Source organism: Gopherus evgoodei, chromosome 19 (genome assembly GCF_007399415.2).
Source record: "Gopherus evgoodei ecotype Sinaloan lineage chromosome 19, rGopEvg1_v1.p, whole genome shotgun sequence".
Classification (NCBI taxonomy): Eukaryota; Metazoa; Chordata; order Testudines; family Testudinidae; genus Gopherus; species Gopherus evgoodei.
In genome coordinates this window covers 1106793-1228688 of record NC_044340.1, presented here as the reverse complement: position 1 = coordinate 1228688, position 121896 = coordinate 1106793, and the positions used below count along the sequence as shown (strand labels likewise).

Genomic DNA, 121896 nt, shown 5'->3' with positions numbered 1-121896 from the left:
CAGAAGGGACTCCGCAGGGCTGTGATTCAGAGCTGCAAGTGTGTTACGTTATGGAGCAGGCAAGTGGTTTAATTTCAGGTCCCTTGTTCTGGCCTCCCAGAGCACGACAGGCTCCCTAGAACCGCATTCCCTGAAGGTTTGCTCGCTGGTTCTCATGCATTTCCCCTGTCCCCAGGCCAGTGTCTGGCAGAGCATCTTCCACCCAATAACCTCTTCTGGGTAGCAGAGCTGGGCAGTGTCTTCTGCTCATTTGATCCTGGAAAGTTAATGAACACAAAGGGTTTTTATAGCCCTTTCTGGATCTCTCCTCTGTGTATACACGAGAGTCTGCAAACGGCATGCTCCTGCCAGGGTCTGTGCAGTGTCTGCAAAGGACTCCTGGCTAATCTCTGGAGAAATTGGAACTGGTCAGTGGAGCAGGATTAGCTGCAAATGAAGAGGGGAATAAAAATCTGAAAGGGGGCCCAAAAGGGGGAGACATTTGGCACCAAGAAAACCGTGCAAACATGTCCTGCTCTTGCTAGCAATAGTTCATCTCCACTGGTGTTACTGATGCAGGGCGGCTGGATGAAGATGGTCCACGAGTGGCTGTCAGCATTTCAAGCACTGTGACATCTGTTCTGGCTAGACAAGAACGTGGAAGATGATGTGATGCTGGCAGGCCAGGTGCCAGGTCAAACCAAGGTCCCCGTGCCTCAGCTGAACACTGACAAATCCATCGATGGAACAAGTCTGGCTCACTTGCGCCTTGGGATTGTTATGATAGGTGTTAGGATTATAAGAATGTGTTTAGTGTTTAGACTTTATGGAATGCTGGTGAGTGGCTGCCTGCATTGATCTCATAGCATCTGTATCTCACATTGTATGGTAATATCTGAGCATTTGCATTGTGAGCCTTGGTAGCTGTGTAAATCACTGGGCAGGAGAGAGGGATTAAGGAGTGTGAAATGCTGGTCTCTCAACAGATGGTGTTCTGTCCTGCCCCACAAAGAAGGCCCCTCAACACCAGACAGACTAGAGTGGGACATTAAAGAGGACAAAAGACCTTGTTGGTTACTCTCCCCCTCCAATGAAAATGAGTCTTGTTTACTCTCCCGCTCCCATCAGCTGAGTTTGCAGCTCAAGCAGAAGAGGGGAAGGGAATAAACCCAACTACTGTGGAGGAACTGGAGCTCCTGAGCCGACTGCACACCTACGCCAGGGTGGCACATGCACAAACTGCCTGATAATTGCACTCTGGCTCTAGGAATCTGCCTGCTGCATTGTGGCACCTACTGCTAGAGTGAAGGCTCTGCCAGTGTTTCCATCAGAGCCTTGCGGGCGCAGCGTGTGCATGCACGTGTGCAAAGGGGATTTCTTTTTCTGATAAGGAACTTTTTCTGATAAGGCCTCAGCTCTGCTGCCACTGCTGTAACTTGGAGCACAGCCCTGCTGGGGTCAACCTGCATCTCTCTATCATGTAAAGCATTTGGCAGGCTCCATTTTTCATGACTGCATCTGAGCACATCCCAAAGCGCTTCCTGCAATGAGTGATTTCCCAGGGATGGGCTTAGCTGACTTGCAAGCATCCAGGGGGGTGCAGCTGGCTCAGCCATTGCTGTGAGCACCCCATAGTCACATTTGTGCTTGATGACCTGCCCACGTGTGGTCACTCAGGTTCTGAGGCATCTGCTGGCATGGCCCCAAGGCATCCAGATTACCACAGGTCTGCAGTCAGCACATGGGTTCCTGATGAATGGGAGCTAAAAACAGAAATGGAGCACTGCGCTGTCCTGCGTTCGCTATGCACTTTGCAAATACCAGCTAATTAATCACCGGGCACCTGAGCAGGGTGAACAAAGCCACTGGCACCCTTTAATGGAGAGCAGAATCTAGTCTTCCAGCCTGGAGTGCCAAGTAAACACTCCCCTGTCAGTATTCATAGTGCACCCGTTGTCATGGTATTGGAGCACAGACCATCTGGAGGGGCTATTTCCAAGAGGTCTGTTCTCATGAGCTGTGTTGTGACTTCCCAGTAGAGCAGGTGGAGAGACCCTGCTCCAAATGGCTTCGGGCTCACTCCCCATCCCCCTGCATGCAGGGATCTCCAGGAGGGAAGGCTGGAGTTGGATCTGCCCTGTGACTAGGAGAAGTGAGTTTCATTGTGCTGCAGTAACATGTAGGGATCCGGTCCCCTTGTGATGGGTGCTACACACACAAGGTCAGAGGCAGTCCTGGCCCTGAGCAGCTTTCAGACGAGGAATTCTGTCCTTACTGTGTCTCACGTTTCCGAGGCCTGCCCTGCACTTTTCCTGTTTGAAAGGCAGGGTTCAGGTGCCCAAGGTTGGAGTCCCATTCACAAGCCTGCAGACGTGTTTAGAAAGCATGTTCCAGACACCCTGCCGTCTCAAACGCTCGGAGAAGAGCCCAGCCACTGTTTACCATGGGCCCTGGCATGGGGCAGCCCCTGTAATCTCCAGTCCCCACGCAGGAGCCTCCCCTCAGCATCTGCACGTGTGAGTGGTGATAGGGGGGAGGCCTGCCGCTGCTGATAAAGCCCTGTGCCTGCTGGGATCTTGGGCACTTGTTTTGGAGGCAGAACTCGCTGTGCATCTGTGCAGACCCCAAGCACGGACATGGGGGCTTCCCTTTCACCATTAGGGATGCCAGACCTGCTGCACCTACGGAAAGTGAGTATTTGGGCAGCCTCTAAAGGCAGCAGGGGGCTCTTGCAACTCAATTCCTGGGGGAAGGATAGCTGGGAGGCTGTTTACCTATCCTGCCTGGCGTGTGTCTGTCAGAACTGGTAGCATGAGATCAGGGCCCCATGGTGCTGGGCAGCTGTGTGCTGTGTGAGACAGCCCCTGCCCCAGAGAGCTTGCAGACCAAACAGATGAGAGATACAGGATCGATCATTGTACAGATGGGGGACTTGGCCAAGGTCACACAGGGAGTCAGTGGCAGAGCCAGGAACTGATCTGAGCCCCTTGTTTCCAGGCTGGAGAGTTAAAAGCAAGACCGTCCCTGCTCTCCACGCCAGCATATTCTGAGCTGATATAGCTGAGGGGGAAGGGGGATTGGCTGCCAGTTTTCTTTTGTAACGGTAAACAGCAGCTGCCAAGTTGTCATCTTTGCTGCCCACCTAAAGCACTGGGTCGGGCGCACTGGGTGGGGTTTCCATGCAGGCTCCAACTGCCTTTGAAGCCATGCTAGCAGCAACTTTCCTTCATTAGGCACAGGCGTTGCTCGCAGGGTCCTAGCACAGCTCCCCTTGCCAGTGCAAGGGGGGATATTGTCTAAGAGCCGTGCTGCAGGCAGCCTTCCTTGGGGCCTTCTTCCCTAGATGGCTTAGAGCAGTGGTTCCCAACCAGGAATCCGGGGGTGCTGCAAGCAGGGGGTCTGCCAAGCATGGCTGGCGTTAGACTCGCTAGGCCCAGGGCAGAAAGCCAAAGCCCCACCACACAGTACTGCAGCTCGGGGCTCCGAGCCCCACCACCTGGGGATGAAGCCGAAGCCTTCACGGTGCCCCCTGTGGCATAGGGCCCTGGGCAATTGCCCTGCTTGCTACCCCTTAATGCTGGCCCTGGCTTTTATATGCAGAAAAACAGTTGTTGTGGCACAACTGGGCCATGGAGTTTTTATAGCATGTTGGGAGGGGGCCCAGAAAGAAAAAGGTTGAGAACCCCTGGCTTAGAGAGCACTTCTCATGCACAGCAGCCAGGATGGCATGAGAGCCCCTGTGTCTCAGCCACAGCACAGCATCTGCCTCTCCCGCAGTTCTAGCACACTGATCAGTCACCGCTGTACAGATTCTAACAGACAGTTCCCTGCTCAGGGCCTTTGCCCTCTGCATCCACACAGAGCAGATGTGAATCAGTCCTACTGAAGCAGGGCTAGAAAAAATGAGTGGGAACAGATTGTAGAAATTAGAAGCTGCTCCCAAGCAACATTTAAAAGCCTTCCTCTGGGCACAGAATGAATCTGTTTGGAAGCAACCAGATTTGGGTCTGGGGCACTGGCGGTGGGTGCTGGAACCCAGCCCCTCTCCTCAGTGCTAGGAGCCATGTGCAGTGTCTGGGATAGATGAGGCTGGGTCCACCATACACGCCCGTCGCTGGAAAGGCTGCCCCCACTCTCTGGGCTGCACCAGGCAGGCCCAGAATTTGTCCCTGTTTTTTACTGGCAAGTGGCAATCTGTCACATACCTTCTGTGCACTGGGTTTTCCTGGTGTGTTCTCTGCACACCCCCGTCTGCACAAACTCAGCTATATTTGTTTGCTGTCATGGTCCAGGAAGAAAGTGCATTAGGAGAGTAAGAAGTAAAAAATCAAGTAGTCACGTTGCTGATGTGTCTCTCTAACCAGCTGTAAGCCCTGGTAGGTTGTAATAAGGTGTAATGCATGAACAGCAAGCTCTAGAGGTTTGTCTTAAGTCAGAACCCTGTGATATAAAAATAGCATTCCCCACTCAGGAGGCACAAAATCGTGAGAGGCTCCTGCTAGCCTCAGGAGGAAGCTACAGGTTTCACTGGGGTGGGCCCATGCTGACAGGAGCTGCAGCCATGTTAACTCTTTCATAGCCTTGGCTCCCCTGGTCAAACACCATGGGATGGTGTTCTATTGACACCTCTGCTGGTGCTGGCTGCCTGGCTGTTGATCCAGGGCAATCATGATTTGTGAATAACAGGACAGGCTCTTAATCCTGTTGCTCAGAAAACCCATTTGTGTCACATGGGCGTAGTCTGGGAACAAATCTGCTCAGAGCAGCAGGATTTATGCCCTTATCAAAGGGTTTTGACCCACCGGTGCGGGCTGTTTCCTCCAAACTGCTCCTTGTGGCACCCTCCCTCTCTGTGTCCCCAAAGCTGCTCTGGCTGCAGCTGTCAGCCAAGTGGGACCCACCCACAGGGGGGAGCTGAGGAGCGTTTCTAATCCTCAACCACAGCAGCTGTTTAAGACCCTAAATGGCTCACCAGAGATCTGAGCGGGGGCTCTGAGTGCACTGTGCATCGGTGAAAGGCAGGCCGGGCAGCAGTCGCCATGAGTGTCTGTGTCATTATTTGTGGTCGCAAGCGACTGCACATATACAACAGAGGTGACAAACTAGAAGCGGTTCATGAGAATTTGGCCCCCAAATGAAATATTTGAAATACGATTTCCTCTCTGACATCCCTGCCAGGGTCTGTGTTCCCCGGCAAGAGAGAGGGAGCACAGCGGAGTGAGAGTCAGGAGTCCTGAGTTCTGTTCCTGCCTCTGTGACTAAGCAGCTGAGAGACCTGGAACAAATCACTTCATGTCTCTGTCTTTGATCTTCCCCCCTTTAACCCAGGACAGTTGGAAAGGTTTATCCCTGATCCCTATAGGACTTGTGGTCTGCATTAATCCTTGACCTACAAGCTGGCTGTTAAATGGTGCCTGGAGCCCTAAGGATTAATGGAATCGCTTTGTAGTTGAGAACAATGTGGATTTGGTCAGTGGATGATCTGGGGTTTTGGGTGTTCTCTTGTGTTGGTGAGTACACAGAATCCTTGGAGCTAGCCTGGGTCGTGCACTCCAGAGAGGCTTTCGTAGCTGGTTGGGTTTTATTTGGCACAGACCTCAGCCAGCTGGGTCAGCTAGCAGCCTCCCTTGGTCCCTATGCCAGTCCCTTTCCCCTTCACCCCCGGCTTGCTGCCTCTGGTTCTGGAGCTATGCGAGAGGAATTCAACTGATGCCACATGTCTCTCTCTGGTTGTGAAGGGGAGGGTTCTGGGAGCCAGAGAAGTGCTGCTGATGGCAGTGATCCTTTGCTTGCTGTAGAACATCAGACAGGCCACGGCGCTCATGTCCCAGCCCAGACAGCCCCACTGCCTTACGCTGGTTTCTGAGCCAGTTCAAAATACCATTTCCCAGTAAAATGGTTAAACTGGAGGCATTAAAGGGGAATTAAAAAGCATCTCAGCTGGCATAAACCCCTGGGCTGGAGATCCGGGGCTAGAAAGTTTCAGATACAGAAGGTGCCTGTAACCTAAGAAATGGGGGAAAGGTAATGAAAGCAGCAAAATAAAATGTCTGGAGGTTGAGAAAAGCTTCAGCCCCCTCTCTCCCCAAATGATTTGCCATAGTTGGGGAAGTGCAATATGGATACATTGTACAGCAGTGTTAATGCTGTTTCCTCCTGGGCCCGTTAGCACAGCCTGTAGGGTGACCAGACAGCAAATGTGAAAAATATATAAGAAAAATAAGAATAAGACCCCAAAATTGGGACTGTCCCTATAAAATCGGGACATCTGGTCACCCTAACTGTCTGCCAGGCCGTGGTCACAGTGCTGGGATTAGACCAAGGAGCTTGGTGTCAGGCCCCTGCACTAGGGAACCTGATGGGGGAGCGAAGCAGCATCATCTCAGTGCTGTTTGCAGGGGCAGGGAGCGGACACTCAGGAGGTCATAGTAGAACAAAGGGACCCACTGAGGGCTTAGAAACATGGGGCAGAAAATAGCAACTTGGGGGAGGTGCAGCTACGACATCTGGGAAGCTCTGTCCAGATGGCAGACATGCCACTTGGAAAGCTGGTGAGCTGGACAGCAATGGAGCGCCAGTCAGGGAGGAGCTTTCAGGGTGATAAGTAAAGCAATGCTGTTTGTTTGGGGCTGCCTGTGCAGAGGCACTGAGATGGGGATTGTCTATGTTGGGAAGTTTCATTGTGTGAGAACAGGCTGTAAAACCTACCATAGTGTAGTGTAGACAAGGGCCGACCTGTTCCACGCCCTGTCAGCTGGCTGTGTGGAGCCCCGGGGAGACCACAGAGGGTGAACCATGACCGGCTCTCTGTTAGACCTGACAGCATGTGTTCTAAGGGGCTGCAGTTTCTCAGCGTAAGCAGCCGGGTGGGAAAGGACTCGGTTGTTGATCTGGGCACCTTGATACCAGCAAGGCAACAGCGGGAGGGAGGGGCCATGCAGAAGAGCATGATGAGGTCAGAGAGAAGGTGGGATGGATTTATGGAGAAGATTAGAAATGCTGCTTGTGTCTAACTTGGCTAAATGACCACAGGGACTATGGCTACATTAGCCTTCCCCTCCGCCTGAACCCAAGAAGGGAGCAATAGACCAGTGCTGCCAGCATGTTCATCCCACTGGAGGTCTGCTTTGAGCAGAGTTACAGAGCACAGCCCTCCACTAGTAAGGGAGCTGCACTGTGAAAGGCAGTGCTTGGAAATCTGGAGGGCAGAGGCAGATAGACCCAGCCGAAGGGATCTGTGATAACTGGCCAGGTGGTGAAGGTGGTGAACACGTGGAGAGGATTTGTTTAGGGTGAAGCTAGGAGCACTGGATGGAAATGAAGAAAGGGCTGAACCTCAGAAACCATTTCTCTCTGGAGCCATCTATCAGATGGCAGTCATACCCCAGGGAAGCAGTGGAAGCCCCGGCTACTGGGACCACATAACCCCCATGTTAATTAGTATTCCATTGAGTGGCAGGTGTCAGCTTCTTGGAGCAGGGGCCTTCTCTGTCTGTGTTCTGTACAACACAGCTGCGTGCCGGCGGCGAGCCATACTGCGTGGGATGAAGCACAGGCTAATGCGCTGGAGGGGAGTGTCTTGCACTGGTGTCCAGGGACTGGACAGGAGTCCTTCCTACCCCTGCTCCGTTCCTAACACCAAGTCTGCGAACCTCTGGCTTTGTTTCACGTCATTGGCAGGCTTCTCTGGCTGCTTTGTGTCCAAGGCCAGCACTGTCCAGCAGCATGCAGGGTTGGCTCTCCATCAGCTTGGCTGTGTGGCTAGCCATCACTCACCCCTGGTGCTGTTGAGCAGTGGGATACCTGCGTGCAGGCAAAGGCAAAACTGCCTCTTCCCCTTAGCACTGCAGCGTGTCTCTGGGATGGGGCTGCTGTCCTGCGATCAGTGACTCCATTACAGGCCCAGCCCTTCGCTAGCATGCACAGTCTGTCTGCCAAGCAGCTTATGTGGCAGGGACAAGGTGGGTTTGGGGCAGTGGACTGTCCTGACCTGGTTCCTCCAGGTTGACTCATGCCTGTGATGGGAGCAGCTTTACATCCTGTCTTGTGTCTGATTTAGCTAAGATAAAGCAGTGCCACATGCTGCTCCTGAGCCTCAGGCATGTGGATTTGCAAGCAGATGTCAGCAGGACGCTGAGCAGGAGCTGCTAAGTACCTTGCTGATAGGAGCACATGACTGTCCGAAGGACGGAGGAGACAGGAGTTTGAAGCTGTAATGTTATCATAAGTGGTAAAACTCAAGAGACAGATGTGCATTTAGTGGTTTAATTGGGTTGAATTGCTTTCAAGTTCTCCGCCTGAGAGCAGCCCAGGGAAACTTCACTTAGCAAAGCCCTGTGATAGAGCTGGCTCTGCTACGTGCTTCCTTGCCAGCAAGGAGTGCAGAGTCCTAGGAGATGTCTACACTGCTGCCTGGCCATGACTGCCCTGGCTCTCAGACCCTGCAAGGGGGGAGGGTCTCCGAGCCCAGGCCCAGCCCAAATGCCTACACTGCTATTTTTAGCCTTGCAGCCCGAGCCCGAGTCAGCTGAGCTGGTCTCAGACTTGGTGCGCAGGATTTTTGTCGCAGTGTAGACATACCGAGAGAATTCAAGGCCAGAAGGGACACCAGGTTGTCTAGTCTGAGCTCCTGTATTTCACTGGCCACCAACACTCGCACACTAACCCAAGAACCAAAGTGAGACCAAAGTGTCACAGTCCACAGTAGACTAGACTGCTGTGCGCCACAGGCAGCGAACAGGGGGGACTGAGGTGCCCCAGTGCCTGAGCCTCGCCCTGCCCCTAAGTGGCAGGGAAATGATTAAAAGAGGTAAACCCACTTGCAGAGTAGAATCCTGGCAAGTCACCCACACCCACATGGTGCAGAGGAAGGTGAAACCCCCCACGGTCACTGCCAGTCTGACCTGGGGGGAAATTCCTTCCCAGCCGCACACGTAGGGTCAGTGAGATCCCAAGAGTGTAAACTAGAACCAGCCAGCCAAACACCAGATACAGAGAATACTGGGTGCCACCACAGTCCGCAGAGCCCTGGCCACCCTGCCCAATGTCCCAGCCCCACCTGTCACCATCGTTGATGCTCCAGAGGAAGGATACCAGCCTCTTCTGAGGGGGGCCCTTTCCTGACCCAGGTTGAAGCCCTGACGCTTGAGCTGTTAGGAACATAAGACACACTGAAAGTGAGCCCCAGGGCTGCTGAGCCCTGCCCCTTCCATCATACACAGACTTGTCAGACAATCGCACTCATACGTTTGTACAGCTGTCTCTTCAAACTAGTTGTTTGGCCCCACCACTCCTATTGGGAGGCTGCTCCAGAACCTTGCCCTCGGACGGGGAGAAACCTCCTTCCAATTTCCAGCCTGAATTTCTGCATGGCCAGTTTTTACCCATTTGTTCTTGTGCCAACGTTGTCCTTGAAGACTCCTAGGAGAGTGGAGCCCTCTTCATGTCTGCAGCCACTGCCTCTCGGGGATCGGGACTAGCACACAGGCAGCTGCAGGGCTCCCCTCCTGAATCCACGTGTGAGTGAGGAGGCATCTGCCCATTCTCTTAGGTTGCAGAATAGTCTGGGGCTGTCACGGCAGGCTCCCGGATCCTGAGGTGGACAAGGCTGGGTGCAATTTGATGGGTCACTCATCTGCTGGCATGGGGCTGGAAGCTGAGAAATGGTGTCTGGGGGATATTTAGCATCAGAGGAGATGTCTAAGTTGCAGTGGGTCCATTGCCACTGTCCCTGCGGGTTGCCTAGGATCTCTGAAGATGCACCACAGAGATGCTGGGGTAAGGGGGAGGGGCTTAGCTAGATGGGTGAAAGCTGTTATAATACTTGTACTGATTGAGGTGGAATAAATGGGTTTAGGGGGTTAAAAAAAACATTAAAATAGTTGGAGAGATACCTATCTCCTAGAACTGGAAGGGACCTTGAAAGGTCATTAAGTCCAGCTCCCTGCCTTCACTAGCAGGACCAAGTACTGATTTTTGCCCCAGATCCCTAAGTAGCCCCTTCAAGGATTGAACTCACAACCCTGGGTTTAGCAGACCAGTGCTCAAACCACTGAGCTATCCCTCCCCCCTTAACTTAGTCACTGTTCAACCAGGGGTGACTCTAGCCATTTTGCCGCTCCAAGCACAGCAGGCAGGCTGCCTTCAGCGGCTTGCCTGCGGGAGGTCCTCCGAAGCCACGGGACCAGCGGACCCTCCGCAGGCAAGCCGCTGAAGGCAACCTGCCTGCCGCCCTTGTGGCGCCAGCAGAGCGCCCCCCGCAGCTTGCCGTCCCAAGCACGTGCTTGGCGTGCTGATGCCTGGAGCTGCCCCTGCGTTCAGCATCAAATAGTATTAAATGATATTAACACCTATAGCCCATTTATTCCTTCTCAGTTCCCAGAACAGAACCGGTGGTGCTGCTGCAGGACTCGCTGGTGGCTGTGTTTGTGTGGGGAGCGCTCTGTGCAGGCCCCAGCTGTGCTGCATATCACTGGCCATGTGGGGAAAGCGTAAAGGCCCTTTCAGAGTAGCAAATTCCCCAGCTCTCGGCCCACGGTAAGTGCGTCTCTTCCCACAGAGCCAGGCAGAGAGGCTGGTTTGGCTAGCTGCTTGCTGTGCTCAGGCCATTCCACTACAGGTGGTGGAGGGGTCTGGGGATCTCTGCAGCAGCAAACACTGGGGTCATACAAGAAAACCCGTGGGGAGGTGCCAGAAAAACCGATCTAGGTATCGGAGCTTCCTGGGAGCCATCTGGCAGGTGCCAGCGCTTTCCCCAGCACCCTCTCTGTCGGCTGGTGGAAGTAGTCAGTGCTGCCCTTGGCAGAGCTGTTGAGGCTGGCTCCTGAGCAGGACACTGGGGAACTCAGTAGAGAGGGAGCCCTGGACCTTCTTTCCCTTCTCTCCTTTTGCTCTCCCTTCATTATGCAAGATCTGGGGATTGCTCTTGGTGGATTCCTCAGACACCTTTCTCTGGGGCCACCAGCCTGGGAAGAGTACAGTGCATAGATGTGCTGGAGGGCGAGACTCAGGTCACAGACTTTGGGATCTCTTCTCTGCCACGTTCCTAGCCAGGTCATCTCCCTGGATCCTCCATGTGCACATCTCCCCTCCGTCACAGGGAAGGTCCTTAGCAAATTGGAAGTTATAATGCTTATTTCGCAGCTGCTGTCCACCAATACATATGGCAGATGTGCACCATGCCAGTGCAGATGGGGGGAGGGACTTTGTGCTCAGTCCTGTACAAACAGTCCCTGCCCCAAGTCACATACAGTCAAGCAGACAAGCAGGCGGGAAGAGTGGGGTAACAAGTGTCCTACATGTGCCTACCCTTTAGTCCGTCAGGAGCAGTGATCACTACATCCTACCTGCCCAGGTCAGTGACCGAGGTAACATTGCTGAAGCAGTCTTAGCCTCCAGAGACCCTAGCAACTGGGGGCTGAACTCAAGGTGCTGGGTGTTTGCATGGAAAACATTATCTGCTCAGAGCTTCCAAAGGCTGTGCGGGCTCCCTGGGCTGATATAAATGTGTCTGTGTTTCATGGAACAAGGTGGAGTTACTAGTAACCTCCCTTCCTTTATCAGCTTTGTGCAGAGCTGCCTGAGTGGGACTGAAGGGGAGGAGATGAGAGCAGGACTCTGTCCCTGTCCAGTGTCCTGAGCAGGGATCTGGGACATCGATCCTCCAACCACGGGCCTGGAAACCCAGCCTGAGCCCAGGTTTAGGGACTTGCACAGTCTCTCATGTATGCATTTGTTAACTACAGGAAGTTTGTAGTTTTCTGTTTGCAGCTAGCTCCAGCAGTGCCCCAGAGCAGGGGTTACTGCAGAGGACTAGGCACCAGGGCTGAGGTTCCCCCGCTGGCTCTTCCAGCTGCTCACCGCGGGCTTTGGGCAGATACTTGGGCCTGCATTTCAAAAGTGGCTCTCAATTTGGGCGAGTCCCACAGAGGCTGGTGCAGCGAGTGCAAAGTGAGTCTAAATCGAAAGCCTGACGTGTGTGTTGCATTCAGGGGCGGCTCCAGGTCCCAGCATGCCAAGCGCGTGCTTGGGGTGGCAAGCCTTGGGGTGCGCTCTGCTGGTCGCCGCAAGGGTGGCAGGCAGGTTGCCTTTGGCGGCTTGCCTGCGGAGGGTCTGCTGGTCCCGCAGCTTCAGAGAACCTCCCGCAGGCGGGACCAGCAGACCCTCCGCAGGCAGGACTGGCACTAGGGTTTTGAGTGCCCTAGGCAGACGGCAATTTCTCCACCCCACGCGTTGGTCCCACGGCTCTGGTGGAGCTGCCGCAGTGGTGCCTGCGGGAGGTCCACTGGAGCCGCCCGAGCAGCCCCCTCCGGACACCCTGGGTTTCCCTGGGCCAGGGGACCCCCGGACTGCTGACTGCTGCGGCGGAGCGCTGACCCAGGGGACACCCTGGGCTGCCGGCTGCTGCCGGCAGCTCAGACTCCCTCTCTGTCCCAGTAGCAGCGGTTGCTCAACCATTTAAAAAAAAATTGGGGGGCGCCAAATCTCGGCGCCCTAGGCAACCGCCTAGTCCGCCTAAATGGTTGCACCGGCCCTGTCCGCAGGCAAGCCGCCGAAGGCAGCCTGCCTACCATGCTTGGGGCAGCAAAATGCCTAGAGCCGCCCCTGGTTGCATTGGGCTGGACTGCTGGGAAGAGCCCAGCGCTTGCGACTGAAGGGAAAGCCCCGTGCCAGGGAGGTACAAAGGGGGAGTAAATTGTCAGCAAAAAGCAGGTAGAATAAGAGTAGTGTCCTGGGCGTTGCAAAGCCCTCGGCAAAGTCTGGGTCTGGTCCTTCTCCCATCGAATCTCTCTCGTCTTTGCGTTCAGTGGGCAATGCCAGGAAGAATATCTCCTCCCATTGGACTAAACTGTCCCGGAAAACTGCCCGGGAGACAGAAAGGCACACAGACTCGGTCCAGACAGTTTGAAGACAGAAAAATACAAATGGCTTCTCTGTGTATGGAGGCAGTGGGTGCGTGTGTGTGGGTAGGCGTGTAAGCACTTGTGTAAGTGGTGAGTGAACATGCCGGGGTGTGTATGTGCAGGGCTATGGCAGATACATCCCTCTGAGCTCCTCTTGACCTGCCTGCCCTTATTTTAAGAATGATGCGGAAGGTCCTTTTGTTGGAAATTAGCCCTGCTCTATCATCCCTTTGGTACTTTTTCAATGGCTGAGTTCATCTGTTCTGGCCTCTGACATGGTGACTCACTGATGTAGAAGAGAATCGCCATGAAAAGACACCCAGAAGTGACAGACAGACGCACTATAGCGCCAAGAAGACAGTAGAGTCACAGATCTGTTTCCATGCCGTTCACATCCAAGCCAAATTGTCCCCTCTTCTCAGGCTGCCCACATTGTCTGGGTGCTGCTGTCTGACATCCTAGGACGCGATATGCATCCCTGAGACATGCACGTGGGTTGTGGGGAGAAAAGCAACAGTTTGCCTGGCTCCCCCGGCCTCAGCCTGGTCTGCAGGGCCCTGTCCCCCAGCAGTTGGTGGCCACAAGGACACCGCAGCCCCTCTCCTTGGTGGCATACATTGACCATTGAAAGCTAGGCTCCTTGGCATGTCTTCTGAGCTCATCCTCTCTGCCATTCTCAGGAGGGCACCAGCAGCTCCGACTCATGCCCTGGCCTGGGCAGCAGCCAGGTGCTTTCTGGAGGAGGCTCAGTAGTAAATATCCCGACTGATAGAATAATGGAGAGAAAATGAACCAATTCCATTAGCGTCTGGCGAGCCCTGCAGGGCCCGTGCTGGAGCGAGGAGGGAGCCTGTATTTTTAGCCAGAATGCAGTGTGACTTACTGGCTCACACAAAGCCGGGGAGTAGCTAGTTAAGGACGGGGTGAGGGGAGACCAGGTTCGGGTTTCAGCTCAAGTGCTGGACTATGGCAGTTCAAAAGGGAAGGTCCGGTCCAGACGTGGCTGTGAGTATTCAACACGCCTCTCCTTTGCGCACCAGGCAAGCTCTGCTTTGCTTTTCTGTTTGCTTTCTAGCTGCATTCCTGGCCACCTCCCTGCTCCGCTCTGTGCCCGGGCTTTGGCAGCTACGGGCTGTTGGAGCCCTGGAGTTATCTCATTTTAATCATCGCAGCGCTGTGTGTTATGGACAGGGAAGCTGTACTGTGCTCTGCGCTTCAAAGGGGATTTCTCTGCAAGGTTTCTGGGCAGCGGCTGAAATGCCCACAGCAAGCTGAGGTGCTGCCCTTCCACTGCTCCTGACTGAGCAAAGGAGGCTTCTAGCAGGCTCCAGAGCTGGAAAATCCTCTGCATTGAGGCTGCAACATAAAATGCTCAGCTCAGCCCTGCTGTGAATCGTGGGCTCTCCAGCTCAGCACCCCGGGCTCAGCGTGCAAACTGTGCACTGCCAAGCACAGCATGGGGACGTCTCTGGCCGCGGGTCCTGTCTATCACAATGGATAAACCTGATTGAGCAGAAGGCATCTCAGTGCCACGTGATGCCTCCCTCGTTACTCTGCACCATAAACAGCAGGTCAGTCCCTTGGAGTTGGGCCTTCCTCGGAGGGCTGGAGGGGGCCAGCAGGCAGGGGGGATCACACAGACGCACACGCTCGCTGGCATGAGCAGGCTGCTCTGCTGTGAGTGGAAACCGTAGCGCTGTCTCCAGCACCTCTTCCTTGTTCTTAGCTGGTGCTGAGTCCAGCAGCTCATGCAAGAAATGCGACTGAGGAACTTGCTGCACATGGGGCTGAATGGTGGCAAGGACTGGGTGAGCCTGGGGGGCTGGGTGCTACTGGCAGCCAGTGCAGCTTTGATGGGACGGCCGCCCAAATAATAATCAGACTCTTGTTTCTCTGGTGCGTGGGCTTGGATCGATAGCAATAGCTGGGGCTTGGCTGCATGTCCCTGAAGTGGGAGCAGAGAGGTTAGTCAGCGCTGGGTTATCAGACCAGGAGGCTGCAGTTGCAGTGGAGAGAGAGCTGGGTGATTGGCATGTCCTCATTCTACTGAGCGAACCCACAACTACAACAGAGAGAGAAGAATGGAGCCCCAAGCCCAGACACTGCTTCAGCCTGCAACCATGGTACCGCTGGCTTGTGTAGCAGCACACATGCTGTGCATTGTGTTCCAGAAGGGATCGTCCCTGCCCTGAGGGCCTTGCAGTCTCAGGGGAGCACCCAGCTTTGCTCATGGACCGGTCTGAGGTGGGCCAGGCACTGGTGATTACCTGCTGCCTCATGCTAGGTCAGAACAGAGCAGTGCCCCTGCCTGGCATGAGGGGTGCTGTGCTGCAGAAGTGGCTGCCTTTCCACTGAGCGGGCCTGCTCACTTGACAGGCATGTTCCAAGGCACCTGGTGAAAGATAACTCTAGGAGTCAGATTGCTAAGCGCTCAGACTTCGTGTGCCATGCTTACCTGAATATCTGGCCCTAGACGTGTGAACTCTGGTGTCTTGAGCAAGTCCCAGCCTGGGTCATCACCTTCTGCCACTCAGCATTTGCCCCATAGTTTCAACTGGATCCATTGTTTTTCACTTCCTATCCCAAGTTGTTGCATAGTGTTGTTACTTAAACAGCTGCTGCATCACTCCAGAGGTGGCTACATTTCAGTGGTGGCTGGATTCCTAGTTCCTGTTTGTGAAGAGTTGTGTCATCCTTCGGTGTGCAAAGCACCCAATCAGTGTGTGTTACTGTCATTACTTCCGTTGCTTTAGTACAGAGCAGCTCAGCCCTGTGACACGGGGGTCCCTTCTAAGCCCATTTGAAGGGTTTTCTCCAGAAAGCAGAGTTGGTTTTATTATCCTGGTAGTTTAACCCACACTGATTGTTGTAGTTTCTGTGCCAAGAGACCCGGATCATCCCAAGTCACTTCTCACAACCTTTGAGCATCTCCTCCCCAGTCTCGCTTTGCTTTGCTGCTAACAAGTCATGATTTGCTTTGAAAATGTTACTGAACCATGGCTGGGGCCTGCCAGCTCTTGGCCAGCTCTGCCGATAGGTGTTCGTCCGTAGAGAAAGGGTGGCCGTGAGCTTACAACTCTGGGCTGGAACGCCGGCGATCTGGGTTCCTGGCTCTGCCATAGATTGCCTATGTGATTCTGGGCAAATCTCTCTAGGCCTGCAACGGAAGAGTGGTTATCTTTCCACCCAGCCAGTCTGGCCTGTTTACAGCATAAGCTCTTTAGGGCAGGGACTGTCTCTGTGTATTTGTGCAGAGCCCAGACCCCTCGGTGCTGCCATAATATACACCCTAATGTCCACAGGCAGTTCTAGTATCGAGGGAAGCCGCCAGGTGTGGCCTGGGGATGGGCCTAGCCAAGGGTTTGACTTGCTAACCAGCTCTCTTGTCTTCCCCTCATGTTAGCTAACACCCCTTCTTCCTAACGCCGGCATGGCAGCAAGCCACAGCCCCAAGCACGCACTCCTAGGGGGCTACGGTCAGAGGCTCAGGGTCTGCATCAGAGTGCGAAGAGCTTCTCCCCGCCCCCCCCCCCCCCGCCCTGTGCTCTGTCACCTCCTGCTTTATGACCCGTGACTATATTAACATCACCCTGCACAGGAAGTGCAAGGTTAATAATAGCCCAAGTGTCTCAGTTAGCCATGTCTCACCGAGGGGCTGTGCCTGCTTCGCTTCCTGAGGGGCATTGCGTTCCTGCTCAGGCTGGGGGCCAGGGCCAGGGGCTGTGTTCTAGACAAGTGTACAGAGCTGGGAGGGGGCCCCGCAGAGCCAAGCAGGACCAGTAGCAACTGGAAATGGTTCTGGATAAACTGGTGAGATGTCTGATGTGGAGAAGAAGGGCTCTGTAGCAAGCTTGGGTTCATTGTTGATTCGCAGCATGTCTATTTCAAGGGATTTTTTACTGATTTCCATGCCAAGAATGGAGAAATAGTCCATGTCCCTCCCCCACTGACTTTTCCTGGCCAGGGGAACAGGACCCTGGGCCAGACAGATGTGCCCAGCTGTGGTCAGGGGTATGGCTGGGTTATAAACTTTGTAGCTGTGGAAAGCCTGGCTCTGTGACTAGCTTCTCCATCTCTCCCCAGCTACTGTGTGTCAGGCCAGCCTTGGGAGCCTCGCCATGAAGTGGCCAGGGACCACGTCCCTCATGACGCCCCATCATCCATTCCCTCCTCTCCTAGTCCCAGTGCAGCCATCGCTGCTGGGAGGTGCAGCCCCGGTCAGGCGGCTGGTTCTGTAACTGCCACACCGAGATTGTGATGATGCTGGAATGTTTGAACTGCAGTAGCACCCTAGGCCTTCTTTCTGCGAGGTGCACGAACACATTGGGCGTGACAGAGCTCTCCTCCCATCCCTTCCATTGACCCGACGCTGGGAGAGCCTGCTGGATGGGGGACAGGCACAGTGGAGGGTTTGAATGGGGCATTGCCTGTTGTTGCAGCACTGAGAGCCCTGCTCCCTTTTCTTGCACATCCGGCAGCTGGCTCAGGCCTTTCAGCGCCAATGAGAGCCAGGCGGGGTGAGAGCACTGGGGAAAGAAGCCGTTTCCCTTGTGTTCCTGAGCTGGGTCTGCATATAAATGGCAGCTTTGCTGGGGGGCACTTCAGCCACAGCTCCTTCTGCTTCACCACAGACCCCTAGCCAGGCTCCAGCACTGAAAAGGCTGCCTGCTAGCGACAGACCCTCTGCTGATGTGGAACGGGGGCAGCAGGAATTGGGATGGGGTGATTGAGCCCACTGGAAGGTCCCTGCTAGGTGCCCTGGAGCTGGCTGGTGCAGCTTGTTCCCTACAGCGTGTGCTCGGTTCTGGGAATGACTCATGCCCCTAGCTCTGCAATGGGTACCCTGCCCTGACATCGGGCTGGTAGGAGCCAGGGCACATGCTGACTCATGTGCTCTCTTTTCTCCCCTAGGCTGATGCTGCAACCAGCTTTCTGAGGGCTGCGAGATCCGGGAACCTGGACAAAGCCTTGGATCACCTGAGGAATGGGGTAGATATTAACACCTGCAATCAGGTAGGTTAAGGTCACTAGGATTCTGGTGCCAGCCCCTAAGGTCCTATAATCGTGTGCCCTCTTAGTCCACATATGACCACCCCTGAGTAGGGGGTGTGACGATGCAGTTCTGGCAGGACCCAGCTGAGAGTGCCAATTCAGGACTAATTGCTTAAACAGGACAGTTATAGCCCAAGGTTCTCTCGATCCCAAAGAATCAAGCCCCAGACCCAGGTCAATATACAAATCAGATCTTACCCACAAATCACACTGTTGCTAATCCTTTAGAATTTAAAATTTAAAGGTTTATTCATAAAAGGAAAAAGATATAGATGAGAGCTAAAATTGGTTAAATGGCATCAGTTACATCAGCCTTTTATAGTTTTTTTCCAGGTGTAAGAACCTCTTTGTCCTTACTGTGGAAAATTACAGCAAAATGGAGTATGGAGTCACATGGGCAAGTTCCTGCATACTTTGCTGAGTTACAAGGCATATCTGCCTCCTCTCAATGGGTCAGTTGTATAGCTGATGGTCCTTAATGGGCCATCAAGCAGGCTAGGCAGAGCTAACACCTACTTGTCTGGGTTGTTACCCAGAAGCACAGCACAAGTTTGAAATACAGACAGGATAGAGCCAATATTCATAACTTCAACTAAAAAATGACACATGCATACAGACAGCATAATCATAACCAGCAACCCATAACCTGGTCTTAGACACGTTATACGACCCCCTTTACATAAGATTTGGTGCCACTGCAGGACCTTGGTTGCAACCATGTTCTATATGGTCCCAGATTATATCAATAACATCACAGGGTATTTGCTGGGTAACCGGGGGAGTGAATTGACAGGCAGGGAGCGTGGCTTGTGGCTCCCCTAAGAGGTATGGGGGGCTGAGGCTGCTGGGTGGGGCGCAGAGTGCTCCTCACCAGATAGAGGGCAGATCAGCAGTGGCAGGTGCAGTATGGGGGCCTGGAGGCCCATCCTCAGGGCCTTTGATGGACCTCCCCCACCCCCAGCACTTGGTTGTCTGGCTCTCAGCACATTAGAGGAAGGTGGAGACGGGTGTTGCTGTAATGCCAGGCCCTTAGGGGTCCCTGGAGGTGCTGGGCTGGTGGAGCAACTCACACTGCCAGGCCCGGCTCCTCTGTCCAGGCAGTGAGAGCTGCAGTCTCCAGAGGGATTGTCAACAACAGCGGGGCAGCTACCAAAGAGCAGGGCCCCGGGCTGAGCAGGGGGAGGCGCCTGCCGGGGGCGGGATGGCTCAGGCTGCAGTGGCTGCTGTCAGAGGCTGGGCTAGAGGGGAGTGAGCTCTGACGTGCAGACTCTGCAGACAGTGTCAGTGTATGTGCGTCTCTTCGTGCTGAGACCCAGAGCCGTCTCATTCTTACTCACCACTCGCATTGATTTAGCCACTGCAGCTACGGGAGCAGGTGCTACAGGCAGGTTGCCCCGACAGTGCCTTTTCGACACCGCTGGGTGGGGGGTACCTGTACAGTGCTGCCATGCCCTGACTCCGGCGAGCCCCTCGGAGGGGCACATCAAAGGCTGCGCTCCACTCCCAGTGAGCCCGGGCAAACTCCATTGACTGCAGGGGGTAATTGTTGTCACTGAGGCCATGTCTACATCTAAAATTTTGCAGCGCTGGTTGTTACAGCTGTATTAGTACAGCTGTATAGGGCCAGCGCTGCAGAGTGGCCACACTTACAGCAACCAGCGCTGCAAGTGGTGTTAGATGTGGCCACACTGCAGCACTGTTGGGCGGCTTCAAGGGGGGTTCCGGGAACGCGAGAGCAAACCGGGAAAGGAGACCAGCTTCGCCGCGGTTTGCTCTCGCGTTCCCGGAGCCACCCAGCAAACCGCAGGGAAGGAGACCTGCTTGCTCGGGGTTCCGGGAACGAGAGAGCAAACCGGGAAAGGAGACCAGCTTCGCCGCGGTTTGCTCTCGCGTTCCCCGAACCACCCTGCAAACCGCAGGGAAGGAGACCTGCTTGCTCGGGGTTCCGGGAACGAGAGAGCAAACCGGGAAAGGAGACCAGCTTCGCCGCGGTTTGCTCTCGCGTTCCCGGAGCCACCCAGCAAACCGCAGGGAAGGAGACCTGCTTGCTCGGGGTTCCGGGAACGAGAGAGCAAACCGGGAAAGGAGACCAGCTTCGCCGCGGTTTGCTCTCGCGTTCCCGGAGCCACCCTGCAAACCGCAGGGAAGGAGACCTGCTTGCTCGGGGTTCTGGGAACGAGAGAGCAAACCGGGAAAGGAGACCAGCTTCGCCGCGGTTTGCTCTCGCGTTCCCGGAGCCACCCAGCAAACCGCAGGGAAGGAGACCTGCTTGCTCGGGGTTCCGGGAACGAGAGAGCAAACCGGGAAAGGAGACCAGCTTCGCCGCGGTTTGCTCTCGCGTTCCCGGAGCCACCCACCAAACCGCAGGGAAGGAGACCTGCTTGCTCGGGGTTCCGGGAACGAGAGAGCAAACCGGGAAAGGAAACCAGCTTCGCCGCGGTTTGCTCTCGCGTTCCCCGAACCACCCTGCAAACCGCAGGGAAGGAGACCTGCTTGCTCGGGGTTCCGGGAACGAGAGAGCAAACCGGGAAAGGAGACCAGCTTCGCCGCGGTTTGCTCTCGCGTTCCCGGAGCCACCCAGCAAACCGCAGGGAAGGAGACCTGCTTGCTCGGGGTTCCGGGAACGAGAGAGCAAACCGGGAAAGGAGACCAGCTTCGCCGCGGTTTGCTCTCGCGTTCCCCGAACCACCCTGCAAACCGCAGGGAAGGAGACCTGCTTGCTCGGGGTTCCGGGAACGAGAGAGCAAACCGGGAAAGGAGACCAGCTTGATTACCAGAGGCTTCCTCCTTCAACGGAGGTCAAGAAAAGCGCTGGTAAGTGTCTACATTGGATTACCAGCGCTGGATCACCAGCGCTGGATCCTCTACACCCGAGACAAAACGGGAGTACGGCCAGCGCTGCAAACAGGGAGTTGCAGCGCTGGTGATGCCCTGCAGATGTGTACACCTTCAAAGTTGCAGCGCTGTAACTCCCTCACCAGCGCTGCAACTTTCTGATGTAGACAAGCCCTGAGAGCCCAGCCCAGCCCCGGCTCTCTGGAAGAGTTTGCTCCTGAGGAGGGAGCAGGCGCTTGCTGTCTCTCCCAGCTTGGAGAGAACTCCTCTGCTCCCGGCATCCGGCTCTGGGCTGGGCCCTTGCAGCGCATTTGCTGACTGGCATCCAACAGGTGCAGGGGCTGTGTGGGGCCACCGGAAGGTTAGTGGAAGCATCACTGTGGGCAGAGGAAGGAGGACGTTACTATGTCTCTGGTGCAGCGGGATGAGTTGATGTTCTCTTCACCAATCGGTCTGTCAGACACGTACATGGCTCATGCAAATGTACACGCTCCCCCCAGACAGATGTGCACCCACGTGCTCCCGCTCCCACGCTCCCTCCAGACAGATGTGCATCCACACGCTTCTGCTTTCGTGTGGACTCAGACTTGCCCACTGAGACTCTGACGTTTGCAGGGACATTGGCTCATACTTGTGTCTGCACGTCCTGACAGACACGATGAGATCACAGCAGGTCATGGAGCTCCCAGTCCTGCTGCTCTGGCAGGAGCTCCTATCCCCATGCAGACTCTTGCCCTGACACTGCTGCTCCCACTGAGGGTCATGCACTCTCTCCAGGCCCTGGGATGGGCAGCAAAGGCCATTGGGGCATCTGCTAGCCCTGCTAGAGCCTTGGCTCACTGCCCTGTAGGAAGGAACAGGCCCCTTGGCGGGTGCTTGGCAGAGCCCAGAGACTTCAGCTTGTGACCAGAACGTTGGCTGTCCCTGGTAGTTCTGACCCTCCAGTGTGGACCTGCCCCAGCCCCAGGCCCAGCCCCCTGCTGTGTGCTCACTGGGTTCAGCCGCACACTTGTTCCCTGTAGGTGCCATTAGCCAGTCCGAGTTAGAGCGAGAGCAGCAGGAGAGTGTGCCTCAGCAATTTCTGCCGAGCACACGGGGCTGTGGAGTGAGCCCCGCAGGGATTGCTGCTGGGCTGGCTTGGGGACCGGGGTCTGTGATGATGAGGTTCTGGCGGGACCCAACTGAGAGTGCCAATTCAGGACAAATCGCTTAAACAGGGCAGTTACAGCCCAAGGCTGGGGTTTTTCCACCTCTAAGGCAAATCAAACCAGCCAGACACAGAGGACTTTGGTCTCACCCCACTGGCTAACCACTAGTCACACAAGCAATTCCCTTAGACACTCCAGTTTCCTAGTATCACCACCAGTGCCACTTGTCAGGGGATGAATGGTTATGAAAACCAACACCCCAATAAAAGAAGAAGGTTCTCTCGATCCCAAACAATCAAGCCCCAGACCCAGGTCAATATACAAATCAGATCTTACCCACAAATCACGCTGTTGCCAATCCTTTAGAATAAAAAATCCAAAGGTTTATTCATAAAAGGAAAAAGATATAGATGAGAGCTAGAATTGGTTAAATGGAATCAATTACATACAGTAATGGCAAAGTTCTTAGTTCAGGCTTGTACAGTGACGGAGTAAACTGCAAGTTCAAATCAAGTCTCTGGAGTACATCCCCCGGTGGGATGGGTCATTCAGTCCTTTGTGTAGAGCTTCAGGCCATGGCTATACTGGCACTTTACAGCGCTGCAACTTTCGCGCTCAGGGGTATGAGAAAACACCCCCCCTGAGCGCTGTAAAGCCTCAGTGTAAACAGTGCCACAGCGCTGGGAGCACGGCTCCCAGCGCTGCAAGCTACACCCGTAGAGGATGTGGAGTACGTGCAGGGCTGGGAGACCTCTCTCCCAGCGCTGGCGCTGCGACCACACTCAAAACTTCAAAGCGCTGCCGCGGCAGCGCTTTGAAGTGCAAGTGTAGCCATGCCCTCAGTTTGTAGCGAAGTCCCTCCAGAGGTAAGAAGCAGGATTGAAGACCAGATGGAGATGAGGCATCAGCCTTTTATAGCCTTTTCCAGATGTAAGAACACCTCTTTGTTCTTACTGTGGAAAATTACAGCAAAATGGAGTCTGGAGTCACATGGGCAAGTCCCTGCATACTTTGCTGAGTTACAAGGTATATCTGCCTTCTTTCAATGGGTCAGTTGTACAGCTGATGGTCCTTAATGGGCCATCAAGCAGGCTAGGCAGAGCTAACACCCACTTGTCTGGAGTGTAACCCAGAAGCACAGCACAAGTTTGAAATACAGACAGGATAGAGCCAATATTCATAACTTCAACTAAAAAATGACACATGCATACAGACAGCATAATCATAACCAGCAACCCATAACCTGGTCTTAGACACCTTATATGACCCCCTTTACATAAGATTTGGTGCTACTACAGGACCTTGGTTGCAACCATGTTCTATATGGTCCCAGATTATATCAATAACGTCACAGGGTCTGGAGCGGTGTGGGGGGTGGCACCTGTGGGCACAGACAGGCATAGGTGTGCTTCCCAGGGCTGGAGTGCATGGTGGGGCGCTCTATGTGTGTGTGTCTGTGTGCATGGAGCTCTGTGTGTGTGCACTGTGTGCACCGTGCTCTGTGTGTGCGCACTCTGTGTGTGTGTGTGTGTGTGTGTGCATGGCGCTGTGTGCATGGTGCTGGGTGTGTGTGTGTGTATGCGCGGCACTGTGTGTGTGTGTGTGCACTGTGTGCACGGTGCTGTGTGTGTGCACTGTGTGCATGGTGCTCTGTGTGTGTGTGTGCTCGCATGTGTGTGCACTGTGTGCATGGTGCTGTGTGTGTGTGTGTGTGTGTGTGTGCATGGTGCTGCGTGTATGCATGGTGCTGTGTGTGTGGGCTTTCAGGGGTGGAAGTCAGAAGTGAATTGGCCCAGAGTTGACTTGCAGAAAGTCTCTACCTTTGCTGATCCTTTAAACTCTTTGAATGAAAGCTGTTCCCTTGGGCTTTCACCTTTCCTGGGCTCCTTCCTCTGGGACGGAGACTTGGACCCCTGCCTAGGACTTGGCAGGTAAGCAAAGCAGGAACTGATTGTGTATTTTGCTACCGTGTAAGTCTCCATAAGGATGCTGCTATTGAGTCTCCAGCATTTGAAGGATTTGTAGATCTGAACAGTTTTGCAGTTCACCCTCACCTTAGCGCCAGGCCCCTGAGCTTTGTGCCAGGCTCCACGCTAAGTAGATCACAAACTTACACCAAATCCAGGCAGGATCTTCCGAGTGGTTGTGCTTTCGTTTCTGAATCCAGCACGCTCATGAAACCCAACTGCTGCTCTCTCGTGTGGGCTCCCCGGGGGAGCAGAGCCCTGGTACTGAGCTGCAGAATGAGGCCGGTTACTTGGCGCGCTCGCCCTGCTCCTGGGTACATTCACTCACCCCTCAGTGAGGGTATTGAACAGGCCCGCTGCTCCCTCAGATCACTGGAAATGGGTGTGGGGGGGGAGTTAAAGGGGGGCAAGGGAAGTTTAATTCTAAGTCACGTTTTTTTCCTACGAATTCTGGAGCTCCCCGCCCAGTGCAGCACGGCGTCACTGGATGCAAAGGGAAGCTGGGATCCATTCATTTTGTCTGCTCTGCACTCAGCTTTGGGCGTCCCCAAGGCTAGGGGGTAGCAGGCGAGAGTGAGCTGAGGGGGCTGTGGCTACTTCCAGGGTGTGAGAGGCCATGAATAGAGGGTGACTTGAACCATGCTGCTACTTCACCTTTGAGACTAGCTGAAAGCTCCTGAGGAGACCTGGGAACGTGCCCCGCCCCATCGCGTTATTCCCAGAGAGAAGGAATGCCAGGGCCTGGAGGAGGCTATGTCGGCGGAGAGCAGAGCTCACGCGCCTGGTTCTGAACGGCCCTTTCCTAGCATGATGGGGTTCCCTTCTGCCAGAGTCTCCATTCGGTGATGTGCAGGGAGCCCTGCCAAGCCTGCTGCTGGTGAGATGTTGTACTGCCTGGACTAGGAGGACCTGGGAGCGTATGACTGCGGCAGTCAGGAGCCTCCGTCAGTGATGTCTTCAGCCTGGTTCCCGTTTGCTTTGTGCATCTCGCTGTGGTTAGATGGCACCTTTGGGTTTTCCTCCTGTGGAATATCAAACCTGTGGGAAAGGTCCAACCTCACATGTCCTGTATGTAATAAAGGGGATATATGTGGTCAGACCTATCCCACAGGCCCTGTATTCTTACCCAAATGCAGAGACCTTAACATGCCATCTGATCTTCATCCCCATCCTTCCGATTCCATCATCATCGTCGGCACCAGTACCAGCATCTTCACTGTGCATCTCCTTCCTCCACATGCCTGTCCGATTCCCAGGCACTTCGCTGCCCTCGCTTCCCGTTCGAGACCTGAGAACAGGGAAGGCGTGTTGCTGCCAGCTCCCTGGTCAATAGGAGCTAGCATTCTAGTCTGTCCAGGTGTGCAGCCAGGTCAATCTCCTAATCTGTAACTCACCCAGGCCCTGTACCTCGCTCCCTGTGGATAACAAAGTCCCATCCCTCATGTTTTCCGAATGGTTGAGTGCTTTGTGCATGTAGCCACGGGGCAGAGAATTTCTGGGTGGCATTCACAGCAGTTAGGTGCGGGAACATGACGCTCTCCAATTAGGGCACTGCACAGGCTCCGGTCCTGCAGGTTGGTTTGGGGCAAATGATCGAACAGATTGTGTTGTTCTTGAGGCTTGGATACAGACTTTGTAAACACTCAGCTTGTCACTCTGGGGCCGGAGAATAAAGATTTTTCACAGGTTTCCCAGCACCTGAGAGGATATTTACTACCCCTGTAAGTGATAGGATGTGTGTATTACAGAGGGAGAATCTGAGTGTGTTTATTGCCATGTGTGTGTCATGGACAGAGCACCTGTGTGTCTATGTTCACGTGCCTGGTATGCAAATATTCCAGAATGTGTCTCTATACCCATATGCTCTCTCTCGCTCTGTGTGTGTGTGTGTGTATTAGTTACAGAGTGAGTGTTTCTATGGCTCTGTGTGTGTGTGTGTCTGTGTGTGTTACAGAACCTGCTTTCACTGCATAATATCCATCTCTGCATTTCAGCTTTTTTCCAGGAGCTTTGCATCCTCCCAGGCTAGATGCATTTCCGCTTAGCATGATTCCTCTCCCCTCATGGGATCTGAAAGTCTTTCAAGTCAATTTTCAGCAAATGTGTGTGGATTTGTAGGTTTTACTCTGGTACGATTGGGGCTGTTGCCAGAGCTGAATAGAAGAATATTTTACAAGGAATAAATTCATCTCTTGGCTCTGGTACTTTGCAAGGGGCCTTTCTAGCAGGAGAACGAGGGAAAGCCTCTTTTTAGTCTTCAGCAGAGTAGCAAAAAGAACAGGAGTACTTGTGGCACCTTAGAGACTAACAAATTTATTTCAGCATAAGCTTTCATGGGCTACAGCCCACTTCATCGGATGCATGTAGTGGAAAATAGAGTAGGAAGATATATATTTATACACAGAGGACATGAAACAATGGGTGTTACCATGCACACTGTAAGGAGAGTAATCAGTTAAGGTGAGCTTTTATCAGCAGGAGAGAAAAAGAACTGTTTGTAGTGGTAATGAAAATGGCCCATTTCCAGCAATTGATAAGGAGAAAAATAAGCCTGGGGAAATAGTTTTACTTTGTGTAATGGTGTCACCCGGAGTCCCTGGGCGATGCTCTGGAACTGCTCCCCACAAAGCCAGTCAGGACTTTCAGGAGCCTCCTCTCCCATGGAGCAGACTGTCTTCAGGGCAAGAAGCTCACATGGCTTCACCTCCTGGGTCTCTCCTGGGAGCATTCAGCATATGCCCCTCTGTGCGCTTCCCACAGTGAGTCGGCCCAGGCGGGGTTCTGGGGAAGCCAGAGGGTCCTGCACCCTCACCTTGCAGTCAGACGTGACTCTTCGCCAGCCAGTAAAACAGAGGTTTATTAGATGACAGGAACATGGGCTAAAACAGGGCTTGTTGGTCCAGCAAACAGGACCCCTCAGCCAGGCTCCATTCTGGGGCCTAGCGAGCCCGACACCCCTGTCTGCCCTCACTCCTAGTCCCCAGCCAACTCCAAATTGAAAACCCCCTCCAGCCCCTCCTCCTCTGGGCTTTGTCTCTTTCCCGGGCCAGGAGGTCACCTGATCTCTTTGTTCACCTTTAGCTATTTCCTTGCAGGGCGGAAAGGCCCTGGCCATTTGTTGCTAGGAGATAGAGTGTCGGTGATTTATGCACACTGGCCTTTATCCCGCCACCTAGAGACTTAAGAAATGCATAGGGGAAACTGAGGCACCCACACTGTATTAGGGGAAACATTAAGAACAGTCCCACTTTGTCACAAATGGCCCATCCACTCCCAGTCTTTATTCAAGCCTAATTTAATGGTGTCCAATTTGCAAATTCCAATTCAGCAGTCTCTCCTTGGAGTCTGTTTTTGAAGTTTTTTTGTTGTAATATTTTTAGTAAAATTACTCAACCATGAGGGTTTTTTTAAGTTGAATGTTAGTGTTGAGTATTTCCTGAAAGCTGGTTGGAGCTGGAACCCCAGGGGTGCTGCTGTGAGCCCTTCCTTGTGTCTCCTCCAAAGCTGGATTTCCATGGAGACAAATCAGTGCCCTAAACTGACGTTTTACCGTTTTAGAGAAGCACCAGCAGACAGCCAGCACGTGTGATGCACCAGGCAGGAGTGTGTCCCCACAACGGATGCTCACATCTCCGATGGGCTTTATACACCCAGCTGCAGGAATGAGGAAGCACTCGTGTGCGGGAGGCATTCTCTGGAGGCAGAAATCCCGGTTGAAATGGCCTAGGAGGGTTTAAGCCCCTCCCCACCCACCACCCCAGCCCTGGTGGTCACCCCTGGGAAACCGAACTGGGCACCAGAAATAAGAGCAGAAGCTGCCTCAGCGGCCTCTTGGGTGCTGACTGTGCAGACAGCCGGCTGTGGTGAGATGCTACCGGGGTGCTGGCTGGCTGGGCAGCCATGCTGCAGACAGAGGCTGTGTGTAGGAGAGATGTCAAACCGAGAACTAGTAGAAATGTCCCTGGGGGGCACTGTTTTATTGATGACACAGTTTCCTGGAGTGTGTGCAGCTTAACAGCCGCACAGTCTCCTCCTGACCCTGCCTCCTCACTACCAGTGAAGACAATGGAAGCTGTAACTGAGTGAGAGCAGCATGCCTGGGCCCTATCTGTTGAGCTTGCAAAGCAAGGAAAAAGACAGCACCTTGTTTGGGTTTGGCCTCCCCTTGCAGGGTTTGCAGCCCCAGTAGTGCAGCACTGGCGGGGGGGAGGGGGTGCACGGGAACCACAGGGCAAGGTTGGCTAGGAATGGTTCTCAGCTGAGTGAAGGGCAGAACAAACAGTATCAAAGGGGAAGGTGAATGAGCTGTACATTGTGTCGGGCGCTGCAGGGTAACAGAGACGTGTGAAAGTCATTTGCCATTGGACATAGGTCTCTGCAACTGGTGGTTCTGCTGATGAAAAAAATGACCTAATATCTGCAGCTAATGTTTTGTATGGTAACTTCAGTGAAAAATGTTCCCCTGGGGCATTTCCTCTAATACCTGATGGATTTTGTGTGCCTGTGTCTGGAGCCAAGGTTAGCGGCAGCTGCTGCTTCTGATACGATCAGTGGCCCAGACAGAGCACCAAGCTATATTTAAAGTTTTTATTTCAATGTTGGTGAATGTTAGGGCTTCTGCAGACTTGTCCCTCCCGGCTGGTCCAGTGCAGCTCAGTCCTAACCTGCAGCCCCTGCTAGCCGAGCTCTGGGCATGTGCACACCCACCTTTGCTCTGCCAAGGCACCGTAATGCTGACCTGCAGCACCTAGTGCTGGGCCCTCTTCAGTAGGGACAATAAGTCATTCCCAGTTGTGCGCTGTGGGGGTTGAGCTGAGCCCATCGTATTAATGTCATTGTGCCAGAGTGGGAATTTTCCAGGACCTGCAAAGTGAGCAGATGGGCCCTGGGGCCCTGCATGGGCAGGGAGACTAGAGCTGCATTGTTGTAGTGTCGTTATCTTTCTCATGGAGCTGCTGATGGCTCCCAGAGTTCATTGAGCCCAGTCCATAACACATGCCCCTCACGGTGTCCATGGCTCTCAAGTAAGCTCCAGCACCAAGCACTAAGTCAGCCTTCATCTTCCAGTGCAAGGTGCTCCTGCAGGGAGAAGACTGCATCAGCAGCTGCTGTGTGGCATTTCCGCATCGGGTTCTGACAGCAGGGCAAACACTCCCACTGCTTCCCCTGCTGCAACGCCTGCCTTGTAAAGACACCCTCTGGGCAGGACTCCCCAGGGGTAGGGAGGGCTGCTCCCAGCTGAGGCTTTGGAGCCCACAGCTCTGGGTCCAATGTACTGGGAGTGAGCCGGGGTTTGTATTGTGCCTAGCCCGAGGGTTCCTGGTCTCTGAGCGGGGCCCCTGGTGCTGCTGCTGTGCCGATACTAAGAGTGAATGCCTGGAGGAATGGAGCATTGTGCTAGCAAAGGGAAAACAGTTGGGGTGCTTGTGTTCACCCTGCAGCAGCCAGTGGCATCCCAGACACCGGGGGGTGGGGGGACCTGAGCTGGGGGCGCCCTGCCAGTGCAGGGCCCACCACACATATTGATTGCAGCACCATCTGCAGGGGGAGGGGTGGGCACATGGGTGTGGCAGCTGCTCAGAGGCAGCCTTAACGCAAGAGCTTCCTGCCGCGGAAACCCTCTCTCGCAGCAAGAGCCTTTGGGCAGGCCCAAGGGTGCTGTCATGGTCTAAGGCAGCGGGAACTGGTGTGAGAGCAGAGTTGGGCCCAATCAGCATCTGGGCATAAAGCGACCTGGGCAGAGATTTGGGCCCTGATGGGCAGCAGGGTGTGTGTGAGCAGAGCAGGCAGTAGTCAGAGCAGCACCACAAGGCGTTTGTACCCACTGGGGCAGTGGGTGTCACTGGTAGTCCTGGTGTTGACGTGGCTGGTGGTGGTTTGTGCTAAACCTAGTAACCCGCTATGCAGAGTGTTGGCACTGGGGCATTGCTGGAGGAACGATGCTGGGGGCGGTGATGCTGCTGCCAGATGCTGGTGGGTTTGTCTGGCACAGGAGCACTGTGGGTGGGCAGATGGCAGGCACCAAAACACCAGGTGCCAGCGGATTCTCCCTGCTCCATCTGGATGCTGATGTAAGCTGATCTCCTAAGGCAGCAGCTCCTCACCGGGGTTTATAGCTCTGGGATTCTGATGACCCTGCTTCGAGAGGAGCAATTCGCAGGGAGAGCAAACTGGCTGGGCACCAGGAACTGCTGAATCATAATCCCAGCTCTGAGGCCTCGAGCAAGTTACACCTGCCTCTGTTTTCCTGTCTGTATCATGAGGAAGCACAACAGATCTGCATTGGGTCTGGGGGAGCTGGTATCTAAAGGCTTAACGCTGTTAGCAGCTGGTGGCCCAGGGCTTCGCTCTGCTCCGTGCAGCCTCATGGGCTTTGTGTTTGCAGCCCTGTCTCCATGGGCTCCATGGCAGCAGGGTTCCCCTTTGCTGCCCCCAGCTTCCCTGAGTGTGTTCCCCAACCTGGCTAATCAGCCCGCCTCTCTGCTCTTTCCAGAACGGGCTGAACGCCCTGCATCTTGCCTCCAAAGAAGGCCACGTGAAGATGGTGGCTGAGCTGCTGCACAAGGAGATCGTTTTAGAAACGACAACCAAGGTAAGGGCTGGCACGGGCGGGAGATGGGGGCTCAGCACATCCTTTGCTCACATTGTACCCGGGGGAGGCTGGGTCTGTAGCAATGACACTGGGCTGACACTCAGGAGACGTGGGTTCTGATTCTGTCTCTGCCACAGCTTCTCTCTGCAGCCTTGGCAGGTTCCTTCCCCTCTCTGCTCTACAAACTAGGGCGGGGAATACTGACCTGCCTCCCGGGGCACAGAGGCCTTTGTCCATGTCGTGTGTGAAGCACTGCGGGACTCCCAGTTGGATGACAAGGCTAGAGGAATCATAGAAGATTACGGTTGGAAGAGAGCTCAGGAGGTCATCTGGTCCAACCCCCTGCTCAAAGCAGGACCAATCCCCAACTAAATCATCCCAGCCAGGGCTTTGTCAAGCCAGGCCTTGAAAACTTCTAAGGAAGGAGATTCCACCACCTCCCTAAGTAACCCATTCCAGTGCTTCACCACCCTCCTAGTGAAATAGTTTTTCCTAATATCCAACCTACACCTCCTCACTGCAACTTGAGACCATTGCTCCTTGTTCTATCATCTTCCACCACGGAGAACAGCTGAGCTCCATCCTCTTTGGAACCCCCCTTAAGGTAGTTGAAGTCTGCTATGAAATCCTCCCTCACTCTTCTCTTCTGCAGATTAAACAAGCCCTGTTCCCTCAGCCTCTCCTCATAAGCCACGTCTCCCTGCCCCATAATAATTTTCATTGCCTTCTACTGGACTCTCTCCAATTTGTCCACATCCTTTCTGTAATGGGGGCCCCAAAACTGGATGCAATATTCGAGATTTGCCTCACCAGTGCCTAATAGAGGGGAATAATCACTTCCCTCAATCTGCTGGCAGTGCTCCTACTAATGCAGTCCAATATGCCGTTAGCCTTCTTGGCAACAAGGGCACATTGCTGACTCATGTCCAGCTTCTCATCCACTGTAATCCCGAGGTCCTTTTCTGCAGAACTGACACTTAGCCAGTCGGTCCCCAGCCTGTAGCAGTGCATGGGATTCTTCCATCCTAAGTGCATGACTCTGCACTTGTCCTTGTTGAACCTCATCAGATTTCTTTTAGCCCAATCCTCCAATTTGTCTAGGTCACCCTGGACCCTATCCCCACCCTCCAGCATATCTACCTCTCCCCCCAGTTTAGTGTCATCCACGAACTTGCTGAGGATGCGATCCATCCCATCATCCAGATTATTAATGAAGATGTTGAACAAAACTGGCCCCAGGACAGACCCCTGGGGCACTACGCTTGATACCAGCTTCCAACTAGACATTGAGCTGTTGATCACTACCCGTTGAGCCCGATGATATATCCAACTTTCAGGCCACCTTATAGTCCATTCATCCAATCCATACTTTTTTAACTTGCTGGCAAGAATACTGTGGGAGACCGTATCAAAATCTTTGCTAAAGTCAAGATATATCACATCCACCACTTTCCCCATATCCACAGAGCCAGTTATCTCATCATAGAAGGCAATCAGGTTGGTTAGGCATGACTTGCCCTTGGTGAATCCATATTGACTGATTCTGATCACCTTCCTCTACTCCAAGTGCTTCAAAATGGATTCCTTGAGGACCTGCTCCATGATTTTTCCAGGGACAGAGGTGAGGCTGACTGGTCTGTAGTTCCCTGGATTCTCCTTCTTCCTTTTTTTAAAGATGGGCACTATATTTGCCTTTTTCCAATCATCTAGGACATCCCCTGGTCACCATAAGTTTTCAAAGATAATGGCCCAATGGCTCTGGAATCACATCAGCCAACTCCCTCAGCACCCTCGGATGCATTAGATCCGGCCCCATGGACTTGTACATGTCCAGCTTTTCTAAATAGTCCTTAACCTGTTCTTTCACCACTGAGGGCTGCTCACCCCCTCCCCATTTGTGTTGCCCAGGACAGCAGTGTGGGAGCTGACCTTGTCTGTGAAGACTGAGGCAAAAAAAGCATTGGGTATTTCAGATTTTTCCACATCATCTGTCACTAGATTGCCTCCCCCATTCAGTAAGGGTCCCACACTTTCCCTGACCTTCTTGTTGCTAACATACCTGCAGAAATCCTTCTTGTTACCCTTCATATCCCTTGCTAACTCCAGTTGTGCTTTGGCCTTCCTGATTACACCTCTGCATGCTCGAGCAATATTTTTATACTCCTCTGTAGGCATCTGTCCAAGTTTCCACTTCTTGCAAGCTTCCTTTTTGTGTTTAAGCTCCCCAAAGATTTCACTGTTAAGCCAAGCTGGTCGCCTGCCATATTTACTATTCTTTCTGCACATTGGGATGGTTTGTTCCTGCAACCTCAATAAAGCTTCTTTAAAATACAGCCAGCTCTCCTGGACTCCTTTCCCCCTCATGTTATTCTCCCAGGGGATCCTGCCCATCTGTTCCCTGAAGGAGTCAAAGTCTGCTTTTCTGAAGTCCAGGGTCCGTATTCTGCTGCTCTCCTTTCTTCCTTGTGTCAGGATCCTGCACTCGAACATCTCATGGTCACTGCTGCCCAGCTTGCCACTTCTACTTCCCCTACCAATTCCTGCCGAGGGCATGGGGAGGACAGCCCTCCGGCAGCTCCTACCTCGCTATCAGGTCTCTGCTACCTTCTCTTCCTTTTCTCCCCCAGTCCTTTCTCTGCCTGTCTGGTTTCCATCCCTCGTTTACGAAGTGACTGCGCAATGGGTGTAATTGGTGGTGCCAGGCACTGCACCCTCTCACCCTGGGAGGATGCACAGCATGTAGGGACTGGCAAACCTGCTCAGGGGTCTGTTCCCCAGCTAGCTCTCTGGGCTCCTCGGCTGGCTCTGGAAGCCAAGAGTGGGGGTTGTGACCCCCAGCCTGGCACTGCAGGCGTTTCTGGGCCTCCCCCAGCCCTGGCATCACAGCCCTGGTGTGAGCTGGTTGTGAAATGGGGCTGAGGACTAACGTGGTGTCACTTGCACCAACTGACATTCCATGGGAGGGCAAACGTGTGTGCCTTGGACTGGTGAATCACTACCATTGCACGCCTGCTGAGAGTCCAGCCAGCCTCGCTTACACGCTGCCATTCACAGCAGTTTTCTGAGCAGGGTTTGGGCCCTGCAGCCCTCAGCACAGAGGTCATTACACACCATCCAAGTTCATAGCTGGCAGGTTATATATGTTTGCGGTGCTCGAGCACCAGGAATATTCAGGGCTGGGGGCCCTGCTCCAGCAATATTTGAACCTGAGTCTGTCCCCCAGCCCTGCCTGGATCGGACCCTGGCCACCGTGGGTCTCCCCCCCGCCGCATCCCTGCCTGACAGAAAGCAGCACGGCACCTCTCCCCTGCCTGCTTCTGCTGCCGGAGTAGAACAGCTCCCGGCAGAACTGCTGTCTGCTGCCCCAGGGTCCTAGTGCCTGCCATCCCCTACTGGCAGGGCAGGCTGCCCTTACCGTGCCCTTCGGCCCTAGCCCTGAGCCTCCTCAATACCCCAAACCCCTCAGCCCCCCACACCCTAATCCTCTTCCCCAGCCTTGAGCCCCCCCCGCATCATGAACCCCTCATCCTCAGCCCCAGCTCTCATCCCTCTGCACCCTAATCCTCTGCCCCAGTTCTGAGCCCCCCCACATCATGAACTCCTCATCCTCAGCCCCAAAGCCCTCACCCCACACCCCAACCCTCTGCCCTAGCCCTGAGCCCTGTCCTGCATCATGAATCCCTCATCCTCAGCCCCACAGCCCTGCACTCCCTCCTATCCCAAACTCCCTCCCAGAGCATGCACCCCCTCCCAGAGTGTGCACTACCTCCCCTTTACCACACACCCCTTCCCACCCCCAAAGTCCCTCCCAGAGCCTGCACCCCTCATCCCTTCCTACACCCCCACCCGAGAGCCTGCACCCAAACTTCATCCCAAAGCCTACACCCCTCATCCCCTCCTGCACACTCACCCCCTGCCCCAGCCCAGAGCCTGCACCCAGCACCCAAACTCCATCCCAGGACCTGCACCCAGACCCCCCCACCAAACCCCTCCCAGAGCCTTAGGCAGGTGGGGGCAGAGTTTGTGGGGGCAGAGTTGGGGGGGTGGTTTCTGGGCACCACCAAAATTTCTACAAACATGCCACCCATGTCCAAGTCTCCCCGCAGACATCAGGGGCTGCTAGTCACACGTGCCTAGTGCTTGCAGAGCTGGGCCAAGCACAATGGGCCCCTATCCTGACTGGGGCTGCTGGAGGCTCCCTCCTGTCTAATTAGTCAGTAACAGGGCTGAGCTGCTCAGGCCCAGCCTGGGCCAGCCCTATTCTGTGGCTCTCTGAATAACGAGTCATTGTCACCTTGCTCACCCGAAAGCCACCGCGGAGGAGAGCAGCGCTCACTCGTGACAGGCAGGACAAAGGCTTTAGCGAGCAGCCTGATGAATGAGCAACCTCCAGCACAGTCTGAAGTGAGCCGGGACTGCAGGCTGCCTGGCTTTGTGTGCACCACATCACTCACTGCACAGTGTCCGTGGCGTCAGCGTTCTGCCCTGTCAGCCAGAGGCAAACGCTGCAGAGGCCTGTGTCTGCATCTCCCTGCCGGTGTGGTCCCAGCATTTCGGGGTTGGGAGGGCGCTGACATCCCTGGCATGAGATCCGCAAAGGGGATGCAGCGAAGCCTGGAGATGGATCGGCTCCTGCTCTCACTCCCCCTGCTTAGGCTCTGGCAGTTGAGGCCTGTTGAGCCTGACTCAGGGTTTTCTGGCTGCGCTGCCTTTGATTTAGTGTTTAAAAAAAGGATGTGAGCCAAGCATCCTGCGGGTGCTGCACCGAGCTGTCGGGCTGGCTCAGGAGTATCCGCTCCTGAGGGGGCCAGGCCTTGCTCTCTCCTCCCCGCTCCAGTGCTGGGAGGCTGGGCTCTGCCTGCTTCAGTACTCGCTCCTAGCCACGACTGGCTCTGTCCGCTGACTTGGGGCCCTCTTGCCTTTCCTCTGTCACTAGTAGCCAGGCAGGTGGGCTGGCTCCAGTCGCTTGTTCTCTCTTGTTTATTGTCTCCCTTCCTCTGCCTCCTTCCCCTCCCTGCACTGCCTTCCTCCCTCCCTGAGCTGTCTGTCCCCTCCTCACACCTTTGCCTCTTTGCTTTTGTGTTCCACTCCCCTGCTGTGGCCTCACCCCCACACGGGCCCTGTTTCCCCTGCCTGGCGAGGTGCCAGCTGGCCAGATTCAGTGGGGCCCCTCTCGCTGGCCCAGGACTCAGGCAGACTGGGGTTCTGCAGAGCTGCTCACAGAGCAGATGCAGTCAGGGCGGCGGGAGCAGCTGGAGGGCACAGGGAGAACAGGCTGCCGGGTGAGTTAGCAGGGGAGCAGCCCTGGTCTCAGGCAAGCCCTGCTCAGCAAGGGGCACCTGGGATGGGCACCCTGTCCCACACTGATCTTCTCCAGGAAGCAGGGTCTCCACAGCCGCCTGCACACTGTGAATCCCTCCCAGTCGCCCCCTATGTGCCTCTCCAGCATGGAAACAGCCACCAGCCCACGTGGCCCCAGCGTGGCCTGCCGGCTCCCAGGACCAGGGACACACAGACATACATGCTTTGTTCACCTCCCTGGCACAGAATCCATGCCCGTGGCTAGTGCACATAGCCCTCCTGCATGCACGCTGGGTTTGCCCACCCTGCAGTGCTTGTTTGCAAATTAACTCTCTGTGCCCTCCTCCCCTCCCCCAGGAAACGTGTGGAAATGCTGTGGCTCGTCTGCACATGTGGTTTGCACATGTTGGTTATGTGTCAGCTAATGCACGTTGAATTACATGTTTCCCTGAGTCCAGACTTGGCCTGCGTGGCTAGTGTGTGCACTCCCCAGTAGCTCGCACCCAAGAACACCAGCTCCAAGCACACCTACCTGGCTTCCCCATGCACAGCCGCTCTCAGACCCTGCCCCGTGTGCTGCACCCTGACTCGTCCTGTCCTGCTGTGTTTCAGAAGGGGAACACGGCCCTGCACATCGCGGCCCTGGCGGGACAGGAGGATGTGGTCCGGGAGCTGGTGAACTATGGAGCAAACGTCAATGCGCAGTCGCAGGTAAAGCATGCTCTCCGGGTGTTAAACAGCCCCCAGGCAGGTGCGCTGGTCCAGGCTTGGCCCCTGACAGTGCTGGCAGCCATGCCCTAGAGCCCGCCCACTGCCCAGCCCCGCAGTGCTGACGGCCACTCCTGGGCTGGCTTTTCTCTGCCCGTTTTCCTTTGAACAATTGGCAAGCCTTATGCCTGAGCAGACACGGCGCCTTTGGCCCGCCAGAGAGGGTTAGAAATGTCATGGCAGGGGGACACGGCCACGCTACCAGTGCTGGCCTGCAGCTGCTGCTCCCCTGGAAGGTCAGTAAGAGCTGGAGAGAGAGAGAGAGAGAGAGAAAGAAACATCCAGGGCCAGGTTTCCAAAGGCTCAGCCCCCACAGCATACACCCAGCATGCTGAGCACAGTTCGAACTTGGCCACTAGAGAGTAGGGGCGGGGATGGGGAAAGCATGTTACCACACTTCACGCACAGAGCCACCCAAGAACTGGGTATGTGACAGGGAGATGGCATTGATTTGATCACCTCCCTGTCACTGGTCCCCTGTCTGGCAAGGTGCATAACTTGGCTGTGTCCGCTCAGTGCCCGGCACAACATGGCCCCATCTGGAGCCGCTGGGTGCTGCTGAGGTGTGGATATTCAGTAGCATTAGCGAGTAGAGATCTTTCCCCATCTTGTACGGACCAAGCACTTGACCCTTTGTTCTCCTCAGAGATCCTATAGCACTTTATGAAGACTAGGGGTGTTACCCTGGCAGGTTTCCTGGGCCAGTCCTAGCATCCATTCTGCTCCCCAAATGCCACTGGGGTTTCTCTCCTCCTCCCACCCCTGCTGTGTTTCACCATGTGAGGTGGGGGTGGCTGCAGGCTTGCAGGGAGTTCTGGGTCCTACAGGGTGAGGAGCAGTCCATGAGGGTCATGCATGGCTCTGTGTTTGCAGAAAGGCTTCACGCCCCTCTACATGGCAGCGCAGGAAAATCACCTGGAAGTCGTCAAATTCCTGCTGGAGAGCGGCGCCAACCAAAATGTAGCCACAGAGGTGAGACCCTGCAGGGGCTGGTGCCCAGAGCCCGTGGCCAGTGCTGCTGTCGGGCTATCGTACCCTGCACTGGCTCCCCCTTGCTCTGCATCTCACCCCCCTCTCTGTCTCCGGCAGGACGGCTTCACGCCACTGGCCGTGGCTCTGCAGCAGGGGCATGAGAACGTGGTCGCCCACCTCATCAACTATGGGACGAAGGGGAAGGTCCGTCTTCCCGCTCTGCACATCGCTGCCCGCAACGATGACACCAGAACGGCCGCGGTGCTCCTGCAAAATGACCCCAACGCCGATGTCCTCTCCAAGGTACCATGGGCTCCCCTGCGAGGACTGGTGTCAGCCTGGCACTCCCACCAGAAACCATGCTGCAGCAGCTGCCCAAAGCCCGGCACTCCCGCCCTGCTCCCCTCTCCTCACTGAAGGATTTGCAAGCCCCATTTCCTCCCAGGCCCTGTGGCCCAGGCCGGCTCAGAGCGCACTGCAGAATATGCTGGGGCAGGGAATAGGCTGCAATCAGGGTCTGAGCCTGTCTGCAGTGGGTTGGTCTGTCTGTGAGGCTGCATTGACCCGCCCTGTCTCTCCCCAGACCGGATTTACTCCCCTGCACATCACGGCTCACTACGAGAACCTCAACGTGGCCCAGCTCCTGCTGAACCGCGGTGCTAACGTCAACTTCACCCCACAGGTGGGTCAGAGACAGCCCAGCGCCGCATGCGCTCAGCAGCGAGGGGCAGGGGCTAGGGGACGTCTCGCTGTGCTGTCGGAATGGCACAATCCGCCAGGGTTTGCCCCGCTGCTCTGGGGTGTGTGGAAGGCAGAGATCCCATGGGTGGGGCGGGCAGACGGCCGCCTCGCTAGGGGCTCCTAATGGCAGTCAGCAATTACTACCCCTGCCCACATGGAGCCTGTCCCCTCCCGCCTGTCCCAGCCGCCTTCGCCCAGCTGGGGACCTCTAGCCTCTCTCAGCTCTGCTGGCAGCTGCCCCCTCGCAGCCCCACCTGCATGTGACACACAAATGACCCGTGTCCTCACGACAAGCGCGTGGCCTGGAGGAGCGGATGAGGAGCTGACCCACATCCTGCTGCCTGGGGCCCAGTGAGGACTTGCTGAACTCTCCACAGGGGGCAGAGTTAAGCACACACTGTGTGACTGGAGAACTTTCCATCACACGTGCTCAGCAGTGGCTGGGTTGGGAGGCTTTTTTCTGCATCAGGCCTGTGCTGCTGTCTGACAGCTCTGGAGGGCAGTGGGTGCTGACTGCCCCGCACCTCCCCCAGCTCCATAGGGCAGTGGGCAGTGACCTGCCCTGCACCTCCACCTGCTCTGACTGCCTGTCACGGAGTGTGGGGGAGACAAGGCCCTGCACCCCCGGCTTCCTGAGATTCACCATGACTCTCAGCCAGCCAGTAAAACAGAAGATTTATTCAGATGACAGGAACACAGTCCAGTATGGGTCTTGCAGGTACAGACAACAGGACTCCCTCAGTTAGGTCTCTCTTGGGGGTGGGGCAGGGAGGCCAGAGCCCCGTTGGGAGGCCAGAGCCTCATCTGGGCTCCCCTCCATTTCCCCAGCCAGCTCCAAACTGAAACTCCCTCTGGCTGTCTCACTCAGCCTCCACCTGGCTCCTTCCCCAGCCTTTGTCCAGTTTCCCGGGCAGAGGTGTCACCTGGCCTCCAAACCCCTTCCTGGGTTCTCCTGTTACTTGCTCAGGTATCCTCCCTCAAGGAAAGTCTCCCATCCCCAATGCAGACAGTCCCAACAAAACTCCCCTGCAACCTTCCCAGGTCAATACTCCCCACTCAGTATTCAAAGAATACATCAAGAACATTCCCAGTTCATCACACTGCCCCCCCCGCCCATCTCCGTGGGGCAGTGGACAGTGACTGTCCTCCCATCAGCTCCATGGGGCAGTGGATGCCGACCTGCCTCTCCCAGCTCTGAGGGGAATGGGTGCTGACTGTCCTTCCTCCAGCTCCGTGGGGCAGTGGGCTCTGACGGCCCATGGGGTACCCAGCTCGAAGCTCTCTGATGCTGTTTCTCTGCCCCTAGAATGGGATTACTCCACTGCATGTGGCCTCCCGCCGGGGCAACATCATCATGGTGCGGCTGCTGCTGGACCGAGGGGCCCAGATAGAGACAAGGACCAAGGTGAGACTCACTGTGTCCCCAGCTTGTGTTCCTCACCCACCCCAGTGTGTGCACGGGCCCGAGACACCACCACCTCCTGCCCCCCACCCACCCCTCTCAGACCAGAGCTCTTGTGTGGTGGGAGCCACTGGCCACGTGTGTGCAACGTCCAGACGGGCTGGTGAGTGGGTGTGTCACTGGGCCCTGGGGCGGGGGCAGCATGACAGAGATGTGTGGCTGGCTCCCGGAGCGGGCAGGAAGCATCAGGCTGGCACAAGCCTCCCGCACCCTGTGCGCTTGATTTCACATCCCTGAGGTCCACAGAGTCTCTCGCCACCCCCCCCACCCCCACCCCAAGGTCCTGATCTCCCTCTCTGTTCTCTAGGACGAGCTGACTCCCCTGCACTGTGCAGCCAGGAATGGACACATGCGAATCATGGAGATCCTGCTGGACCACGGGGCTCCTATCCAAGCAAAAACCAAGGTGCCTGGCCCTGGCCTGTGAGGCTCAGTGTTGCCTCACCTTGGCTCTGCCTAAGAGCCTGGGCCTGCTCCCTGGGCGCTGGGGAAGTGAGGGCCCTGAGCGGCCCATGCTAGCTGGGCACTAGTGGGCAGAGACCTGGGAAGGCCCCACGCGTCAGAGGCTCCCTGAGCCATAGTGTGTGCATGGGCCTGCCCCAGCAGCCTGGAATGGGCTTCTGGTGCTCCGTGGGGGGGAAGAGCAGCTCTGATTTGATGCACAAGGCAGTGTGGGAGTCCCTGGCCCACACCAAGCAGTGTCCCTCACTCGGCGCCCTGCCTGCTGCCTCCCGGGGCCAGGCCACGAACGTCCCCTGCAGTGGGCTCAAGCTTCTGAGAAAGGTGCAGTCCCCATACCGCAGCCAGCCAGGCAACAGTGCTGCTGCTTGTTCCCTGGCCCCAGCCTAGCCCCGTGCATCCTCTGCCCTTTTGCAGGGATCTCAATGCCTGTGTGGGGCTCCCAGCCCCCCTCCCTGCCCTGGATCTCCAGCAGGGGCCAGATTTCTGCCCCACTGGCCCAGGGGAAGCCCCTGTGTCCTGCCTGACTCTGCCTTAATACCCAGGCTGTTCCCTGCCCTCAGAACGGCCTGTCGCCCATTCACATGGCGGCTCAGGGAGACCACCTGGACTGCGTGCGGCTGCTGCTGCAGTACAACGCTGAGATCGACGACATCACGCTGGACCACCTCACGCCGCTGCACGTGGCCGCGCACTGCGGGCACCATCGTGTGGCCAAGATGCTGCTGGACAAGGGGGCCAAGCCCAATGCCCGAGCACTGGTGAGCAGCGTGGGCTGGACAGGGGACCCAGTGGGAGCCCCGAGGGTCTGACCAGCTGTCACGGAGTCCCCGGGCGATGCTCTGGAACTGCTCCCTACGAAGCCAGGCAGGACTCTGGTGAAGTCTCCTCTCTGTGAGCAGACTGTCTTCAGGGCAAGCAGCTCACACGGCTTCCACCTTCCTGGGTCTGACCTTGGAGCATTCAGCATCCTCTGCCCCTCCGTGTGCTTCCCACAGCGAGTCGCCCAGGTGGGGTCCTGGGGAAGCCAGAGTGTCTGGCCCTCCCTCTTCACAGTCAGATGCGACTCTCAGCCAGCCAGTAAAACAGGTTTTTTAGATGACAGGAACATGGGCTAAAACAGAGCTTGTAGGTACAGAGAACAGGACCCCTCATCCGGGTCCATTTTGAGGGGCAGTGAGCCAGACCCCCACGTCTGCGCTCACTCCATATCCCCAGCCAGCCCCAAACTGACTCACTCTCCAGCCCCTTATCCTCTGGGCTTTGTCTCTTTCCCAGGCCAAGAGGCACCTGATCTCTTTGTTCTCCAACACCTTTAGTTGGCATCTTGCAGGGGAGGGACCCAGGCCATTAGTTATCAGGAGTCAGAGTGCCGGCCATTCTCTATGCAGACAGTATCACAGGGGCCTTCTTGGGTTATGCAGCAATCACACACCCTGATCCCCCCGCCTAGATACCTAAGAACTGCATAGGGGAAACTGAGGCACCCACATAGTATTCAGAGAAAACATTAAGAACATTCCCACTTCGTCATACCAGCCGCCTCCCTGTCTGTCTGTAGAACGGCTTTACGCCCCTGCACATTGCCTGCAAGAAGAACCATCTCCGGGTGATGGAGCTGCTGCTGAAGACCGGTGCCTCCATCGATGCTGTCACAGAGGTACACCGCCCTGCCCCGGCTGTGGAGACGCACTTGCCTGGGCTGCCTTTCCAGTGTTCAGGGTGTTGCTGCTGGCAAGCCTGCATGCGGCAGGATGGGCCAGCCCGGGGGAGGCTGCAGTCCATGGTGTGGTGGCCCCAGTCCTGCCAGGTGCCTTGCTCTGGTGGTGCTGCCGTCTCTGATGTGGTGAGGAGAAAGGCCATGGCTGAGCAGCACCTTGGAGCAGTGCCCCAGGCTCACTGCCCATGGTGGGAGGGAGCAGGGAGCTCCCCTCTGCCAGCCTGGCCAGGGGGCCCTGGGAGCTGGCCTGGATGGGCTGGGCGGCGGCACCTTCCAGATCTGGGAGCCAGGACACCGTTCTCCCTCACCCATGGCCTGTGATGTGGGCACCAGCATGAGACACCCCAGGGCTTCTGGGCCTGAGGCACATAGGAAACTCCCCATTACTGAACCAGGTTGATGACCCTGGAATGGGCAAGGCCGAGGCTGCTGCTTGTGTCAGCAGGGCTTCCCCACGCTCCCTGCAGGGGCTGCTGGCAGCCTGGAGCAGAGCTGTGTGCAGGAGCTCAGATACCATCTGCCCCGACTCTTCCCAGGCCCCAGATCCCACCCTAGGCCCAGCAGATACACATGGGAGATAAGTGGGGGAGAGGGGGACTCCTCCCCTAAGCCCTTCCCTGGGGCTAGCCTGTCTCAGCTGGTACTGATGTCAGTGCTTGGGAAGCAGAGCCTGCCTGGCAGCAGGACCCTGGTCTGTCGGTGCCAGTGTCAGCCCCTGGAAGTGGGGGGTGGAGGAGGACTCTCATCCCCCATGTGCAGGCACCACACCGACTGTGCTGACTCCCTCCCTGTCTCTCTCATCCCCCATATGTGAGCACCGCACCTCTCTCTCTGACAGTCTGGCCTGACCCCTCTGCACGTGGCCGCCTTCATGGGGCACCTGTCCATCGTCAAGATCTTGCTCCAGCGCGGCGCATCCCCCAACGTCTCCAATGTGGTGAGTCCCATCAGGGCAAGAGGGTGTGTCGTGTGGGGTCCTGCCATCCCCATTTGGGCTTCCAAGCTGCAGAGGCTCCCAAAGGGTCTCCCTGGGCCTTCCCTCGCATGTGTCCGGCCTGAGGCTCTCCGCGGGGTGAAGCCTGCATGCAGTGACTGACAGGCTGCACTGGGGCAGCTCCCCAGGAGCACGGAGCCCCAGATTCACTCTTGTGATGAACTGGGACTGTTCTTAATGTGGTCTTTGAATGCTGAGTGGGGAGGGTTGGCCTGGGAGGACGATCTGCATTGGGGGATGGGAGACTGGCTTTGAGGAAAGATACCTGAGCATAGACTCATAGACTCCAGGACTGGAAGGGACCTCGAGAGGTCATCGAGTCCAGTCCCCTGCCCTCATGGCAGGACCAAATACTGTCTAGACCATCCCTGACAGACATTTATCTAACCTACTCTTAAATATCTCCAGAGATGGAGATTCCACAACTTCCCTAGGCAATCTATTCCAGTGTTTAACTACCCTGACAGTTAGGAACTTTTTCGTAATGTCCAACCTAAATCTCCCTTGCTGCAGTTTAAGCCCATTGCTTCTTGTTCTATCATTGGAGGCTAAGGTGAACAAGTTTTCTCCCTCCTCCTGATGACACCCTTTTAGATACCTGAAAACTGCTATCATGTCCCCTCTCAGTCTTCTCTTTTCCAAACTAAACAAACCCAATTCCTTCAGCCTTCCTTCATAGGTCATGTTCTCAAGACCTTTAATCATTCTTGTTGCTCTTCTCTGGACCCTCTCCAATTTCTCCACATCTTTCTTGAAATGCGGTGCCCAGAACTGGACACAATACTCCAGCTGAGGCCTAACCAGCGCAGAGTAAAGCGGAAGAATGACTTCTCATGTCTTGTTTACAACACACCTGTTAATGCATCCCAGAATCACATTTGCTTTTTTTGCAACAGTATCACACTGTTGACTCATATTTAGCTTGTGGTCTACTATGACCCCTAGATCTCTTTCTGCCATACTCCTTCCTAGACAGTCTCTTCCCGTTCTGTATGTGTGAAACTGATTGTTCCTTCCTAAGTGGAGCACTTTGCATTTATCTTTATTGAACTTCATCCTGTTTACCTCAGACCATTTCTCCAATTTGTCCAGATCATTTTGAATTTTGACCCTGTCCTCCAAAGCAGTTGCAATCCCTCTCAGTTTGGTATCGTCCGCAAACTTAATAAGCATACTTTCTATGCCAACATCTAAATCATTGATGAAGATATTGAACAGAACCGGTCCCAAAACAGACCCCTGCGGAACCCCACTTGTTATACCTTTCCAGCAGGATTGGGAGCCATTAACAACTACTCTCTGAGTACGGTTATCCAGCCAGTTATGCACCCACCTTATAGTAGCCCCATCTAAATTGTACTTTCCTAGTTTATCTATAAGAATATCATGCGAGACTGTATCAAATGCCTTACTAAAGTCTAGGTATATCACATCTACCACTTCTCCCTTATCCACAAGGCTCGTTATCCTATCAAAGAACGCTATCAGTTTAGTTTGACACGATTTGTTCTTTACAAATCCATGCTGGCTATTCCCTATCACCTTACCGCCTTCCAAGTGTTTGCAGATGATTTCTTTAATTACCTGCTCCATTATCTTCCCTGGCACAGAAATTAAACTAACTGGTCTGTAGTTTCCTGGGTTGTTTTTATTTCCCTTTTTATAGATGGGCACTATATTTGCCCCCTTCTAGTCTTCTGGAATCTCCCCCGTCTCCCATGATTTCCCAAAGATAATAGCTAGAGGCTCAGATACCTCTTCTATTAACTCCTTGAGTATTCTAGGATGCATTTCATTAGGCCCTGGTGACTTGCAGGGATCTAACTTTTCTAAGTGATTTTTTACTTGCTCTTTTTTTATTTTATCTTCTAAATCTACCCTCTTCCCGTAAGCATTCACTATATTAGACATTCCTTCAGACTTCTCAGTGAAGACCGAAACAAAGAAGTCATTAAGCATCTCTGCCATTTCCAAGTCTCCCGTTACTGAGCAGTGGGCCTACCCTGTCCTTGGTCTTCCTCTTGCTTCTAATGTATTGATAAAAAGTCTTCTTGTTTCCCTTTATTCCCATAGCTAGTTTGAGTTCATTTTGTGCCTTTGCCTTTCTAATCTTGCCTCTGCATTCCTGTGTTATTTGCCTATATTCATCCTTTGTAATCTGACCTAGTTTCCATTTTTTATATGACGCCTTTTTATTTTGTAGGTCACGCAAGATCTCATGGTTAAGCCAAGGTGGTCTTTTGCCACATTTTCTATCTTTCCTAACCATTGGAATAGCTTGCTTTTGGGCCCTTAATAGCGTCCCTTTGAAAAACTGCCAACTCTCCTCAGTTGTTTTTCCCCTCACTCTTGATTCCCATGGGACCTGTAACGTGAGAACCCAGGAAGGGGTTAGAGGCCAGGTGACACCTGCCTGGGAAGCTGAACAAAGGCTGGGAGAGGAGTCCCTGAGGGGAGGGCGGGAGTTTGCAGGAGGTGTCTGGGGAATGGAGGGAAGCCCAGACAGGGCTCTGATTCCCCAATGGGGCTGTGGTGCCCCTGGGACCCCAAGATGGACCTAATTGGGGAGGATTCTGTTGTCTGTGCCTGCAAGACCTGTCTTGGACTGTGTTTCTGTCGTCTAAATAAACCTTCTGCTTTACTGGCTGGCTGAGAGTCATGGTGAATCGTAGGAAGCCGGGGGTGTAGGTCCTTGTGTCCCCCACACTCGGTGACAATTCTCCTCTTCCTTGTCCCTGGATGCAGAAGGTGGAGACACCCCTGCACATGGCGGCCAGAGCTGGGCACACGGACGTGGCCAAGTACCTGCTGCAGAACAAAGCCAAAGTAAATGCCAAAGCCAAGGTACGTCTGGTGGGGAGGGTCTCCAGCCATCTGGGTCACCTCTCTCCTTCCACCTGCCTGGGTCTGAGCTAGGCTGGGGTTGTGCAATGGCGGGAAATGGTTTATGGGTTCCCCTTGTGGTTCTGGACTTTCCTGGACCAGGAGCTGCCTTTCGCTATGGGGAGCTGCAAATATAGGCAAATATAGGCAGACTCTATGGGTCTCCCCCTTTCCCTGAGGCCAGTCTGGGTATTGGGGGCAATGAGTGCTGGTCTCTCTCCAGAGTGCCATGCAATGCCCCAGTGGCAGGTCTGAGCCCTGAGGGCTGTCACTCGCGGGGAGGGCTCCGGACTCCGACAGGGCACATCTGTCCCCAAAGCAGCTGTTGCTGGCCTGATGGAGACGCCCACCGGGTGAGCAAGAGCTGCCCCGAGCATCACCCCGCCTGCTGCCAAGGCACAGAGCTCTGCTGGGAAGAGGAGATCAGACCTGTGGCCTGTCTGATCTGAGTTGGGCCAGCCCCTGCCAAGCGTGGGAGGGTGGGCTCCCCTCCATGCCCCTGGCTGGTCTGGGAGAGGGCAGTGGGTCCCTCCCTAATTGCTGTCTGCTCCTCTGCCAGGACGACCAGACCCCATTGCACTGCGCCGCACGCATTGGCCACACGAGCATGGTGAAGCTTCTGCTGGAGAACAACGCCAACCCCAACCTGGCCACCACAGCCGGGCACACCCCCCTGCACATCACTGCCCGGGAGGGGCATGTGGACACCTCCCTGGCACTGCTGGACAAGGAGGCCTCGCAGGCCTGCATGACCAAGGTAGGTTGGTGCAGCCTGTGCTCACAGTCCAGGCAGGGGTTTCCGGGCGGTGCTGAGGTGGGACTGGGTCAGGCTGCTGCTGGGGAAGTCTGGGCCATGTGTCTCCTCAGTGCCTTCCCGAGAGGAGAGAGAGGAGGGCTCCCTCACGTCCCGGCTAGTCTCCACCCTGCACCTCAGGTCCCAACCCTGCTGTGCATGGCCCTGACGCTCTGTGTTTCTCCTCAGAAAGGATTTACCCCTCTCCATGTTGCAGCCAAATACGGGAAGGTGGACGTGGCCAGAGTGCTGCTAGAGCATGATGCCCACCCCAATGCAGCAGGGAAGGTGAGTGCCACCCAGCCATGGGAGCCAGGGAGCCGAGGGCCTGGGCTGCGACTGACCTGTCTGTGCTTCCCCCTAGAACGGCCTGACCCCGCTGCACGTGGCTGTCCACCACAATAACCTGGAGATCGTGAGGCTGCTGCTGCCCAAGGGGAGCTCCCCGCACTGCTCGGCCTGGGTAAGGCACTGGCGGGGCTGGGACCAGCGACCTTGGGGCCTTGGGCTGTGTGTGATTGGGAGAAGAACCCACTTGGTCAAGCCCTGTTGTGTGCAGGATTGGCCTCCTCCGGCTGCCCCTGGCCCTTCCACCATGACTGGGCACGGAGCCACTTGGGAGCAAAGCGTACTGAGCAAAGTAATCCTGAACATGCCCTGTCCCTCTGCCAGCCCTGTGGCACCCTCCCCTCCTTCCCCTTTCATCCACAGCCTGCCCAGCCCTCTGCCCCTCCTTCCCCTGCAGCCTGCCCGGCTCCCTGCTCTGCCACTCCCTCCAATGGCTGGAGCTCTTAACTGGCTCTGGGCTCCTAGGCTGGGGGCTGGGAGCCGGCTGCGTGGGAGGATCACCCGCAGACAAGAGCCCTGTGCAGGCCGTCAGCAAGAAATGTGGCCTCCATGGCGAGCGCTGTTAGACGTGCTGCTGTCTGGGAGTTTGGGAAATTGCATGTGGCCTGTGCACATTCCAGGGGAACCGCCAATGTTGGGAACCTCCATGCTGGCAGCCAGTGGGCCAGGCTCGCCCCTGCTATGAACTACTAGCCAGGGCTGGAAGGGGTCCCATACATCCGTCCAGCCACCTCGGAGACAGGGTCATTTCAGAAGCAGTATTATCCGAATGTGCACGCAGCCTCCTGTGCCTGCCTCTCCCACTGCCTGGCCTGCACACCAATACCCTCCTGGCCTGACGGCCCCGCTGACACCCCAGAGAGAGAGGGGTGCTGCACTGAACAGGCTCCCGCTCCGCGCTCACACATGGCAGAGCACAGGACAGCGAGTGGGGGAGGCCCAGTCGGCACCCTGTCACTGGGACACTGGTCAAAGGTTGAGCCAGAAGCAAGCAGGAGCAATAACTGCCAGTTCCTAGGGAGTCCCTGGCTTGCCCCGGTCAGTGTTGGAACAGGTGGTCTCTCAGATCCATGCCCTGCTTTGAACTTCGGCTGCCTGGCTGGGAGACGTTGGCTCCAGCAGAGAGGGAAGCCTCGGGGCCCTGGATACGTGCTGTGGGAAGCAGTCCTGCCACGAGCCCAGCCCACGGGTGGACTGGCTGGGACCTAGCAGGGCCGTTTGCTCCCCAGCATCTGCTGGGTGAGTTACTCTTCTCTCCCTGCAGAACGGCTACACCCCCCTGCACATTGCGGCCAAGCAGAACCAGCTGGAGGTGGCCAGAAGCCTGCTGCAGTATGGGGCCTCTGCTAATGCTGAGTCCATGCAAGGCGTGATGCCTCTGCACCTCGCTGCCCAGGAGGGGCACGCAGACATGGCGGGGCTGCTCATCTCCAAACAGGCCAATGGGAACCTGGGCAACAAGGTGAGCAGAGACGCTGCCCCTTGTGGAGCCAGGGACATGGGCTTTTGCGTGGCAGGCTGGGAACAACTGCTTCGCCAACCTTTCCTGGCACACTGGGAGCCCTCCAGGGTGGGAAGGAGCCAAGGAGGCAGCAAGGGCTAGTGGCTGGAGTGCAGGGCCCCCACGTCCTAATCCCTGAGCTGCCCTGCTGGCCCTGGGTAAGTCCTGCCATCTGGGTACGTTGGGGAGCCCCCTGAGGCAGGGGCAATGGTTGTGCCCAGGGGGACCTGCCTCACTCCTGCCCCAGGGAATCTTTAAAGACGTTGCTGGGGGCGCTGTGTTTGAACTGCGTATTTGGATGCCAAATTCAAACTGACGTTCCCCAGAGCCGCTGTGCCAGCTTCTCTGGGTTACGCTGGAGCTGGGCTCACCGGACACTTGCCTCCAGTGTTGTGCCGCGCTGGATGGCAGTGCCCACGGTCGTGTGTCTGACGTGTTGACAACCGACTCTGCGTTGCGTCACACGGCAGCGCTCCCATGGAGAGGGGGTGCCACGGCCCTGCCCTTCGTAGAGGGGGGGGTGCCACGGCCCTGACCACCATGGGGGCAGGTAGCCCTGCCATAATATGTGATCTGGCTTTTGTTTCAGAGTGGCCTGACTCCTCTGCACCTGGTAGCCCAAGAGGGACATGTGCCAGTCGCGGATGTTCTGATCAGGCATGGCGTCACGGTGGATGCAGCAACCCGGGTAAGGAGGCAGGCACAGGCTCTCAGAGCAGACATGCAGGGGCTTAGCCCCCCAGCCCTGCTCTCTAACTCCTAGTTCCCTGTTCCTGAAAGCCAACAGCAGAAGGTATTTCTCCTTCTGACACTGTCTCCTCGGCTTACCTCTCAGAGCCCCTGCCCCACTGCTCCCCTCCCACCCCAAAGGCTACGCTGATAGGAGAGGGCTCCTGGCACAGTAAGGGGGCGGGGTGCTTGGGCACTCTGCAATGACTGAGCTCTTGGCATGGCGCTACCAGGGCAGAAGGTTGGTGCCAGGAGTGGCTCCAATCTGATGTGCCTGCTGCCCTGTGGGACCCCCAGCCCCATGTGGATAGTGCATCCTGAGTCGGGGTGTGGGGGCTGGTTGGCGTGCGATGATTGTGTGAGACCGGGTCCCTGGTCTGCCTTTCAGATGGGCTACACCCCGCTGCACGTGGCCAGCCATTATGGAAACATCAAGCTGGTGAAATTTTTGCTGCAGCACCAGGCAGATGTCAATGCAAAGACCAAGGTACAGAAAGCCCCCTAACCTTCTTTCTGCCCACCTGCCACGCCTGCCTGCAGTGGGCAGTCATGCCCGCCACCTCTCTACTCTGGAGGATGCCCCCATAGGCTGCAGGAGGGGGCAGGGCACCTGCATTTGGCTCCATCTCATGCCTTGGCCTGGTAGCTGCTGCTTGCAGGGGTCAGGTGGTGGCTGGGCCTAGCACAGAGTATGGCTGACTGAGCCTTCCTGGGCACCCAGTCCCAGCAGCAGGCTCTGCCAGGCACCTCCCCACAGCCCAGCTGCTTTGAGCAGCCCACGTGTTTCTGGCTGGGAGGGGCAGCATGGGAGAAGGTAGAGCAGCCTGGGACCATCCAGCGTGTCTGGGAGAAGGGGCCCAGCCCCCTGTGCCTCTCTGATCCTGGGCACCTGGAGAGGTAGAGAAGTTCCTCTCCCTCTGGGTCGTTGGCTGCTGGGTGTCATGTCCTGGGGGTTGCATTTGCCGTTGTCTTTTGAGATGCTTCATTGATCTGGGGTTAGCCTCAGCCGGTCCTTTCGAATGACCCATTCAAGCTTCAGGCCAGGAGGTGACATTCCCGCCTGTGTCTCTTGTCCTGCCCTAAGAGCAAACAGTCCCCCCGCCCCCCGCCGGGTAACAGGGTAGCTTAGAGGGGAATCTGAGGAACACTCAGGGATCATAAAACCATTGCAACCTGTTGCTTTGTCACAGCTCTCTGCCTCCCTTTGCAGCTAGGGTACACCCCTCTGCATCAGGCCGCGCAGCAGGGTCACACGGATATTGTCACGCTGCTGCTGAAGCACGGGGCCTCCCCCAACGAGGTCAACACGGTGAGTACTCCCGATCCCCAGCACCAGGTGACACCAGCCACAAGGCTGCTCTCTGAGATGTTCCACTCACACTAACCTGGCCCTGTGGCTCATGCCTCCCCTTGCTCACACGTGCTCTCTCTTACACGCATCCTCTCGCTTGCCCCCTCCACTGCCCCTCGCACTCCCACTCTCTGGGATCCTGCCCCCACACCCGGCTAATCCTGCCCCCTCTCTCCATGTGCAGAATGGCACCACGCCTCTGGCCATTGCTAAGCGCCTCGGCTACATCTCTGTCACAGACGTGCTAAAATTAGTTACAGAAGAAACCAGCATCCCGGTGAGTACCTGCCCCTCCCTCACAGCGCTGGGCACTCCCTGCACACGCTCTGGGATGATCCCTGGGTCTGGCCTTGGGGATAGGATCCCATGGGGGGTTGGCTCAGCCAGTGCTGCCCACAGCAGCCCAGGCTGGCGAGGCTCCTGCTGCCGAGTTGTGGTATCAGCTTCCGCCCTGGGTTGGGTCATCAGTGGAGAGGTTTGAACCCCGGACTTGTGAGCCTCTGGGGCGAGCTAAAGGCCCAGCTCCATTCGCTCCAGGCTGGCCCAGCGGGCTGCACTGAGTGGGCTGGGTGTGCCCGGCTAAGGCTCTGGGACCAGCCCAGGACTGACTCTCTCTCTCTCACAGTTGGTCAGTGACAAGCACCGCATGAGTTTCCCTGAGACAGTGGATGAGATCCTGGATGTGTCTGAGGACGAAGGTGAGGGCAGGAGAGCAAAGCTCCAGCTGGCCAGGGAGCCCCCCAGGCTGGGGGCTCTGCCAGGCACAGTGTCTCTGGAGGACAGATAGGAGAAGTGCCAGGCAGAGTCTTGGCAGTGGAAGTAAGGGGAGCTCTGATGGGAGGGGTCTCCCTGAGGGGTACAGTGGGGAGTTCTGATGGGTAGAGTCTCCCTGGAGGTGAAGGGGGGAGCTCTGATGGTCAGGTCTCCCTGCCCAGGCCCAGGGGCTCTCGCCATGGGTGCAGAGCTGCCCACGGCTGAGGATGCCCAGGGAGGGTGGGTGCTGGCAGCACACACCGCTGCTCCCTGTCAGGCCCACCGTCAGGGGTCCCATGTGTAGCACGTTCCCGCTGTGGTGAGCCCTGGTGAGCTGCCCCACAAGCATGGCAGGGGCCGTGCCTGGTATCCGCAGGGCAGTGAGTGTCACATGTGGCTCACACGCCTCTCCCACCTGCTCTTCAACTCTGACTCTTCTTGCTTTGCAGGCTCTGCTCAGGTCACTGCCATGGGTATGGACTGTGTGTGTCACTGTGGCCCCACTTCACCGCCCCATTTCACCCACACACGCTCACTGACCATCCCACTCTGTGGGGCTTCCCATCGGCCCTGGAGCCAGCCTCGGCCCTAACACCATCGCTCCCTGTCTATCTGTGTCTGTGCCCATGCTGCCTTCCTTGTGCTGATTGCATGAATGGGCATTGCCCCCTCCTGCCCGACCCCCACTCCCAGGGGCTCCCAGGCCAGCCAGGGGCAAGCAAAGCCCCAGGCAAGGGGCGCTCGCTGGAGGAAGAGAGAAGCACCTGAGTCTGGGATGTGTGGGAGATGGCCGCCCAGGTTTGCCCAGCAGGGACTGCCCACTGCCAGGCTCCTGATTTCATCTGGGTGCCTGGGTGCCGAGATGTCCCTGGGCTGCCGTGTCTGGGCCCCTTCTGCACCAGGGGACTGGCCTTTCTGACACCAGCACGCTGGGTTTTGTTCCTGGGGGAATCCCATCAGAGTGGGTTGAGCCCCCTGCCCAAGTGTAAATTGGGCTGGTGAGCGGGGAGCATGGGTTTCTCCCATCCCATGCACCACACCCTCGGCAGAGCACTCGGGCTCAGGCCAGACAGGAGAGCACCCATCAGCAGGAAGGGTAAGGATCTGCTGGGAGAAGGGTCGGCAGCTCCCTGGGCAGATCTGACATCAACCACAGCTCATGTCATGCTAACCCGCAGCATGGGCCTCACACCCAGCGACAAGGCAGCCCAACTAGCAGACAGCGTCCCCTGGAGCCAGGCTGGCCAAAAGTGGTGCAGCGACATGGGGGGCTTTGCTGGCTGACACCAGGAGCCAAGGAACAAGCCCTGGTTTGGGGATGGAGACGCCAGCCCATGTGGAGCTGGGCAAAACCAGCTTAGCTCTGCACCAGCCCAGGCCAGGGGTGGGGAGAGGCCCTGACGTCTGGCCCTCTGCTGTTCTGCCCCCGTGGGCTGAGCCGTGTCTTGGTTCCAGGAGAGGAGCTGGCTGACCACAGGCCTGAGAAGCAGGATTCCAGGGAGCAGGTTGAGGAGAAGGAGATAGAGTTTGTCCCCAAGCTGGATCAAGTGTAAGAAGCACTGCACAGCGGTGTGGGGGCAGTGATGGCACAGTGGGGCAGGTGCTGTGGGGCAGAGGTGGCGTGTTGCTGGGAGGGTGCTCTAGGGCAGAGATGGCATGGCAGGGCAGGAGGGTGCGATGGGTGGCCGTGACATGGTGAGGCAGATGTGGTGCTGTGGGGCAGAGGTGGTGTGGTGGGGCAAGCATGGGGCTGTGGGGCAGGTGCTGCGGGGCAGAGGTGGTGTGTTGCTGGGAGGGTGCTCTAGGGCTGAGCAGGCATGGCAGGGCAGGTGGGTGCTGTGGGGTGGCTGTAACATGGTGAGGCAGGTGTGGTGCTGTGGGGCAGAGGTGGTGTGGGGCTTTGGGACAGGAGCTGTGGGGCAGAGGTGGCATGGTGGGGCAAGTGGAGGGATTCAGCTTGCAAGGCCCTTTCTAGCCTGAGCTTTACCTCCCTGCTGCTGTCCCCAGGGTAATGGAGACAACCGTTCCCCCCAAGCCAGTGGCTCACGTGGGGGGTGCTGGGAGCATGGAGACGCCCTCTGCCCAACCAGTGCTCAGCACAGGGCCTGCTCCCCAGAGACAAGGTGGGGTGATGCCAGCACCGAGGAGTGCAGGTCACTCATGGCCTGGTCCTTTGCAAGAGTCGGTGCTCATAGGCCTGGGGGCTGTACAGAGCCTTCTTTCAGGGACACCCCACGCCCGGCGGCTGCTCCAGGGCCTGGGGCCCACAGGGAAATCGTAGCACATGAGGCTGCTTGTGACCGTATCTCTTGTCACCTGCCCAGGGTGGAGTCTCCAGCCATCCCGTGGATCCCCTGCGTCACACCTGAGACCATGGTGGTCAGACGGGAGGATTCTGAGCAGGTGGGTTCTGCCCCACCCAGGGCCAGGGAGTCCAGCTGGCTGCACTGCAGGGTAATTCCCGGCACAGCCAAGGTCAGGCCTGGTCCATTCCAAACGCCTTGTCTAGTGAGAGAACGGCTGGGGACGTGGGGAGCAGGAGCTGCAGAGGAGCTGCCTCCTTCACCTGCCCTGGAGAGAGGGGGCTTGCAGCCACCACACCTCTGCCCTCATGTGGTGCTGGCCATCCAGCTCTTGTGGGGTCTGGCTCAAAGCTGTGCTCTGGGTAGGGGCTTTCCCCAGCCAGCCAGGCCTGGCAGGCCCCCTCTCTCTCGTGTCCCTATTCCCACCCATGCAGAGTGGGTGCCATCCCGAGCTGCATCCCCAGCAATGCCCTGTGGGCAGGCCGGGCCCAGGCTGGGAGGCCAGCTGGGGCAGCTTTAAGGGGCCCCTGGCAGACAGGGGTGCTGTGGCTGTATCTCTGGGTGCGTGCTGAATTCCAGGGGCCTCAGAGGAGGATGGAGCTGAGGCCAGGCCCTCTCTGGCTGGTGGCGAGAGGCAGAGCTGCTGGCAGAGATGAAGGTGCTGAGGTTCCCAGCCACAGGGCCTGCAGGAGTCCAAGGCCACTGCCTCTTGGTTCCTCAGGTTTCCAATATTCAGGCCCTTCCCAAGCTGGCTCTGACCCTTACCAGGTCCCAGTACCAGCCCCTTGGCTGAGGTTTTGTAATGGACCATAATGAGAAGCAACATTTGCTCCCCTCGGCCTTCAGTGGGCCTGGCCCTGTCCTGAACAAGGTCTCAGCTGGCGTGGTAGTGGTGTTGGCCAGCCGTACGGGAGCCAGGGTTTCGCCAGGAGCCCTACCATAGCAAGATGGGAAGGGCAAGCGAGCTGTGTCTAACGAGCTGTTTCCTGTTTGCTCAGCTGTCCAAGGAGTTTGACGAAGACTCCCTAATCCCCAGCAGCCCCGCAACAGAGACCTCAGACAACATCAGCCCTGTGGCCAGCCCCGTGCACACAGGGTGAGTGCCCGGCTCCCATGCGCACCCACATGCCTGGCAGTTGGTGAGTCTCGGTGGGAGACCTGGGTTTGTCTGTCCTTGCAGTTTCCTGGTGAGCTTCATGGTGGACGCCCGTGGTGGCTCCATGAGGGGCAGTCGACACAACGGGCTGCGAGTGATCATCCCCCCCCGAACCTGCGCCGCGCCCACCCGCATCACCTGCCGCCTGGTCAAGCCGCAGAAACTGACAACTCCACCGCCCCTGGCTGAGGAGGAGGGTCTGGCCAGTAGGATCATCACGCTGGGGCCCACTGGCGCCCAGTTCCTGAGGTGAGCGGTGGGGAGGTGTCAGTTCCAGCCAGAGCCCCCATCTCAGCCCCCTGGAGGGAGCTGGGGAGATGACAGCCAGGCCTCTGCTTCACTGTGTTGCAAGCAGTGGCAGAGAGGGGCCTGGCCGTCCGCTGGGGTCAACTGGCACAGCCCCACTGGAGCCACAGCCACTGCCCAGGCCAAGGGTGCCGAACCACCCTGTGGCCAGTGGCACTGCCAGAACCAGTGGCGCTGCGGCTGTTTGCACCAGTTGAGGGTCAGGCCTAGGGATTTTACACATGATCTGTGCCCCGTGTTGAGCTGCCCTGCAGTGACATGAGCACGTGACCTCACGGCACCTGGGTGCAAGCCCCCATTGGTGGTGAGTTCTGCCCTTAGAATCAGCCAGTTATCAAGGTTAACTCCTTGGGCACTGTAAGAGCCTTAACATGAGTCACAGCCCGGTCCCTAGGGCTCTTGTCACCCAAGGGGCCTGCCTTTGTGGCAGATGGTCCCTTACAGCACTAATCACAGCAGTGCAGGTCACTCCCAGTCCCAAGGACCAGCCTCTTACCCCAGATCAGTTGCACCTCGGAGCTCACACCAAAGCCAGTGCTTGTAGCCAGTCCTGTAGTAACTGATGTACAGATTTGTTACCAGGGAAAGGAAACGAGAGGTATTTACAAGGTTAAAGCAGATACACATAGGTACACACAGGGTTCCAGTCTGAAGTTTCAGAAAGTATTAGAAGCTTCTATAATAAGCAAGCTCCGTACATCCTTTAGGGCTACCCAGGCTGAGCAGCTGGGGATCCCTGGAAACCTTGTCTCCAGAGTTCAAGCAGCAGAGAGATCCAGTTCCTTCTTGTGAGAGGTTTTCATTCCCTTCCCCGCCCCCCTTGCTCTGAGTTGAGAAGTCAGCTGCTGGGAGGAATCCACTTCTGTGACTCATGTTCATGGGGGGGAGAACAGAGCTACAAACTCTTTTGTCCTCTTTAGTGTCCCACTTTAGTCCATCTGATATCAATGAGGCTTCCTTGTTGGCCAGGACATAACAGCTCTTGTTGGAGAGCAGCACGTTACACTAGTTAATGTCTCTCTCCTGGTGCTTGGCGATGGCAGAGATGCTTACAGAACAAATGCTCAAATATTACTGTACTGTCTGGGATACAGATGCTATGAGATCTATGCAGGAAGCCACTCACCAGCATTCTTAAAGTCTAAACACATGCTGAGAGGCCTAATGCCCATTTTAACAATACTAACACACAGGTGAGCCGGACAGGTGCCAGCCACGTATTTGTCAGTGTGCAGCAGAGACGTGGGCCCTTGGCATGAGCTGGCACATGGCCTGGCAGCATCATACCCCGTAGGCATGGCCCTGGGAGCCCAGCACACTGACATCAAGTGCTGCAGGCAGGCAGGACCCATTATAATGGGCCAGTAGGATCTGTGGAATCCTTTGCAAGCAGCGAGTCCCGTGACCCCTAGGGGGCATTTGCACCTTTGGGGCGGGGGAAGGCCGAGGATCAGTGTGAAGAGACTTGCCCAAGTCCATAGGATGAGTCCCAAATCACAGATGTCCTGGCTCCCTCTTCTGGGCTTTCCCCACTAGGCTCCCCTGCCCTCCCCCATCTGGACAGCTTGATTCCTTCCTGGCTAGGCCCTGCTGAGTGGCGCTCGGTGCTGTGGCAGTGGCACACCTCAGCCCCAGGCCCCTCTCAGCACCATGCTCTCCTGCAGCCCTGTGATTGTGGAGATCCCACACTTTGCGTCGTATGGGCGGCAGGATCGGGAGCTAGTGGTGCTGCGCAGCGAGAACGGCTCCATCTGGAAGGAGCACCACAGCCGCTACAACGAGAGCTACCTGGACCAGGTGCTCAACGGCATGGACGAAGGTGAGTGCGCTAGGCCGGAGGCAGGCTCCCCATGGGGCAAGGCGGCCCTGCCTGGCTGCAGGGGACAGCCAGGGCAGTAGGCAGAGTGTGCCTGGGCAGGGCTGGCACATGCAGGCAGAGCTGAGGCTTGGTTGGGCAGAGTGTTGACAAGGCTGGCATGGAGCTGGGTGACATGGGGCTGGGCAAAGTGGAGGTGGGGCCAGTGCATGGCTGGGCCCGGCTATCTCACAGTGGGGCTCCCGTTGCAGAGCTGGAGAGCCTGGAGGAGCTGGAGAAGAAGAGGATCTGCCGCATCATCAGCACCGATTTCCCCCTGTACTTCGTGGTTATGTCCCGTATCTGCCAGGACCGCGACCTGATTGGCCCTGATGGGGGGTGTTTGAAGAGTACACTGGTTCCCATGGTGCAGGCCACCTTCCCAGAGACAGCCGTCACCAAGGGAGTCAAACTGGCTCTGCAGGTACCGGGTGTCCCTATCCCTGGGAACGGACAGAGGGACGGGGCCTGGGCCGGCTGTGCAGGTACCGGGTGTCCCTGCCCCTGTGGTGAATGGGCAGGCAAAGAAGAGGCGGGCTTTTCCAAGGCAGCGGGCTGGTTCCAGACCAGCCGTGCTGGGCAGCAGTTACTCCATCGTCTCCCAGGACAAGGAGTGCCAGCCGGCGACTGGTTCCGAGCTGGGGTTGGGGGAGCTGACCCTCATGGCCTTGCCTGTTCTGTCCCACAGGCTCAGCCCGTGCCAGATGAGCTGGTGACGAAGCTGCTGGGGAACCAGGCGACCTTCAGTCCCATCGTCACCGTGGAGCCGCGCCGCAGGAAGTTCCACCGGCCCATCGGGCTCCGCATTCCACTCCCACCCTCCTGGAAGGACAATCCCCGGGACAGTGGGGAGGGCGACACCACCAGCCTGCGCCTGCTCTGCAGTGTTATCGGTGAGAGCACCTGCCTCGCCCTCCTGCAGCTGTCATGCTGGAGCTCCTTCCCCTGGCACTGCTCCCACACCCACACCCAGGCTCCTTCTCCTCCCTTTCCCCTCTGCACAGTTCCCTGGGGTCCTTCCCCCTTTCCCCCTGCACAGCTCCCTGCTGCGTGGGGTCCTTCCCTCCTGCACTGTTCCCTGCTGCGCTGGGTCCTTCCCCCCTGCACGGCTCCCTGCTCCCTGGGGTCCTTCCCCCTTTCCCCCTGCACAGCTCCCTGCTGCGTGGGGTCCTTCCCTCCTGCACTGTTCCCTGCTGCGCTGGGTCCTTCCCCCCTGCACGGCTCCCTGGGGTCCTTCCCCCTTCCCCCCTGCACGGCTCCCTGCGGTCCTTCTCCCTTCCTGACTCCCTGCTCCACAGGGTCCCTCCCCCTCCCCGTGCTCTCCCCTGCTTTGCTGCAAATGAGATTTACTCTTTGTCACGGAGTCCCCGGGTGATGCTCTGGAACTGCTCCCCACAAGCCAGGCAGGACTTTGGGGAGCCTCCTCTCCCTTGGAGCAGACTTGTTCAGGGCAAGAAGCTCACACAGCTTCACCTCCTGGGTCTCTCCTTGGAGCATTCAGCATCCTCCGCCCCTCCATGCACTTCCCACAGCGAGTCCGCCCCAGCGGGGTCCTGGGAAAGCCACCGGGTCCTGCACCCCCACTTCGCAGTCAGACGTGACTCTCAGCCAGCCAGTAAAACAGAGGTTTATTCGATGACATGAACAGGGTCTAAAACAGAGCTTGTAGATACAGTGAACCAGACCCCTCGGCCGGGTCCATTCTAGGGGTCAGTGAGCCAGACCCCATGTCTGTACTTCACTCCTCGTCCCCAGCCAGCTCCAGACTAACAATCCCCCCCCCAGCCCCTCCTTCTCTGCTCAGTTCCTTTCCCGGGCCAGGAAGTCACCTGATCTCTTTGTCTCCAACACCTTCAGTTGGCACCTTTGCAGGGGAGGGGCCCAGGCCATCAGTTGCCAGGAGACTAGAGTGTCAGGCATTTAGGTGCACTGGCCCTTTGCTCTGCCAGATACTTAAGAACTGCCATGGGGACACTGAGGCACCAACACAGTATTCAGAGAAAACGTTAAGAACATTCAGTCTTCCCCTGCTGGGTGGGGGTTGGGGGGTGGAAGCCGGTGTCTCCAGGGCTGTGGGGTCTCTGTGCAGACAGGCGGCTCTGGCAGTGGCTTGGTGGGGGTGGTAAGGGGAAGGTGCTGAGGGGGTGGGATGGAGCTAAAGGAGCTGGGGGCAGGCAGACAAGGGGTGCATCCTGGGCAGTAAGGGTGCTTGGGGGCAGATCGCAGTAGAGTAGGGGGCAGATCACAGGGCACTAGGGGGTCATATTCTGGTTGATGAGGGAGCCAGGGGGCGGAGTCTGGGGGATGGAGGGGGCCTGTGGAGGATCCCGGGGGACAAGGGGGTGGATCCTGAGTGGTGAGGGAGCAGAGGGTCAGATCCCAGGGGATGAAGTAGCCAGGGGCAGATTGCAAGCATCAAGGGGGTCAGCGGGTGGATCTCGGGGGTGGACAGGGGCAGATCACAAGCTGTAAAGGGGCCAGGGGCAGATTCTGCTGGCTGGGACGGTGTGTCAGGCCCTGTTGTGTTGTTACAGGAGGCACAGGCCAAGCGCAGTGGGAGGATATCACAGGAACCACAAAGCTGGTCTATGCCAACGAGTGTGCCAACTTCACCACCAACGTGTCTGCCAGGTGAGTGACGGGTGCGCGGTGCCTCGTGTGGCCTGGGGCTGGTGACTCAGCTGGTGCTCTGGGGTGTGTGGAGCTTGACCAGAGAGAGCGGGCCATCCAGGGGCCGGGTGTAACGATGCGGTTCTGGCGGGACCCAACTGAAAGTGCCAGTTCAGTACAAATCGCTTAAAACAGGGCAGTTACAGCCCAAGGCTGGGGTTTTTCCATCTCTAAGGCAAACCAAACCAGCCAGCCAAAGAGGACTTTGGTTTCACTCCACTGGCTAACCACAAGTCACACAAAGCAATACCCTTAGACACTCCAGTCTCCCAATATCACCACCAGTCCCACTCGTCCTGGGGATGAATGGTTATGAAAACCAACACCCCAATAAAAGAAAAAGGTTCTCTTGATCCCAAAGAATCAAGCCCCAGACCCAGGTCAATATACAAATTAGATCTTACCCACAAATCACGCTGTTGTCAATCCTTTAGAATCAAAAATCTAAAGGTTTATTCATAAAAGGAAAAAGATATAGATGAGAGCTAGAATTGATTAAATGGAATCAATTACATACAGTAATGGCAAAGTTCTTAGTTCAGGCTTGTAGCAATGACGGAGTAAACTGCAAGTTCAAATCAAGTCTCTGGAGTACATCCCCCGCTGGGACGGGTCGTTCAGTCCTTTGTGTAGAGCTTCAGTTTGTAGCAAAGTCCCTCCAGAAGTAAGAAGCGGGATTGAAGACCAGATGGAGATGAGGCATCAGCCTTTTATAGCCTTTTCCAGCTGTAACAACCTCTTTGTTCTTACTGTGGAAAATTACAGCAAAATGGAGTCTGGAGTCACATGGACAAGTCCCTGCACACTTTGCTGAGTTACAAGGCCTATCTGCCTCCTCTCAATGGGTCAGTTGTATAGCTGATGGTCCTTAATGGGCCATCAAGCAGGCTAGGCAGAGCTAACACCCACTTGTCTGGGTTGTTACCCAGAAGCACAGCACAAGTTTGAAATACAGACAGGATAGAGCCAATATTCATAACTTCAACTAAAAAATGACACATGCATACAGACAGCATAATCATAACCAGCAACCCATAACCTGGTCTTAGACAGGTTATACGACCCCCTTTACATAAGATTTGATGCCACTACAGGACCTTGGTTGCAACCATGTTCTATATGGTCCCAGATTATATCAATAACGTCACAGCGGGTCACAGAGCAAGGCTGAGGCCCAGGTGATTCAGTGACTCGGCCACAGTCCCAGAGCTGGGACCTGAACCCAGCACTCCTGAGTCCCAGCTCTTGCTGCCCGAAGGGAAAAGTGCCAGCATTTCCCAGGGTTCCCCCAGGCTGTGAACCCAGGACCTCTGGCACCTCAAGTCCCTGAACCACCAAGCCCTGGTGGCATCTGAACAAAAGCTCCCACGTGCCTAGGCGACTGCAAGCCTCGCATGCTTGTATTATCACATATGTGCAAACGTAGGCCTGTCCGGTCTTCGTGAACGCAGCGACGTCCAGCAGGGGGCGCACCGGCCAAAGGCAGGGCCCGAGCAGTTCCCCAGGGTGAGTCTGCTCTGGACTGCGAGTGAGCAGAGAGCCCGCGCAGTCGTGCTGGAGGGTTGCCTTGGAGTTCATTTTATTTTATGGGGTTCGCTCATCTTTCTGTTCTCTTCCTTTGTTGCTCTCTCGTGACCGTCCAGTGCCTGGCGTGCCTAGCGTGCCGTGCACTGCAATGCTGGTCTGGTGCCCCGGGATGGCCCGGAATAGCTGACATCTTTGTTCTTGGGATGTGGTTTATGGGAAGCCAGCCAGGGCCTCTGGTGTTCAGTGCTGGGGGAGGCCTGGCCTGGGCATGTCAGGCTCTAGGGGCCCCTGGCTGGACCGTAACGACCAGCTTGGGGCTCGTGCCCTGCAGGTTCTGGCTGGCGGATTGCCCGCGCACAGCCGAGGCCGTCCATTTTGCCACCGTGCTGTACGAGGAGCTGAAGGCCGTGCCCTACATGGCCAAGTTTGTGGTGTTTGCCAAGATGAACAATGCACGGGAGGGGCGACTGCGCTGCTACTGCATGACCGACGACAAGATGGACAAGACCCTGGAGCAGCACGAGAACTTCCGTGAAGTGGCCCGCAGCAGGGACATCGAGGTAGCTCCCCTCCTCCCGCCTGGTGTGTGGGCGGCCCTCGGGGTGTCCCAGCCCTGCCCTGCTCACTCCACAGCAAGGCCTGGTCTGTATGGCCCCCGCCTGCTCATTCAGCTGCGGAGCTGGGGGCTTGGGGGAGCTGGGACCTGCCTGCTCCTTGGCTAAGGGACGTCGAGGAGGAGTCTCTGCACCCAGCTTTGCCTGAGCCCCCCACACCATGCTGGGGCCCTGTGGGGCAGGGGAGAAGGGAGCTCTGAGCCTGACCCCTCCCCGCTCTCCCCAGGTGCTGGAGGGTATGCCTCTGCATGTTGAGCTCTCGGGGAACCTGGTGCCTGTTAAGAAGGCCACGCAGCAGCGCAGCTTCCACTTCCAGTCCTTCCAGGAGAACTGTCTGGCCATCCCCGTCAAGGTAACAGCCGCCCGAGGGTTTGAGCGGCTGGGCCGGGCTGGGCTGTGGGCCCGTCTCTGCTCCATGCCCACTTGTGTTGTGGTGTCTAGGTGCGGGACAGCAGCCGGGAGGCAGGTGGATCTCTCTCCTTTCTGCGCAAGGCCATGAAGTATGAGGACTTACAGCATGGCCTGTGCCACCTGAACATCACCATGCCGCCATGCACCAAGGTCAGTGAGCGCTGGGCAAGGGGCCTGGCAGCATTCCTGACGCCTTCCTCCAGCCATGCAGGGAGGTGCTGGAGGAAGGCACCGGGGCTCCCCCACCCTCAGCCCTAGGGGAGCTGCATGCCACACACTGCGTTTCATGCCAGCTGGAGACACGCCCGGCCAGATCTGCTGCGGCACCACGGCATGCTTTAATGTGTCCCTGACAGTGACGGCCGGGGCTGGCTCCAATGTTCTCCCAGGCGTGCTGAGCTCCTGCCCCTGCCCTTGTGCCATGGCCCCGCTGGGGAGTTACTGGGGATACAGTCCAAACCCCTGGGGTGGGCTGGGCTCCCTGGGGCCTGCCAGTCACCGCCAGGGTGCTCCCAGGCTGAGGGGCTGGATGGCTCCATTCCCTGTGGGGTTGGTGACCCATGGTGACTTCTCCTCCAGGGGACTGGCAGCAAGGAACGAAGGAGGACTCTGACACCGTTGGCTCTGCGAGAGAGATACAGCATCCTCAGTGAGAGCACTCTGGGTATGCAGCCCACCCTGGCTACCACGCCCAGCTGGGCACCGGCCCATCCCACCTATTCACCCCCGAGCCTGCCCCACTGTCACGGAGTGTGGGGGAGTCCGGCCCTGCACCCCTCTTCCTGGGACCCACAGTGACTCTCAGCCAGCCAGTAAAACAGAAGGTTTATTGGACAACAGGAACACAGGGTACAGCAGAGCTTGCAGGCACAGTCAGGACCCCTCCACCGAGTCCCTCTGGGCTTTCAGGGTGCTTGGATCCTAGCTAGGATACCCTGAATTCTGCCCACACAGCCCCAAGCCCAAACTCAAACTGCTTCCCTCCTGCCACTCCCTTCCTTTGTTCCCCTTCCCGGGCAAAGGTGTTGACCTTTCCCCTCCCTTACCTAGCTCAGGTTACAGGCTCTGGCATCGTCCATCCCCTAAAGTCCTCCCCTGCTCTCCCACTCCCCACACAGACAGTACCTACTGCATCACACCCACCTATCCACCCCTGAGCCTGCCCCGCCTATCCACCCCTGAGCCTGCCCCACCTATCCACCCCTGAGACTGCCCTGCTTATCTGCTCTGCGGCGCAGCTCCCCACCCCCCTGCCTATCCATCCCTGGCCTGGCTTCTCTGCCTGGCCCTCCACAGCCCACTGGTCACAAGAGGGAGGGGCTGGGCCCAGTGGCTCAGCTGCCCCTGCCCTACCCCACACAGAGGGGAGTGCAGTGCTTTCTCTGGGTTCTGGCCGGGTTCCCTGCCTGCGACCACACCGGGCTGTGAGTAGGTAGCAGGGCCTGAGCAGGGACAGCTGTGACATTCTCATATCCCCTAGGCTCTCTAAGCGGCACGGAGAAGGCTGATGTGAAGATGGCTGTTATCTCGGAGCAACTGGGCCTCAGCTGGGCTGGTGAGTTTGTGCCTGGCGCTCTCTGCGCCGTGGGGATGCAGACTCCGGCTCTCTGCTGCTCAGTGCACCAGGGCAGGCTTTGCTTGCACTGCGCCCAGCTCCCAGCAGGGCAGGGCAATGCAGTGCGGGGCACTGCCCGGCCCAGCTCACTCTGACATCAAATCCGGTAGCTGGGCTGACAGCAGGTGTGAGTTTGCGCTGCCTGTCCGGTGGTGGGACTGTTCTGGAGGCAGTGGAGCAATTGGAGGTTTTGCTTGGGCAGCCTCCTACATCTGTGTGCACCCCAACAGCAGCATGTGGCTAGGCTGCTGTGGCAGGTGGCTGGGTGTGTTCACTGGGAGCACCGGGTCCACATCCTGCTCTGTCTCCCAGACAGTGGGGCTAGGAAAGAGAGTACAGTCCCAGCCAGTGTGCATGCATGCTGGTGCCCTGTCCCCTTGCACGTCTCCGCATGCCAGTGCACTGTCCCCTTACACATTTCCACATGCCAGTGCACCATCCCCTTGCACACCTCTGCATGCCAGTGCACCGTTCCTTTGCATGTCCTCACATGCTGGTGCATTGTCCCCTGTGCTCTACCTCTTTGCATGCACACCAGTGCACCACTGCCTTGTGTGCCCATGTATTCTGGTGCACTGCCCTCTTGCGTGGATGTGCACACACACCTTCACATGCACACACTGCTGTGCACCTCCTGGTGGCGTGGATATACACTCTTGTGCATTGCTCTCTTCCATACACGCAGGCACACACTTGTGCACCCTGCACACCTGCTAGCACGCACACTCCCCCCATCTCTGTGCCAGCCAGGACAGGATTTTGCTCTGCATTTGTAAGTTTTCCTGCTTCCTGAAGCAGGGCAGTGAGGTCTTTGGCACTGGGTCCCAATCCGGCAGGGGCAGTGCTGATATCGCTTGTTACATTGCAACCATGGCTACCAGGAGGCTCAGGAACCATCCTTCCCAGCTTCTCCCTAGCTGGAGCAGTTTGTGACCCAGTGCAGGCAGCCAGGCTGAGCCTAGCGGGCCCAGTTTCACACCCGGTGACACTAAATTTGGACCTTCTGCCCTTTTACTCCCCACCCCTTCCCATTGTTCTGTTGCACGGGCGAGATGTCAGCAGCTCTGGGTGGACATGAGTGGAGACGTGGGGGACGGCTGGACCCGGGTGGCATCCCCAGAGCTACTTGCCTAGAAGTGTCTCGAGCAGAGGTGCTTCCCCCTGCTCTCTTTGCTGCACGGGCCTGCGATGATGCCTAACACACATGCCGTGTTTCCTACAGAGCTGGCCCGGGAGCTGCAGTTTGGGGTGGACGATATCAACAGGATCCGGGTGGAGAACCCCAACTCCCTGCTGGAGCAGAGCGTGGCCCTGCTCAACCTGTGGGTCAGCCGTGAGGGCAAGAATGCCAAGAGTGGGTATTTGCCTCCTTCTGCAGGGGCGAGGACACAGCTAGCCCCCCAGGGTTCCACAGGTGCTCTCTGCCGCCAGCTCGGGGCTCTAGCAGGCGTGTTGGCCAGGGAGCTGGGCTGGGAGTGGGTAGGCAGGGTGGGCCGGGGTGCCAGGCCAGGTGTGAGTAGGCAGGGCAAGCCAGAGAGCTGGGACAGGTGGTGGATATGCACAGCAGGCCATGGAGCCGGGCCAGGCATGGGTAGGCAACGCAGGTTGGGGAACAGGGGACCACTATATCCTATCCAGTCTTTCCCCTCAAAAGAAGCTGGGCCAGTTTTCCTATCCCATGACAGAGCTGTGGGGCCGGCCCATCCACAGACATGCAGCGTTTCCTTGCATACACCATGCTACACTGGCTCATACGTGTGCAGATGTGAGCTGCTGGCTCCTGTGCACAGCTGGCCTGCGCTGCTTCACAGGTCTGCATGCATATCTGTTCCCAGGCGGTTCGCAGTTTGAGGATGGCCGAGTCCTCGGGCTGGACCCTCTTTCTAGAGGGTGGGTGAGGCTGGCGTGCTGCGGGTGGGGGCAGTGGGGATAGATCGGCCTGGCAGGGATGGGCCTGTGCTGCCTTTTGATGACACTGTCTGCTCCCCCTGACAGTGGAGAATCTGTACGCGGCCCTGAGGAGCATCGACCGCAGCGAGATTGTCGACATGCTGGAGGGCTCGGGCCGGCAGAGCTGCAGCCTGAAGGGCGAGCGGCATTACACTGACAAAGACTATTCCCTCTCTCCCTCCCAGATGAATGGTGAGTCCCTGGCACTCGGCTGTGAACCCACTGGGGACCCCATGCTCCCGCGGGTCAGTCCCTCGGCAGGGCGGGCATGACATTGCCCCAGTGCAGGGTGGCAGACACGTCACTGAGGCCAGCGGCCCTGCCAGGCTGCTCTGCTTCAGCCATGCCGAGGGAATGCGAGTTCCCACTGATGTCAAGGCAGGGGAGCCTCGGGGGCCTGGGGCAGGACTTTGAGCCTGCCTGGGCTGCCCACAGACTGCCTGAGTGTGTGGGCAAAGACAGCAGCCTTGACCAAGGGCCAGGCCTGCGTGGCTCTGTGCTGTGACCAGGTGTGAGTACGACACAGGTAGACATCCCTGCCTCAGCACGGCTAAGAAAGTGTCGATGTGGCACCCTGGGTCCATAGCTGGGTTGCTAGCCTGGGCCGAAGTCTGCACCACTGCGTCTGCACCATTTGCAGCCTCCCATGCTGCAGGCGCCATAGGGGACGTCTGCACTGCAGTGGGGGTGGGGGTGTCCGTGCTAGTGCTCTGGGAGAAGTGCAGCTGCAAGGAGCTAAGTGCCCCAGGGCCAATCCCAACCAGGCTCTAGGAATGTCCTGGGAGTGGCCAGCCCCTCCTGCCGCCCAGCCTGCAGCAGCCACACGGCTCCTTTTAACACACCCATACGTCTGCCTGTGCTGGAAACGACACCTCCAGCTCCAGTGTAGACGTACCCCACCCTGCAAGGCCTGACCCCAGCTCTCCAGCCTGCACTCCTATCCTCCTTGGGCCCCTCAGGCTCTTCAGGCTCAGCCTGGGTTGTAGTGCATTACTAGTGAGCGGACATGCCCTGCTGGCAGGTCTCTGCCCTCTGCCTGCCTTCTGCTGCGAGCTGGGCTCATAACACTTCTCTTGTAACCTGTGACCCCTATGCTGGGCAGCGGCGTGTGATCAGACAGGGCTGGGTGCCGGGGGCACGGTCAGGTGCCTGCAGTCAATGTCGTGGTCCGCTGTCCCTTTGGGCCCAGGCGAGGGGGTGAGGCTGGGTGCTGGGGGTGTGGTCGGGTGCCAGCCTTGGTGGCAGGAGTCCCTTTGGGCCCCTGTGCCTTGCCCTGGGGCGTGGCCGTGAGCTCTGCATGCTGAATGCTCTCTTCCCCCTTGTTCTGTGTTCTCTCATACACGCCATTCAGGGCTGCCAGGTGCAGGCCGCTCCTATTGATCACATCCTGTCACCTTTCTCCTCTGACCTCCTCCTGACCTCTTGTTCTCTCATCCTCCTCCACTGCCTGTCTCCACTGTCTCCATCTCAGCTGAGGCCTAGGAGAGCCGCCATCCTGCTCCGGCGAGTGCATGGCACCAAGGCACTGCCCCCACCTCATGGCTGTGTGTGTCTTCATGGCCCTCCATGTGCTTCCCCCAGCAATGGCCAAGGCCAGCTCCACACGGCACCCCTAGCACAGGGAACAGTGTCTCTGAGTGGGAGCCGGGCAAGCAAAGCCACCTGCCCGGCGAAGAACCCGGGCGCTACTGTGCTGTGCCAGGCCTGGCCCTAACTCACTCTGTGCCCAGCCCAGGGGGTGATGGCCTGTGCCCAGCACCGAGCCCATGGCCCAGAAGGGTTAGTAGCCAAACGCCCCTCAGAGGGAGTCGTGCCCCCTGCAAGGAAGTGTTGCTAGATACCCTGGAACAGCTGTGGTGCACACGGCTGCCTCAGTTAGCAGCGAGCTGCCAGCGCAGCAGAGCCCTGCAAAGCCCTGGGCAGCACCGGCTCTGGGCCCGGGCAGCAGAGTCCCCAGGCTGTGTGGGCAGCAGAATCGCAGGGGCCGTGCAGGCTGACGAGGTAGATGACACGTTCTCTGGGTGCTGATGTTGGGGGAGAGGAGGTTGGCATGGCTCAGGGGAGCTGAGAGACAGGAGTGGGGCAGCCCCCGTGCCGGAGCCATTGCAGCCTGGCCAGTCTGTAGGGAGCGACCCAGGCCTGTTCCCTGGGTTGGACGAGAGGTGATGGCTCTGGAGGTCTGGTCAGGGTATGCCCAGCATTGGGCATGTCTTGGCTAGTGCTGGTGAGTGCCCTGCTGCAGGGGAAGGACGGCTTTGTGCTGCAGACACGAGTTCAGATCAGAGCCAGTGACTGGGTGCCTGGCACCTGGGCAGAGCAGGGCATGAACAGGCGGAGGCAGCGTGATGTGCAGGGCTGCCCTGTGCACTCGGCCACAAGGTGCAAGGACTGGCCGCACTCGCAGCCCCAGAGTGACCGGGGCGGGGCCCTTCATGCCGGAGCCCCAGGACTGGGTGGAACCGATTTAGTTACAGGGCAAAGCGCTGGCGCAGCCTCAGTGCTAGGGCACAGCTTCCTGGGGAAATGCCCGTGACGTGCTCTCCACAGACATGCAAATGGCAGCGGAGGTGCCACCAAGTGCTACTGGGATGCCCCTACCCTGCCCACCACAGGTGCTACTGGGATGCCCCTACCCTGCCCACCACAGGTGCTACTGGGATGCCCCAACCCTGCCCTGTGGCAATCACTGATGGTTGCCTCAGGGCTGTTGGGTAGGAGAGATGTCCAGAGCCCTCCAGGGCCTGCAGGGTCTCTGAGCATGACCCATCCATGCCCCACCACTGCCCAGCTGCATCTCCATTTTAATGCCCACCTGGGGCTCAGCGGGGCTTGAGAATTGAGCGGCTGCTGCCGGGGCGTTGGGTCCCTGTGCACCCAGCCTCCCCCATGCACAGCTGCTGCGCAGCGCTGCACCTATAGGGCAGGAGGGGCCTGGCTGTCTAGCTCTGCCCGCAGCCCACAAACCAGCCAGCCCTGATCAGAGGGGCTCCCGAAGTCCCCACCCTCCTGCCTCTGCCCCATTCTGTTTGGGAGCTCAGTCCAGGGGGATCCCGTACCGTCTCTCACAGAGCCAGGCCAGAGTTCAGCATGGAGGCTTAGCTATGTGGAGGCACAAGACTGGCAAGGGGGTGCTGCGGGTCAGAATTGAGAGATCTCAGCAGGGATGGGGAGGGAGCCCAGGCAGGGCTAGCAGGGGGCTGGGGGATACTGGCAGAGCTGTGGGGCAGGGAAGCCCAGGACAGGGTTAGCAGGAGACACCGGCAGAGCTGTGGGGCAGGAGAGCCCAGGGCAGGGTTAGCAGGGGACACCGGCAGAGCTGTGGGGCAGGAGAGCCCAGGGCAGGGTTAGCAGCAGGCACCGGCAGAGCTGTGGGGCAGGGGAGCCCAGGGCAGGGTTAGCAGGGGGCACTGGCAGAGCTGTGGGGCAGAGGAGCTCAGGGCAGGGTTAGCAGGGGGCACCGGCAGAGCTGTGGGGCAGGAGAGCCTGGGGTGGTTATAGCAGGGGGTTGGGGCTGGGAGGCTGGCACAGCACCACTCCGTGCACTCAGGCTCCAGAGAAGTGCAACACAAACAGGTGTCCCCGCCCCTCCCAGGAACCCGGCTGGAGGCAGCTCACCCTGCCAAGGGGGTCCTGTTGTCTAACTCACTGGGACTAGCCCAGGGCCAGGTGCTGCCCAAGGCACCCACCTGCCTTCCCCAACACATCCCAAAGTGCCCTCAGGATGCCTGTGCTCCCCCTCAGGCCCTCCCACTGGGGCACAGGCAGAGCCACTAGAGGAGCAGTGTAGGGCACTGGGGTGGTGGCTGCTCTGGGGCACTCCTCTGCCCTGGACTGGGACATAGGGAGCGCAGCGCTGCCCCAGGGGCTGGGGGCAGCGTGGGCCTGTCCCCTCCTCTCCGTGTCTGCGGAGAATGGCTGCTGGAGCTGTCGCCTCTGTCTGCCCCTGCAGGTTACACTTCGCTGCAGGATGAGCTCCTCTCCCCTGCCTCCCTGCAGTACACGCCGCCGTCCCCGCTGCGTGCAGATCAGTATTGGAACGAGGTGGCCATCCTGGACGCCATCCCCATGGCCCCCACCGAGCAGGACGCCCTGCTGGAGCTGTCCGACATGCAGGTGTGGTCCTCGGGGCTCACCCCCTCGCTGGTGACTGCTGAAGACTCCTCCCTAGAGTGCAGCAAGGCCGAGGACTCGGACGCCGTGAGTGAAGGCCGCTTCCTGGGGCAGCTGCTGGATGACGCGCATGGCCCGGACCACCTGGGCTCACTGGATCTGGCTGAGGACGACACAGTGGATTCAGATGCCATGAATGGTCTTATCGACCTGCTGGAGCAGGAGGAAGGTCAGAGGTCAGAGGTGAAACTGCCAGCGTGTGAGCGCCAGGCCGGGCTGGCGGAGGAGCAGGGCTTGGAGGATGAAGTCTCTTTTATTTCAGGCCAGCAGAGGGTGCAGACCAGGATCCTGGAGTCGCCAACTGTGAGCCGAGTCGTGGAGAGGAGCAAGGGCAGGTAATGTTCCCTGGCCAGGCTGCCTGGAGCTGGGCAGGGCAGCCCGAGGGACACCTGGGGTGCCCATGTCACGGGGCAGGATGCTGGGGGAAGGTGGGCAGTGCAGCTGCTGCGCCGTAGGCCCCCATCTGAGCATGCCGCCCCAGAGAGCCGGGTGCACACTGGGCCGGGGTAGGACTGGATCAGCCAGGGGGCTGCCCGTGGCTATGGGGAATCCCTCACAACCACCTGGGGTGCCAACGAAGATGCTCTGCCAGGGCTGAGGGCTGCCTGGCAGTCCCTGCCGCTCCTTGCCATAGTGCCTGGGGCAGGCAGGGGCAGGGTGTGCCTGACCCTGTGTAGGATGAAGGGTCTGGCTGGCCTCTAGACCAGCTCCCGCCCCTTCCTCACCTGCTCCTTGTGCCATCAGACAGGGCGCAGCCGCCCATGGGTGTCTCCGGAGGGCGTCTGTTGCTCCGTGGGTGGGGTGGGAAGTAAGATGTGGGGCTAGTTCGGATTCTACGTTACAAACAGGGGCTCCGAGTGCAAAGGACGGTCAGGAGGGCCGACAGCCTGGCGGAGGCAGGAGGGCAAGGCTGGGCCCACACGGGGGGCAGTTTGCTGGAGGGTAGAAACTGACGGTGTCTTTGTCTCTGTCCTTGTTCCTCTCTCTGCTGCCCAGGCTGAGGGACTGGAATGCAGAAGGCTCCTTTGTCTGCTGCCTGCAGGACCTGCCTGAGGGGTCCTGGCAGGAGGGGGTCCCCAGAAGCCCATGTCTGCTGCCCAGAGCGTCCCCTGGTGCAGCCCCCCAGGGGAGGCGCCAGGAGCAGGTTCTGAGGCCCCCAACCGAGCGTCTGCGAATCGACCCCCACGAGGAGAGCGACTGGCAGCCCCAGCACACGAGGAGCCAGGACTACAGCCAGTGGCTGGAGGAGGCGGATAGCAGCTTCTTCAGGCAAACAAGGGTACGAGGGTGGCAGTGAGAGCCGGCCCCCGGGGGCTGGGCATTGCAATAGAGCCACTGGCTGGAGCCCCCTCGCTGTGTGTGAGGCCCACGGTGCCCTTGCCGGGGCCAGAGCACACACAGGAGTGAACACCAGGCTGCCCTGTATGGGGAACCTGCACTTCTTGAGCAGAGGCACTAGAGCCTGATGATCTGCCCACTCCTGCCTCCCGCCCAGCAGCTGGGGTCCCTCAGCAGGATAACCCATGCTTTGGACAGAGTGCTGGGTGAGTGCTTCCCGGTGCCCTGCCCCCAGCTCTGGGCACTGCCCCCTGCCAGCCTCCCTTCCCTGGCTCCTGCGGAGGAAGGGCCCCAGAATAGCCTGGCTTGTGCTAGGCCCAGGGGTTTGATTTCACATATGAACCTCCTCCTCTGTTCTTCATTTATAACCCAGACAGCCACCCTGCATGCTTCCTAATTGGGTAGCTCCCGGGGCACCTGCCCTCTCTGGGTCAGCCAGCACCAGGCATGGAGAGTCCAGAAATAGAGCTGGCCGGGATGGCCTGGGGCAGGGCTGGGGCTTTGAGAATCCTGCCATGGCCAGGCAGAGCTGGGCAGTGCCAGGGCAGGGCTAGTACTGAATGGCACGTAAGCAGGGTGCGCATGGCTTAGCGGGCCCTGGGCTGCTGCGGGGTGCCCTGGACCCACTCCTCCCAGGGCACTTCCCAGGAGCCCCAGGGTAGGGGAAGTGGGAGGAAGAGCCCTGAGGTGCTGGGGGCTGGCTGGCTTGCAGCCCCTTGGCTGGAGTCACTGAGGGGCTGTGTGACTTTTCCACGCTCCTTACAAGTCAGCTGGGGATGAGAAGTCTCGGCCCCAGTCCCCCGCAGGAACCTAGGCTCATATCACTCATGCTGCCCTCCTGTCCCATCTGCAGCCAGCCAGCAGAAGCACTGGGGGGGGTGGCCCCCCCTCTGCCTGCAGGGGAGGGGCTGTGGCTGTCAGTCTGAGGCCAGATGACTTTGACAGAGCTCCAAGTGCAGAGGACAAACCCACCTGCCTGCCCAGCGAGTGGTGCAGCTGGCTGGTATGCAGCGGCTACAATTACAGCAGCCTGCCCCAGGCTGTGCACAGAGCAGGGGGCAGCCGAGGCAGAGGCAGAGTGCACACGCCCCACCGCAGAGCAGCGCCAGGGCTGGGATCTAAGCGCTGGGCTCGGCAAGCAGCCATGCACTTGTGGCTGTAGCAGACGCACCATGTTGGCCTTCCTGACCCAGCTGCTGATCACCCTGGTGCTGCTGGGCTTCTTCCTGGTCAGCTGTCAGAATGTCCTGCACATTGTCAAGGGCTCTGTGCGCTTCCTGCTCAAGCATGTCCACCAGGAGCTGGACAAGGAGCTGGGCGAGAGTGAGGGGCTGACGGACGACGAGGAGTCCGTCTCCACCAGGGTGGTCCGTCGGCGTGTCATCGTGAAGGTAACCCGGGCAGGGAGTGGGAGCCCCGAGGCAGCGGGCACTGCCCTGCTGGTGGGGCTGTCACTGGCCCTAGGGGAGCCATGCAGAGCCAGCCTGGCTCGGCACCTCCTCTTCCAGCTCAGGGCGCTGAGCCTGGCTCGTTCCTGCCTGCACAGAGTGTAGCACTAGCATGCCCTGGTGCTGGCTCTGCCCCTGCGCTTCCCAGTGAGGGGACTGGTGGGGTGTGTGCAGGGGGTTGGCAGTCGGCGGCGAAGTCGGATTTGGTGTCACTTATGCAGGGGGTGGGGGCTTTTGCACTTGGTGCCCCGCAGTGAACACAAGGGGCTGCCCGTGGGGCATTGGCTCCCTGCCCTCCCCCCTCACTGCCTCGCTCTGTTCTCCCCTCCGGTGCTGCAGGGCGATCAGGTTCAGGATATTCCGGGGGAGCAGGTGACCGAGGAGCAATTTACTGATGAACAAGGCAACATTGTCACCAAGAAGGTGAGTACAGACCAGACACAGAGCCCCCTCAGTCTCTGCCCAGCATCTGCCCTTCTCTCCCTGCCCCCAGGGATGGATATTCTTCTCTGGAAAACCCCCTCCCCCAGCCCTGTCTCAGGGGAGCGGCGTGCCCCAGCATGAGGTGCCAATGGCAGGGCAGGGCCGAGTGGGAGTAGGACCAGCAGGGTGCTGTGGCCAAATCCCTGGGGGTGTCTGAGGCCTAGCCTGGCCTGTGGCAGGCAGCTCTAATGCCCACTCTCTGCAGATCATCCGGAAGGTGGTGCGGCGGATTAGCGCGGGCGACGAGGAGAAGGAGGTGATTCTTGAGGGCTCTCTGCAGGAGCCCCAGGAGCTGGAAGCTGAGGCAGATCACTTTATGAAATATGCCATCCTGCATCAGGACAATCTGGGCACCAAGGTACAGAGCCTGCTCCTCTCCCGGCCCTTTGCTAGCTCTGGGCAGCACAGCCATGTGCCCCGCCATGCAGGGCTCCCTGAGGGCTCTAACTGGATCTTCCCTGGCCTCCTCTCCTTCCCTGTGCCCTTCTGCTGTACCTCTGGGACTGCGAGGGGCCACGCTTCCCCCCTCGCTGCAGCCTTCTCCTTGCCAGCTTGCTCTCCCGTACTCCTCCTTGTCCTCTCTGTGTCTGTCTGTCTGTGTGACGCCTCCTGCTTCCTCTCTCTGCTGCTCTCCCCAGGAGGAGGTGCGAGGGCACGTCCCAGAATCGGAGCTGATCGGGGGCAGGATGGGGGCTTACATAGTGAAACGAGCCAGCCTGAAAAGGGGAAAGCAGTGACCCCCCCAGGGCCTCTTCCGAGGTAATGCCACCTTTGTTCTGACTGCAGATCCAGCTCTCTGTGCCATGTGCCCTGCATGGAGCCCACCCAGCCACTGTGTGCTTCCCCGGCCCAGAGGGGCAGGAGACACAGCTGCTCCATTAGGGCATACTGGAGAACAAGCCCAGAGCTGGCTGCCTCTTTCCCCCTGTTGCCAAACCTGCGAACCCCATGCTGCTCCTGGGGAAAGGGGCTGGCGTCTCTGCACACTGCATGCCGTCTGTCTGTCTGGCTCACATGGCATTCCAGGCGAGGGGTGTGTCAGGGTGTCACCTTGGTTATGAAAGCTAGGGGGATTGTTAGCCTGGGTTACAGTGTACCGTGGGGACCGCAGTGATGTCACCATGGTTACGACAGCCAAGGGCATTGTTACTCCGGATTACAGTGTACCGTGGGGGCTGCGATGATGTCACCATGATTATGACAGCCAAGACCATTGTCACCCCAGGTTACAGTGTACTGTGGAGACCACAGTGGTGTCACCACGGTTATGACAGTCATTGTTTCCCCGGGTTACAGTGTTTCGTGGTGGCCACGATGGTGTTACCATAGTGACAGCATTCCAGGGGATTGTAACCAGTAACTACAGCCTGCAGTGCTGTGGAGATTGCCCTTGGCACAGTCCTTCCCTGCCAGCTCTCGGGCTGAGCTTTGCCCTGGGCCCCACTCCCCATTGCTCTGCATGCTCACCTTGCCGCTTGCAGAGGCACCGGTGCCGCTGCTATAAATAGCCCTGAATGCTGCCCTGGTAACAAGTTACTGACATCTGAGCCTGTCAGGCAGCCCCTGCACAGTCAGCTGTGACCCGGAGCTTGTCCTGGAGCCTGGGTCTGGGGTCAGGTTTCCTGGAATGAGGTGCCACGTGCCTAGGAGCATGGGGCTGACACACGGCGGCTCCTCCTCATGTCAAACACCTTTCCGGTGGCTGGGTGCCGCAGGGAGCTGCGCATTGCCCTGTGGGAGGCCAGCCCCTGCTCATGGCACCCATAACTCACAGCTGCCTCCTCCTGCCACGTGAGCTGCCTGCACCCGCGGCACCCATTGGGCGTTGCTGTCTGGCAGTGCTGTAACATGCCATGCAGGACCTTCTCGGGGGCGTTATGAGGGACTCTGGGCACCAGAGGGCAGCAGGGAACCTACAGTTTGAAGGCAGCTGCAGGTAGGGCTGGGGGCTGTGAGCAGTGATAGGAGGAGGGTGCAGGCAGTGGCCCTTGGCCTGGGGGGGCCATGTGCCCAGGGTCGAGTGTAGAGAGCAGGCAGCGGTGAAGGAATAGGAAGGTCAGTGTGCCCACGGCAGGCGTGTTGCAGTAGTGAGGGGGCGGGGGCTGCATGCCCATGGCAGGGTGTCCGGTGCATTGTTCCTGGGGGGGTGAATGGGCAGAGGGGGCAGCGGGCAGTGCATGGTGATGACAGAGATGGTTGATTTTGCCGGTGGGGTGGAAGCGCCAGGCTCTAGTCCCACCAGGATCTCCCAGCTGCTCAGGGCCTGTCCCCAGTGACGTCTGCGCGGGTCTCAGAGCACTGAGCCAGATCTGGTAGCTGGATGCCAGAGCCGTGGAGCCAAGCACAGGGCTGGTGCCTCCTGCATTGCCCTTGGTGTGGCTTGTGCGCGAGACGCCATGACTCTGGGTGTTGGGTCATTTCCTGGCGCTCGGACATCGCTCCCGAGGCCCGGCCCAGCCGGATGCCTGCTTGGACACAGCCTGCACTGCTGTCCCTGCAGTGCTGCGGTTCCTGCTCAGAGACCAGGGGGCTGATCTGCAGCAGGACCCCTTTCCCAACTGCCTCTATCCTGCTAGAGCACAACCAGGCACCGACTGAGCTGGGGGATGGGTGCCTGCCCCACAAGGACAGGTGCTCCCTTGGGTCTCTGTCGTTTGTGCCTGTGCTGCTGGAACATAGGTATCCCCCAGCTGAGTTCTCTGCAGTGCTCCTGGGAGGGAGTCCTGGGGCTGGCTGTCCCCGGGGGCAGGGCCTCCCTGCTCTCTCAGCCATGCTGGCTAACCTAGTAAGGAGGGCTTTAAACTAGGTTCGACGGGGACAGGTGAGCAAAGCCCACAGGTAAGTGGGGAACAAGACCTGGGAGATGGGTTGGAAACAGGAGGGAGCACGGGCTATAATGGCAGAGAGGAAGGAGGGTCAGGGCGAAGCTGGGAGGCAAGATCAAACCAGTATCTTAGATGCCTTTATACAAATGCAAGAAGTATGGGTAATAAGCAGGAAGAACTGGAAGTGCTAATAAATAAATACAACTATGACATTATTGGCATTACTGAAACTTGGTGGGATAATACACACGACTGGAATGTTGGTGTGGATGGGTATAGTTTGCTCAGGAAGGATAGACAGGGGAAAAAGGGAGGAGGTGTTGCCTTATATATTAAAAATGTACACACTTGGACTGAGGTGGAGATGGACATAGGAGACGGAAGGGTGGAGAGTCTCTGGGTTAGGCTAAAAGGGGTAAAAAACACAGGTGATGTCGTGCTGGGAGTCTACTACAGGCCACCTAATCAGGCGGAAGAGGTGGATGAGGCTTTTTTCAAACAACTAACAAAATCATCCAAAGCCCAAGATTTGGTGGTGATGGGGGACTTCAACTATCCAGATATATGTTGGGAAAATAACACCGCGGGGCACAGACTATCCAATAAGTTGCAGACAACTTTTTATTTCAGAAAATTGAAAAAGCTACTAGGGGGGAAGCTGTTCTAGACTTGATTTTAACCAACAGGGAGGAACTTGTTGAGAATTTAAAAGTAGAAGGAAGCTTGGGTGAAAGTGATCATGAAATCATAGAATTTGCAATTCTAAGGAAGTGTAGAAAGGAGTACAGCAGAATAGAGACAATGGATTTCAGGAAGGCGGATTTTGGTAAGCTCAGAGAGCTGATAGGCAAGGTCCCATGGGAATTAAGACTAAGGGGAAAAACAACTGAGGAAAGTTGGCAGTTTTTCAAAGGGACGCTATTAAGGGCCCAGAAGCAAGTTATTCCGATGGTTAGGAAAGAGAGAAAATGTGGCAAAAGACCACCTTGGCTTAACCATGAGATCTTGCGTGACCTACAAAATAAAAAGGCGGCATATAAAAAATGGAAACTAGGTCAGATCACGAAGGATGAATATAGGCAAATAACACAGGAATGCAGAGGCAAGATTAGAAAAGCAAAGGCACAAAATGAACTCAAACTAGCTATGGGAATAAAGGGAAACAAGAAGACTTTTTATCAATACATTAGAAGCAAGAGGAAGACTAAGGACAGGGTAGGCCCACTGCTCAATGAGGAGGGGGTAACAGTAACGGGAGACTTGGAAATGGCAGAGATGCTTAATGACTTCTTTGTTTCGGTCTTCACTGAGAAGTCTGAAGGAATGTCTAGTATAGTGAATGCTTACGGGAAGAGGGTAGGTCTAGAAGAGAAAATAAGGAAAGAGCAAGTAAAAAAGCACTTAGAAAAGTTAGATGCCTGCAAGTCACCAGGGCCTGATGAAATGCATCCTAGAATACTCAAGGAGTTAATAGAGGAGGTATCTGAGCCGCTAGCTATTATCTTTGGGAAATCATGGGAGACGGGGGAGATTCCAGAAGACTGGAAGGGGGCAAATATAGTGCCCATCTATAAAAAGGGAAATAAAAACAACCCAGGAAACTACAGACCAGTTAGTTTAACTTCTGTGCCAGGGAAGATAATGGAGCAGGTAATCAAAGAAATCATCTGCAAACACTTGGAAGGTGGTAAGGTGATAGGGAATAGCCAGCATGGATTTGTAAAGAACAAATCGTGTCAAACTAATCTGATAACGTTCTTTGATAGGATAACGAGCCTTGTGGACAAGGGAGAAGCGGTGGATGTGATATACCTAGACTTTAGTAAGGCATTTGATACAGTTTCGCATGATATTCTTATAGATAAGCTAGGAAAGTACAATTTAGATGGGGCTACTATAAGGTGGGTGCATAACTGGCTGGATAACCGTACTCAGAGAGTAGTTGTTAATGGCTCCCAATCCTGCTGGAAAGGTATAACAAGTGGGGTTCCGCAGGGGTCTGTTTTGGGACCGGTTCTATTCAATATCTTCATCAACGATTTAGATGTTGGCATAGAAAGTACGCTTATTAAGTTTGCGGATGATACCAAACTGGGAGGGATTGCAACTGCTCTGGAGGACAGGGTCAAAATTCAAAATGATCTGGACAAATTGGAGAAATGGTCTGAGGTAAACAGGATGAAGTTCAATAAAGATAAATGCAAAGTGCTCCACTTAGGAAGGAACAATCAGTTTCACACATACAGAATGGGAAGAGACTGTCTAGGAAGGAGTATGGCAGAAAGAGATCTAGGGGTCATAGTGGACCACAAGCTTAATATGAGTGAACAGTGTGATACTGTTGCAAAAAAAGCAAACGTGATTCTGGGATGCATTAACAGGTGTGTTGTAAACAAGACACGAGAAGTCATTCTTCCGCTTTACTCTGCGCTGGTTAGGCCTCAACTGGAGTATTGTGTCCAGTTCTGGGCACCGCATTTCAAGAAAGATGTGGAGAAATTGGAGAGGGTCCAGAGAAGAGCAACAAGAATGATTAAAGGTCTTGAGAACATGACCTATGAAGGAAGGCTGAAGGAATTGGGTTTATTTAGTTTGGAAAAGAGAAGACTGAGAGGGGACCTGATATCAGTTTTCAGGTATCTAAAAGGGTGTCATCAGGAGGAGGGAGAAAACTTGTTCACCTTAGCCTCCAATGATAGAACAAGAAGCAATGGGCTTAAACTGCAGCAAGGGAGATTTAGGTTGGACATTAGGAAAAAGTTCCTAACTGTCAGGGTAGTTAAACACTGGAATAGATTGCCTAGGGAAGTTGTGGAATCTCCATCGCTGGAGATATTTAAGAGTAGGTTAGATAAATGTCTATTAGGGATGGTCTAGACAGTATTTGGTCCTGCCATGAGGGCAGGGGACTGGACTCGATGACCTCTCGAGGTCCCTTCCAGTCCTAGAGTCTATGAGTCTATGAGTCTATGCTCTGTGAGCTGCCAGTCTGGCCCAGCCAGCCATGCTGACTGCACTGCTGTACAGGACACCTGGGTTCTTTCCCTGCAACAGCAGGGGCTGAGAGGGCTGCTGAGCCACCAGGAGGCTGGGGCGGCTCCAGGCACCAGCACACCAAGCTCATGCCTGGGGCAGCAAGCCATGGGGGGCGCTCTGCCTGTCGCCGCGAGGGCGGCAGGCAGGCTGCCTTTGGCGGCATGCCTGCAGAGGGTCCGCTGGTCCTGCGGCTTTGGCAGACCTCCCACAGGTTGCCACTGAATCCGTGGGACTGGGGACCTCCTGCAGGCAAGCCGAAGGCAGCCTGCCTGCTGTGCTTGGGGCGGCAAAATGCCTAGAGCCCCCCCTGCCAGGAGGAAGTGGAGCCAGCTTCCCCAGGCAAAGGTTGGTGGCTGTAGTGCTGGCTTTGAAGTGGGGAGTATGTTCCTGCACAGAGCACTCGTGGCCACACTCTCCATGAATGTAACAGAGCCCCCAGGCTCCCCTCTCATCGTCTTCCCAGAGTGCCAGCAAAGTAGCACCAGGGCAGGTGATGTAGGGAAATAGCCAGTGGGAGCCCAAATGGCACTGCACAAGGCTGCAAGTAACAGTTAAACCTCCAGTGATGCCCCCTGTGCATTCACCACCACACCCTGTCCAGGGACCACTTCCCCTCCCAGACCACCACAGGGCAGTAACCCCCAGTCCATGCATTCTGCCTCAGGCCTCTGCATCCCCCACACAGCCACCTCTGCTGAGCACATGCAGACAGTCATTGCTGGGGCCTGTTCCCTTTGAGCTGCAGCTGACTCCTGCTGTTCACAGCTGTGGTTCCAGCACCCTCCTCACTCCAGGCCCTGGGCAATGAACAGGCAGGGGCTGGTTTCAGCTGGCATCTCACCCTTTGCTGGGTGCTGCAGCATTGGGTGCCAGAGGGTCTCACGTCCAGCCAGCTTCCCCTTCCCTTTGTCCCTGTCCCCAGCACCAGCCAGTCCCTCTGAGTTGCTGTGGCCATGCCTGTAAGTGGAGCATTGGGTCATGACCCCAGCTCTGGCCTACTGCACTGTGGGGGCCCCCCGCAGGGCGCTGTTTGTAACCCAAGTTCTGTCTTTTCTGTCCTTCAGGATCTCACCTCCACCCCGAACCACTGAACTGCAGCCACGTGTGGCCAGCCCCACGAGGAGAGGCGAGGCGAGAGCAGGCAGGCGACGGGAGCAGGGCTGGCTGTACATGTTGCTCTAGGCTAATGGCATGATTTCTGTAAGAGACTTTCTTCCCGTCCTAGTCGCATGATTGACTGACTGCCAACGCATGAGCCACAGTTCTTACTACGGACGGGGACCCCAGGAGCCAGCAGCACCCGGGGCAGCGTTTCCCCGGCAGCGACAGGACTCTGCTGCGTGCACCCTGACTCCGGACGGAGGCTGCGGCTATGAAGGGCTGCCCAGGGCAGGGGCGTCAGCTCCCACCTATCCCTCATGTTGTCTCTTGGCTGGGTTTTGCTGCTTCATCCCCTTCCAAGGAGTGTGTCGGGAGGGGGAATGTCAGAGCCTAAGGGGGCTGCGGGGGAGGGCCGAATCACAGCTCTCGAGGGGGCGCCCCCGGCAAGGGCAGGGGCAGGGGATTGGCTCGTGGCTGCCCTGCCCCTGTCTCTCCAGGAGCTTCTCCCAGTGTGAGTGTGCAGCTCCCAGCAGCACTGAGCTGCTTGCTTGTGTTGAAAGTGTAAACTGTACAGTACTCAGCCTTGTGTATATGAACAAATCACTACTATGCAATGCCCGAGGGCACGCAGCGATGTGCAGAGTGCTGCCCACTCAGTGCCCGCATACGTCAACGGCTGTAGGACAGGGATGGCCCCTCAGCCCCTGCCAGGGAGGAGCTCTGGCCAGTGCAGCTGGGAAGCTAGAGGTGTCAGAGGGCGACAGAGCCAAACCTCCCACTGTCAGCCTGGCGCTTTTACTCCCCTTGGCCTTGTTCATTTCCTGACACCCACCCGGGGCCAGGCAGGGGGCCAGGGCACCTGTGCCAGCCCCTGCCCACTTTGGTTACAGATGGGGTAAAGCTGAGGGCTTCCCACCAGGCCCTGGCACGGGCCAGGCAGGTGGCGAGCACTGGCACAGCCCGGCACCTGCCTCAGCCCATTCTTGGCTTTACCCAGCACAATGGCTCTTCAGGAGAGATGCAAGGAAACAGCAGTGGGGTTTGCACCCCTGTCCTCTGCACCATTCGTGAGACCCTCCAGGGTCCCATGGCCTCTCTGAAAGGCCAAAATCAGCACAGCCCCCGTGTCCCCTGACCCTTCCAGGACCAACCCCCAGGGCAAAGGAGGCCCGTCAGAGCAGCTCTCCCAGGCTCTTGCACTGCGTCGGCACCACAAACCCTACTGCTGCAGTCCAGCTGTAGCAGACAGGGTCACCCTGCGACCTGGAGTCTCAGCCCCGGGCGCTTTAATGGGGGCCAGCAGAGCTCTGTCCCAGGCTGGCCTCTTGGGTCAGCTGTTCCTGCCAACAGCTCTGTCCTGGCAGGAGGCCGGGGGTGAGATGGGGGGGAGCAGCTACCTGGGCTATTTAAAGGCGCTTAGTAGATGGAACCTGTTGTGACGTGTGACCCCAAGTGGGCTGGTAGTAGGAAGGGGGTGCTGGCTGCCATGTCCCTTACCTCCCCTAAGGGTGCAGGAAGGAGCCAGACAGAAACAACTGGACTTGCGCTTTCCCCAGGAAGTCGCCATGGCCCCATCTCAAAGGGGCTGACGTGTTTCCCGGTGGCAACACCTAGGCCGAGCCCACCACTGGAGCCAGGCTGCAGCCACCATGCCCAGCAGGCCTTGGCTGGTGGGCATGTCTAATAGAAAAGCCCTCTGCTCCCCTGCAGGCTGAGGTGGTGGGGTAGCTGCAGAGACGCGACTAGGCCAGCCTTTTCCTCAGAGAGCAACAAACCACATAGGGTACAGACCGTCCATCCATAACCCTCCGCTCTGTAACATAATGTCCCTAGATTGGCTGACTCTGATAGCATCTCCATAGAGTCTAGTGCGGGCCCCCTGCTTTGGCCTCTATACTCCGTAGGGAATGCTCCACTGCACTCGGCCGGCCCTGTGGGAGCCGCTGCTTCGCGCTCTGATGCTAGTAGGAGCTGGTAGGGGCGGGGGCACGCTCTACATGATGCCTAGAGAATGCTGCAGGCTGTGCACTAGATGCTTTTTAGAAGTTTTAAAATAATTTTATTTCCTTTTTTTACTGTTATGATGAGCCTTTTGGCTCTCCCTGCCCCCATCTTAGCCTCTGATGTATAGACCATTCTCCCTGTACACCAGCTACCAGACTACAACTTAATAAAGAAACCAACACGAGCTGGGTCTTGTCTCTGCTTCTCTGTGGGGGGCCAGGGGTGTCCTGGGAAGACAGCAGCTCCCTCCCTGGGTTCCCTGTTGCCTGGCCAAATGGAAGGAGGGGGTAACAAGGCTGCAGATCTGGCGGTCAAATCCGTGTTCTGCCGTGCATGCACACCACTGCCTTCCCCATTCACTAGGGTAGGTGGGAGGGAGAGCTGCAAAGAGAAAGGTGCCCAGGGCAGCAAAAGATTCAGGTCTGCTGCCCCAGCGCAGGGCTGTCCCCTTGAATGTGGGCCCCTGCAGTGACATCCTCTGGGGATGTGCTGAGGCCTGAAGGATCGATATCCTGGTGGGACACAGGGTAGAAATACCCACCCGGACAGCACCAGCCCTGTGTGGGGAATGACACATCAGGTGTCTGGCTGGATTGAACAGCACCAGCTCGAGGGAGGGAGCTGGGCATCAGCTTCCCGGTTGGTGCCATTTGTTAAGCATGTTTTCCTGCCTGGGCAGGGGAAGGGTGTATTTGCATGTGTGCACGCATGATTGTGCATGCAGGGACAGATGTATGGCGGGGTGGGGTGTGTGTGTGTGTGCAGGACAGGTGTGTGGCTGGAGGAGCATGCAGGGACAGGTGTGGGGGTGGGCACGTGCAGGGACAGATGTGTGGTTGGGTGTGGGGAGCGTGCAGGGACAGATGTGTGGCGGGGGAGGTGTGCACAGGGACAGGTGTGGGGTGTGTGTGCAGGACAGACATGGCAGCGGGGCACGTGCAGGGACAGGTGTGGCGGGAGCTGGCAGGCTGGGGCGGGAGGACACGGCTTGTACAAGTAGGGATGAGTAATACTAGAAAATGGAGCCCCCAGGCAGGGGCAAGCACCCCCGCAGTCATGAGCTGACACACCGCAGGAGCCAGCTGTGGGGCCTGCAAAGCCATGCACTGCAGCCCAAGGGATGAGGCCTGTTGGCTGCTCGCACCGCCCCACAGATGCTGTCCGGCAGCACAGGTGGCTGCGTGGGCCCTTGGGCCAGACAGGGAGTGGCGCGGCCTCTGCCCTGGAACCCCGCAGGGCCGAGGCGCCAACCACAAGCCAGCAGGCATGGGGAGCTGCACCCCAGACACATGCATGCCCCCCCGTACACACAAGACCCCCCATACACACCTGCACAACACACAATAGCTCTCCCACACACACGCTCTATCACATGCAGCCCCACCATGTACACACCAGCCATGAACAAATACTGGTGCACACAGATATGGACCCCCCCCCTCCACGGCTGAGGCTGGGGCACTACACACACAGGCAGCCCCATGCGCTGTGCACACAGACGGACATGCACAATTGCCTACACCCAACTGCGCACATGGCCGCGCACCCTCTGGTCCAGGCAGGCCGATGCTCACTGACCCCGTGGCCCCTGCACACTCTTGCATGGCCCAGCCCTGCCCTGCCCACCCTGGGCTCTGGGCCTCGTCCCTCGCTGTGGGCAGACAGGCGCAGACCCAGAAGCTCTGAGCCCAGCAGCAAGCAGCTGATTATTTTTTTACAGCTAATCTTTCAAATTGCAATTTGTCTGGGACAAGCCAATCCAGGGCCTGCCCTGTCACCCAGCCAATGGGAGCTTAGCCCAGCAGCTCAGCCAATCAGGGCCCAGTATTCTAATGGCCCACACCTTTATCAGAGAAATGTTGCTTCTCCTGAAGTTAAACTTCTGTGGCAGGGACCTGGGTGCAGGTGCTCTGGGGGCGCCTGGGGTCAGCCTGGCCAACCGGCCCCGGAATCACATGGGCTTGGGCCTCAGCCCCGGACAGCACCTGGCAAGGTGCTCCCAGACCAGCCTGCCCCCCGGGAGCCCGCCTGGGTCACGTGGCTGCCGTGGTGCCTGCTGCCTGGGCAGTGCCAGCAGCTGACGCCCAGGCTGGGCTGTAAGGAAGCAGCAGGATTGTGGCCAGCTGGCTCGGCCCCCCACTGAGCCGGGCTGCCTGGGATGGCTTTGCTAGCACGTGGCACGCAGCTGGGGCGCTAGGGGCTGGCTTGGTGCATTCGCTGGCCTCTGCCAGGGCGAAGCAGCACCATGGACTCCAACCTGCAGGGGACATTCCTGCTCAACAGCCCCTCGCTGGCCCCCTTCCCGGAGGCGAAGGCCCCCATGTGCCAGTACGCGGTGCAGAACTCCTTCTACAAGCTCAGCCCGCCAGGACTCAGCGCCCAGCTGGCAGCCGGCACGCCGCACGGCATCACTGATATCCTGAGCCGGCCAAACAGCAGCCTGCTCTCAGCCTACCCCCACACGGGCGGCTTCAATGGCCTGGGCTCCCAGCCCGTCTACTACGGACCCCAGGTGGGGCCCTTTGCGAAGGTAGGGAGCGACTACCCGTCTCGGGGCAGGGATTCCTGGGCAGACCCCGGCCAGGACTGGCGAGGAGGCCGACCGTGCGGCAGCGGTAAGTACCTGGTGCAGCACCACAGGCGGGGGGCTAGCAGAAGCCACACGCTGATGGGGCCCCATGGGCTCGGCAGCATGAGGCCAGATGCAGAGGTTTGGCTCAGCAGTCCCCATCAACCCATGCCCCTACCAATTACCCCAGCCCAGCCCTTCTTCTCCCCACAGCCCGGACTCTGCTCCCTGCCTGGGCAGCAAAGCCACTGCTGCTGCCATCCTGGGGCAGGTGCCAGGCACTTGTGGCAGGGCCATCCCCCACGGGACCATGCTGCTGGGGCAGTCAGAGACAGCTCCCCAGGGCCCAGCCCTGCCCCCTCCACTGTGCCCAGCCAGGACCCACTCCGAGGCAGGGCTGCGAGGGCCCCGGAGCTGTGCTCAGAGGCTGGTGAATGCCCGTGCTGAGCACCATGGCAGGTGCCCGGGAAGGATGGTAGGTGACGGCACAACGGCTTGCGTGGGCCACCGCTGCTGGGACCCAAGTCACTGTTACACACCAGCTGGGGGGATTTGGGGAGAGTTTAGTGCCGGACTAGGGCAGGGCAGAAATCAGTGTCCTTCCTCCTGCACGAACAGAGCTGAGCTCTCGCAAGGAGAGGGGCTGAGCCTCAGAACCCTGAACTAGGGGCAGAGCCCCCCTTCCCCTGCCCCCGCTAGGTGCCTGCACGGGCGGGAATGCTGCTCTCTTTGCCACCAGCGCAAGCTCCAGGACGTGCTGCATTCAGCCCACGGGCAGGGAGAGGAGCTGGCTCAGGGACTACCTGGCTCAGGGGAGAGGGTGGGACAGCAGGACTGGGGCAGAGCCTACAACCCCCTGCCCCCGCAAGGGATGAGTTGGGTGAGTGCTGGGGGGAGGGGGTTGATTGATCCCCACCCCCCCTTAGGGCTCAGCACCCAACATGGGCCTTGCAGCCACAAGCTCCTGTCCCAGAACCCCACGGCGGCCAGCATGGGGGGAGCCGAGGCCCTGAAGGACGGGCTGCCCTGGGGCACTTCCCCACTGCTCGTGCTAGCACAAGCCCTTGGGCCACGAGTGGCTGCTTTAAGCCAGCCAGAGCAGCTGGCCCTGACTTGGGAGCAGCCAGGATGGGCGCCTACAGGTGCATGACCCACTGGCCGCATGCCCCTGGCCGGCTGGGCGAGGCAGCATGTGCGCCCCACTCGCTGCCGGGCACCAGGGTGCCCTGTGGCACGAGGGCTGCTGGGCCTCTCAAGGGCATTATGTGTCACTTGTGGGGGTGGGGCTGGGCCCCCGTTTCCCTGATGGAGGCATGGGGGTGCCCATCCCATGTGGCAGTGATGACAGCATCCGAAACAGGCCCAGCAGGTGCCAGACCCCACTCAGGGAACAGAATGGCGCACCCAGTACAGGGTGTTACTGTCACCCTGGGGGCTCGGGGGACAGGGAGCAGCCCGCTGAGGGGGGTTACTGTCACCCTGGGGGTGTGTGCGTCCTGCTCTGGGAGGGTGTTACTGTCGCTTTGGGGGGGGTTACCAGCTCCCTGGGGACGGCTGCAGGGCACATTCCCCTCTGGGAGGTTACTGTTACCCAGGGGGCATGAGGCATGTCCTGCTTGGGGGGGGGTACCGTCACCCCAGGGAAAGGGGGGTCTGTGGTCCACAACCCACTCTGGGGGGGGCTAGCATTAGCCTCAGGAGGGGGCTGGAGGCACAACTCCCCTGGGCTCCGTTAGGGCTCCTCACGTCCTGCCCAGCTACACCCTCTGGGGCAGTAGGTGCACCAGCCCCCTGCACTGACCGGTCCCCTCCCTCCGCCAGCCCCGGCTCACCTGGCCGACAGCATCCACAAGAAGAAGCACACGCGCCCCACTTTCACCGGCCACCAGATCTTTGCGCTGGAGAAAACCTTCGAGCAGACCAAGTACCTGGCAGGGCCTGAGCGGGCACGTCTGGCCTATTCCCTTGGCATGACCGAGTCGCAGGTGAAGGTGAGTGAGGGCCCGGGGCCAGTGCTGGGACTCAGGGGCCGGGCTGCCCAGGGCTGTCTTGTTAAAGGGGCCAGTGGAAACTGACCCGAGCCCCCTCAGGGCCAGGCTGGATCCTTAAGCAAACTGGCCTGTGTGGGGCGCTGGTTCACTGGGCACTGAGGGGCCTGGCCAGGGCAGCGGGGCTGGTCAGTCCCCAGCAGCAGGGAGCTGGGATGGGGGCCCATCAGCTCAGTGCAGCCCTAACGCACTCCCCATCCCGGGCCAGGTGTGGTTCCAGAACCGACGGACCAAGTGGCGGAAGAAGAGCGCGCTAGAGCCCTCGTCCTCCTCACAGCGGGCGGCGGGTGAACGGGCCGCCTCTGAGACTGAGGACGACGAATACAACAAGCCCCTAGACCCCGACTCGGACGACGAGAAGATCCGTCTGCTGCTGAGGAAGCACCGGGCTGCCTTCTCGGTGCTCAGCCTGGGAACCCACAGCGGCTGAGCCCCCAGCCCCCTGCAGTGCCTGGCACTGGCCCCATGCCCAAGATGCCTGTGCACCAGCCTGCACGCTGGCTGCTCAGAGCCAGAGACACACAGAGCAGCGCCCGAGCTGGCAGGGGCTGCTCTGAGCGGGAGGGGTCGAGCCTTGAGGTACAGGGTCCTGGAACCTGCCTCCTCCCCGGCTGAGTTGTGAGGGGACAGGAGCAGCCCTGACCTCACAGGAGCTGCCGGCGCAGCCTTGGGCCATAGAGCCAGGCTGCGAATGGGAAAGGGGGGCTCTGCCTCTGTCACTGCCTCATGCTGGGAGGGGGCTGCCTCCAACCTGGGCAGAAGGGAGCCGGGCTCCAGCATGTCCTGGGCTGTTGGTGTTACAGACCTTGCTGGGCCATGAGCAGTGATGAAATAAAGGTCTCAGCCCCCCGTGCATCTGGGCAGTTATTTGACTGCGGCGTGTCCGTGGCTGCAGCTGGCTGGGGCGGTAGCAGAGTGTTGACGGCTAGGCTGCCTGGTGATGGTGGGGTGGGGGGAGGGTTAAACTGTAATCCATTTTACCCTGCACTGAGCAAAGGGTCCCTGCGGGGGCTGCACCGAGAGATAGCTGGCCTGGGCCTCGGCTCAGAACACAACTGGGGGGAGGCGCTGCGGACACTCACTGGGGAGCAGCCAAAAAGATGCTGGCACTGCCATGGTGATGCTGGCACGCAGTCCTGACAGCACTGCTGCGAGGAAGGGCGCAGTCCAGGAGCCACCAGCACTAGATTCTTGTGGGTACATTATTAATTAATTAATTAATTTGAAGTTTGACCTGGGGCGTTGCCCCATCTTTCCTCATTAGCCCAGCCCTGCTCTCTGCCCCATGGACTCAGCAGGCCCTGTGTGCCGTCACCTTGCTCACGCCTGCGTCAGTGCCGGTCACTGGCCCAGAAGCACCAAACCCACGCGGCTCCCTGGCTCAGTCGCACCCGCCCTGCGCAGCTCCATGCAGGGTGGGTACTGCGGCAGGCGGGGTTTGAAGCCGAGGCCGGGCCAGTGGCGGTTGCTGTGGCACTGTTCATGCACAGGCACTAATGCTGTGGGTGCTGCACCCCTGAGCCATGGAGACCCAGCCCAGCAGTAAGGGGCGATGGCCAAGGGGTGCTAGGGTGCTGCCCAGACAGACCAGGTGCAGCATGACCAGTCCCAGGTGAGAGGTTAGGCCAACAGCTGCAGAGACACTGTTGTACACCAGCCTCTCCGAGCTGGGATGCTGTGGGGAGCAGGGTCAGCACCCCACAGCACCGGGAGGGGAGCTCCAGGTTTCTTTGCAGCAGGTAGCTCTTGGGTGCTCAGCGTACCCTGAGCTACTGCATGAGGCACCAGTTCAAAAGTCACTCGTTAGGCCTCTTGTTGGAACATATTAGCAGCAAATAAATACCATTTATCTTGGGGCGGTGAGTGAAAGCCCATTCACCTGTCGCGGCCACACGATTGATGCTGTGTCAATAGCAAAGGAGTGTTTACTGCCACTCCAGCCTGCGCACGGCCTCCATCCGCCCTGTGCACAGGTCACAAGCGGGTGTGTGCAGAGCAGCGTGTGAGGGCACGTGTGCGGTCATCCATGCTAGGCCCTTAGTTGGCTTGTCCAGCCCCTCTTGGGCACAGCGCTGCCTGCAGGGTGCGTACGGGCTGCCCCCAGGGGGCTGGGCTGGCCTGGCCAGGCCTGCACTCAGAGCTGGAGTCAGGCTTGCTGTGAGGTGCACTGGCGGGTGGAGGTGAGCTGCACACTGTGTCCAGTTGAAGTACTGACACAGCCCCTGCACCAGGGGATGTGTGCACACTTGTGCAAGCAGGTAACATTCCCATGTAAAGACGGGTCTCCTGCTCCTAGTGCACCAACCACAGGCTGGCCAGAATCTGACTCTGCAGCCACGGGCCTGGGTGCGGTAGCCCGTGGGGGGGGGTGAGTACTTTGGAGTGGGTCAGAGGGGGAGGCTGTTGTCATACAAGCCAGCCACACTGCAGCTCTTTTCCCGTGGGGTTGGGCTTTCCTCTCAGTTCCAGGCATTGCAAACTGGTGCAGGGGGTTACAATGCCACTCAGATTTGGCCTGGCCGCCCCTCCGTCATGTACAATAGTGCTGGTGGGGAGCTGGCCACAGCCCTAGGACAGGAGCTCCCGCTGCAGGGTGAGGGCGGGGCAGGCTACTGTTCCACCCCCCGGGAGGGATTAAGGTGGCGATGCCAGGGCAGAAGGTGCTGCGGCAGGTGCCAGGAGGGCGAGGCAATGGTGGAGGAGGAGGTTGGCCTGACTTTAGGTGTCTCCCCACAAACAATTTGGCCCCTGGGTGAATTGCAAAAAAGACAGACTGTAGTTGGTGGGTCACCTTGGTACACGGTTTGGGCCTCATGGTGTTGGCCATGCCAAGGCAGGGGGACAGGGGGCCCTGGCCAGGCACATGCAATGGGCCTGGGCACCCCCAGTTGTGAGCCATGTGTGCGTCACTGTGCACTGGCAAATAACCAGCCCCGATAAGCTCGCCCACTTTCCAACGGTACGAGCCAATGACAGCGGCCAGCTGGGAGCAAACACGCTGCAGCGTCCCGGGGAGGAAATCGATTGGAGATAAGGTGTTGTGGGCCCATCATATAGCGATTAGTAGCGAAGGGGCACCTTTTAGCCAGGCAGCACAGCCCAGCTGTCATGACCCACTCGGGGCTGGACCCCAACGCACCCCCAGCAGTCCCCGCCAGTCCTCACAGCCCTGCACTCACCGCCAATGCAATGCAGCCTCAGGATTGCAGCACAGCCTGTCTGCTGGCGCCATGGTACGGCCCCCTGCCCAGTCCCCTCACCACGGTACACCCCCCCAGTGCCACTGCCTAGCCCCCCCATGCCACGGCCCCCTGCCCAGACCCCCTAATGCCACAGTCCCCTGCCCAGTCACCCCAATGCCACTGCAAGACACCCCCCCCAGTGCCACTGCCGAGCCCCTCCCATATCACGCCCCCCTGCCCAGCCCCTAAACCCAACGTCACAGCATGGACACCCCTGCACAGCCCGGCCACCCCACTGCCATGGCACGGCCCCCCCTGCCCAGCCCCCCCGCCACGGTATGCCTTCTCCGCAGTGCGATTGCCCAGCCCCCCCATGCCACAGACCCCTGCCCAGACCCCCCCAATGCCACTGCAAAGCCTCCCCAGTGCCACTGCAAGGCTTCCCCCATACCACGCCCCCCCCATCCCAGTCCCAAACCCAATGCCACAGCATGGACCCCCCCCTTCCCCCCACACACAGCCCAGCCACCCCACGGCCCCCAGCTCCACTGCGCAGCCCAGCCCGTGAACACCCAACCTGACTCTACAGTAATACCAACACAGCCCCAGGCCCTACAATGACCCGCCACTCCCAGCACAGCCTGGCTCCTGGCAGCACATCCTAGGTGAATGACGGGCTACAGCAAAATCTCTGTTGTGGAGCTCCGGGGGAGCAGGGCGGGATCCCGTCAGGGTTGGGGGCCGCCCCAGGGAACTCCACTGGGGGAGGTGGCCCAGGTGACAGGTTGAGGCCTGTGGCATGGAGACTAACAGGGCCCCATGAGCCTGGCCGGGCTGCACGTGTGCAAAGCCCCCGTCCCCAGGGCGCTGCCGCTGGCTGCCCAGCCCTGGTGCCAGCGCCGCTCCCAGGCTAGGGAGGACTCCGGCCCCGCCAGGCTCCGCTGCTGGCTCCAGGCGCACAGGTGCCGATGGCCAGCCCTGTGCTGAGCCTAACAGGCCGCACAGCCCCATCTGGAGCATGCATGAGCCTGGCCAGGTGAGTTGTGACCATCTGTTGGGACAGAGCAACGTAACTGTCCTGAGCCCCCTCCCCGGGAGCCAATGCCTCTTCCCCCAGCACCAGGCTCCTGCCGGCTCTGGCCCTGGCATCCCTCCCCTTCGCCCTCGATCTCCACTCGGGCCCTGTGGCGCCTGCATTCACGTACCTCCCTGCTGCCAGCCTCTCCCTTGGCGCCACTCCTCCTTGAACTGCCCTGGCTCCCTCAGCCTCTCGTGAGGGGCTGAGTCCAAAGCCAGGCGCCTGGCAGAGAGGGACTCACAGCACAGTCCCCTTGGCTGGCCCCACTGTGAGTACAGACCCCACCCTCTCAGTGGGGTCCCCTAAGTGTCTGGGCCAGCACTCCCTGGCCCTCTCCCACGTAAGGAAGAGGTGCCAGGGGCAGCAACCCTGCCTGCCTTGTGTCCCACTCCTCCCGGGGTGCAGGCGAGGCTGAACGAACACCAGCGACAGAAGCAGCCCCAAAGAAAGCTGGGGGGGGGGGCTTACACCAGCATGCCAAGAGCATCGTGCCCAGGTCCTGTCCAGAAACTCAGGTAAGCTGGTGGTTGGAGAAGCCAGGCCCTAGGAATATGGGGCTCTCCCTGCAAACTCCTCTGGTCAGTGGGTTCTTGGGGGTCTTGGCAGCCCTGAGCCCCAGAGGCAGCCGCTTGGCCGGGAGCCTGGGCTCGGCTCTGCTCTGCGAGGAAGCTGGTGGGATATTTTTTTGACATTTTCTAAGCTGCCCAGTGTGGCTGACAATTTTTAATGTACTAACTGCCTGGTCCAGTGAGCTGATTAATTGGTGCTGGGGAGATCAATACAAAACAGAAAATTAAAACAATTTTAAAGTGATTAAGTAGTTTAACACCTGTCTGCTGCCACGTCAGCACTGGGAGACAAATAAAGCAGGTGGCAAAGGGCCTCCTCCAGCCAGGGAGAGTGACAAATAGCAGCTGTAGCCAGCCTGCCCCGGCTGGGCTCCTCTGCCTCAGCTCTTCCAGAGAGGCCGGCTCTGCCCCACGGACCACTGTTCTGCCAAGCAGGGCTAGCTTACTCCCTTCGCCTCCCCCTCCCCCCGCCCAAATCATCCTCTGGCCTAGCCATGCTCATGTCTCCAAGCCAGGCAACACAATGGGGCCAGAAGCACCCCCCCCCCAACAGATCTAGACGTGCAGCCATTGACTGGACACTACATAATGGTGCTGCTCTGCCTGCCCTGGGTTACACCTGGGCAACAGGGTGGAAGCTCCTCCCCCAGCCATGGGGCTCAGACAGTGTTCATGGCTAGGCAGGCCCCCCCATGTGGGGACACACTACTACCCTGAAAAAAATAGTCACCCCTTCCATTCCCTCGGTCCCCGCTTCCTGCGCCATCCACTGGTCACCTGCAGGGAGCTCAGACTGCTTTGATGGGTTTTGGGGGGGGTGTACCCTAGCCCAGACTGGCATGGACAGCCTATTGCCACTCTCAGCACTGGGGGCTGGCTAGGCACAGTCAGGACACTGCTATGTAGACGCTCACAGCACTGGAGGCCCAGCAAAGCAGTGCAGGGCACTGCTGGAGAGAAGCTCACAGCATCTGAGTGGGACACTGTGCTGGGGGGAGCTCACAGCAGGCTGTCAGTCCCTGAGTTTGCTGATTCCTCCTTTACCTCCTGAGCCAAGGCCGCAGGAGTGGTCTGTGCTCAGGCCTGCAGGGCCGTGGGACACGGACGCTGCCCAAGTTAGGCGTTCACAGAAAGGCAGGCTGGCAGCTGCTCCGAGCAGAGAAGCCTGACTCAGACAAAGTTTCCCTGGCCCCCAGCTCCCTGGCCGGCTGGGCTGGTTGTGTTAAAAGGCGATTGTTTGCGGGTGGTGAGCGCGGGCAGGCAGGCTGGCCTGGCAGGCAGATGGATGGTGTCTCCACTTCAATTCCACATCCCTTTTCTCCCAGACAAACCCTGTCGGATTTTCATAAATCAAAGCGCCACACTGTTTAATAAAAATTTATTGACTTACAAGTGATTATTTATCAAAAGGCCATTAATAGCAGCTCCCGGAATGATGTGTTACAGGGTGGTGCAGGGAGACTAATAGGAAATCAATGCCGGTAGCAGGGCAGAATGCAGATGAGGGGCCAAGTGCCCCCCGTCCCCATCTCCCCACTGCTGCACCAGCCAGAGCCAGCAGCAGCTGCCTTGTGGGCTGCCCAGAGCGCCCCCTGTTGATTTATCGTTTACAAATGAAATGATCGATACTTTTAATCTAGAGCTAAATTTATTAACTTTCCCATCGGAGAGAGACATATTGACTGGGGCCACGGGAAGGGGGGAGCACGCCAAGATGGATGGTAACCTGGCCAGCACGCACCTTGCCTGCCAGAGCCTGCCCAGGCAGCAGGCAGGAGCCGCCATCCTGGCTGGCGGGGAAGACATGGTGCGTGGCTCTGCAGCATGGAGACACTTGCAGCACCTAAGAGCTGAGGCCAGGAGCAGGGACTCCCCAGACATTACCACCGCAGCCTGTCTGCTCTCCTTACCCTGGGGGAGCAGGCCCAGGGCCCTGTAATGGTGAGGAGAAAGAATGGAGCCTTGTGATTAGGCACTCCTGGGGACAAGGCCATTGGCCATAAAGATCCCCCCCCCCCATTGCCCCGAGAGCAGGCACTTCTAAGCCCCAGCTGGGGCCTGGCATCAGAGCCACAGTGCCCAGGTAACTGTGCTGGCTAAGGGGGGTGCTGGAAAGCTTTGGCTGTCCTCGCATTCCGAGCCCAGCCTCACTGCATGGAGGGAAGGATCCAGCCATTGCTCTCCGCAGCCCCGCAGGCCAGGCCCACACACGAGCAATGCCTGAGAGCTGCAGGAGGCCCATGCTCTGCAGTCCTGGGGAATCTGCTGTGGAGAGACCTGGGAAAGGCCCAGCAAGGGGGGGCAGGTCTCGGGGGTGGGCACCAGGGCTGGAGCTGCAGGGGACTGGGCCAGGCTGGGGGGTGCTGCCATGGGCAGGCTGTGTGCCCCCCGAGGCTGCTCCCCTCCCTGCAGCAGCTAGGCCTCTCTCCTTCCCAAGCCCTTGGGGCAGGGTTCTGGTGTGGGGGGGAAAGGCCCCCCCTGCAGGGCCCGGACAGCATACACGGCTGGCTTTACACTGATTCCCCCGATCAGGCCCTGCGCCCAGCCGGAGCATGTTGAGTCCCGCGACCCCGCTCCCCTAGCCTAAGCACAGAAAGTCACGCGGCACCGATCCCCCGGTTGGAGTGCAGGGGAAGCGGCGCCATGGGACTTGCCACGCTCTGGCCGGGGGATCGGGGTCGCGGGGTTGCTGCGCTCCGGCCGGAGTTGCGGGACTGCAGGACTTTCCGTGTTCGGGCTGGGGGAGCCCAGACTGGCATGGACAGCCTATTGCCACGCTTAGCACGGGGGGCCTGACTGGGCACAGGCAGGGCACTGCTATGCAGAAGCTCATCACACTGGAGGCTCAGTGAGGCAGTGTAGGGCACTGCTGGAGAGAAGCTCACAGCACTAGCATCTGCACTGGTGCTGGGGGAGCTCACAGCAGGCTTAGTCCTTTCTCTCCCTGAGTTTGCTGGTTCCTCCTTTACCTTCCAAGCCAATGCCGCTCCATTTGGGGTTGTGGGGCCGCAAGGCTTGCCACGCTCTGGCCGGGGGATTGTGGTCGCGGGGCCGTGGGGATTGCTGCGCTCAGGCCAGGGGATCGGGGCCTCTGGGTTCCCCAGGTGGGGGAAGCAGCGCCACGGGACTTGCCGCACTCTGGCTGGGGGATCAGGGTCGCGGGGTTGTTGCGCTCCGGCCGGGGGAACCCAGACTGGCATGGACAGCCTATTGCCACTCTGGGGGCCTGGCTGTGCACAGACAGGGCACTGCTATGCTAGTTCCTACTTTACCTCCCAAGCCAACGCTAGGGGAGCAGGGGCCCGGGAGAACCCCGGCTGGCATGCGGCAATCCGAAGTGGCTCCGAAGACTGGGGCACCGCCCGGTGAGTACAAGCCCCACGGATCAGGCCCGCACTTGCTAAAGCCGGCCCGGAGAGCGTGACATGACCAGGTGTGTTCATGGAAGGCCCGATCCCTGCAGCAGTTCACAGCTAAAGCAGGAGAGCCTGGGAGACAGCGAGAGGCCAAAGGCCAGCAGCACAGCTAGCGAGAGCAGGGACACCTCTGTGGGGCAAAGGCCTCACTCACATCTGTTAGCAAAGGCTCAGCAAGGGCCCTGCCCCTTCCACCTGCTGCCTGGGTGACTTGCTCAGCTCTACACTGACCTCACTAGGTACTTGGGCCCCAGGCTTACGCCACCCCCCCACCCACCCACATGGGTGTCTGGTTGGGGGGCCTGGCACTCATGTAAGGTGACCAGATATTCCGATATTAGGGGCTTTGTCTTATATAGGCAGTTCCTCTCCCACCCCCACCCCTCAAGAAAAACTGTGTCCCCATTGTTCACACATTGTCTAGTCACCCTGGCTGCCGGTGGCCCCTCTGGGTACACAGGTGCCCTGGCCAGGGGTGCTTGGTGCTCAGGGTGACCTCCCATGTACTTGGGCCTTTGGAGTGACTCCCACTGGCTCTTCCTAACCCCACCTTAGAGGGGCCTAGTGGAGCAGCGCTGGAGCCCCTTGCCTGGGTTAAGCAGGCATGTTGGGGTGTGCAGTGCCCATGGCAGGGGTGCTGGAGTACAGTCCACTCATCTCCAGGAGGAAGGCCCAGCTGTGGAGGGGCCAGGCCCCAGGCGTTTTGTGGGAGGCTGGCTGGAGCAGGGCCTGGGGCAGGCCTCCAGCACAGCAAGGACTCACGATAGGGCTCCAGGCCTCAGTGCTTGGTGGTATCGGCGCAGGGGAGTGACAGCAGCCCAGCACTGGGGCAGAGGGAACAAGGAGCCAGGCCCTCCAGCCCCCTTGTAGGAGGCACAATAAACCAGACCAAGCCTCAGAGGGAGAATAGGGCTCTGGGCAACCTCAATCCAGGACCCCCTGCAGCTGGCCCAGGGAGATCCAGAGAGCTGAGGGCTTGAGCATAGCACACGGAGGCAGCAGTGAATTCAGGACTAACATGGGCCTGGGCCCAGGCTTACAGCACAAAGGGAGAACAGTCCCTGTGAAGCTGAGGCTGGGGGGTGCTCAGAGCCAGACACAGCACCAAGCTCTCCTGATGGGCAGGTGGGAATGGCTCTAAGGCTCCCAAGGGACTAAGCCCATAGCTCTGGGGATGCACAAGCCTGCCAGGCCCCCTCCTAAGCTGCACTGCCAGCCTTCCCCTGGCCATCCGTGTGCTGATCCCGTGAGCACTCACTGGCCCACTGCAGCTGAATCAGCACTTCTGGAACTTCTGGACACCTAACTTCCACTTCATAATCGCCAGCAGCCTCATCCCATCAGGGAACATATTCAGAGCACATGGCCAAGAAATTAGCCACAGAAATCCATCCAGCCACTCCCCTGATAAGGCAGCAGAGCCAGGGTAGAGGGGGACTGGCTGCCCAGTGGCCAGGAAGAGCAGCCCATCCCTTTTCACCTCCATTCCAAATCCAGCTACTCTCCTGTTCCCTGGCTGCTGCTCTCCAACCCATGCCTGGCCCAGCCTTCCCTGACTCCCTCCCCGTTAAGTCAGGTGATAGCCTCCCTGGCGTCAGGAAAGCAGGAGCCAGTGCTAGACTTTGCACTCACTGTAGCTTGGAGGATGCATAGCACAGAGCCGAGGAGAAACGGCTGCAGGACGGCTCCATGCCCTGGGCAGCCATGCCCACAGCACTCTGCTCAGACAGCAATTGGGGGGCTGGTGGTTCCAAGGAATGCCAGAGGCAAATGCACAAGCTGCACTCAGCCCCTGGCAGGCTCCACCTGGGGACCCTGGAGACTGAACTCTCCTCTCAACCTAGAGGTGGTCCTGCCATGCACAGGCTTTCCTTGTGGTGCTGTGGGATGTGAAATGGCTGATGCTCTCTACCCCAGAGTTGGTTGCATGTGTGGGGCTAAAAGAAGGGAGTGTGGGGTGCAACCCTGGGGCTGGAAGTCACGAAGGACACAGGAGACTGGCAGTAATTTGACATTACACAAGCAGCCTGTGTGCCAAAGGTTGCGATCATGAGCTTTCAGCTTCGTGTGTGTCTGCGCAAAACTCCTCTCCCCACAAGGCCTGATGCTGACACAGGGCCAAGAGTCACCAGCAGGGCCTTGCCACAGTGTCCTCCCTGCCCCACCCCACCATCCAGGAAAGAAGCTGGCGGGGGGGGGGTGCGCACGTATCGGTATAGCAACTCTGAGTGCAGGTGGGTCCCTCTAACCCTTGGCTTCCCTCAGAGAGGTTAGAGCTTGGGGGGCTGACACATCCAGACCCATAGGGATTGCTGCACTAGGGGAGCGAACCCCTATGCCGCAGCCATCTGGGCACAGGGCAATGCAATGTGCCCAAGGTGCACAGCTCTGAGGTGCCATTCAGAAATCAGGTCTACAAGGTCCCTTCCTGCTGTGAGGCATCTGTGGCAGCAGGGACCCCTCTCCTGGCTGCTGGCAGTAGCCTGGCACTGACCCACTCTCACCCTCAGCCCCTCCCACTGGACCTGCAGACCACGGCACAGCTGTCATTGTTCCATTTAATGCTGGCCCTGCAACGGGCGGAGCTGTAACAGTAACAAGAAGGCATCTTTGCCAGCAGCCACTCAGGGCCTGCAGACTCCAGGCAGCGAAGTGTCTCTGGGGCAGAGCCAGAGGATGGAGGAGTGGGCTGAGCAGCTCTGGAGCAGCCTGAGGTCCAGGATACAACGCGGCTCCAGAGGGGCCCGGGGCAGCACTGGAGGCAGAGTGCTCCGGATGGGCCTGAGGACAGCGTGCAGGCAGAGAGCTCAGGACCGGCTCCGATCCTCATGGTTGCCAACGATCGTCTTGCTGTAGAGTTTCTGCTGCTCCTCCTTGAACGTGTCCTTCACTTTTTCCCTCTTCAGGCCCCCGTCCCTGGGGAGAGTCAGGAGATCAGACAGGCCATGGGGGACGACTGCCCCTGGACTCACAGTACCTTTCCCCAAGCCCTGTTGGTGCTGGGGCTGCCCAGACCAGCTCTCACATGCCTGGAGTGGGAACACTGTCCTCATTTTCCAGTGACTCGCTGAGCCAGGCCCAGAACTCAGGAGTCCTGGCGCTCCTGGCCGTGCTCAACCGTCAGACCCCTGGGCAGCAGAGGGACCAAGCTGTCAGCTGTTGGCTACGATACAGGAGCCTGGCTGCTGGACTTTCATTCTCAGAAGCCCCAGTGATTGGGAAAGGACACCCGCCTGGCTTGCTCTTCCAGGACAGCAACCAGGGGAGAGGCTGTGCAGAGCAGGGTGCCCCACCACAAGCTGCCATCTACGAGTAAGGCCCACACGGCATGAGCAAGAGGCAGCTGCAGGCTCCAGAGGGCACTGCCGGAGCGTGCTCAGCACATGCTTCTCTACAGCATGGATCCGGGGCCTACACAACCTCCAGGCAGGGCTCTGTGCATTACTTCCAGCACCCCTGACAGCCCTGTCCTACCAGGATCCCCCAGAAAACTCCAACCTGTCCCAGCACAGTTCAGTGAGACTATGTGCCTCAGCCCCACCACTCTTCCTATGCGCACACGCTGCAGCTAGGAGTCGCTGCCTGCCTCACAAGCATCGCTCCCCTGAACCAGGCAGCCAGAAAGCTGGATCTGCAGCTGGGCCTCCCTTCTGTGGGCTGGAGCCTTGGAGCAGAGCAAGCCGGACACCTCTGAGACCTTGGACCCAGCACTGGGAGGAGAAGTTCTGGTTCTGACTCACCATAGTAGATCCACAAGGCCTCCCTGCCTGGCAATTGCTGACTTCACCCGGTTGGCAAACTGGACAGCATCCTCTTCAGGCTGTGGGAGAGCAAAGTTGTTTAATATGAGCAAGGGACCTGACCCTCAGCAGCTCCCCCACAGGCCTGGCATAGCCCCCTCACTCACCTGCCTGGTCATGGGGGGCAGGTACCAGACGCTGCAGACGATGGCCCAGCTGGTCATCATCCTCAGCAGGTAGGTCACCATTCCGTATTTGCTGCTGTTCCAAAAGGCATCTCCGAACTGTGGGTCATACTGCACAGGGGGAGAGCACCCATGGGACTGAGACCCACAGCAGGGCTGGCCGAGGCATCATCCTGGGCAAGGCCTCAGTCTCAGGTTCCCCAGCCTACAAGATTGGCCAGTTTTCGGCTTCCCCACCCCCACAGGACAGGCTCATGAGATGAGTCCCAGAGATCCAGGACCATCTCCCTACTGCCCACAGCTCAAAGCTGAGAACAGCCTCTCAGGCCAACCAGGGCTGCACAGCTTTGGGGCCCTGGTGAGGGAAGCTGGGCCTATGCCCCTCCAGTTCCCCGCACTGCCCGTGGAAGGGCCTTGTTCTACAGCACCCCTGCCCTCACCCTCCATAAGCAGCCCTAGTGGGATGGGCTCATTGCAGCCAACTTCCCAAAGTGTGGGCTGGAGGGACACTGCTGTCTGCCCCAGGCACGGAGCCGCTCGCACCTTGATGGCTACCGGGTAGACTGTGGCTCCAATTTCAAAGCTTCCCTTCTTGAACATCATCACAGACGTGTTGTTGATGCAGGTGCCTGTGAAGAGACGAGTGCAGCTGCCTCAGCCTCCCCCAGTGAGCAAATGCCGGAGTCCTGGCTGGGAATGCGAGGACTATGCCCTAGGGCTCCTCAAGGGCCAGCCCCATGGGGTCCCCCCACCACGGCAGTCAGTGCCCAGCGCTGTTGCGGGCTCACGTGGCTCAGCTCCGACCTGAGGGACAGCCTCAGAGCTCTGGCAACACAGAGGATGCAGCCCCCCTTGCCTGGCCCCAGAGGAGAGGGGATGACACTCATGCTGGCATCAGCCATACGGTGTCCTTCACAACCCGCCATGGGTCGGTGTGGCCTGGCCTGCAGCTCACCTTCCGGGAAGATGAGGATTGGCAGTTTGCTCTTGTCCTGGACGTGCTCTGTCAGCCTGCAGGGAAGAGAGAGTCACTGACTGGCATAGCTCCCTGGGCTGCCCTGCCGGCTCTGCACCCAGCAGCCCTGAACTTACAGTGCGCACCCATTAACCTTCAGTCAGGGTACACTAGTTGGATGCATGTAATGCCCAAGAAACACCTAGGACAACCAGCACCCTGACAGGAAGCAGGTTCCTCCTCCACTGGAGCTGGACAGCCTTGGCTCCCCCTCCCCAGCCACACCTCTGTGGGGTTCAGGAGAACCCGCTGTCTCCAGCAGGCCCTCCCTTCCCCTGCCTGGGAGGAAGCTATTGCTTTCTATCCTACCTTTTAGCCACAAGGTGGCGATCTTTGACCTCAGAGCGTTCGAACCAGACATGGGGACACGCCTTCACCACGGCCCTCTGGATCACACCCATGAGCCCGCCGTGGATCTGACCCACCTGAGCCAGAGGAAGACACAGATTACAGCATTTGCCTCAGCTTGCAGGAGTCACCAGGCAGCTCCTAGATTCAAGCAGACAGGTTTCCTTCCCAGCAGAGTGCTGGAGGGACAGCCCTGCCCCTCACAGGTGACTGTTAGGGGAAGTTCACATCTGAGGGGAGGTCTGGGAGGAGCCCAGACCCCCATCATACACTTTGTGCTCAGGGCGGCCAGGCTGAGACTGGGACCTGCCCTTTCCACAGCCAGCAAAGCCCATGTGCTGGGGCCTCTGGAAGTCCTGCGTCCTTGCACCAAAGGAGCACTGGCCTCTGCAACCAGGGCTCCCAGAGGCTTGTGAACCACTGCAGGCAATCAACCAGATGTGAGATGGGCTGTGTACACAGGCAGTGCTGGACATCCAGGCCCGGGGCCCCAGACAAGCCCATTCAAGTCCATGCGTTTTGTAAACTCACTAAGCCTCAGAAACACCTCCTCCCCCCAGGCAGGAGAGCATCGGCTCCATCGTACAGCAGCACAGTGACCTGCCCAGGCCAAAGCTGGGCTCCAAGCTCAGCCCTCCCTGGGAACAGAGGGAGTGGCCCTTACCATAGCGTAGTAGCCATCGCTGGCCAGGATGATCACATCAATGGGGGAGGTGTGATTAGCCACGCAGATGCCTCCATTTTGGGGTCTGTTTTCCCTAAATATAACACAAAACCAAGATGGGGTGACAAGGGCAGCGGGAGCCCAGCTTGAGCCAGAGAAGAGCACGGCAAGGCAGGCCGGGAGCCAGTGCTGCCCCTTACTGGTCATGGTAGGTGATGATGGCGGTGAGGGCACGCACGCAGATCCGGTAACACATCAGGTGAACGTGCTTGCTCAGGAACTCCTTCCACCTGCAGGGTCAGAGCAGAGATTGTTACCCCCGACTGCCCCACAAGCCACTCATGCTGGAGCGCCCTACCCTGAGCCAGGAGCTGCCACAAGGGCCACGTGGTGAGCTGGGCAGGGGGAGCTTGAGGACACAGGGTGGGGGAGTGACAAGGCTGATCTGACTCTACCCCACGTAAGAGGGACCAACAACTTCCCCTCCCCTCATGGAGCATGCAAAGGGCAGAGGTTTTTGTAACTGTACTAATGCAGTCCAACTGGGACACCATGCAAGCTGGCTCCCATCCCATCCGTCCGTCCGTCCAGCCTGACCCCTTTCCAAGCTAGTCACAAGCCGAGACAGAAACCCATAAGCTGAGAGTGACACTTTGCTGATTTGAGCTGGGCTTTGTAGAGTTCAGGGCTCTGAGGTTTGCCACAGGAGTGCCGTAGTGACATAGATCCTGCTGTGTCCGCCCCCCAGGGAGGCAGGTGCAAGTCATCTTGGCCCCCTGCCCAGACATACATCTCTTCAGTGGCTGGGATGTTGAGAGGGAGACTCCCTGCCCCCCCATCCATACTCCTCCATGTTCAGTGAAGGGCAAACTCACCTTCCATTGGGCAAATATCCCACCACTGTGGTGCCAACCACCAACAAGCTGATGCCTGTGAAGGCCAGGGCAATCCTGCAGGAGGGAGAGGGATGTTACAGGCTGGCAAACAAATAACATGCAGTCTCTTGGGCATCAAGCCCTGCTCCTGTCTGCCAGGCAGCAGTCTCTCAATGGACCCTGCTGCAGGGTGGGTGTCTCTCTGTGTCCTTGTGCTGCCAGGAGGACCCAGTACCTCTGGCTCCCCTGAGCCAGTTGGGATTGCTGCAGAGAGGAGGGGCCCATGCGAATGCATGTGGCCATCTTGGGAACTCCCACCCCAGCTCACGCTACCCAGGCTCCCCGCCACTGCTCTATCCGCCAGACAACACACTTCTCCCAGGGCCAAAGACAGAGGCAGGAGCCCCAAGTCCCAGCCCCTGGCTCTAACCATCAGCCCCAGCCCCTCTCTTGTTGTGGGCCAGACTGGAAGCAGGCAATGCACCAGCCAGTGCAGTGCCGGGGTGCCTGGCAGGGAGGCTGTTGCCAGGGGCAGCTCCTAACCTGAGTGGTAGCAGGAAGCAGTACCGGATGAGGACACCCAGCCCCCACAGCACAGTGAGGCGCAGGCTGATGTACTGGAAGTTGTAGTTAGTCCGGCTAAGCAAGTTCCAAGACTCCAGCTCCTCAGCTGAGAACCGCTTGGTCACCTCGTCGTCCATGATGGTCTCGATGCCCTTGCGGCAGAAGTAGAAGATGTCAGAGAGCTCAAACTCCGGCGTGTCCAGGGCTTTGCTGCTGCCGCTCCGGCGGATCTCTTTGATCTCCTCCTCCAGGGACGTGGGCTCCTTTGCAATGATACCTGCAACACGGGCCAGGTGCTCCAGTGATGGCAGCCTGCCCCCTGGCTGCAGGCGGGCCAGCCCCCGGCTCACCCTGCCTCCTGCCCCTTGGCTGCAGGTGGGGCCAGCCCCAGACCCATCCTCCCTCCCGCCGCCTGCCTGCAGGCGGGGCCAGCTCCGGACCCACCCACCCTCCCTCTGCCTGCCTGCAGGCGGGGCCAGCCCCGGACCCACCCTCCCTCCCGCCGCCTGCCTGCAGGGGGGCCAGCCCCGGACCCACCCTCCCTCCCGCCACCTGCCTGCAGGCGGGGCCAGCCCCGGAGCCACCCTCCCTCCCGCCGCCTGCCTGCAGGCGGGGCCAGCCCCGGACCCACCCTCCCTCCCGTCCCCTGCCTGCAGGCGGGGCCAGCCCTGGGCCCGCTCTCCTTCCCACCCCTGGGCCCGCTCTCCTTCCCACCCCCTGGCTGCAGGTGGGGCCAGCCCCAGGCCCTGTCCTAGACTGGGACACCCACAGACCAGATGTGCCCCACTTATCTCCCTTGTCCGGACATGAGGCAGTCCCACTACAGAGACCTCCCACATGCGCACACAGACACAGAGCTGCTGATGGGAGGGGACGGCAGGCTCTCACCATTTACATAGGGCTTGTACAGTGGGTGGTTCTTCTCCTTGGCACCACGCTCTATCCTCAGCGTCGCCCACTGAAAGAGACACAAGGTAAGCAAGGCTTCCACCCCGCCCTCAAGAACCCTCATCTTCCAGGGCTTCTTCCCCTCCAAGTCCCTGGCTGTGCAGACAGAGGATTCCAGGAGCTCGAGGAGGGGTTCTCAGCACAGCACTGACATGAGAATGGGGATTGGGCTGGGAAAGTCCACTAGTCCACACCTACGGGACCTGGCTGCTAATGAGGATGGTGCATGGCATGGAGCTGGGGGAGACTGTTGTGAAGGCATCTGCATTCAGTTCTGGGCACCATGTTACCTGAGAGATACTGACAGAGCAGAGGGACTTCAGAGAAGAGCAACACCTACCTCGGGGCAGGGGGAGGGCGTTATGGAATACCTCTCCCAGCCCCAGAGCATGCTCTGCTGCTTTCAGGCAGTCCCATGGCACTCTGCTGCTCCCTCACTGGGTGCCATTGGCTGGACTCCATATGGATCCTGATCACTTGTTCTCGCCCCTTGGCAGAGAGGGCTCCAGCATAAGGTGAGCAGGGTGACTAACCCAGCACTATTTTCTGATTCTCATTTCCTCCCTCCTAGAATCAGAGGCTGAATTTCAAGGTTGCTGATGGAACCAGCAGGCCAATAGTGTGCGGGGCTGGGACCCCTCCCTTCTCCCACTTGGCTAACAGCTGCTCCTACTTCTCTGTGCACCATTGCTCATAAACAGCAGCGCTGAGCAGCCCCCAGGCAGCTATCTGGCAGCAACAGCCAGAATCAATGCCCAGATCACCCTTATTCACAGAAATCTCCCCCCTCAGCTGCTCCCCAAGGGCACCAGATAAACACACGGGTTAGATTTCCAGCCGGTCAGCCTGCCCTCCATGGAACCTTTGCGATAGCTAGGCTGGGAAGGGTTAGATTTTTCTCTAAATGTCTATTTCACCATACACATGCAAACCCCAGAAAAAATAATTCCATCAATAACAATCAAAATGTATAGCTAAGCAAAGGAAAAAAGGGTGCTTGAGAACCTATCAGAGTCTGACGTACAGAGATTTACTTTGTAAATGCTGACGTGTGATATTGACAAATTTGTGTTGGAACCATTATAAAGCTTTGACTTTATGAATCTCAATGTGTAGTGTCATTCTATAACGGTCTGCTTCCCCGCCCCCCAATTTCCCATAACAGTGAAAAATTAAATGGATAAAAATAAAAAATGCTTAAAAATAAACATCGCTATCACTTGTCAAAATGAGAGCAATGAAAAGCAGAATTCTATCACACCTGCCTTCTCAATATGGGCCTGGAAAATAAATGCTGAAGGAGAACAGGATGTGCACACCTACTCCAGCCCCATCTCTCCCAGTAGGGAGCAGGGCAGGAATGCTGGCTGCGGAAAACTCCCAGCCCCAGTCACTCCCAGCAGGAACACCGGCTGCGGGGAGGAAGTACTGGGATAATGGCAGGAAGTGGTGGCCTGGAAGCCTCTGGAAAGGTTCCCATCTGAGTTCAGTGCCTGTTACCAAGGTTTTGGGGGAAATGGCCCTTGCAGAGTTCTGCTCATGCCTGCTGAGCTGGCAGCACTAAGCCAGCCCTATGCCCGGAAAGGCTGGCTGAGAGCATGTCCTAGGGCAGTCTCCAATCCCCACGAGCTAAATCCTGGCCATGCCCCATGCTTTGACAGGGCTCAGAGGAAACACTGCCTCTTGGGCTAGGAGTCTCCCCTGAAACCTCCCACCCGCCGGCTAGGTACATCATGGAGCCCTGCCACTGCCAGAGGCGAGAACAGGAGTGGATGGAGCTGGACAGACCAACAGTCTGACTTGGGAGAATGACCCTAGCTGTCGTTAGAGCTTGCAGAGCTGAGCATGCTGGCCAGTCCTGAGACCCATCACCCCAGGCAGCACCCTCCTTCCTATTATAGACACCGATGGCTGGGCATGAGCATTGTCACGCTGTGCTCCGGTTCTCTGCATGGAACTTCACTAGTGAGTGTAGAGGACACAGCACCATTCTCCTGCGGTCTTGACCTCCTCTAGCCCCACCGCCTGGGAGCTCAGCAGAGTCCTGGGCCTCCATGGACCCTGTCTCCGGGGAGGCTCCAGCTCTGAGACAGCCCAGGAGATCAGACTGCCAAGGGCAGGCAGGAACAGACAGGGAAATTCCACTTGGCTTCTCTGAGCCAAGAAGCGCAGGTCCAGAGAGGGCTTCTGGAAACAGCACCACCCAGACAGCTCCACACTGGCCCTACAGCTGACAGCAGGCCTTGGTGCCAGGCATGTCTCCTTGAGTCGATGGGCAGATGGCAGCACAGAACACATCAACCTCAAGGGGCCAGGGTTTTCTGAGAGCCCTGCTGACTCTCTCTAAAGAAGAGATGCTGTTTCTACTGTCCCAGATGACCAGCTGTCCCAGTCCCCAGGAACAAGGCGCCTGCTCCTCACCTGCCCCCAGGCCCTGCTCCCCTTGGTCTCCTCCCACCACTGGGCTGTTCTTGAGAGGTGCTGAAATCTTCCCTTGCTTGGGTCTGCCATGTGTGAGACTCAGGCCTTCTCTCTCCAAGGGGCTCTGCTCCAGGCAGCCAGTGACAATACGGACTCTGCAGCACTTGTTTACAAGGCCTGTGTCCTCAGCGTGGGGGCCCTTTGGAATGACCTACAAGCACATATCTATGGAGCTGAGATGCCTGAGCTACTCCAAGGACCCCCCTGGAGGTTTCTAGCACCAACATTTGCATCACCAATAGCCCAGCTCTCTCAGCAACTCACACCATCACCACCCAGGGACACGGACACCCACTACTCAAAGGCACGTGCCCCTGACAGGGATCTCCCCCAGGCACATGGACAGTGGTCAGGGCACCCGAGCTCCTGCACAGTACATCCCGGAAGCATGACTCACCCGGAAAATCTTTAAGAGTGTTTTCATGTAAATCCTGCGGATGCCAAAGGAGACCCCAAAAATGGCTGGTACAATGATGAAAACCAGAAGCAGTGTGAAGAGAACGGTCAGAGAGATTCCCAGCAGGTTAACAACCAGGCTGTCAAAGGGGAGCAGGAGGAACATGATGGAGGGTCCAGGCAAGGCCAGCGCCCTGCGACCCTGGGGCCAGGAGAGAAGGGCTGTCCACAGCGATCAGCCAGTCCTCCTGCTACTCAGCAACAGTCCCATGCATGCTCCGAGTCCCCAGCTGGTCACAGACTCCATTCCAAAGTTCACATCCTTTTCTAGCAGCCGGCGAGAGGAGGAATGCGAGGGAACTAGGCGAGAGGACCGTCAGGTGAGACTGAGCAGCTTGGGCTCTGGGGCTCAGAGCAGCTGGAACATGGAGGGCGAGTTCTTAGAGGGTTTGCGAGTGGCACTGTAACAAGGCAGCTGTGTGAACGGGGATTCCCAGTGGGGCCCACCAAACAAGTCTTGTTGCAGGGTGACTCCTGCGTGGCCAGGCAGAGGAATTCCCTTTGGCTTGTTGAGAGAAGGAAAGGTCTCTTCAAAGGGGTGATGTGGGGTCCATCCCTGATCCTGCATTGAGGGAGCGCTGGAAAATCAGTATTTCTAGGAGCCTGCCGCGTGCGGAGCTACTGTCTTTGCCACCAGGACACAGGCACTAGTTCGGAGCCTCTCCCACCACTTGTAACAAGTGTTGTTCCAGAGACCTCTGGCATCCACCCATGCTGGAGTCCTCGCAGAAAGGGACAGTGCCTCTGCCCCTGTGAGGGCCCCTGAGCTGTGAGCCTGGCAAGAGAGCCCCTCACATGCCACCAGTGCTAGGGGAGGGAAGAAAAACCAGAGTCAGGGCAAATCAGGTAGCGAGACGTCAACACACAGAGGGTCTCCTGAGGCCTGGGAGCAGTAAGCGCTGGATCTGAGAGGGCAGAGATCAGGCTGAGGAGACATTGCTCACAGTGCAGGGTTCTGGAGTCAGCAGGGTCTGACTCCTCAGCTCCTTCCCCATACTGGTACAGCGCGAAGAGCTGGGAAGTGGGCTCGCTACCCTCCTGGTCCCTGCATTTTCAGCCCAGATCTGCAATTCAGATCAGTGCAGGAGCCTTCCGTACCTTGCCCTGGCTCACAGAGGTACTGCATAAGGCTGGTGAGTCTCCCAGAGCAGGAGAGGAGCAAATGGAGCGAGGGACCCCGACCCCACTGATATGGATATCACCACTCAGCACCTTTATCCTGAGGGATCCCTGAGCACTTTACTAGCTACACCCGGAAACATTTCTTCCACCACTGAACACAGCCTCTCTGGGGTGGGGCTTGGGAGCTGTCTGTTTGACACAGGGCACCACTATAATGGAGTTTAGGAGAGGAAGTGAAGTAATCCTGCAGTGAGAATTAAAGGAGGCTAAATATGATTATCCAAATTGGAACTTGCCAGGACACTGTGACTAAAACCAAGGTCAGCGTCTCAGCATTATATCTCATCTGAGAGATGGCAGCTCCAGGTGCACAGCAACCTTTGCATCATGCTGGGCCACAGCTCAATTCCCACTCCATGGAGAGCGTCTCTCGCTGGATCACTGGGGTGGGGTGAGAGGGCAGTTCCTATCAACCTACTGCCCTGGCCTGGCCTGACCCTCTGATACACAGTGACAGGCAACAGGTGGGGGCACATTGGAGGCTCTGGCTGCTGGCTCTGCACCACTGTATTGGGCACTGCTAAGAGCATCCTCAGTCCCGCATGCAATACACGCACAAGTAAACCCTGCTCCCCAAAGAAGTCACCTAACTCCCCAGAATGTCAGCATCAAACCCAGGAATCTCACATGGCAAACTAACCAGTCAGCCCAGCCAGCCTACCCACCACCACCCTGACTCAGCCTAAGGTGCCTGGGTGGAGAAGAGAAAGAATTACAGGACTTAATTAGCACATTCCTTCCATGTAACGCCATGTCCTGGCCTAATGGCCCAGTTCAAGTCATGCTCTGGCAATGGCCAGCAGCACCAGGCATAGTATAGCCCTGTTCAGCTTTGCTCACAAGCTTCAGCCACGGAAGTCTCCAGACAGGGTGGTGACACTGTCACTGGGATCTCTAGTTGGTGTCACTCTCATGCTCTCCCTGTGAGTTCAACTGCTGGAATGATTGTCTCAGAGGCCCTCCGGGCACAGCCCAGATCAAGCTGCATAGCTGGCTGCTTTCCTAAGATAGCTCCAAGGGTCCACACCCTGTGGGGATCTCATGCTGAAACCCCACAGAGTGCAGGCTCCTGTCCACCACCACCAGCAGGGTTGGATGAGGAACTTTTACCCCAACAACCAGATTTTCATAGCATAATGTTGTATAAACTACAATTACTCCTCACAAGCCCCTGGGAATCAGTCAGGGAAGCAGCATTCTGCCCACTTTACTCATAAGCAATAGCAGCAGGAAGAAAAGGGACCAGCTCAAGGTCACGCTGCAAGTAAGTGAAAAGCATGCTGGAGGAAATGGATTGAGCTAGGACAGGTAATAGCTTCCTCTGAATAACACACAACAGAACAGCCAAATGACATGAAGAGTCCCTGCCCAAGGCATCAGCCTGGTTTCAAGGGCTCGGCAGCAGTTCCAATGCAGGTGTCTGTTTTCCGAAATGGGATGCGGGATTGGATGGCCTTATCTGGTAGCACGGAGTTGGTGACACCTGGTAATACTGAGCTAGATAGCCCCATTGATCTGATCCTGCATAGTGTGTGCGTGTGGCGGGGAGACATGACTCAGCCGGTCTGATCCAATACAGCAGACACAGGGCTAAGTGAGCCTACTGGTTCCACCCAGCACAGTAGCGGAAGAAGAGGGGAAACCAGGCTAAACTGGCCCCCTGAGCTGAACCACCCAATATTTTTCCGCTCAGAGCTTGGGGTTGTGCAGAACGTTGGGTCTCTGGGGGTGCGATGCTGGGGAAGGTCATGTCGCAGGGACTGTCCCCCTCTGGAGTCAGGGGGCCTGGGGTGGGACGCCGGGGGAGGGGGATGGGCATGTCGCAGGGACTGTCCCCCTCTGGAATCAGGGGGCCTGGGGGTGGGACTCCGGGGGAGGGGGATGGGCGTGTCGCAGGGACTGTCCCCCTCTGGAATCAGGGGGCCTGGGGGTGGGACTCCGGGGGAGGGGGATGGGCGTGTCGCAGGGACTGTCCCCTCTGGAGTCAGGGGGCCTGGGGTGGGACGCCGGGGGGGGGGGGGGGATGGGCATGTCGCAGGGACTGTCCCCTCTGGAGTCAGGGGGCCTGGGGTGGGACGCCGGGGGAGGGGGATGGGCATGTCGCAGGGACTGTCCCCTCTGGAGTCAGGGGGCCTGGGGTGGGATGCCGGGGGAGGGGGATGGGCATGTCGCAGGGACTGTCCCCTCTGGAGTCAGGGGGCCTGGGGTGGGATGCCGGGGGAGGGGGATGGGCATGTCGCAGGGACTGTCCCCCTCTGGAGTCAGGGGGCCTGGGGGTGGGATGCTGGGGGAGGGGGAAGGGCGTGTCGCAGGGACTGTCCCCTCTGGAATCAGGGGGCCTGGGGGTGGGACTCCGGGGGAGGGGGATGGGCATGTCGCAGGGACTGTCCCCCTCTGGAATCAGGGGGCCTGGGGGTGGGATGCTGGGGGAGGGGGAAGGGCGTGTCGCAGGGACTGTCCCCTCTGGAGTCAGGGGGCCTGGGGGTGGGATGCTGGGGGAGGGGGAAGGGCGTGTCGCAGGGACTGTCCCCTCTGGAATCAGGGGGCCTGGGGGTGGGATGCCGGGGGAGGGGGATGGGCATGTCGCAGGGACTGTCCCCCTCTGGAGTCAGGGGGCCTGGGGTGGGATGCTGGGGGAGGGGGAAGGGCGTGTCGCAGGGACTGTCCCCTCTGGAGTCAGGGGGCCTGGGGGTGGGATGCTGGGGGAGGGGGAAGGGCGTGTCGCAGGGACTGTCCCCTCTGGAATCAGGGGGCCTGGGGGTGGGACTCCGGGGGAGGGGGATGGGCATGTCGCAGGGACTGTCCCCCTCTGGAGTCAGGGGGCCTGGGGGTGGGATGCTGGGGGAGGGGGAAGGGCGTGTCGCAGGGACTGTCCCCTCTGGAGTCAGGGGGCCTGGGGGTGGGATGCTGGGGGAGGGGGAAGGGCGTGTCGCAGGGACTGTCCCCTCTGGAATCAGGGGGCCTGGGGGTGGGATGCCGGGGGAGGGGGATGGGCATGTCGCAGGGACTGTCCCCTCTGGAATCAGGGGGCCTGGGGGTGGGATGCTGGGGGAGGGGGAAGGGCGTGTCGCAGGGACTGTCCCCTCTGGAGTCAGGGGGCCTGGGGGTGGGATGCTGGGGGAGGGGGAAGGGCGTGTCGCAGGGACTGTCCCCTCTGGAGTCAGGGGGCCTGGGGGTGGGATGCTGGGGGAGGGGGAAGGGCGTGTCGCAGGGACTGTCCCCTCTGGAATCAGGGGGCCTGGGGGTGGGATGCCGGGGGAGGGGGATGGGCATGTCGCAGGGACTGTCCCCCTCTGGAATCAGGGGGCCTGGGGTGGGATGCTGGGGGAGGGGGATGGGCATGTCGCAGGGACTGTCCCCCTCTGGACTCAGGAGGCCTGGGGACTGGGGGGGGGATGGCACAGAACGGCCCATCGCTGGAGACTGCCCAGGCCAGCGCGTGCGGGACACTGCGACCAGGGAGCCCTCCCGCAACGGGGCCTGCGGCCCATTTCCCCCTCTGGGGAACAGAGGATCGGGGACTGGCCAATCTGAGGCGGGAGGGCGCTGCGCGGACGATTCCATCTCAGGGGACGGTAGGGGGGAGATGGAACTGCGAGGACAGTCCCATCACCCAGGACAACAGGGGGGATAAGGTGGGGGCGCTGCGCGGACGGTCCCATCTCGCACAGCACAGTGGGGGGGTGAAGGGGGAGCGCTGCGCGGACGGTCCCATCTCGCACAGCACAGCGGGGGGGATGAAGGAGGGGGCGCTGTGCGGACGGTCCCATCTCACAGGACGGCGGGGGGGAAAGCGCTGCGCGGACGGTCCCATCCCACATCACGGCGGGGGGGGCTGCGCGCACTCAGTGCAGGCCGGGGCGGGGGGATAACGGTTTTCCATCACCGCCCGGGTGGGGGTCTCCTCGGGGCTCGGCGGCAGGGAGCTCCCAGGGATCGGAGATTGCGGGGGTATGTGAAGCGTCGCCGAACCGGGCCAGTGTCACTCACCTGCCGCCGCTACGGCCGGGCTCCAGCTCCGCCCCCACCACGTACCATGCGTGCGCCCGCCCTAGGTTACGTATTACGTCACGCGCAACTCGCGGGGGCGCGCACGATGACGAGTCAGCGCTCTGCGTGCAGCCTTGGCGCCAGGGGCTGCGCGGGGCTGGCCGTGGAAGTGGGCGTCGCTGTGAGGGAGCTGGGCGGGGCCGTCTCAGCCTCGTCACGTCTGTCACATGTCCCCGACGTGGTGACGTATTCAGAGAAGGCGGCGCAAGAGCGGCCCTCGGCCGGAGACCTGGTCCCGCCCACCCCGGCCTGTCGCTCGGAGCCGCCCATTGTAGTGATGCCCCCGGCCCAGCAGAGGGCGCAGGACCGCCGTGCGACGCCGCCTCCTTCTCGCAAAGGGGGGGAGAGGACGCCTGGGTTCCGCACAGGGTGACCAGATGTCCCGATTTTATAGGGAAAGTCCCGATTTTTGGGTCTTTTTCTGATATAGGCTCCTATTGCCCCCCCCTACTCTCTGTCTTGATTTTTCACATTTGCTGTCTCATCACCCTAGTTCTGCAGCGCCCCCGGCTCCTGTCCAGCGTCCGGAGGGCCGGCCTGGGATGCTACCATGCATTGTAGGGGCCCTGGCCTGGGAGGGTCAATCTTGGGGAGCAGCGCACGGGATCACCCTGGGGTGGAGCACAGCTGCCACCTTGCCCGGCTGAGAGCAGCGCAGGGCCTAGGGCCCAAGGCTTGTGCTTGGGCAAGGCTGGGCTGCCAGATCCCAGGAGCCTTTGCAACCAGTAATCACCCAGCATGCAGCGTAGCAGGGCCGGGTCACGGGCTCATGGCCATCCCCCCAAGCAGCACAGGCCCAAGTGACCTCTGGGTGTTTCCACATGCCCCCCTCCCCAGCCCAGCTGGGAACCCCGCATGCCAGCTGTTTCTCAGGCCAGAGCGAGGTCCTGTCCTTTGGAAGCTACAGTCCTGGGCAATCCAGTCTCACCTCCCACCCAGCTAAGCAAACTCCATTCAGAGGGTCAGCAATGTTACAAACTACATCTGTAGCCTTCTTTCCTTTTATCAGGTGCATTGAGAGGGGTGCAGTACAAGTTCTGAGTCCTGGGCTCCAGTTCTGTTAGTGAGGCACCGCTCCCTTCCACATCCCTCAATTTCTTCCTCTGGCCTGTAAAAGCACTGATGGGATGGGTGAGGGAAGAGGTTTAATGACACCTTGTTGAGGCTAAGGGGGCAATTGTTAGTTATATAACATAACCTAGGGCACATAAAAGAAACCTTTAACCTTGAGCTTCAGGCCAGGACCCACCCCTGGCAGGGGAGAAGCTGTTTACGATGAGAGGAGAACATTGCTGCTCTTTGCACCTCCTAGGTAGGGTTAAGGTTGGGTTGGTTGGGGGCTTTCAAGGATTTTAGGCCTAACTCAATAGCCACACGCCATCTGAACACTTTGGCTTTGCTAACCTGCAGATTGCAAGTCACACAGCCAAGCCTCGTTTGTCTATTTGTGATAATGGTCAAGGATGTTACAGCCAGAGGTGCTTTAATTTACTTACCAAGCTACCAGTGAAGTCAGGTTTCCCTGCTAAGCAGGGGACACAGGAGTAACGGGGGAGAGAGGTGCCGGTTTGGCTGCAGTCATGGCAGATCTGTGGCTCTTCCTAGGGCTTGTTCACTCTACTCAGTTTTGTTAACACCTAAAAGTCGACACCCAAAAGTCAACAAAACAAAAATCGCCAAAGGGTGTTCACACTTGCTCCCTCTGTCAATAGATCATGTCCACACTGGACACCATCGTGGACAGAGTGAGAAATGCACCGTGGGTATGGATCCCACAGTGCAGTGTTGTGGGAAGGAAAAGCTGAGCGCTGCCCATCTTGGGAGTCTCTCCGAGTTCTCCCACAGCCCCCTCAGCTGCCAAGAGCAGCATCACAAGTAGCTCTGTGAGCTCTCGGTGCTGAGGAATGTCAAAGCAGCACAGCAGTCCGCCTGCTGCTGTGTTCCTAGTGCAGGGCAGAACAGGAGCAGCCCAATAATTTGCTCTTTGTTCCCCAAAGGGAGCAGCACACAGATACTTCCTGGAGCTTTGATAGGGGAGGGGCACCAGCCTGCAGGGCAGCAGAGATCAAAACACTGAGCAGAGCAATCAGGGCAGGCATTATGGGATACTGGCGGAAGCCAGTTCTGTCAACAAAAGAATCAGCAGCGTCTAGCTGGCTCTTTGTCAACAGTAACGGGAGGGGAAAAGACAAAAGTCTCTCGTAGGGGTGGAAGTTTCTTGTCGCCAAAACTGGGTGTTTTTCACGACAAAAGTCCCATTGTAGCTTGTATGCTCTCACTGTTTTGTAACCAAAAGGCAGTTTTTGGCGACAAAACTTGCCAGTGTAGACAAGCCCCTAGCCCCACTGACCACCCCTCCCAACGGGAAGGGCCTGGATCAACCTAAACTTGTTCAGTACCTCCCAGTGGCACAGGGAGCTCTGGCAGCTGTTCAGAGGAATGGGGGCTGCCCACCCTAGGGGCAATGAGGGCCAAGGCTGCTTGTTCTGTAACAGGTCTGTGGAGCTCTGCTTTCCATGGGCCATACACCAAACACTGCACTCAGTAGCATGTGCAGCAGGCACTGAGCTGGGGGGATCCCTAAGTGGGGGACACTGCGCTGTAGGAGCCAGCCTGCGCCTGTCACCAATCGCACCACATCTGCTGGCCTCTCTGAAGGCCGCAAGCTGCAGAGGGGTATGTAAGGAATGGAAAGGGTCAGTGTTTGGTGGTAGGAGCTAGGTCCATGCAAGGCGAGTCACCTGGGACCCACATACCTGCCTGGGGCTGCAACTTACCAACGCCCAGGGTGAGTTATGTGCTGGTGCTGCAGAGTAGTCACTGGCCATAGTCCAACCAAAGAGGCTTTTGCTCTAATGGACTCAGGAATTAGGAGCTATAGATATCACTGCTGTGTCACCTTCCAATCCCAGCTGCCTGCTAATCGCTGGCAAAGGACACAGGAGCTAACGGGCTTTCAGTTCCATGACGCAAGCCCCTGAAATCCTGGCTCCTCGGGGCACCTTACCACTTAAAGGTGAGGAGTGGAGAAGGGCATAAGAAAAAGGGACCTTGAACAGACACACATGCCACAAGAGGGGCAAGAGACCCTGGGGCTTCACCAGCAACCAGGTAACACAGGAAAGCCAGGGAGAAGAGGCTTCTGGCACAGCCCTAGGCTTTATAACACCATTGAAGTTACTGGCACATGGCAATTGGGTTGAAACTCCAGGAGGCAGTGTGGGTTTGGCATTTCTTCCCCCAGCACTAGGGCAAGGGAGAGAGAGATTTTGGTCACAGTTCCTCCTGCCTCCAAGCACCCAGCCCTGAGCCGAGTGGTGGAGGCAGGGCAGATGGTGGGCAGGGAAGGATTCACTGCTCTTGCTAAGCTTGATGCAGTGACCAGAGTCTCCAAGCAGGAAGTGCAGTTGGAGGGATGAGGAGGAAGGTATTGCCATTTCTCTGGTGTGCAAAATTGCTCCTTCCCTTGGTGAAATGGGATATGCTCTGTTCAGAGGAGGGATAGGAAACTTAAAGACAGGCTTGTGCCTATCATCCACCTACACTGGCAAGGCCATTCTCCCCAGCAGTAACCCAGCTCGGGGACAACACACTCCATGCAGCCAGGGGGTCTGTGACTCTACTTCCATGTGATTCATTGAGGGGAGTGGGCTATCTTAGCAATACCAGGGAGATCACAACTCACCATCCTGTGTTTGATTGTGGGGAGGGAGGGAAAGGGTTCAGCCCATTATTGGAGCAGTGGATGCTAGACCTATTCCTTGGGCTGGAAACCATCAGCATTTGGCTGGTTAGGTTGTAGCCCCAAGAAGACGGGTCTATCTGCTTACTGGTCTGCAGCTCCATGAAACAGAATGAAACTAAACTTCTGAAAAAACTTCAGCTAGTCACGAGCTCTGCAGCTTTGCCAGCAGGGGGGCAGTCTGCAGGGCAACTTTCATGCTCTTGTGCCTGTGAGGTGGAGACTGCTTATTGCATGGTCTGGCATGTGCTAGAGGGGTAGGAGGCGCTGTCCATCGGCTGGAGAGACTGAGGAACAGGGTTTACAAAATACAGAGACTTTATTAAGGTTCTAAATCTATTCACAACAGCTAAAACCAGAAGGTTTCCCAGTGGCCCAGGACCGAAACCACAACAGCAGCCGGCCCAGCTGAGCACTGACAACCAGTCCAGCTCAGCCTGCGCCCTGCACGGGCTGCAGACACACAGACCTCAGAGTGAGCCAGGCTACCCTGGGCACTTGTACTTCGCAAACTGTCACTGCACTGCGCTGAGTCACTGCACTCCCGGAGGGCGGCCAGTGACACCAGACGCAGGTGAGCACGGTCCCCTACAGAGGTGTGATACGAACTGATGCATTGACCCATGTGCTGTCACTAGCGGCCTCAGTGAAAGCCAGCCAAGCCCCGGCCAGCCTTCTTCCCACAGCAGCAGGTCCTGAAGGAGCACATCCCAATGAGCCTCTCACCACGCCAGGCCACCCGCAGTCTGTCATCTTCAATGTAAAGGACCTGCCAGCCACCCCCACCACGGTAAATGAGACAGAAGCCCCAACAGCCAGGTCGGTGCCTTGTCCCACAGCCCCTTGCTGTTTATGAGGGGATTTAAAGTGACAGCCACTGGTTCCCTTTGGGGAGATGCAGGCATAGCTCATGGTACACGTGCTGGCCATTGGGCGCAGCAGAAAGTCATACTATTACCTGCAGCATGGGCCTGGATGCCCATTTGTCCCCAACGCCTGGAAATTACAAGGCACTTAGGCAGCCTCTCCCATTCCTGTTTATATGCCCACCGGGTCTGCCATTCTCACCTGCCACCCCACGAGTCCAAAAGCCCTTGGCTGCTAGGCTGGCTGGTCGGTCAGTTTATATTGCAGGTTGGTCGTTTGACCCGCCAGCAGCTTTGCCAGCCTCTGCAAACAAGCCAAGGTCTGGCCTGGCCCTTCCCCAGTGACTTTCGCAAGTGATGAGACAGCAACAGGAGATGCCCCCGCACAATCTCTTCCCAGCCTCCCTGGCAGTCTCTGCTAGTGATGCGTTCTGCATGGAGAACCCAGACCTGGGATTCAAGCTGAGCTACGACTTCCAGCTTCTATGGCAGATCCTGGTGCTGAAGCAGCATCCACGAAGATCAGAATGGACACAGACAAGCTAGTGAAGTAGCGAGCAGTGTCTTCCGCAGCGGGGCTCCCGCATGGCATTGCCTCTGCCGGAGCGGAGCATTGGTACCCACACCTAGAATGCTCGTTCCTACCAGTACGGACCATGGTTTTCCGAACGCCTCCAGGTCTGCATGTGAGAGAGGACCAGCGCTGCTGCCTTGGAGGGGCCCAGCTGCTCTCCAGCCACACTGGCCCCCCTTACTTGCTGGCAGAGGGCGCTGGGAGGGGACGAGGAACTTGTGTGGCATACCTTGTAGTTGCTCCCACCATTGTTGTCCCAGTAAGTTTTCTGCCCACACTGGAAGGAAATGCAGAACTCGATGGCTCCACGGAGGCTGGGTGCTTTGGGCAGAGTGATGTTGAAGGAGAACGTGTCCGCATCAGCGGCGCCGTAGATGTTGTGCATGTATTGGCAGCAGACATCCCGGAAACTCCTCCAGGAGTCAAAGGTGATGCGGACAAGCACCTTCTTCTCGTAGCTGATGTTCCTGACCTTGACAGTCCCTGACAGGGAGCGCTCCTGGATCAGACAGTTCTCCAGGCAGATCAGGTTGGTGTGCAGACGGTTGCGGAAGGCCGTGTAGTCAGCAGAGGGCTGTGGGAAGTCCAGCGTGTACTTCTTTGTCTCCGGGCGAGGGTCTCGCAGCTTGGGCCTGAGGCAGGTCAGGTCGGACAGGGCTTGCTGCAGGTCGCACAGGTCCTCCTCGATCTTGGAGAAGAAGCGGACAGCTGTCAACGAAAGCCCCTTCATGTCAGCGAACACCACCCTCTTCTTCTTGCTCCAGCTGCCCTTGGCGCTGTCCCGCCGCTCCGGCTCTGCACTGGGCTTCTGGTTCAGGCAGGAGCGGAGGGGTTTGTGCCCCCGGCCACCCCGCAGCTCCTCATAGGAGTTCAGCAGCTTGCGGATGGGAGGAGAGTGGGTCAGGCAGAGCCGCATGGCAAAATCCACAGGCATGGCTGGGGGTGTGCTAAACACCTGGAACAGCCTGGAAAGAAGCACAGACATGGGGTTAGGGGTGTAGCCTGGGGATGGGAGAGCTCAGAACAGATATCTAGCAGGGCCAGAGGACATTGTGATCAGACTGAGAAGAGCTGAATGAATCCCTAGCAACAACCCCTCGCCCCCTCGAACCTCCCAAACCGACTCACTGCAAATCACCAGCAACCCCAGTGCCAGAGACCTGCAACCAATCACCCAGCGGCCAGTCAGCAACCCCCAAACTCCTCTGCACACTAACCACCCAGCAGCCCCACACGCCCCACCAGAGACCAGCAGTCACTTCGCCAGAGAAACCAACCAACATCCACCTCCCAATTCCCTGCCAGCACCCTCAGCCCACCTTCACCCCACCGACCAGTCCCCTGCTCCCCACTGACCCAGCCCCCAACTCCCACTGCTCCCCTTCGCCCCCCAGACCAACCCCACCCCCCTTCGCCTCACGGACCAGCCCCCGCCTGCTACCCGCACCCCCTCTCACTCACTCGCTGCAGCTCATGACTCCGCTCCTAGCCCCACTGCTACGCCTGGGACCCACGAGCGGCAGGTACACCCCCCGTCGGCCAATCAGCGTGCGGGACACGCCCCCTCGGGGCAGAGCGACCAATGAGATCCGAGAGTGACACTGCAGCCCCGCCCTCTGCTCCCGGCCCCGGGGGCTGGCGCGGGGCGTGCGCTGCGGGTTCGGGGGCTGGGTCCCGGGGTGCTAGCGCGGCCTGTCAGCCCCGGTGCCCCTGGCGCTCCCAGGGCCCCGCAGCGGGCCGGGGGTCCTGCTCCAGACCCTGCACCCGGGACACGTGCTGGGCCCGGGGAAGTGGGATGAGGAAAGGGGCCGCCTATCACTTCTCTTCGGGGAACGGGTTATTGCTCAACCCCCTTCCCGGCCAAGAAGTGCTGCTGCGCGGGGCTGTCGCGCCCCGCCTCTCCGCCCTCGGGTCGGCCGGGCTCAGGAGCCGGTCACTGCCCGCTTGGAATTAGCTTTAGCCTGGGCCGGGCGGCTAATGGCTAATCCTCCCTTGCTAACCCAGCCGCTGACACCCGCCCTGAGACACTGCTGCTAAATCCATCCGCCAGGCGTAACAGCCCCATAATGCGCTCTGTGACCAGCTAGACCCAGCAGCCCCCCAGGGTGCCAGGGATTGCTGAGAACTCCTGAGAACAAGGGTGCAGCACCTGAGTGCAGAGTCTGGTCTCTCTGCTAGGGAAGTTCATGATTTTTGCAGTGTATCACTGCAGGCCACAGAGGGCCCCATGAAGATCAGGACTCTGGTATTATCCAGGTGGGTGCTAAGATAACCTTCAGCACTGTAATAGTGGAGCACCTAGTGAGGTGGGAAATGTCCTCATGTTACAGAGGGGGAGCCCAGACACAGAGAGATGAAAGGAGTTGCCCGAGGTCACAGAGTGTCAGAGCGAGGCACTCACCCCAGATCTCCCTTTTGCTTGGCAAACTTCACAAAGCCTGCTGCTTTCCAGTCTCCAGCTGTGGATGTGTTTGTGAACAAGGACAGGCTAGTAGATGGACACAACTCCCAATCTGTTCCTAGTTGAGATGCCATGTGGGGAGAGCAGAGGGAGAGGGGCCAGGCCAGCAAAGAGCCCATTCCAGAGAGGCCAGGGAAACAGGCAGATAATAGTTTCTTAATGTCTTGACTCCACTTCCAGTGGCCCTGATGGGCGAGACCTTAGTATTTAGATAGCCCATGTCAGCAGGGCAGTTCTCACCTCATTGACCAGGGAGAAGGAGAAAAAAGTTCACAGCTTTGCAGGGCTGGGTTAACAGGGTACCAGCCCATGGGTGGCTCTGAAAAAGCTAAAAAATTAGTTTCACAGCATCACAGTTTTCTTTTTAAACTACAACCCTCAGTAATGGCCATGGAAAGACCTAACTCAGGCCATGTCTACATCTAAAATTTTGCAGCGCTGGTTGTTACAGCTGTATTAGTACAGCTGTATAGGGCCAGCGCTGCAGAGTGGCCACACTTACAGCAACCAGCGCTGCAAGTGGTGTTAGATGTGGCCACACTGCAGCGCTGTTGGGCGGCTTCAAGGGGGGTTCCGGGACCGAGAGAGCAAACCGGGAAAGGAAACCAGCTTCGCCGCGGTTTGCTCTCTCGGTCCCGGAGCCAGCCAGCAAACCGCAGGGAAGGAGACCTGCTTGCTCGGGGTTCCGGGACCGAGAGAGCAAACCGGGAACGCCGCGGTTTGCTCTCTCGGTCCCGGAGCCAGCCAGCAAACCGCGGGGAAGGAGACCTGCTTGCTCGGGGTTCCGGGACCGAGAGAGCAAACCGGGAACGCCGCGGTTTGCTCTCTCGGTCCCGGAGCCAGCCAGCAAACCGCGGGGAAGGAGACCTGCTTGCTCGGGGTTCCGGGACCGAGAGAGCAAACCGCGGCGAAGCTGGTTTCCTTTCCCGGTTTGCTCTCTCGGTCCCGGAACCCCGAGCAAGCAGGTCTCCTTCCCCGCGGTTTGCTGGCTGGCTCCGGGACCGAGAGAGCAAACCGCGGCGTTCCCGGTTTGCTCTCTCGGTCCCGGAACCCCGAGCAAGCAGGTCTCCTTCCCTGCGGTTTGCTGGCTGGCTCCGGGACCGAGAGAGCAAACCGGGAAAGGAAACCAGCTTGATTACCAGAGGCTTCCTCCTTCCACGGAGGTCAAGAAAAGCGCTGGTGAGTGTCTACATTGCATTACCAGCGCTGGATCACCAGCGCTGGATCCTCTACACCCGAGACAAAACGGGAGTACGGCCAGCGCTGCAAACAGGGAGTTGCAGCGCTGGTGATGCCCTGCAGATGTGGACATCTCAAAGTTGCAGCGCTGTAACTCCCTCACCAGCGCTGCAACTTTCTGATGTAGACAAGCCCTCAGAATCCAAAGGCAAGGTAGGGGCCACGGTTTCTCAAGATCTCTCAGGCTAGTAGAGATGGATAAAAATGGCTCACTCTGAGCTCCCCTCTCTAGTTCTCCAGAGATTTAATCCCAGAGTCTATGGCCTGACCACTGCCGGAACTGTGTTTGTCCCAGGTTTCCTGCAGTTGCAGAGAAACACACCTGTATCTTGAGCAGATGGAATCCTAGAATGGGAGAACCTGTATTAGACTGTCCAGTAAAAATGATCAATATAGCATCTCTGGAAATAATATTCAGGCCCACCTTTCCTGGTCAGCCCTCACAGAAAACACCAGCACTTGAATCAATTCACCCATTCCCTGCACTGCCTGCTAATCTCTCTCAAGCTGCCTAACTACTTCTGTTAAGCATGACTGATTCGACCTGCTGACAGCACAGATCTTCATCAGCCACTGACACAACTCATCTATTGAGGTTTTTATGTGGTTTTCCATCACCAGGGTATCTGAGAACCTTCCATTAAGCGTAAACGGAAATCCTGCTCTCTGCCTGGCAGCAGAAGGAAATTTAGAGCTAACGAGGGTGGGGTGGGGATTTTATTATTAATATGTAAAGTGATACAGTGCTGTGGGTTTTAAGAGGGACCTTTGAACTAGAGGCCACAAACCAGAGGATCATGCAACAATCCTGCTTGTTGTAGATAGACAGCAGATGCTGCAGACATCTCCTTTCTGAGGCTTCCTACCCCCAGCCCTGGGGAATGCACATAGTCTGGTGGAACAATAAGACCAGGTGACATTTGCCTTTGGCTGGCATTTTTCTGCAGGTCAAAGGGAGGAGCTGTCATTTCAGGGACATTATCACCAGTGGACTGCACCTTCCCAGAAGTTACTCACTTGTGTGGCCTCTGGAGAGGCACTAGAGATTACAAGTTCTGATTTGGGTCAAGGAGTCGGTAAATCTTTCAAACCGGGACTAGCCTGAGATCCCAGGCAGCTAGAGAGCCCTGTCCCTGTTATAGAGCAGCAGAGGTAGACGAGTCTCAGGAAAGGAAAAAAACCCTTTCTGGCTGTCACTGCGCCCCCAGGACAACACAGGGCTGAAAGGCCCCATGTTGCCCCCCTTCAATCTCTCCCTTGCAGTGACACCTACAAAAAAATCTGACAACGGGTAGGCAGCTGGCGTGCTGGACTGTTGCTGACAGGCAAGGTGGGGAGGTAATATTTTTTATTAGCTCAGCCTCTGTTGGTGAGAGAGAGAAGCTTACACAGAGCTCTTCAGCTCCATGCAGCTCAAAGGCTTCTCTCTCTTACTAAGGCCACGTCCAGACTAGATATTAAAATCGATTTTAGATACGCAACTTCAGCTACGGGAATAACGTAGTTGAAGTCGAATTTCTAAAATCGAGGTACTCACCCGTCTGGACGGCGCTGCATCGATGTCCGCGGGTCTCCGTGTCGA

General features: G+C 58.1%; 4 protein-coding genes and 1 long non-coding RNA gene across 23 annotated transcripts; 2 read left to right on the top strand and 3 right to left on the bottom strand.

The window, feature by feature from the left end:
* The first annotated feature begins 2541 nt into the window (after positions 1–2541).
* ANK1 (ankyrin 1) lies at positions 2542–82246 on the top strand. Of its 18 annotated transcripts, XM_030538562.1 has the most exons (45): positions 2546–2669; positions 17793–17894; positions 30377–30475; positions 36389–36487; positions 37418–37516; positions 37634–37819; positions 38100–38198; positions 39564–39662; positions 40027–40125; positions 40742–40939; positions 41740–41838; positions 42737–42835; positions 45638–45736; positions 46335–46532; positions 46758–46856; positions 46933–47031; positions 48181–48378; positions 49007–49105; positions 49535–49633; positions 50357–50455; positions 50682–50774; positions 51123–51195; positions 51700–51723; positions 52706–52799; positions 53575–53653; positions 54552–54649; positions 54734–54958; positions 56680–56834; positions 57083–57294; positions 57559–57763; positions 59405–59501; positions 61399–61627; positions 61908–62033; positions 62123–62242; positions 62672–62756; positions 63573–63647; positions 64930–65061; positions 65703–65849; positions 69607–69996; positions 70090–70162; positions 70824–71106; positions 72953–73036; positions 73302–73454; positions 73735–73855; positions 80022–82246. In XM_030538562.1, exons 1-44 carry the CDS (start codon positions 2616–2618, stop codon positions 73831–73833), a joined length of 5673 nt encoding a protein of 1890 aa, XP_030394422.1. In that variant the 5' UTR covers positions 2546–2615; the 3' UTR covers positions 73834–73855; positions 80022–82246. The 18 variants fall into 18 exon arrangements, with proteins under 18 accessions (XP_030394425.1, XP_030394411.1, XP_030394423.1 ...); XM_030538558.1 differs by having other exon boundaries at positions 2544–2669; positions 40724–40939; positions 41718–41838; ... (1 more) ...; positions 64930–65121; positions 69607–70162; XM_030538556.1 differs by having other exon boundaries at positions 2544–2669; positions 40724–40939; positions 41718–41838; ... (1 more) ...; positions 57083–57763; positions 64930–65121.
* Positions 63191–63566, bottom strand: LOC115637352. The gene is made up of 2 exons (XR_003997240.1): positions 63286–63566; positions 63191–63235 (listed from the first exon to the last, which is right to left on the bottom strand). It is a non-coding gene; the product is annotated as an uncharacterized LOC115637352 (long non-coding RNA).
* Positions 82247–84294: 2048 nt separating the features above from the next.
* On the top strand, positions 84295–87442 carry NKX6-3 (NK6 homeobox 3). Its single transcript, XM_030538131.1, has 3 exons — positions 84295–84677; positions 86453–86622; positions 86888–87442. The coding sequence occupies exons 1-3, from the start codon at positions 84308–84310 to the stop codon at positions 87107–87109; spliced, it is 762 nt and encodes a 253-aa protein (XP_030393991.1). The 5' UTR covers positions 84295–84307; the 3' UTR covers positions 87110–87442.
* A 10026-nt stretch (positions 87443–97468) lies between these two features.
* Positions 97469–111489, bottom strand: GPAT4 (glycerol-3-phosphate acyltransferase 4). Of its 2 annotated transcripts, XM_030538128.1 has the most exons (13): positions 111373–111474; positions 106142–107007; positions 103204–103273; positions 102295–102592; positions 101752–101826; positions 101077–101166; positions 100877–100970; positions 100174–100289; positions 99805–99860; positions 99393–99478; positions 98832–98960; positions 98665–98744; positions 97469–97840 (listed from the first exon to the last, which is right to left on the bottom strand). In XM_030538128.1, the coding sequence occupies exons 2-13, from the start codon at positions 106304–106306 to the stop codon at positions 97732–97734; spliced, it is 1368 nt and encodes a 455-aa protein (XP_030393988.1). In that variant the 5' UTR covers positions 106307–107007; positions 111373–111474; the 3' UTR covers positions 97469–97731. The 2 variants fall into 2 exon arrangements, with proteins under 2 accessions (XP_030393988.1, XP_030393989.1); XM_030538129.1 differs by lacking the exon at positions 98832–98960 and having other exon boundaries at positions 111373–111489.
* Positions 111490–115474: 3985 nt separating this feature from the next.
* LOC115637160 (protein phosphatase 1 regulatory subunit 3C-B-like) lies at positions 115475–118110 on the bottom strand. Its single transcript, XM_030538130.1, has 2 exons — positions 118076–118110; positions 115475–117579 (listed from the first exon to the last, which is right to left on the bottom strand). Exons 1-2 carry the CDS (start codon positions 118087–118089, stop codon positions 116682–116684), a joined length of 912 nt encoding a protein of 303 aa, XP_030393990.1. The 5' UTR covers positions 118090–118110; the 3' UTR covers positions 115475–116681.
* Positions 118111–121896: the final 3786 nt, after the last annotated feature.

Excerpts from the sequence above, each read along its gene's own strand:
- ANK1 (XM_030538548.1), top strand. The coding sequence starts at position 2,616 with ATGGGGGCTTCCCTTTCACCATTAGGGATGCCAGACCTGCTGCACCTA. Across the intron at positions 56,835-57,082 it reads GCTCAACGGCATGGACGAAG|AGCTGGAGAGCCTGGAGGAG; the intron begins GTGAGTGCGCTA and ends CTCCCGTTGCAG. Across the intron at positions 62,034-62,122 it reads GTCTGGCCATCCCCGTCAAG|GTGCGGGACAGCAGCCGGGA; the intron begins GTAACAGCCGCC and ends TGTGGTGTCTAG.
- GPAT4 (XM_030538128.1), bottom strand. The coding sequence starts at position 106,306 with ATGTTCCTCCTGCTCCCCTTTGACAGCCTGGTTGTTAACCTGCTGGGA. Across the intron at positions 100,971-101,076 it reads ATCATCACCTACCATGACCA|GGAAAACAGACCCCAAAATG; the intron begins GTAAGGGGCAGC and ends TGTTATATTTAG. Across the intron at positions 99,861-100,173 it reads CGCCACCTTGTGGCTAAAAG|GCTGACAGAGCACGTCCAGG; the intron begins GTAGGATAGAAA and ends TCTTCCCTGCAG.
- NKX6-3 (XM_030538131.1), top strand. The coding sequence starts at position 84,308 with ATGGACTCCAACCTGCAGGGGACATTCCTGCTCAACAGCCCCTCGCTG. Across the intron at positions 84,678-86,452 it reads AGGCCGACCGTGCGGCAGCG|CCCCGGCTCACCTGGCCGAC; the intron begins GTAAGTACCTGG and ends TCCCTCCGCCAG. Across the intron at positions 86,623-86,887 it reads TGACCGAGTCGCAGGTGAAG|GTGTGGTTCCAGAACCGACG; the intron begins GTGAGTGAGGGC and ends ATCCCGGGCCAG.